We start from the raw sequence: 141,533 nt of genomic DNA, 5'->3' as shown, positions 1-141,533 counted from the left end.
TGGGAAGAAAAACCACATACAGTTGCTATCTTAATCTTTATAGAGCTTTATATACTTTACAATTTTGATATGTTATCAACTGATCAATTAAGGATGTCTGTAGGTTCAATGAAAACATTTTGTTTAGAGAATCCCAAGTGAATTCAGACGGAGTAGGAAGAGCTGAGAGTGTCAGGTATTTATCACACATTTATGGTCCCTGTCTCTTCAAGAAAAATGGTGATAAAAGTTCCCAGCATCCCTTCATCCCTGGAAATAAGAATGTAGTAACAATAATCTTAAAACTGTATTTACAAACAAGTATTTGGATTAATCTAGTGGCAGTTAGATGTCTACGGCCTAAAAGTACATCAGAGCCCTTAGCCTCAGCTTGAAAACTCTTTTATTTAAATGAATCATGTAGGAAGCTGATGGTTTGGCTGATGCTGAGGAAAGGTGCGACCAGCTCATCAAAACCAAAATCCAGCTGGAAGCCAAAATTAAGGAGCTGACAGAGAGAGCAGAAGAAGAAGAAGAGATGAATGCTGAGCTGACAGCCAAGAAGAGGAAGCTGGAGGATGAATGTTCAGAGCTGAAGAAAGATATTGATGACCTTGAGCTAACACTGGCCAAGGTGGAGAAGGAAAAACATGCCACTGAAAACAAGGTAGGAGTTGGAACCGGTCACTCACACTCTGGAAAAACTTGTTTTGTTAGAAAATGTTAAGCACCATTTTCTGTCTGTGCTTGTTCCTTTCTTCCCAAAGGTGAAAAACCTGACTGAGGAGATGGCAGCTCTGGACGAGACCATTGCCAAGCTGACAAAAGAGAAGAAAGCCCTCCAAGAGGCCCATCAGCAGACCCTGGATGACCTGCAGGCAGAGGAGGACAAAGTCAATACTCTGACCAAAGCCAAAAGCAAGCTGGAACAGCAAGTGGATGATGTAAGCACACAGAGATAGAGCAGGAACAGGACAGGTATGGAGTCCAAGCTGTCTGGCAGAGGCCTGATGGTCTTGTTGTGTTTAGCTGGAAGGGTCCCTGGAGCAAGAGAAGAAACTGCGCATGGACCTGGAGAGAGCCAAGAGGAAACTGGAAGGAGACCTGAAGCTGGCCCAGGACAGCATCATGGATTTGGAGAATGATAAGCAGCAGCTGGATGAGAAGCTGAAGAAGTAAGTGTGGTTCTGGGACTCCTGAGTGCTGGGCTGCAGCACTTGTCTTTTTTCTTGGAGCTCTAACGCGGTTCACTTGTCCCAAAGGAAAGACTTTGAAATCAGCCAGATCCAGAGTAAAACCGAGGATGAACAAACCCTGGGCATGCAACTTCAGAAGAAGATCAAGGAGCTGCAGGCAAGTCTCTGTTCCTTCCCCTGCCTTGCTCAGGCTGAGCTCAGGCAGGAGGAGGGCACGGCTGTGAAGGGTCCCTGCTGTTCTGCAGGCCCGCATTGAGGAGCTGGAGGAGGAAATTGAGGCAGAGCGAACCTCTCGCGCTAAAGCAGAGAAGCATCGCGCTGACCTGTCCAGGGAGCTGGAGGAGATCAGCGAGCGCCTGGAAGAAGCAGGAGGGGCCACAGCAGCTCAGGTGGAGATGAACAAGAAGCGTGAGGCAGAGTTCCAGAAGATGCGCCGTGACCTGGAAGAGGCCACGCTGCAGCACGAAGCCACGGCTGCCGCCCTGCGCAAGAAGCACGCGGACAGCACGGCTGAGCTGGGCGAGCAGATCGACAACCTGCAACGCGTGAAGCAGAAGCTGGAGAAGGAGAAGAGTGAGCTGAAGATGGAGATTGATGACTTGGCCAGCAACATGGAGTCTGTCTCCAAGGCCAAGGTACGTAAATATTTCTTCTTGTTGATTCAACCATAATCAGATATTTATATTTTAACAGAGAAATTTTAGTTAGTCATATTTTAGAATAAACTATTCCACTTTGCAACTTCAATGTGTGTTTAAACATTTCTGTATTATCTAAATCTTTTGATCATACCAATTCATCTGCCCTACAATGGGCATGGAATATACAGATGTTGGAACTGGGTACACAAACTTCATAGAAATATATATTAGTTAACTGAGAAGTTTTGGCTTCTGAATCATTCTTTCTTCCTTTATAAGACTTCATATGTTTACAAATTATGAGTTGAACCATAAAACATCTTTCCTTCTGTTCCTAATGCAAACAGGCAAATCTGGAGAAGATGTGTCGTTCCCTAGAAGATCAACTCAGTGAGATTAAGACAAAGGAGGAGGAACAGCAGCGCATAATTAATGACATTAGTGCTCAAAGAGCTCGGCTACAAACAGAATCTGGTAAAACATTTGTCTTTTAAAGAAAATACTGTATATTACCTGGTTCTTTAAAAAAAAAAAAAAAAGTAAAACTCACATGGAGTCTTGGAGGATTCTACATGAACTAGGTTGAACCTGAGCCAAAAATGTGTTTTTTGATGAAGCTGGCCAATAGAACCCTGAGAGAACCCTGAGTTATGTTAGGAGAAGCATTGCCAATGAGTTAGTGGAGAATGATCGTTCCCCCTACTCAGCACATGAGACTTTGCCTGGATTGCTTGACCTTGTTAAAACTCCTGAGATTCCCATGGGCCATAATCCCTCTGGATGGCACTGTGGTTCTCATTCTGTAAACTCAAGGCTTAATGCAAACATAGAGCAAGCCTGGTGGGATTTTACATGATGTGTCATTTCTAGCCTCTAAGAGATGTGGGTATCAGTGATTAGGAATCCAGGAAAGCAGTAAAATTTTGTTTAACACATAATATTTGTATATGAGCATTTATTATCAAGATTGATACTTTTACATAAGTGATAACAAGTTTTTTTTACTCATCTGAACACTCTCAGGTGAATTTTCACGCCAGGTAGATGAGAAAGATGCTCTGATTTCTCAGCTCTCAAGAGGAAAACAGGCTTTCACCCAACAGATTGAGGAACTCAAAAGGCATCTAGAGGAAGAGATAAAGGTAAGAAAGCTCTCCAAATTCTGAGTTGTCCATTGGACTCCTTCTGTCTAGGAGGAGCTTTAGATATGAGTGAAATTACAGAAATAACAAGACGAAATGAAGGAAAAAAAAATTTAAGTAATATAGTGCAGGCCTTGCCATACCAGTTTTCTTCTTCCTTCCCTGCAGTTTATATGATAATTGTTTTGAAGATTCCCAGACTTTGCTTTTTCATTCAGTAGCTTGCCATTACTCGCAGCAGAATCAGTGCCCACCAGCACTTCTGTCATGAGATCTCCCAGGATATTTCCATTCATTTTCCCACTGTTTTTTTTTCACACAGGCCAAGAATGCCCTGGCCCACGCCCTGCAGTCTGCTCGCCACGACTGTGACTTACTCAGGGAACAATATGAGGAGGAGCAGGAGGCCAAGGGGGAGCTGCAGCGAGCCCTGTCCAAGGCCAACAGTGAAGTGGCCCAGTGGAGAACCAAATACGAGACGGACGCGATTCAGCGCACGGAGGAGCTTGAGGAGGCCAAGTACGTGGGGACGCAGGATGGGAAATGATAGGAGAAGACTGAAACTGGTCACGGGAAATCAGGATCTCTGAGAGTGGGTTAAGATAAGAATGGGAGGGAAGCATGGATAGACTGTCTTTGTAAAAAAAGGGGAGAGAGAGAGGGAGAGAAAAAGAGAGCGATTGGATGTGAAGATATAGGCTTTAGGGCTAGAAGGACTAAGACAGGCCTAATCCTCCATAAGTGAAAAGACAGAAGTGATAGTTCTTATTGGCTGCATGCACTTGTGGACGAGAAAAACCATTGTGGAAACCATTTGGATCAAAACCTCCAAAGTGACAAATTCATGGCAGTAAAAAACTGATGCCTGTTCAAGCTCAAACATGGCACTGTGCTTGTCTCCTCCCAGGAAGAAGCTGGCCCAGCGCCTGCAGGATGCAGAGGAACATGTTGAGGCTGTCAATGCCAAATGTGCCTCCCTGGAGAAGACAAAGCAGAGGCTGCAGAATGAAGTGGAGGATCTGATGATTGACGTGGAGAGATCCAATGCTGCCTGTGCTGCTCTGGATAAGAAGCAGAAGAACTTTGACAAGGTCTTTTGGCCTCCAGCACCAGCCCTCCTGGCCAGAGCATGGCCCCGTGATGGCCACAGCCCTGCTCACCCCCCGTTTCTCTTCAGATCCTGGCAGAATGGAAGCAGAAGTACGAGGAAACGCAGGCTGAGCTGGAGGCCTCGCAGAAGGAGTCGCGCTCTCTGAGCACGGAGCTGTTCAAGATGAAGAATGCCTATGAGGAGTCCTTGGACCACCTGGAAACAATGAAGAGGGAGAACAAGAACTTGCAGCGTAAGGCCCTGGCCCTCTGATACTCACTGGCCTTTCTATCAGCAATTACCACCATTGTTCATGGCTCTGTGCATGCAGGCCTGCAGGTCTGCCTGTCACCTTGGTGGGACAGGGCCCTTCCCATTCTGCTCTGTGCCTGACCATGCCATTGATCTTTGTTCCCACAGAGGAGATTTCCGACCTCACGGAGCAGATTGCAGAGGGAGGAAAGGCAATTCATGAGCTGGAGAAAGTGAAGAAGCAGATTGAGCAGGAGAAATCTGAAATCCAGACTGCTCTGGAGGAAGCTGAGGTACACAGCCTTATTTCTTGCTGTCTTATGTGTCTTGGATCTCTATTTTGCTTATCTCATTCCGAGACAAAGGCAGAGAAGCCGTCTTATAAAAGTAGAGATATTATGTAAATATAGCACTCTTTTTACTCAGAGCTTAAGGTTCCACACTTGTCACACGAAAAGTACTATTTTTTCTTATCCAGGCCTCCCTGGAACATGAGGAGGGGAAGATCCTGCGCCTGCAGCTTGAGCTCAACCAAGTGAAGTCTGAGATCGACAGGAAGATAGCAGAGAAAGATGAGGAGATCGAACAAATGAAGAGAAACCACCTCCGAGTTGTGGAGTCCATGCAGAGCACTCTAGATGCTGAGATCAGGAGCAGGAATGAAGCCCTGAGGCTGAAGAAAAAGATGGAGGGAGACCTGAATGAAATAGAAATTCAGCTGAGCCATGCCAACCGCCAGGCTGCAGAGGCACAGAAGAACCTGAGAAACACCCAGGGAGTGCTCAAGGTCTGTTGAACAGAAATTGCCTACAGAGAAATATCTTGATTAATACTTTCAGTCCACCAGACCTCAAAACCTGCTTATCATGTCTTTTAATGGCTCTACAGGACACACAGATACACCTGGACGATGCTCTCAGGTCTCAGGAGGACCTGAAGGAGCAGGTGGCCATGGTGGAGCGCAGAGCAAACCTGCTGCAGGCTGAGGTTGAGGAGCTCCGGGCAGCCCTGGAGCAGACGGAGCGGTCGAGGAAAGTGGCTGAGCAGGAATTAATGGACGCCAGTGAGCGTGTGCAGCTCCTCCACAGCCAGGTGAGGTCATTTGGTGAACACTTTTATGCTTTATTCCAGTCACCACTCAATGCTCACCTTGGAGGAAGACTGTTCTCTTTTCTGGAATATTCATCATGTTACTAAAAAATATTGTTGCCGAAAAAAATATGTGCACTTGTGACTTTTCCCTTACTCTCTTTTTATTACTTTTCTATGCCAGCCTTGGAGGATGAGATGTGGCACAGATTATATTTCTAAGCACTTTTTCAAATTAATGAAAAATGGAGAAAGAAAAACCCCAAAATGTCTTTTCCCCAATAAAAAGAAATTTTACTAGAAAAATCTCTGATATTGCTTTTTCACATAATTATGTCTTAAATTATTGAAAATCCTGTAATGTTCTTGATTTCAAATAATGAACTTACGAAAACAAACCTCTGATGCTGCTCAACAGAATACCAGCCTGATCAACACCAAGAAGAAGCTGGAAACGGACATTTCCCAGATCCAGAGTGAAATGGAGGATACCATCCAGGAAGCCCGTAATGCTGAGGAGAAGGCCAAGAAGGCCATCACAGATGTGAGTTGGACACTCCTGGCATTGCTCATAGTGAATCTATTCTCCCCACAATATCTCCAGTCCCAAAATGGCTTTGACCTTTTGCTCTGATCAGGCTGCCATGATGGCAGAAGAGCTGAAGAAGGAGCAGGACACCAGTGCCCACCTGGAGAGGATGAAGAAGAACCTGGACCAGACAGTGAAGGACCTGCAGCACCGTCTGGATGAGGCCGAGCAGCTGGCACTGAAGGGAGGGAAGAAGCAGATCCAGAAGCTGGAGGCCAGGGTGTGTAGGGCTGGGGCTGTGCCTGAGTGAGCGTGTCCCTCCTTGGAGAGACCTTGTCAGGGCAGCTGCAGGGATGGGCTTGTGCTTGCAGGTGCGGGAGCTGGAAGGGGAGGTTGATGCTGAGCAGAAGCGCAGCGCCGAAGCCGTGAAGGGTGTGCGCAAGTACGAGCGGAGGGTGAAGGAACTCACCTACCAGGTAAGGCAGGAGCTCTTCTTCGTGTTGATACACTCTTATTCCTGGTACCCAAAATGTAGCCCTCAGGGATTTGTCTCTTTCCTGAGTCTGACATAAAGAAAGGAGAATAATGAAGCACCAGAAGATTACTGTCTTTCTAGTCATTTTAACAATATACAGCTTATCACTTCTGCCTTACTGTGCAGCAATGTCAAATAGAAATGTTACTCTTTATTTCATGTAGAGGAGGGTAAAAGAGATGCTTCTCTGTCTTGTCATTCTCTTTAGTCTGAGGAAGACAGGAAAAATGTTCTCAGGCTGCAAGATCTGGTGGACAAACTGCAAACTAAGGTGAAAGCTTACAAGAGACAAGCTGAGGAGGCTGTGAGTATCACTGTGTTCAGTCAGTCTTTATCCATGAAGTGGGATTCTGTGTTGGTGTTTATCCCTGTGTGGCTCTGTTTGAACCCAGCTTAACATTGTGGTAGTAGGTCTCTGTATCATTTCCCTTTCTTTATTTCATATTTTCACCTAGTAGTTTTACAGTGGAATTTTTTTATTAATTATTTTAACCCCTATTTTATGTTCCTCCTATCTCCAGGAGGAGCTGTCCAATGTCAACCTGTCCAAGTTCCGCAAGATCCAGCACGAGCTGGAGGAAGCCGAGGAGCGGGCTGACATTGCAGAGTCACAGGTCAACAAGCTCCGAGCCAAGAGCAGGGAGATCAGCAAGAAGGCAGAAAGTGAAGAATAAATGCCTCCAGTGCTGTAAAGTGAGAGAATTGCACAAAATGTGACATTCTATCACTTTTATTTGTAGCCGCTGCTTTGTCCTTCATTAATCTGTAGATGAGTAATGCCTACATAATAAAAATTGTAGAGTTTATGCCATGTAAATAATGAGAAGTTGGGTGTTGCATTTTAGTCATTACCCTGAATTCTTCTAAGGTTTACATTTTTCCTTGCTTATTTTAAACTTATTTATTCAATTAAAAATCTTGCTTTAGGTATTTCAAGGTGTTTCAACCACTTTTAAAGTGGTCCAATCAGACACCATGCTTTGTTCTCACCAGGAAATTTCACCTAACACTTTCTTAACTGAGAACATAATTGTTTTCTCTGAAACAGAATGTAATTATCCCTTTTAACTGTTGCTTTAGAAAAAAAATATATATTATCTCAAATGTTCCGGCCAAACAATAAGAACTTATTACACCATCCTTCCTACTCCCCCTTAGTCTTTTAAGAACTTATTACACCATCCTTCCTACTCCCACTTAATCTTTGATTATTCTCTTAATTCTTGTGTCTTTTTTGCAAGATCTTACTTCAAGTTAAATTTCTTCAATCCTTCAAGTTACTTTGGAACATAATGTAGAGGACATTTAAACCTTACATGAGATCTGCTTTCAACTTTTGTTCATGAAAGTGATGTGCAAACCAACATTCCCAGCAGCATAGCCAGCAACCTCATATAGTCAATTGGTCATTGTATTCTGTTTCCAAAACTTCCCTGAATTTTCTAAACTGGTCAGGCAGACACCTCCTATGAAGTCTCCAGTGTAATCCTGATAACTTTGTCCAGCGTGGCCTCACCCAGAATGTGGGTTTTTATTCTTTGTGGATTTCAGCAAACATCAGAGAAATCCACAGTCATCTCTTGAAAACCACACTGATGGTTCAGTGCTGTTCCATGATAATGCACCCCAAGTGATCTATTAACAAGAGCCTGGGTTACTCTCATCTCCTGGCATGGGTTGTTCTATCAGGGACACCACCTTCTACTAGACCAGGCTGCTCCAGATTCATCCAGCCTGGCCTTGAACACTTCCAAGGATGGGACAGCCCCAGCATCTTTGGGCAACCTGTGCCAGGGCCTCAGCCCCCTCACAGGTGCTTCCTAATGTCCCATCTAAACCTACCCTCTTTCAGTGGGAAGCCATTCCCTGTGTCCTGTCCCTCCATGCCTTGTCCCCAGTCCCTCTCCAGCTCTCCTGGAGCCCCTTCAGGCCCTGGAAGGAACTCTCAGGTCTCCCTGGAGCATTCCCTTCTCCAGGTGATCATCCCCAGCTCTCCCAGCCTGGCTCCAGAGTGGAGGGGCAGCTCCATGACCTCCTCTGCTCTCTCCAGCAGCTCCAGGTCCTTCCAGTGCTGGGTCCCAGGGCTGGGACAGCTCTGCAGGTGGGGTCTGACCTGAGTGGGGCAGAATCCCCCCTTGACCAGCTGCCCATGCTGGGGGCTCAGCCCAGCACAGAGGGGGGTTCTGGGCTCCAGTACCTATGGCCAACCAATACTCCCAAGTCCTTCTCCTCAGGGCTGCTGTTGATTCATTCCTCACCCAGCCTGTAGATGTGCCTGGGAAGGCAGGTAATGCATTCCTATAGATATATGTGTGTATATATACATAGAAACACAAATATGCATATTTATATATGCCCAGTGACCCAGCTCTGCACCTGGCTGCAGGCAGGACTGCAGGGGAAAGGTGAGGCTGACGTGGGCACACAGAAGGCAGCAGGGAGGAGCAGCCTTGCTGGGACAGAAGTTCACTCCTCCACACTGCATTTACTGCTCCAGCAAAGCACAGTGCTGATGTCCCAGATACAGAATATATTTTACAAAATGCAGAGGAGCCCTTAGCAGCAGGCAAGGCCCTCCTGATGCCCTGGTAATCCCTACTGAGGGTTGTTTCATAACCTGCTAGCAGTGCAGAAGGACAGAAGGGTGTAGGGGACATTGCTGAGTGGGGTTGTGAGGCTCATCAAGGACAAAGAGCATCCCAGAAGGGCCCTAATGCAATAAATACATAAATAGAGCTGCTGGACTGAGCTTCCCCTGGGAAGGTCCTGGGATTTGCTTTAGATCAAGCCACTTTGGACACACAGACACCATCCCCAGGGAGACTTACATTTCTGCAGCAGGATTATCAGCCTGTCCTTGTCCAGGATCACTTCTCAAAATTATCTTAAATAACATCACAGACACAGACTTAGCTATACCTTCTCACATGGCTCAATAGACATTCATTAAGACAGCACCATCTGCTTCTCCCACCTATCCACGTGTCTTTGATTCTCCACTAGGTTTGTGGAATGCTACTTCCCTTTACAAATGCTGTTGTGCTCAATATGTTTATTTATCACTGTGTCCTCACATTCCAATCATTATTAGCTTCTACTTTTTCCTACCATTGGCATTTGGTTTACTGGGCCACCATTCCCTGAAACACTTTTCAAAAATCAGAATTTTACTAGAAAACTTCCAGATCTCCAAAAGCAAGGCAGCTTTAGTAAGAACTCACATACTACAGCCAATAGCCCAAATGTTACATCTCCATGTTCTTAGGGAAACCTTGGGTAAGTACCCTCTGCTCTTGGCCACCTGTAACTATTTGTGTTGTCTTTTTGGCAACTGGCAAGATGTACAATCCTCATCATTTTATTAGCTGAAAAATTCTAGCATGGAAGTCAAGCCATTTTTATCTCAACACAGGTTTTTATTCTGCTGCTACTAGATAAAATCCCAAATATGCAGTATAATTTGCTCTTGGGCAAGGAGACCCTGCAGATATGAGATCAGCTGTAAGTGGGAGCAAACAATATGTATTATTTCAATTGCTTCTGCCTCTGCTTCTGATTTTGCTACCAGAATGGCTTGGGTTAAAAGAAAGAAAAAGTGTTTTGTTGGCTTCAGAATGGCAGGGTACAAATAATAGCCTGGTAATAATTTTTTTTTCAGTTTGGTTGCCTCCAAAAGGGAATAAGGAAGAAGATCTGTCATTTAAGGTGAAATAGCCCTGCAATCCACAGGGTAATAAATAGTTCTCGTCAGTAACTTGCACAGAATATGGATTGCTGCCAATTTTGCAACTGCTGAAACAACCTGAAGATGTGATCATGCCACTGGTATATGCTGGGGGAAGAAAAAAGATAAATAGAGGATAGACATCCCCTTTCCCCTAAAATATATCATTGGCTATTTTGCAGTGTTCAGTAGTTAGCTGAAAGACATCTTCAGAGCCCATGTTCCAGTATTATAACAGGAGCTTTTCAAGGCTGGGGGTAAGTGACAGCTGTGAAAAAAAAAAGCTTGCAAATATATTTTTAGAATGGAATCCCTCAAAGATTGTCATTAATTCTATTTGGCCTTGGTGCAGTGTCAAACCCATGTTCTGTGGTGCAGAAATCAGCATGAAATATCGTACACTTTTGACAAGTTTGGGCTATCTTTCTCTTCCCTTTACATAAATTAATCTTTGTACTTTCATTAGAGAAGAGTATCACTTAAAGACAGGCTCAAAACCTCAAAGTACATCTTTTCAAACCTCAATACATTTGTTTCTTTTAAATGCAGGAACATTTGCTGAAACAAAAGTTTGTTTGAAGGTGTACCTCTCTCTGTGTATATACAGTTTTTCTGGCAACGCTGATCATTTGAGCCTTAAAGTCATCAGAGACCTGAGAAGAGCTGTGGAGGAATTCTTGCTCTTTATCCATTTGTACTGAAGGCCAAAAGCTTTCAATAAAACAGGACACCACCAGATTAAACTGTGGGGTTACCATGGCAGTAAATCTCAGTGATTCATGTTATGCACCTTGGGAATTGTGTCTCTTCTCCTTTTCTCCAAAACCAGTCCCCTACAAGCACATCATTTAAAACACATAACCAGCAACACAAACACAAGACCAGTCCCCTTTGCAAAAACATAATTTAAATTACAGGGAACAGGTTTTATCCCATGAATGAGCACTAATAATGCTTACCATAGAGTATTTTTGTGGTTTTTCAGAGACCTGCATGGACAGTGAAGGATAAAATCCAAACCTACAGAATTGCTACTGCAGATTAATGATCTCAAAGGCCAGGCAACTTTGCATCAGATGTAATGGAAGGCTCCCATTTGGAGGCTAAATCCACAAAAAAAATTACATTTTCAGAAGCCTTTTGCATTGATGGGGGACAACAAGAAGATAGTTGACCCTCTTCCCCTTTCTGTCTACCTGGTGTGCTGTAGCAAAAGCAACACAACAACCTGTTAAAATGGAGTGATAAAAGGTCTGAAAGGTGATGGCACCAGGAGCAAATCCATATGTGCCTGAAGGCCCAGGGACTGGGGGTTGGGATGAAATGTGAGAATAGCTGTACTAGTTTAGACCAAAATGTCCATCTGTCCCCAAAGTATCAGGCAGTTGCAGATACAGCAGCTGATCTGTCCGTGGTTTGGGCACCTCGTAAGGAAGCCTTGCTTCCCTGGCCACTTGTAGGGGGAAAATTATCTCTGCATGAGCATCCACTGCAAAAGCTGCAGGGTAACTGTCATAGGATCAAAGCTATCTAGTGCTGGAACAGGTGTGGTGTGCCAGAAAACAAACACTCTGCCATCCACAAAGAGCAAAGAATTCCTGAGATAACCAAATGAACAGATTTGCCAGGTTGTGCTCGGCACGCTGTGTAACCTCCCAGCTCCCAAGACAGGCTGACATTTCTGTATCACACAGTTTGGCAAAGCCAGAACTATGAGAGCTCCTGAAGATATTTGTGATTGGCCAACATTAGTAAATGGGAGAATTTATAGAATTCCAGGAATAACAATTTACAGAAACCATGCAGATGAATCTGCTGGTACAACACGTGTTTAGAGACTGACACAATAAATGTGTGGTCCTTTCCTCAACAGATAAATTGCTGTGATGTGAGGGACCCAAATCAGGTCTTGAGACTGTTAAAATGTAAAAAGTGCCTGTAATTCTGCTGTTACAACCAAATTTAAAAGCTAATTTAAAATGTCTGATACACAGCAATCGGCAGAAGAAAAATACAGTAATAATATTATCTCCATATCTGTGTGGTGTCATTGTCATTTCAGAGAGCATCTGGGCTCACACTTCAGGTCAGACTGGCAAAGACTGAATTAAAAAATATGAGTAATAAAAACACTGAAAGACATTCTAGAAAGGACTCAAAAAAAAAAAAAATAAAAACAAGAGAAAAGGCCTAAGTAGGATTCCTCTCAACACTGCAGGAATCCATTTTCTCTTGCAGAATCCAACACAGATGCCTTTTGTTGCCAGTGTAACTAAATCATGGGCACCCTGATGAGAATCCAGAACACACAGCCAAGGAGAGCTGTGTAAATGCACCAAGGATGTTCCCCAGACCAAGCCAACGTGAAGCAATGACAACAATCCACCTGACAATCCATCTCTTCCCATAGAGGAAGCTGGGTCATTCCACAAAGAGGTGGTGAGATTTCTCGACCTCTAAAGTTCAAATAATTTTCTGATGAAAGTTTATTCTGCCTTAAAATAAAGAAAAATGAAGTAATGATGACAAATCTACTTTGCTACCGCATCTCCTGTACAAAATCATCTTGTGGTCAGGGTATTTTCCAAAGATGTGAGAAACCCTCAAGACTGTTATTTTTTACTTTCAAATGCCTTCACCAAGCAGTGTGGCTGAGCAGGTTTGGTTCACACCACCTCCTCCCTTACCATTTGTCAGGCAGTGTTTTGTCCCAGCATGTTCTCAATTATTCCTCCCTTTCTTGGTGTCCCTTGCAGTGTCAAAACCAGTTCTTAAACAGCTGATCTGAAAGCAGCAGACAATCCCCCTCCACCTTCCTTTACAGAGCAACTTACAGTCGTTGTGGTTTGACATCCAGCCTGCTCCATGACAGTGGGGTGGCACAAAATTCAGGCACCTTTCTGCAGGCTGACCTTGAGCATGCCTCACAAACCCACAGGTCAGGAATGCAAATCTCTCTTGTGGTCCCTTAGCTGGCACTTGGCTCACTCTGTCCCAAAACTGAGGCTGGCTTCAGGTTTCAGAATGGTATAAAAAATTTGCCTCAATAAATCTTTCTTCTTATCTAGCAGCGTGTGTAGACAAGCAGGGAGCATAGGAGGGCATCCATTAATGTTATATCCTTAAAGATGGAATTGTGCACAATCAGGAGAACCCCATCCTGCTGACTTAGGCAAACCCTTGCAGTGCAGAGCCAAGCGTTGCCTTATTTGGCTTTATCAGAGCCATCTTTGGGTTCCTCCATCCTCCATCCTGGCACAGATCAATGTGAAAAGGACAGGTCAGTGCAGCTGACTCCATACAACCCTAAACCAATCCTGTCCCTGAGTAATTAGCAGAGAGATCAGAGCTACAACACGTTTACAACTAAAGAGTAAATTATTATTGACCAAAAATAGAGCTCTGGAGTGCTGTGTGGGCAGGAGGTAAAGTATAAAGAGCTGCAGCTGGAGGCAACTTTGTGATTTGCTACCTCAGCATCTCACGGTAAGTGCCATCCACTTGCTCCATGCTCTGACCATGACCATCTCAACAGATCCCCAGAAAGGTGGAATATGAAGGGGTGTTTTCCTCTCATTCCCCACCTGTAACATTCCAGGTCATGCTTTACATGCAGAGCCAAGGTGATACCACCCAAACCACTGCAAAGTGGTGCACAAGCAGAAGCAGGAGGGTCACAGCATGCCTGTCCTTGGAAGGGCCTTCTACCAACTTTGCTACCTCCAAGTCCTGTGGAAGGCACAGGAGGACTAGCTCTGAAGGCTATTGAATTGACTGGGATTAAATATGTCAAGCAGCTAACTTTTTCTTGGACATCAGATTTGTTTCAAGCAGCTCACAGAAATGTGGGAAGCAGCACAAGATTCTCTCTGGAATTCTGCTCCAGAGTTTTAAGGCACTGTGCACAGTTCAGCTGTCTGGAGAGGCTACACAGGGTGTAGGAATGTTTGATATGGCATAAGCTCAGGACACTGAACTGGTTTTGGTGGACAATGGACTGGTTTTGATGTAACTCTCTCTGTTCTTTTTTTAACCATTCCACACAGGTTCTGAAAACAGATTTCCTCGTGGGATCTCTGAAGGTAGGGGTTTAACAAATAACACAAATACCTTTGCTAATTGATCCTGAGCAATAAGTAAAGCTCACTCAGACAGTGGAAAGGGCAGGTGCAAAAGACAGTAGAACTAGGATCACTGGAAAGGATATATGGTATTTTAATCAACACGAGCAATGGTCACAGTTCTTGGCAGGAATGCCCCATGTATTGGGAAAGAAAAGTTACAGATGCTCAAACTTAGTCATGAGGGCATGATGGACAGAGACAGTAATGGCTTTTTGCGGTATAATCTTGAATTATGGGATTTATAGATTATTAAAATTCATCCCCTGCCATCTGCACAGCTGTTGGAAGCCTGAGGTTGTGTTCGGAGAGGAGGCTCAGGGGTTAGTTTCCTCTGGGGTAAAGTCTAGAAAATTATTTACTGACTTTGGTTTATCACACAGGCACTGAAACCCAGAAAAAGCTCAGAATGAACTTGTCTCCTGCCAGATAGGAAGATCTGTTCATGTTCAAAGAGTAACCTTTACAGAGAACTTGTGTGCACCACACTCCCTTCTAGGTTTTCTGGGGAAGGTTAGAGACTGGGAGCATGTAACAGAGCACAGGAGGAACCTTCCACACGTCTGTCTTCTACCCTAAAACCAAAAAGTGCTCACTGAGATTGGAGCTGAAAGGGATGGAAGCACAGGTTATTCTCCTAGAGGATGCTTCCTTCTCTGCTCAGGAATGTGTAAAGGTCTAAATTTTACACTATTTCCTATCAAAGATATTCAGTAGTTTAACAGACTCTGCTCCTTGAGGAATTTTCTGATTTGCCTTTTCTGATGTCATGTTCTGATTTCCCTTTTTCATGGATACTGTGAAATACCTTCTCTCTCTCTTTCCTATTGCTTCTCTTGAGCCCCTCAGACACAAGATCACATAGGCACAAACTCTGGGCTCAGTATATGCAGAATACTACTTTCAAAGTAAGCTAAAGGTTCTGGATTTTATGCTTTTGAAATTCCTGGCTGCTAAAAGCTCTTGCATGAGGCAATCCCTCAAAGTCCTGCAGGGTGCAGATCCCATAGCAGATAGCTTTTGCTGAGAGAGACCTGCACTTCAACAACAGCATATACAGAAGTAGCGTTAAAAATGTGTTGAAGAATTTTACTTGCTATTTCAAAAAATGCAAAATAAAACTGAGCATAAATCAGTTTTCTGAATTATTTCTACTAGACAAATCCTTAAAAATGTCTGGTATATATAGAATTGTCCTTTAATGATTCATAACTAATATAATATGTACAAGCTATAATATGTTCAAGCTATAATTGAGATTAGTTGAAATGTTATATCCCATCCTAAATACTATGCTATTAAGCTAATACTATGTTCTTAATTATTATCTGTAAGATGCATAATATTCCTTTATTGGCCAATTTTGCAACATAACTGAAAAAGATGTTTTATATTTGGTTCACCCAATAATCAGGTTTACCTTAAGGTAGGTGATGACTGACATTCACAAATTATTCTTGGTATAGACAGAAACTAGTTGAACTTCCCCTGCTTGGTATTAAAACATCAAAACCAGAGGATGCTAACATACCTCCACCTGGAAATCACACGTGAGAGCCACTCTACATGACTCATAGAGTTTACCTTTGTCTAAATTTTTAGATGCCCAATGACATAAACTCAGTGTCTTTGTGTATGAGGCTTTGAGAAGGATGTGGCTGTGCAGCTCTGTGAATAGAAGGAGAAGAGAGATCAGGACCAGCTTTTGAAGACTTCTAGCTTGATATTTTCCCTGCCCTCACTTGGTCACGTAGGCCTATTTAAGGGGGATCTCTTTAAAGATAATCTGGCTACAAGAGGAATTTCTTTATTAGCACTTCTTCAGTGGATAAATATAATTGAGGCAGAAGTTAAGTGCCTTATTAGTCCTCCTCTTCCTGTTAGTCATTGAGCATGACCACTGTCTGGATAAATGTAAATTTAAAATGCACAGACTCTCTGCAACTTTTCTGCATTCTCCCAGAGCAACTGCAGCCATGAGCTCAGATGCAGAGATGGCCATCTTTGGAGAAGCTGCTCCCTACTTACGGAAGCCAGAGAAGGAGAGAATTGAAGCCCAGAATCGCCCATTTGATGCTAAGACAGCCTGTTTTGTAGTAGATGACAAGCAAATGTATGTGAAAGGTACCATACAGAGCAAAGAAGGTGACAAAGTCACCGTTAAGAAATATGATGACACAGTAAGTGATACCATTGTTACTCCTATGGGATCATCCCGTTCAGGCAATTCCCCGTTTCAGATTTTTCCTGTTCCCTTCTCTTTTTTTTTGCTAGACTGTGACTGTGAAGGATGATGAAGTCTTTCCCATGAACCCTCCCAAATTTGACAAGATCGAGGACATGGCCATGATGACCCACCTGCACGAACCCGCTGTGCTGTACAACCTCAAAGAGCGTTACGCAGCCTGGATGATCTACGTAAGTGGCAGCAGCAGCTTCCTCTGGGCAGCCTCAGGAGCTGCTGGGCCAGGCTCAGGGCAAGCCAGCGAGCTGTGTCCCTTCCTTGCAGACCTACTCGGGTCTCTTCTGCGTCACTGTCAACCCCTACAAGTGGCTGCCGGTGTACAACCCCGAGGTGGTCACTGGCTACCGCGGCAAGAAGCGCCAGGAGGCCCCTCCACACATCTTCTCCATCTCTGACAACGCCTATCAGTTCATGCTGACTGGTGAGTTACTTGGAAAGAGTGGAAAAGCCTCATATATGTAGGGCAGGTAATTTGGTCAAGGAATTTTAGGTTCTACTCAGCGGTTCCTACAGCACAACGCAAGATCAGACCGTGAAAATCTTGATGGTCTGTGGGCTATCAGATAATGAAGGAAAAGCAGTAGCTGGCTGTATGGCTTTGTGCCTCCTCTCTTTGTAAGGAATTTAAAGGAGAAACACAGCAAATAATCTGATTATAATTAAACAGTATTTAAGCCAAGGTCTATACATAAAAGAAAAAAAATAGTAAGTGGGACGCCTTGTAAAGAATGACTGCTTGAAGTTAAATTTTGGGCTACTTCATCTCTGTCTGTACCAAAAATAAAAAGTCCAGATGCAAACTAATGTGTATTAACGCATCACTTACCTAGGCTTGTATGAAGGTGATAAATACTGATATAACACAGTTCTTTCCCTTGAAGTCAGTTGTGTCTGAGGAACTGACACCTTCCACATCTCATTTGAACACCTCTCTCTGTGATTTTGTTTTCAGATCGTCACAACCAGTCAATCCTTATCACGTGAGTATGTTTTGGTTTGAGTGACAGAGCTGACAGAAAAGTGATGATGTTTCCTGTTTCCTGTAATAATTGATATTTTTGCTTCAACAGCGGAGAATCCGGTGCAGGGAAGACTGTGAACACCAAGCGTGTCATCCAGTACTTTGCAACAATTGCAGTCACTGGTGAGAAGAAGAAAGATCCACAGCCCGGCAAAATGCAGGTATGACACCAGCTCTCCCTTCTGGTATTTGCCAATACTGACTAGAAAGTACCAATGTGTATTTTGGGGCTGCAGGAATACCTAAAGGCAGAAAGTGTTGTGCAGCTGAGAAGGCAGTCAGGATGCACAACCCAAGCACACCTCTGCTCATTTACCCCTGATGCCCAGCCTCAAATCTGCTGAACTCTTATAAAACCATTTTGTCAGTGTAGGAAAGCCTCATTTACACAGGAGAGTCTTTACCAGGGAGGGGGAGATAATGTTAGACAGCAGCTTTCTCTGAGCTGGTTGTCCATCGATGTACCTGTTCTTCAGTGTCCTCTGAGATCCAGAGCACCTGAGTGCTGCAGGTGGAAAGAGCAGTTGTAGGTACGCAGATTGTGGGAATTGGGGCTGGGGCTGTGTGTGGCACAGTTTGGGGTCACTGGGCTGTGTGTGGCACAGTTTGGGGTCACTGGGATGGTGTGTGGTGCAGCTGTGAGCAGCAGGTGAGCAGCACTGACAGCAATCAGCCATGCAGTGCCCAGGTGTGCTGAGCACCCACCCAGGGGAGCAGGGGGCACACGGGGGCAATGCAGGAACTGCAGGGGTACAAAAGGTTGGGCTGAAGAACAACCTTGAAGCCTTCTGAAATGATTTGATGTTGTTCTGTATGGGCAAATGCTTAAAGCCTTCTGAAATTTCATGGTGGCACTCTGTGTATCATGGCTGTATTGACTGTGACACATGCTGTGACAAGCAGTCAGTTCCCACTGGCACATGGCTGTGCCATTCCTGGTCCTTGGCTCATTCCTGTTGGCAGGGCAAGTGCAGGAACTCTGCACTCCAGAGTGGCTGTGCTGAAGTTAAGCATCATTTCACTTGCATCAAGCAGTACCTTCCACTGGCTGGTTTTTCTGTCTGTGGTCAACAGAACGGCCCAGAGGGACAGCAGGAGAAAAGGGCTGGTTTTGGGACAGCTGGAACCACTTCCAGGACAGTCAGAAAGTAACCTCAGAAAGGATCCTTGCAGGAAAGAAAGTGCATGCCTCGATGTCCCTTTGCTGAGCTGCACAGCTGTTGCAATCTGAGCCCACTGGTGCATTTGCAAGGCACAGGCTTCAACCCCCAGCACAGAACAAGCAACAAACACCCTTGTGGCACAAGTGTGTGCCACCACAGCCTGTGAGATGCTCATCAAAGCGTGTGACATGTGTCAGCATGTTATTTGAGGACCCAAGGGCACAGTGGAGCTTAAGGAGATTCCAAGGCTGAATATTCTTTCACTCAGAGGCAGGTGTCTGTGATTGATGGGCTGTTATGGCCAAGGCAAGTTCATCACAGGCACTCTTTCCATCAGCACCATGTTAGAATCTCCTGGGCTCAACTTTCATCAGCTGCTCACTATGCCAGGACTGATCTCAGAAAAGCTTCAAGACAGCTGAGACATGTACAGACCATGTGTGATAGCAGGAAAAATCACCTGGCTCTCAGACTGACAATAATCTGTTCTGCCCTCTTCTGAGTATCCACAGAATACTCTATATTTTGAGCATTCCAATCTCCATGACAATAGTATGTTCCTCTTTATATGAACATTAAATAAAACACGTTATGGTTCTGTGTAGCACAGCTTTCAATGGCAGATACAAGCTGAAATCAGATGCCAGGCAATAGTACAGGAATAAGGAAAATGTGTACAGCATTTCCCCAAAATATGGTCTCACCCCCCAGCCTGTAAACAGCACTCCAGAATGAACTTGTGTAAAGAATTGCCATGTTCTTCCACACTGTTTTCCATGTACAGTCCTCCTGTTTAAGTCCCCTGATTACAGCTGAGCACTCAAAAGAGAGTTGGCATTGATGTAGTCAGCTGCACTGGCACACACATCCTTCCCCTCTCCCTCCCCCTCTCCCTCTCCCTCTCCCTCTCCCTCTCCCTCTCCCTCTCCCTCTCCCTCTTCCTCTCCCTCTCCCTCTCCCTCTCCCTCTCCCTCTCCCTCTCCCTCTCCATCACTTAGAAAGCCAAAAGATACATGTAGAGGACATTATTCTATGGATAGGATATTTTATTTTTAAAATTATATAGAGCTTCCTACGGTACTGCATTGCTTTAATTTTAGAGGTCCATCTTCACGGTGGACTAACAAAACCGAATTTAAACCTGCTGTGCCATCTGCAGACAGTGCTGGGAACGGCAGTGCCTCTCCCCTGTGCTCAAGGCTGCACTACTGCATGCACAGAGATGCAGTAACTGAAACAGTGCTGCTCACCTTTCATCTGATATAGACCAATTTATCATTTTCTTTTCTTACTCTTGGTTTTCCATCTGTCTTGGAAATTATCCCTGGCAACACTTTCCTGCCCAGGTTATGTAGGATCAGTCATGACTTTGCTAGAGTCACACCAGTGACTCTGCTTCCTGGACTGTATTGCACCAAAAAGAAGAGAATAATGTCACAGAAGATTTTTTCCTTCCATATTTTTGCACTTACCAAGAGGGATACAGCACAATACCAAAATTTTACATGTTGATCATTCTTTCTGCAGTAATGCAGCAGGGGAAAAAAAAAAAAAAAGGCAACAAATTGAAGAGTCTCTGTTCTGTGCTTATCTAAGTCTGGTATTTGAATGTCAGGCTTTGTCTATGTCTCAGTTTTCAAAGAATGTCAAGAGCTGTATTCCTGCATCCTAAAAGGCTGCTGTTGTTTGATGCAACTGCAAAGTTTTACATTCTCCCTCAGTAGGTGCTTCCTACCAAAGTCTGTACTTGCAGGGCTTGAGCAACCTTCAAAAAACTTTCCAGATTTCTCACATTTTCTTTAGCTGTCGAGACTTTTGTGAACAGGAGTGCAGAAATGCTTCTCATACAAGTTTCAAATGCCCTGAAGTCCACTGAAGTGACTTTGTATGTGATACCAAACATGTGCTATCAGACACAAGAAACAAAAAAATCGCAGATCTGTCTTTGAGCGCTCTTCCCTCTGAAACCAATGGCAATATCCACCAGTGTTGGCTGATGAGTGATTAAGAACTCTGTTAATTTTTAGGTTTAAATCACGTATGATATGTAAAAATTATCTGTTTATCCTTTTTGCAGTATTTGTTAATTACTAAGTAGTAAAGTGATAAAGCAGAATTTCCTTCTGTGTCTAGGGAACTCTGGAGGATCAGATCATCCAGGCCAACCCACTGCTGGAGGCTTTTGGCAATGCTAAGACTGTGAGGAACGACAACTCCTCACGCTTTGTGAGTTCATTTCAGATTTTTTGGAAAGAAGACATTTAATGCAAGTCTCATTCATTGATTGTCATAACCAATGGTTTGATCTGCTCTGCTTGATAGGGAAAATTCATCCGGATTCACTTTGGACCAACTGGCAAGCTGGCCTCAGCAGATATCGAAACCTGTGAGTTGCAGCAACTCAGTGCAAGCAGAATTTATGCATTTGCAACCTCGAATTTATCAGGAGACTAACAGCACCTCTCTTTTGACTAGATCTCCTGGAGAAATCCAGAGTCACTTTTCAGCTGTCTAGTGAAAGGAGCTACCACATTTTTTACCAGATAATGTCCAACAAGAAACCAGAGCTCATTGGTGAGTGCCAGCAGGGCTGGGCTTGGCTCAGTGAGTGCTTTCTCTTCCCACTGTGATCTCCCCAGTGCCACTAAAGGTGACCCACATATCTGCAGATCTCCTCCTTATCTCCACCAACCCCTATGACTTCCTCTACGTGAGCCAAGGAGAAGTCACGGTTGCCAGCATTGATGACAGCGAGGAGCTGCTGGCGACAGATGTGAGTAGAGCAGAGCAGGGCAGGGCAGAGCAGAGCAGAGCAGCAGCAGCCAGGGTGGCCTGGCCAGCCAGACCCAGCCCTGCTGGCCCAGTGCCATGGGACTGGGATGGTGCTGGACACAGCGCAGGCAGGGACAGAAGCCCCACCTGCCCCCTGTGCTTCACCCTTTGTGCTTTCCCAACCTGCCTGTTGCCCCTGCAGAATGCTGTGGACATCCTGGGCTTCAGCCCTGATGAGAAGGTGGGGATCTACAAGCTGACAGGGGCTGTCATGCACTATGGGAACATGAAGTTCAAGCAGAAGCAGCGGGAGGAGCAGGCAGAGCCGGATGGCACAGAAGGTAGGGCTGATTGCAGAGTTTGCTTGTGAACTGCACCAGCAGAGAGCCAGCAACCCAACCCCACAGAGTGCCCAGCCCAACACTTTGAAAATTATTTTTCTTTCCAGAAATTAATTTTTATAAAGATAGTTTCAAGTCTCACAAAGTCTGTGATTTCATTTATGCTCTACAAGGAAACAGGAAGACATACAACTTAAGCATTGCTGCAGCCCTTTAGGCATGGACACAGGATTGTGTTGCAGCTGAGATGTTGCCTTTAGAGCAAGGGGAAAATTCTCCATGAGACTGGAAGGAGCTTCTTTTGATAACACATGCATTTGAGTTGTGCCAACAGCAGGCTCCTTGTGACAGAGACATCCCAGAGGATCAGGACACTTTTCTTTGTCCCTACTGAACTTGTTTGCTCTTTCTGATCCTAGTGGCTGACAAGGCTGGCTACCTGATGGGTCTGAATTCTGCTGATTTGCTCAAGGCTTTATGCTATCCCAGGGTGAAAGTTGGGAACGAATATGTAACCAAAGGACAAAATGTCCAACAGGTACATAAACAGCCCATCAGCTTCTCAATTTCTTCAGAGTGTTCTTTCAAATTTAAAGCTGACTCAATATTTGTTACTGCCATGGCTGTGCTTCTTATAGGTGTACAATTCAGTGGGTGCACTGGCTAAGTCAGTCTATGAGAAGATGTTCCTGTGGATGGTTGTTCGCATCAACCAACAGCTGGACACAAAACAGCCCAGACAGCATTTCATTGGTGTCCTGGACATTGCTGGCTTTGAGATCTTTGATGTGAGTTACTGTAGGTATGCCTGCTCACTGAGGGCTGCTTGAAACTAAATGGCTTTTTTTTTTTTTTTGGTATTTTGGATTTTTAGTTCAACAGCCTGGAGCAGCTGTGCATCAACTTCACCAATGAGAAACTGCAACAGTTCTTCAACCACCACATGTTCGTGCTGGAGCAGGAGGAGTACAAGAAGGAGGGGATTGAATGGGAGTTCATTGACTTTGGCATGGACCTGGCTGCCTGCATTGAGCTCATTGAGAAGGTGGAAAAAAATCTGTTCATTGTAGGAGAGTACATTTCTTTTATGATAATCTATTTTATGTCAGTCATTCTTGACAAAATGGTGCATTACTGTTGAGTTACCTTTTCACTTCAAAATAGGCAGCTTAGAAAACCAAAGCTTTTGGAACAGCAGCTGTGTCTGCACAAACAATGGTTTCCTGAACAGCATGGCTGGGGTGGAAGGGAAAATGCCTAGACAATGTTAAATTGATGACTTTAACAGCTGCCTTTAAACAGTGAGGTGAACAGTGAGGAGCAGTAATGGCTCCCCTCCCCACCACTGACTTTCTTTACATATTCATATTTCTCTCAGCCCATGGGCATCTTCTCCATCCTGGAAGAGGAGTGCATGTTCCCCAAGGCAACTGACACCTCTTTCAAGAACAAGCTCTATGACCAGCACCTGGGCAAGTGCAGCAGCTTCCAGAAGCCCAAGCCTGGCAAAGGCAAGGCTGAGGCCCACTTCTCCCTGGTGCACTATGCTGGCACTGTGGACTACAACATCTCTGGCTGGCTTGACAAGAACAAGGACCCTCTGAATGAAACTGTTGTGGGGTTGTACCAGAAATCATCCTTGAAGCTGCTGTCCTTCCTCTTTTCTAACTACGCTGGTGCAGAAACAGGTAAGTGCCTTTTCAGCGATGACCAAGAAGGCAAAAATCAACTAAAGCCTACTTCTGCTTCTCCTCTCAGTGAGGCTACCAGTCCCTAAGGTGACCTTGTTCTTGTGTGCATCCAGATATGCCAAAACTAGGACACCAGCATGCAGAACTGTTGGAAACATCACATTTATGTGCTGCAGAGAAGTAAAGCACAGCAAGTCCAACCCCAAGTGACAGGAGGTGTATGTTTCCTGAATAACTGTGCTGAGAATCACCTGCATGCTTGCTCAACCACTAGACAGGGGCCAAATGAATCTGCAAAGTGCAAGCATTTTAGTCTTTGTAGACAGTTTTGTTTCTTGAGGGGAACTGGAAGAACAGAAAGAAAATCATGGAACAATTTCATATCCAGCTGGGCAGTCCTGGTGTTGTGATGGAAATAGAGACAGAGAATAAATTTAGAAGTCCTCCATAAGTCTCAATTTAATTGACTTCACAGTATAGCAACTATGGAAAGACACTGAGCTGCTTGGACTTGTATTTCTGAGACTAAAATTTGCTTCCTGCCATAACTCAGAGTAGAACTGTATTCTTCAGTTTAGGATTAGGATATTTCTCTACAGAAGACCTCCCTGGCACAAGTGGATGCCAAGTGCTGAGCCACACTAGGTCTTCACCTAATTAAAAAAAAATTTAAATGGGGGTTTGTGTAATAGTGAAAGCAATATGTGCCCAGAAGCACAGAGTACACTGTTAGGAAACTTAAGTCAGGCCATCCTAACAACCTAAATCTTACATTTGAGATCAAATATCCCACACTACCTAGCAGCAGTTCACTAAACTCTCAGGGAGCAGTGTGTCATTATTTAAAATGAAGTATTTTATTGGTCCATGGCCAAAGGAAGATGAAGACTGAAATGTACTTCATAATCTAACTGTTCACCTCCCATCTACTTCTTCCAAGGTGATAGTGCTGGTGGTGGTGGCAAGAAGGGTGCTAAGAAGAAGGGGGGCTCTTTCCAGACAGTGTCTGCTGTGTTCAGGGTATGTGAATTTCTTTTTACATGAGCCATGCTTCCACAAAATTAACTGAGGGCTGTAAAACCTATCCTAGAAAAATAGCTGAGAGAGTTGGGGCTGCTCAGCCTGAGGAAGAGAAGATTCCAGGCATACCTTATTCTGGTTTTTGAAGATACAAAAGGGGGCTTATCAGAAAGAAAAATACTTTTTACTGGGGTCTGTAGTGGCAGGACAAAAGGCAATGATTTTAAACTGGAAGAGGGTAGATTTAAACTGGATATAAGGAAAAAAAAATTCACTCTGAGGGTGGGGAGGCCCTGGCACAGGGTGCCCAGAGAAGCTGTGGTTGCCCCAAGTGCTCATGGCCAGATTGGTTGGGGCTTGGAGCAACGTGGGATATTGGGACAGGAATGCTGGGCTTGATGACCTTTGAAGCCTCTTCCAGACCAAACCATTCTGTGATTCCCTGAACTTAAATAACTCCCTGAATTTAAACAAGAATGCAAAAGCTTTGTAGCTTGAAGGTGAAACCCCTGTTTTGTTCCATCCCAGGAGAACCTGAACAAGTTGATGACTAACCTGAGAAGCACCCATCCTCACTTTGTGCGTTGTCTGATTCCCAACGAGACCAAGACACCTGGTAAGTCCACCCTTCTATTCTGAAGACATGGCACTGGCAGGAATTGGCCTCTTAAGCTTCCACACCAACTTCCCAAATAGCTCCTTCTGCATGTGAAGTCCTTTTGGGGGTTGGCCTGCAAGACAGGAACAAGGGGAGCTTTTGTGTTGTCTACTGTGACTGAAAAAATTGGCCCATTTACTCAGTTTTGTTATGTGTGTATCTGCATCTTTGTTTAAGGTGTGTACAGAACTGAGGGTGATAAAGGTGGGTTTGATTACAGCTGATAAAATCACCTGTTGTGGGTAGCAGCATTAGAAAATCCCTTGTCTGGATGGCACTGCACTACTCTGTGCCACCTTTGCCTGCATCCAGTGAGGAGGCTGATGCTGCTGAAGATTTTTCAGTTGGTCTCCTAAAGCACCATCCTGCCATTTTTTGAGAAATGTGGCCTGATGCCTCTGCACAGGCACTGCTAGCCCTTGTGTTCTTAGTAAAATTCACTGATGCAGCTCCACAACTTATATGAATTGAAGGCATGCTCTGCCTGCTCTTCCTGCATCTTTAATCAAGACTGCTTGAATTAAAAAAAAAAATTAAAAATAGATAATTCTGAGATGCTAATACACATGAAGATTCCCTGGGATAAAAAAGGGACCATGATGGATGTATTTTGTTTAAGGTGCAATGGACCATTACCTGGTGATGCATCAGCTGAGGTGCAATGGGGTTCTGGAAGGCATCCGAATTTGCAGGAAGGGGTTTCCAAGCAGAATCCTTTATGCAGATTTTAAGCAACGGTAGGTCCTCACTTATTACTCACTGTTTCTTAGGAAAAGGCCTCAGTAAGCACACAGCTCAGGTGACATGTCTGGTGACCCTTTCCCAATAAGCACACAGCTCAGGTGACATGTCTGGTGACCCTTTCCCAATAAGCACACAGCTCAGGTGACATTTCTGGTGACACTCTCCCAGCCAGACCAGATTAGTGGCATTGGAGGGAACCAAGGCATTAATATTGTTTTGAGGTTACCCCAGTGTTTCCCTCTCTGACCAGACCAGAGATTTCTCTTAACATCAGAACCAGGATAATTTCTAAACTGAAGCCAATGCCTGATGATTCAAAGAGATGCAAAACACTTGCAGTGTAATGAGTCAGGTGCCATCACAGACTACTCTTTGAAGTCTTCCAGAGTACAGGCACAAAGTCAATGCACAGGAGCCTCCTCACAGTGCTCTGTCTCTGGCCTGCATCGTGTGCCTTTTCTTCATCATTAAAATGGAGACAATTAAACTGGTTCATGGGGGCTCACTTGCCTTAGAGTGCTAAATCAGAGCTGTCTGCTGTTATAGTTAAATGTTGCATCTTCCATGCTGCACTGGTGTGAAACTGACCCATGATATACAGTTGATCCTATTTTCCTCACCCTCTTTGCAACCAGTTCTTGCAACCTGTCTCACCACAGGTACAAGATCCTTAATGCCTCAGCCATTCCAGAAGGCCAATTCATTGACAGCAAAAAGGCTTCAGAAAAGCTTCTTTCCTCCATTGATGTTGACCACAACCAGTATAAATTTGGCCACACCAAGGTAAGGTCCTTGTGGAAGAGTAGGTAAAATTAATATAATTATATATGTTTTTTGTTGAAAGTATGTATTGCATACTAAATCAGCCTTCATGATAATTATAAGCAGTCCAACCATTCTGCCCTGGGCAGGGACACCTTCCACAATCCCAGGCTGCTCCAAGCCCCATCCAACCTGGCCTTGGACACTTCCAGAGAGGAGCTAAATTTTCCATAAACTACAGTGGAGCAGATATCAAATAACACTGCAATAATACGATTAGCTCATGCACAGAGTGACTCGTCATGAATCATATGAACCCCGACAGAAAATTTCTCTAGCTCTTAAACCCTTTCCCTGCAGGCATTTTTCTTAAACTACCTTGTACTGCCCTGCATCAGCTGTCAATGGCCATGTAGCTGCCCAAGCCTCAAGCTGTTTGACCCTTTTTTATGCTCCAGGTGTTCTTCAAGGCAGGTCTCCTGGGACTGCTAGAAGAGATGAGAGATGAGAAGCTTGTGAGCCTCATCACTCACACACAAGCTATGTGCAGAGGGTACCTCATGAGAACTGAATTTAAAAAGATGAATGAAAGAAGGTAATGTAAGAAAATGCCAGCAATTGTACTGTGTCAGACCAAAGGTCCATCAGTGTAATATATTGTCTCAGGCAAAAAAGAACCTTGGGAAAGAACCTTAGAAATTATTGGGGAGCAGAGAAAGCACAACCAACCAGCTTCCTCCTGACAGTCTCACAAATTCTGGCAGCAGCTGTTTAGCATTCAATTCCATAAAAATGTTTCCTTATTTTTTCAGTTTCTGTCTTAAAAATTTCTAATATGGTATTGGCTGTTTTGAGTCACCCAAAAAGCATCAAGCTGCTGTTTCCACAATTGACAGTAACTGCCAGATTTGTAGTCTTAGTAGCAGTACTTCAGCAATATCAGTTTTCACTCTGGTATTTACCTGAGCACTTGTGTTTTCCTTGAGACTGAGGAAAGCCTCAGAGATTCCCAGTTAATATGGGAGAGAAGTCTCTCTGTTTTGTAGCATTTCTTCCTCGTATATTCAGAGTATAGATATTATTCAAGCTACTGAACCAGCTATTCTCCAGTAAGGGCCTCGAAATTACTCTTTAAAAAAAGCAAGGGAGATGAGGGAAAAAAAGTCTCATGCAAAAGTTATTGTGGTAAATCCTGATGACGTGTGGAAAATAATCAGTATGTTTCCAGCTCGAGTCTCACCACCTTCATTAACTGGTTTCATGTGTTTTCAGAGAATCTATTTATATCATCCAGTACAACATTCGTGCATTCATGAATGTCAAACACTGGCCATGGATGAAACTGTACTTCAAGATCAAGCCCTTGCTGAAAAGTGCAGAGTCTGAGAAGGAAATGGCCAACATGAAGGAAGAGTTTGAGAAAACCAAGGAGGAGCTTGCAAAGTCTGAGGCCAAGAGGAAGGAGCTGGAGGAGAAAATGGTGACTCTGTTGCAGGAGAAGAATGACCTGCAGCTCCAGGTTCAGACTGTGAGTAAACTCCATTTCCAGATTCACCCCATTTCTTCTTACTCTGCTGTTCTTTTTGTCCTCTTTTCCATTGCTCTCTGTGAACAGGCATGTCATGGGGACAAAGCCTCCACTGCTTTTGTCTGGTCTTGTCCCTGACACCTAAGCAAGGTGCAAACATACACCAAACACTAACACCAGTAATAACACAGGAGATTCCAATGCTATCACCAGTGGAAGAATCAGACATTCCACAGTGTGTACAATGTGCTCCTCACAGTGGTGTCTGATTCTGGATGGAATATAGGCTGTTTCCACACCTGCTGCCACTATAATATGGAGCTTTTCTGTCAGAGGCAGGACTCAAACTGTGGAAACTGCTTTTCTCTGGAATACTGCTGAACAGAGACTGAAATTGCACCTGTCAGGTTCTAAAAGGTAATAAAATGTTACGTGGCCAAGAGCAGCTTGGTGCAAGTGGACTTGTCACTCGTTGCCATGTGCTTTCAAATCAGTTCAGTTTCAAAAAAAACCCCTGCATTATTTCACTCACCAAGAGTCTTTAATGCCTTTTGTCATTTTTATGATAAATATAAGGTGCCTTCAATGTGTTCTGGTAGGAGACTGAAAATCTAGCTGATGCTGAAGAGAGATGTGAAGGACTCATTAAGAGTAAAATCCAGCTAGAAGCTAAAATTAAAGAGCTAAATGAAAGACTGGAGGATGAAGAGGAGACAAATGCTGAACTGACAGCAAAGAAGAGGAAACTTGAAGATGAGTGCTCAGAGCTGAAAAAAGATATTGATGATCTTGAAATGACTCTGGCCAAAGTGGAAAAGGAGAAGCATGCAACAGAGAATAAGGTGACAGAGGAATCAGGGAATTATTTTCCCCACACTGTGCTCCCATATAGCTTGTCAGTTTTGTGGGAAAATATAGCCAGTTATTCATAGAATAAGTTCTATGAATAGCAGTGAAACGTGTCCAATGCACAGGAGAGAGGTATTTTCACTTAATCAATCAGCTGACAGAATTTTTTCTGTTAAGTTTCTATATCATGTTATCATGGTTTGTTTCACTTTTAGGGAAAACTTAACATTTTTTTGACTGTGCTTAACACTTGATCATCTCTTTTTAAAGAACATGACTTGCTGGGAAATCACAGCTGTTTTCACAGCAAATATATGCAGGAAATACATTCCTTGAGCAAGAGCAACTCAGAGGGCTTTTGCAAATCTCAATGGGAAAAACCTTCAGAGGCAAGGGAGGATCTAGCAGGTTTCACTATAAAATTTAGTAGAACAGGGGTGGGGATCAAAAACAACTAAAGCAAGAATTCCTATCACTGCAGGACCAGAGAATGAGACTCTCAGGTATGATGTATGCTGCTGCCCTCCTGGCAATAAATATAAACTTTCTGCAGAGAGAATTTTGACTACATCCAAGTAGGATGATAGGAGAGGGTTTGCAAGGTTTTGCAAGGATAGGAAAGGTCTTGCAAGGTTTTGCAAGGGTGCAGCCACCGTGTTCTCAGTCTGCCATGTCTCAAGGCATCCCCTCATGGGATGGATGCTGGCTGTCTGACAGGTAAAGAACCTCACTGAGGAGATGGCAGCTCTGGATGAAAACATTTCTAAACTCACCAAGGAGAAAAAAGCCCTCCAGGAAGCCCACCAGCAGACCCTGGATGATTTGCAAGTTGAGGAAGACAAAGTCAGCACCCTCACCAAAGCCAAGACCAAACTGGAGCAGCAAGTGGATGATGTAAGTAGAAGGTTTTGGGTTGTGTTTATATGCACTGTGACAGATTACCATACACTAGAAATCTGTAGTTTGAAGTATAAGCAACACCTAAAGCAGACAAACCAGCTCTAATAATTTCAGCCAGTGAAACACTGTTATTTACAGGAAAATGTGTAATCCAGCATATCTTTCCTGTTCATCACAGGGTATTTCAGCACTGTAGACTTTTGTGATCTGATTTAACTCATTAGCTGAAGCAGGAGACCTGTGACAGTTTGAAGGTTGCTACAGAGTTATTTGTGTGCACATATACTCCAGGAAGTTATAAATACTGGGAATTTGTGTCTATTTAGGAGCCTATATGCTAGGAACTGCAGCTACTGGAAAAATTTAATTTCTGTTTTTTCAAAAACTGGTATTTCAACTGTGCACAGCCAAGCTGTGAACAGCTCAGTGTCTGAAAACTAAATCACCATGGCATCTCTGGTCTCATGGTGAGAATGCGGCACATGTGGAGATGCCCTGATTATTTTCTCTATTCATCAATTTCCAGCTTACCTAGATTTTTAAATCAAGAATAGTTACTTTCAAAGTATAATTTATGTATTTCAAAGTATGTTTTATGTGTTTTAGCTTGAAGCATCTCTGGAACAAGAGAAGAAGCTGCGAATGGACCTTGAGAGAGCAAAGAGAAAACTGGAGGGTGATCTGAAAATGTCTCAGGATTCCATCATGGATCTGGAAAATGATAAGCAACAAATGGATGAAAGGCTAAAAAAGTATTACACTGACTTATTATGCTCTTAGTTCTGAAATTCATGCTTTATCTTAACCGCACTGAATTTGCCTTCTTGTTCTTTAATAGAAAGGATTTTGAAATTAGCCAGTTGCAAAGTAAAATTGAAGATGAGCAGGCTCAAAGTTCTCAGCTGCAAAAGAAAATTAAGGAGATTCAGGTAAAGTCTAGGAGTTATTAATAATTTTAGTGGGGTCATGAATTTCTTAGAATTAATTGGTATTGATTCTTAGACCATTCTACAAAAATATTTTCCCTTTACATGAATAAAACCACTGATATGGGACTCTGGGTGCTGTTCCCATCTCAAGACACTTTCACAGAAACTCTGTACATGAATACATAGGAAATTTCTTACATGAACCTTGTGGCAGGCTTTGAGAATGCCACAGATGTGCAGCCACTGAAAATCACTTTTCTAAGAAAACAATAGGATGTGACTCAATATGTCAGGACCAGGACAAAGATCACCTTCTAAATGCAGAACCAGGAAGACAGCTCTCTTCAGTGCTTTTATCCCTTGATTGTTCACGTCAAAGTTCCTTCCATCCTTTCTCCAGTTTGCTGCTGGAGAAAGGACACTGCTTTGTTCTGGCCTGACTTCTAGGAAATTTCCAAGAAATTCACATTTCTTTATATTTTCCAGTGACACCCCTTCTATTTCTTCAGGAAAATGCAATTCTAAAGCTTTCACAAAATAATTAATCCATTCTGAGCTATAACATAAAGTATCAGATTTTACACTCACCATTGGTCCAAAACTGAGTATTACCTGTCCCAGTGACAGTGAATTTTCTAGTGGTACTTTGTCACTGTCATATTTTTTGAAAAATCCCCCTGCCCAGGATTCTTCTCCTGAGAAGCTCAGAAGCCTCAGAGAAAAAGGAAAACAATATTATCTCATTTGCTTCTCTTGCGTTTTCCTGCTTTGGAATGTGGTTTGAAGATTGTTTATCCAACAGGTGAATTGTTTTGACTTCATGACTGTGGTGGTGTTTGCAGGGGTCCCAGGATGAGGGAAGAGATGAGAATCTTGACTCTTGACTTCTGTGTTTCAGAAGGCTGATTTATTACTTTATGATATGTATTATATTAAAAGAAAATGCTATATTAAAACTATACCAAAAGAATAGAAGAAAGGATTTCATCAGAAGGCTAGCAAAGAACGGAATGATAATAAAATCTTGCGACTGACTAGACTCCCAACACAGTTAGACCTGTGATTGAGCATCAAGTAGAAACAGCTCACATGGACCAATCAAAGACCTGTTGCATTCCACAGCAGCAGATAATTATTGTTTTTCTTTTCCTCTGAGGCTTCTTAGCTTCTCAGGAGAAACACCTTTCTTGGGAGAAAAAATCCTGGCAAAAGGATTTTTCATAAAATATGTCTGTGACAAATGACCAATCACGGTCCAGCTGTGTTGAGACTCTGGAGAGGGTCACGAGTTTTCATGATCATTCTTTGTAGCAACCGTCTGTATCCTTTCTCTATTCTTTAGTATAGTTTTAGTATAGCATTCTTTTATATAATATAGTAACATAAAATAATAAATTGACCTTCTAAAAGAATAGAGTCAGATTCATCATTCCTTCCTGGCACAGGAAACCCCCCAAAATACCACTTCTTATTAAAGTATTAAAGTACTTCTCTTTAGAAAGAGAAGTATTAACGGATGTGAAGGTTTCCTCTTTATTCCTTAGTGATAGTTTTACATCTGTCTATCCCAAAGCCCTCTTTTAACCAATTAACTCCCATAGGCTCGGATAGAGGAACTGGAGGAGGAAATCGAGGCGGAACGCGCGATCCGCGCCAAGTCTGAAAAGCAGAGAGTCGACCTGTCCAGGGAGCTGGAGGAGATCAGCGAGCGCCTGGAAGAAGCAGGAGGGGCCACAGCAGCTCAAATTGAGATGAACAAGAAGCGTGAGGCAGAGTTCCAGAAGATGCGCCGTGACCTGGAAGAGGCCACGCTGCAGCACGAAGCCACGGCTGCCGCCCTGCGCAAGAAGCACGCGGACAGCACGGCTGAGCTGGGCGAGCAGATCGACAACCTGCAACGCGTGAAGCAGAAGCTGGAGAAGGAGAAGAGTGAGCTGAAGATGGAGATTGATGACTTGGCCAGCAATGTGGAGTCTGTCTCCAAAGCCAAGGTGGCTGCACGGGAAGAAGTGTTTGTCATTTTTAGCATTATTCTTCTCAACAGCTGGATGAACTGAGGGATTTGTTTCTGCCTCTTTGCAGAGTAACCTGGAGAAGATGTGTCGAGCTCTTGAAGACCAGTTCAGTGAAGTCAGGGCCAAAGATGATGAACATGTGCGGCTCATTAATGATCTGAACACACAGAAAACACGCCTGCAGACTGAGAATGGTACGTCCCCTGATGAAATGTGATATTCCAGTGTCAAGTACTTAAATAGGCTGCCTGAATGCCTGTGTGTTTTGTAACATATTCATCACTTGGGGATCTGAACAAAACTCAGAATGTAGAATCTCCTCCTGGTGGCAGGGATAGAAACCTGCCCAAGGAAACACAAAACCAAACCAGAAGCAGTACTGTCAGTCAAAATGAAAATGTGAGTTTGCGGTCAGTTCATCTTTTCTTTGATGCCAGCACAGCTTTTCCTATCAGTGGGAATGCAATTACTACTGTCCCTTCAATTTACCACTTTATATCTTGCAATCACTTCCCACATGGCTAGCTGCTCTCATTAATTTGTTTTATGTCTTGTATCTCTGTGTAAAAACATCAACTTTTTCTTGTTAGGTGAACTTACTCGGCAGCTGGAGGAGAAGGAGGCCTTGATTTCTCAGTTGACTCGAGGCAAACATACTTTCACTCAGCAGACTGAAGAGCTGAAGAGACAACTAGAGGAAGAAAATAAGGTGACTTGCTTTCATTTTAAACAACTAATTTTAAAATAAATGAGCTTTCTCCTCAGAGAAGGGACATCACAGTAGTGAAAATTTTGAACTTTGCCTTGGAATACAGCACAGAGAGGAGACATTAAAAATTAAATAAGCAAGACAGTTTAAGCCCTTCTCACCTTACATTCCAAAGATCAAAAACATGAGAGAAATGAAGGAAAGCAGCTCTGTGCCCATAGGCAAAGCAAACAACAGCAGCCAAAAAAAGGAAATGGAGCAGGAGCACTTGCACTTTGTCTGTTGGTGGATTTATTTTGCCTCTGCCTGAAACACCTGGTGCAGATGTGTTTGAGAGGTGCTATCCCCCCAGACAAGACGCACAAGTGTCACAGACATATTTTATGAAAAATCCTTTTGCCAGGATTTTTTCTCCTGAGAAGCTGAGAGGCCTCAGAAACAAAATGTAAACAATGATTACCTGCTGCTGTGGAATGTGGCAGGCGCATCTTTGACTGGTCTCATGTGGCTGTTTTTAATTAATGGCCAATCGCAGTCCAGCTGTGTCGGACTCTCTGGGCAGTCACAAGATTTTATTATCATTCTTTACTAGCCTTTCTCTTTCTTTAGTATAGTTTTAGTATAGCATTTTCTTTTAATATAGTATATACAATAAAATAATAAATCAGCCTTTTGAAACATGGAGTCAAGATTCTTATCTCTCCCCTTGTCCTGGGGACCCACAAACACCGCCACAGGCGAGCACCCGACCCTGTTTAACTACATCAAGCCTGAAACACAGAATCCCTAATGCTATTCATTTTGCTCCTTCTGTTCCTCTAGCAACAGCATGCACATGGACAGGGAGACATGAATATTATATCAGACTAGAGGAAAAACACCCAGTCACAAACTATGCGTGTTCTGACAACATGTTTTATTTTAACTGCCCAGGCCAAGAACGCCCTGGCCCACGCCCTGCAGTCTGCTCGCCATGACTGTGACTTGCTCCGGGAACAATATGAGGAGGAGCAGGAGGCCAAGGGGGAGCTGCAGCGAGCCCTGTCCAAGGCCAACAGTGAAGTGGCCCAGTGGAGAACCAAATACGAGACGGACGCGATTCAGCGCACGGAGGAGCTCGAGGAGGCCAAGTACGTGGAGGGATGGCTTGGAGCAAGTGGAGGGATATTTAATCATAATGAGGGCAGAGCTGAAGGAAAGCAGAATATGTTTGTAGGGGTAATATGCAGAGCAGTGTGCTTTTTAATGTATTAGGAGTGAAAAGGGGAGCGAGTGGATATTTAAAGGAGAAGTAGGGGGGGAGGCTTAGGGGTGTCTACATGAAGGAGAATCCCAGTGCATTGAGTTAATCATAGTAGTTGAAAGAGCACGTTCTTTGCACTGTCAGTATTGAAAGCATATTTTTGGTCCCTCTCCACCCTGGTACAGTTCTTACTTGGGTGCATATTCTCCCAGTCTATGCCCCACTTCAGAGCGCTGTGCCACCCCCAGGCTCCTGGCACCACAACATTATATATTGCTCTCTGTGCCCATTTTCCCTATTCCAAACTCCTTTCATGTTCATTTTCTGAGAAGGTCAGAATTTTCTTTTCCTCAGTGCTGAATGTCCCATCCTGCAGGAAGAAGCTGGCCCAGCGCCTGCAGGAATCAGAGGAGCAGATTGAGGCTGTCAATGCAAAGTGTGCTTCACTGGAGAAGACAAAGCAGAAGCTGCAGGGGGAAGTGGATGATCTCATGATTGACGTGGAGAGGTCACATGCAGTCTGTGCAGCATTCGATAAAAAGCAGAGGAATTTTGATAAGGTTTGTTCAAAGCACTGTGCCAGATCTAAACATCATCAGGTATTTGATAGAACATGACAAATTCTGAGATTATCAAAGTTCTGCACTCACAGTAAAATAAATTGCATCTCACCCAAAGCAAAATTATGGTAAGGACCCCATAGTGGGACATCTGGTAAAGTCACTGTGTAAGTAACCCCAGGCGACCACAGCAAATAATAAATCTGCCTTCTGATAATTAAAAAAAAACATGAAGTCTTCACAAGAGAGACTGGTCAAGCAGACTGAGTAGTCACATGCAAGCTAACAATCCCTGGTGCTAGTCTGCCAGCCTAACTTTGGTGTTAGGCAGAGCCTCAGACTCATGGAAAGTTCCAGCCTTCATTGCCCTTACTAACATTTAAAAGAACCTGCACTGTTGGACCAAGTGATGCTGCACAGCCCTGTGTCTTGGCATACCCTTGTGTGAGTGAAAACACTGTGCTAAAAAGGTTCTTACAGGTCTGTGGTGTCAAAGTGAGGAGAGGATTGGTAGAGAATGACCTTTCTTGGTGGGCTTAGTCCGGGACCACTGGCTCCTGCAACACTACCAAGCCTCACACATCCTTATTCAGACCAACTACATTATGTTCAGGCTGATGTCAAAACAAACTCCTTCCTGACAGCTTGGGGCATGCACTAGTGTTGGTTGAAGAGGCAAATTTAAGTAGATCTCACCAAAACAACCAGAGTATGCATCAGAGGGTGTGGTATTTTTGGGGTCCCCCGTGGCAGGAAGGAAATGATGAATCTGAGTCCATGTTCTTAGAAGGCTAGTTTATTATTTTATAATATTATATTATAGTAAAGAACACTATACTAAAATATACTAAAGAATAGAGAAAGGATACAGACAGAAGGCTACAAAGAATGATAATGAATCTCATGACCCTCTCTCCAGAGTCCAACACAGCTGGCTATGATTGGTCATTAATTTAAAATAATTCACATGAATCCAAACAACCAACCACCTGCTGGATAAACAATCTCCAAACCACGTTCCAAAGCAGCAAAACACAGGAGAAGCAAATGAGATAATTATTGTTTTCCTTTTTCTCTGAGGCTTCTCAGCTTCTCAGGAGAAGAATCCTGGGCAAAGATGATTTTTCAGAAAATACAGTGGGGACAACAGGGAGTTACTGTCACAGGCAGAGAACAGTCCAAAGCAAAAGGCTGTTCAGAGAGGCCAGGCCTCTTGGGTTCTTGTCACATGAGGATGCAGAGATGGAGTGTGTCAGAATGGGTCATTCTTCCCCTGTCACTGCAGATCCTGGCTGAATGGAAGCAGAAGTACCAGGAGAGCCAGACGGAGCTGGAGGCTGCCCAGAAGGAGTCTCGCTCCCTCAGCACCGAGATCTTCCGGATGAAGAATGCCTACGAGGAGATGCTTGACCAGGCTGAGACTGTCAGAAGGGAGAACAAGAACCTCCAGCGTGAGTTCACGTGTCTGTCACCCTGGATTCACTGGGAGCCCGCAGATGCTCCCACATTTCCTGACTGCCAGAGCTCTGCCTCTTCCCAGGGTTTTGTTCTTTATGGTTTTCCCACAAAGGTGGTGACCTCCTTTCCTGGTCAGCAGATCATAAAGTCACCAGCAAGGACACACTTCCATCTCTACAGCATCCTGCTCTCTCAGGATGTTCCCCCTTCTTCACACCATCGTAATCCTATGCAGTGATGAGGACAAGTTAACTGAATAGACAGAAATTATGATGATATTCAGTTTTTTTTCAGATTGCTTGAGTCACTGCTACTAGAAAAAAATCTGGTGGGCTGTTGTCTGTCTCCTGATTATTGGAGGATCATGCAGCTGTGGCACAATGGGTTGGCAATTAATAAGCAAACTAATTATAGAAAGGAAATACAACTCAGATCCTTTTTGTGAACTGAATGATCACAGGGAATTATCTGAGCATAAGGAGACCAATCAAACATGCCTGTCTCTGGAGATGTAATTTCACTACCCAGAGGAAGTTGACATCGTTTTCTGAGCTTACTCCAATTGGTCCCTCTCATTTTCAAATTGCACACTGAGCTGGGATGTGCAGGTTATCAGAAACAAAGATTGCACATAAGATGTATTATTTTTCTCACTGTTACATCCCATTACACCAGAGTCTCTTTTGTCACTCTCATTGCCAAAGAGCAATTGCAGGTGCCACTGATCACACTGTTTGAGAGGAGCTGAGTATGTGTTTTCTGGTTGCAGAGGAAATTTCTGATCTGACTGAACAGATTGCTGAGTCTGGAAAAGCAAACCATGGGCTGGAGAAAGCAAAGAAGCAAATTGAGCAAGAAAAGTGTGACCTGCAAGCAGCATTAGAAGAAGCAGAGGCAAGTGTCCTTAATCAGGGGCTTGCTTTTAGAGAAATCAAGAACAGAGAAAGCAGAGAAAATATATTTTATATTTCTGCTTATCCTGAAACTGTCCCAGCAGTGCAGTGAGACAGCACAGACAGACCAAAACACACAGGGACTGCTCCCCTGCCAATACCAGTGTGACATTCCTTGCTGTGCTATCATGCACAAAGCCCCCTGTTTCAATCTAAAATTGAGCTAATTTTGCACCATCTCTTTGAATTTGCTTCCATGGAAGGCTGAAAAAGAGTCACTAAAAAGAGTCACACTTCAAAACTCTGACAGTTTTGTTTTTAGCCTTCTGTTCTGTATCTTCCCTGAGTGCCTCTTGGAAAAGATATTATTACTTCTGTATGACCACATCTGAGTCTCCAAAATATCTTTTTGGGCACTTCATGAGCTGCCCATGATATACCTAGAGCATACCTCAAACACAGAGACACAGAATTAACTTGGATTCTACAGGATCCCTAGAAGTCTTTACTCAACTTCCTGGTCAAGGAAGGGCCAACTCTGAACTTACATTAGATTGCTCAAAGCCTTGTCTAATTGGTTTTTTATAATTTTCAAGGATGGAGATTTCAGAGTATTGCTGGATAACCTTTTCCAGTACAACATAATTTTCAGGGTTAAACATTTTTATCCCTGTATGCAACCAGGATTTCCCTTGTATTGACTTTTAACAGACCTTTTGTCTTTTTGTTGTCCACCACCAAGAAGAGCCTCACTTTATTTTCTCTCTAACTCCTCTTAGGTAGAAAAAGAAGTAAAAAACAATCTCTAGATCTCACTAAATGGGTGGGCAGTAGGAGCAATAGTTATTGTGGTCATGTAATACATCTACTCTGATTTATGCATCTAAACATCATCAGTCCAATCCTGAATCAGTCACCATGGCTCATTCAAGAATTCAAAAGGAGAATCAGGCATCTCTGGAAAATACATTCTTACAAGGGATGCCAGGGCTGCATCAACTGTTTTATTCTCTGCATGTGCTTATTTCTGTCCAGTGGGTGGAAAGACCCAGCTTCAGGCTTTTCACTGCTGCTACAACTGAAGCTGGATGGCACCAGAGGGAAGGAAATGAGTTCCAGAGGGAAAGGTTGTGTGAACTGGGCCCCAGAGTCACTGGGGTGGGACAAAGCAGAAATCAGCATGGAGATACAAGAGCAGGCAAGCTGCTTCTAGCAGGAGGCTCGGCTGTCCTACTTTATATTTCCTCATGATCTGTTGTCTCTCCAGTGTCACCACAGCCTTCAGTGCCCAGACCTTGTGGTATATGAGGCTTTTTCCTAAGGAATATTATTCCTGAATTACCATTGAATATCCAGATGGGGTGGAGTGAGTATGGGATAGCAGTCAGCTTTTTCAGTGCTTGGTCTTTAAAGGTCCACGTTAGGGTCCCTCCCAGCTGCAAAGGGTCACAATCCTGCACGGGCATTTCCCAGCAATGGACACTACAGAGACAAATTATAATATTTCAACCCTCACAGGGCTCTTTAGAGCACGAAGAGGGCAAAATCTTACGTGTTCAGCTGGAGCTGAACCAGGTGAAGTCAGATGTTGACAGAAGGACTGCAGAGAAAGACGAGGAAATTCAACAGCTGAAGAGGAACCACCAGAGGGTATTAGAGTCTATGCAAACCATGCTGGATGCCGAGGTCAGAAGCAGAAACGATGCTCTGAGGCTGAAAAAGAAGATGGAAGGAGACCTGAACGACATGGAAATCCAGCTGAGCCATGCCAACTGTCAGGTAGCAGAGACACAGAAGCACCTTAAAGCCGTGCAAGGGCAGCTCAAGGTAGGGACCACAAGGCTGCTGTCCCCCGAGCCTTTGCCATTCCCTCTGCTCGCTTCTGGGTCTCACAAAAGGCGCTCTCATCTCTGAAGGACTCCCAGCTCCATCTGGATGATGCCTTGAGAGAGAATGATGACCTGAAGGAGCAGCTGGCTATAGTGGAGCGGAGGAATGGTCTGATGACAACGGAGATGGAGGAGATGAGAGCTGCCATGGAGCAGACGGAGCGAGCCCGCAGGGTGTCTGAGCAGGAGCTGACAGACGCCAGCGAGAGGGTGCAGCTGCTCCACTCACAGGTATTTGGCACCTCCTGGCACCACAGAGATTCCTACAGGCCAGTGGGAGCGGCACAGGTGGGTTGGGAGTGGCACAAACACACTCACCTGCTGTGCGGGAGCTGGGGCTGGATGTGACGGTGATCACAGGGGTCCCAGGATGAGGGAAGAGATGAGAAAGTTGACTCCATGTTCAGAAGGCTTGATTCGTTATTTTATTATATATATTATGTTAAAAACGGTACTAAAAGAATAGAAGAAAGGATTTCATCAGAAGGCTGGCTAAGAATAGAAAAAGAATGAAGAACAAAGGCTCAGACTGACTGAAACAGGCGAGACAGCTGGACTGGGATTGGCCATTAATTACAAACAACCACAGATCCACCTGTTGCATCCCACAGCAGCAGACAATCATTGTTTACATTTTGTTCCTGAGACCTCTCAGATTCTCAGGAGGAAAAATCCTAAGGAAAGGATTTTCCATAGAACATGTCTGTGACAGCTGGATCAGCTGGGTCAGGGACCAGCAGGTGCCTGGCAGGGCTCCCACCCCCACTCTGGGCTCCCTGGCTCGGGGGGCACCAGAAATGCAGCCCCTGTATGAGCCATGCTCACGTGGCTCTCTGCTTCTGATTCCTCAAATGTGGAATTCACAGGGAATAGGATCGATTAAATATTCCAGAATTCTGAATTTTTAGGCAGCAGCTCATCCTACACTAATGAGTAAACAGGGTGGGAATGACCTGTCTGCTGACTGCCCCAACAGAACACAAGCCTTCTCAACACCAAGAAGAGACTGGAAGTGGACATAACTCATTTACAAACTGAAGTTGAAGACAGCATTCAGGAAGCCAGGAATGCAGAGGAGAAAGCAAAGAAAGCAATCACAGATGTGAGTCCTCTTGCTCTTCCATTTTGTACTACCACAGTCGCTTTTCCACTTTAGAAAGGCAGCAGTCAGATGGAGGAGAACCAGTTCTTCAACAGAAAATATCTGTGGCAGCCATTGCCCTACTAGTTGTCACAGAAGACCCCTCCAGAAAGGGTCCTCATGTCCTGCTAGCTGTCTGTATTGAAGAGGAATTCTCTCTCCCATTCACTTTTGCTTCCAGAGTAAATGCAGTAGGCAGGATAGAATAGCTGGTGGCAAGATTGTAATAGAAAAAGAGTAGTTTGAAACAAAAGCCTGTCCAGACACAGCACAGAAGAGCAGAAATTAAGACTAAAATAATACACAATTCTATACAAATGCTAGACATGTAAGAAAGAAAAAGAGAGAATATAAGTGGTTCATTTAAATGAGGTTACAGGTTCCACATTATCAGAAATAACAACACCTGGGATAATCTGGGAAAGGTATAGGAAAATTAAACAGAGAAGAATGGTGACACTATTCCATCAAGTCCTGGTGCACCAGTCCTGCCTGCCCAGCAGCAGCAATGCTGCAGGACCCCTGACCTCTCTGCTGTGCCACCTTGGTGACAGCAATCAGTCCCAGCTTCTGAGCACCTCAGCAGACACAAGATTTTCAGTGCAGTTTGAGGTACTCAGGGTCATCTCACTGGCAAAAACTGCTTAGAAGTCTGACTCTGGCAAATTTCAGATAGCCAGATACCCAAAGTCACGAGGAAGCCCAGAGATGCAGAGTGCTAGCAGGAAATACCTCAGTTTTGACTGACTTAAAACATAGACCAGGCTAGGGTTAGGGTACCAATCCATTTGCACACCTTGATTATATTTTTCTTTTTATCAACCCTGTCTGTTCTCTGAGGTGAAGCAGTTTTAGAAACACAGACTTTGAGGAGGAGTGACCCTGTTTGTGTGACAGAGCCTTGGCCAGGCCATGGGCACTGAGAATGTGCGGAGTCACTCGCCAGTGTGAAGCTGGGGGTTTTTCTCAGGCACCCAGCACTGCTGGGTTGGGGACATTTGTAACAAAACTGTGACCACAACCAGGCAGCCATGATGGCAGAGGAGCTGAAGAAGGAGCAGGACACCAGTGCCCACCTGGAGAGGATGAAGAAGAACCTGGAACAGACGGTGAAGGACCTGCAGCTTCGTCTGGATGAGGCTGAGCAGCTGGCACTGAAGGGAGGGAAGAAGCAACTCCAGAAGCTGGAGGCCAGGGTATGGTGAAGATTAAGGTTAATTTTCTGACTGGGCCCTTGGTTGGTGCAACCTCTTGGGAGGGTGAAAACAGGGAGAGCCCCAGATATTCCCAGCAGGTTTGGTTAGAGCTGTGCTGAGCAGCCAAATATTGCACTGTGACATCAAAAAAACAGAGTGGGGGCAAAAATGGGGGTGGATGGGACATCAGGGAGATAGAGATGGTGATTTTTTCTAGGAAAAAATAATTTAAGTTGTATTTACTTGGGGATGAAATTGGAACTGGTAATGGACAGACTTCAGAAGCTGTTGAATGCACAGTAGAAATGAAAACCTTAAACAGAAAAAAATTGGGGCTTCATTAGGAAGGGCACTGAGAACAACACCTTCTTGCCACTATATTAAGTATCCCAGGTGCAGTTCTGGTCTCTGCAGCTCAAGAAGGATCTGCAAGATAAAGCTTTTTGAGTATTGACAAACAAGGCTGGGACTCTGCCATGGGGAGAGACCAGCCCATCTTCATCTTTAAAATAAATAAAAATAAATACTCTACAGAGTGGGCAGTGAAATCTGCAAACCTGCCAACAAGGAAGGCTGTAGAGGCAGCTGGTAAAAGGTTCAAAAAAAGGGAGTAGAAATTAGCAGGTTTACAGAGGGACAAAGGTGTAGATATGCCATCTTACATCACAAGTTCAATGTTTGTGGAAGCTGGACAAGTGGAAAGGGAATAGACAGCAGCCAGGTTTCCATGCTGTCCCCAAACAGTGTTTGCCACTGCCACTCCCAAAGATAACAAATGAAAGACAAAAAATGGAACAGATTTTTCCCATTTACCTGGTGAGCATTCATAGAACCCACCCTTCCCTGTTTCAGTTTCCTCTTCTCTGACAGATTTAAGCCTGATTTTGACTACAAATGCTCTAGGTATGCACAGCTAAGTTCCTTTTATAAACAACTATGGAGTCACACGCTGTGTCACCACCAACATAACATGGGGAGCATATTTTAGCTAGTCTAGACCCAAGAAGCAGCTGCAGGACAGCAGGATCAGCAGCCATTCTTGCCATCCTCACCATGATCCTGTGTTCCAGATTAATGAGTTAGAAAATGAGCTTCATTCCGAGCAGAAAAGAGGAATAGAATCCCTGAAAGGAGCTCGCAAGTACGAACGGAGGCTGAAGGAGCTCACTTACCAGGTATTGCATGTCCTCCACCCTCCCACGTGGGTCACCCCAGTTCTGCTGCCAAGGCTGACTCCATTTCCACTCCCTACAGTCTGAAGAAGACAAGAAAAATATTCTTCGGCTCCAGGACCTGGTGGACAAGCTGCAGTTAAAAGTGAAAGCCTACAAGAAGCAGGCTGAGGAAGCTGTGAGTGGAGGACTCTTTTCAGTGGGGCCTGGGTAGAGATTTCTGAAAAGTGGGCTCCCTAGATCATTAAAATAATTGAATACTGGTCAAAAAAAAGTTTTTTGACCAATCACAAAAAGCAAAAGCACATTGACAGTATTTATATCTGTATAGTATATATTCTATATTGAATAGAATCCAACCACTGTAAGCACAGGTACCTTTGGTTAAACAATGCCTGCTTATTTCAAATACAATCCCTGCTTGTGAGCCCTCAAACACAATGCACAGAGCTCCGTTATTATGCTTAAAACTCCCTAATATCTCACTAGATAAACTTTTCTGCAGCTTAGGGAGTCAATACACAGACCATTGTTCTATTTGTCCTTACTTTTCTACTTCTTACACAATTTTTCTGCTGACCAATCTCATGGCTACTGCTGAGGTCTAATCACAGTTCTCTGAGGCCCGCCTTTTGCAGCTTTCCCAAAACCCTCTGATTTTATGGATCCCCACAGCAGGGCAGTGACATTTGTGCCGATGCTGTCTGGTTTTCAGGAGGAGCAGGCAAACATCAATCTCTCGCGGTGCCGCAAGGCGCAGCACGAGCTGGAGGAGGCGAAGGAACGAGCTGACATCGCTGAAGGGCAGGTGAACAAGCTGAGAGCCAAAAGCAGGGACATGGAAGGCCAGGTGAGTTGGAGGCTGCAGAGAGGGACCTTCCTGTGCAGGTGGTGGCACAAAGGTCACTGCCCAAACAGCCACAGCTACATTCCTCCCACTCTTCCACTGGAGTTTCCTCACAAAGAAAGGCCAGGAATTGTTGCTGTCTTGGTTTGGAAAGACAGGTGTCTGCTAAGGAAGGCAGGAGCCTCCCCTGAAATGGAAAATGTAAACCCCCTCCCTCCAAATTGCTATAAATTTGAAATTAAGGGGCTCTCAGGCAAAAATATGGGAGCAGGAGTAACAGTTCTTTATTAGGGAAGAAAATAAAAAGATAAAATAAACAATGCAGTGAACCAAACCAACACTGACAGAGCCAGAACACAGCCTGACACCCTGTGGGTCAGGGTGCTGGCAGCAGGGCCATTGGAATTGTGGCTCAGCCCTCCTGCAGTGCCAGGGGTGGTTCTGCTGGAGCAGGGATCCTGCAGAAAGGTGCAGTCTGCCTCTGAAGATCCAGGGGCAGAGGCAGCTGCTGTTCCTCTGGGAAATCCAGTGGAGAAGCCATGCTGGTGTTCCAGAATCTCCAGATTATATCCAGGTAGGAATGCTTGGCTCCTCCCCCTGGGCTCACATCTCCCAATGGGATGCTGTAGTTCTTATCAGCCATGCAGGGACATTCAATGGCCTGTTATCAGCAGGTGTCTCCCTGAGGGAGGATTGGGTGTGGAACAGATAAGGAAAATGCCCACTGAACAGAGGACAGCTGCCATACAGATGGCAAATAGAATACATCTTGCCTTGCAATCTGTGACAGTCACTTACTCAAAACCACTGCATTTTGCAAGTTCTTTTGGAATCAGACCAGATACAATCAACCCTAAGAATCCAGGTCTTTCAGCACAATTGGGAGATATTACTTCTTCATTATAAAATGGCAGAACAGTTGCAACAGCCACAGACTTGAAACGAGACCACAAATAACTCAGTTGCTCCAATGCCCTCTACATTATCTTCCTTTTTCTGTACTTAGAAATCAGAGAAATGAGGTTCCTGACCCGAGCTGCAGCAGGATCCCTCCTGATAAAGACTTCTGTGTATCCAGCAGATATCCATTACTTTCTTCAAGTGCTTGTGTGTAACTGATAATTTAGCCAGCCTTAAGGTGAAGCTGTGAGAAATCTAATATATCTATATATCTATATATATATATATATACACATATCTATCTATCTCTCTGTCTCTCTCTCTCTATATATATATATTTATATATTTATATATGTATATATATATAAAAAATAAACCTGGGTGATGCTTTAGTGACTATATGGACTGTTGATTCACTATGAGATTGTCAAGTGTCTGTCTGTGTATCTGTGTGTACCTGTGTCTGTCTGTGTCTGTCCATGTCTGTCCGTGTGTGTTGGTGTCCTTCTGTCCATGTGTCCATGTCCATATGTTCATATCCATCTGTCAGCGTCCGTGTGTCCGTGTCCCGCTGTCCATGTGTCCATGTCCATATGTTCATGTCCATCTGTCATCGTCTGTGTCCGTGTCCCGCTGTCCATGTCCGTGTGTCTGTGTGTCCCTCTGATGTGTGTCCCGCTGTCCGTGTGTCCGTGTGTCCCTCTGTGTCCGTGTCTGTGTGTCCCTCTGCATCCGTGTGTCCGTGTGTACATGTGTCTGTGTCCTGCCGTCTGTCCGTCCGTGTGTCCGTGCCCCGCTGTCCATGTCCGTGTGTCTGTGTGTCCCTCTGATGTGTGTCTGTGTGTCACTCTGATGTGTGTCCCGCCGTCCGTCCGTCCGTGTGTCCCGCTGTGCGCCCCGTGCCCGCGGGCTGGCGGGAGCGCTGCCGGGCGCAGCTGCGCCAGTGCGGCGCGAGGGGGCGCTGTGGAGCCGCGGGCCCGGGCGGGGTGCGGGGGATCGGGGGGTGCGGGGTGTGAGGGGGATGCAGGGTGTGCGGGATGTCCGGGAGATCGGGGTGTGCGGGGAGTACAGGGTGTGCGGGATGTCCGGGAGATCGGGGTGTGCGGGGAGTACAGGGTGTGCGGGATGTCCGGGAGATCGGGGTGTGCGGGGAGTACAGGGTGTGCGGGATGTCCGGGAGATCGGGGGGTGCGGGGTGTGCGGGGTGTGAGGGGGATACAGGGTGTGCGGGATGTCCGGGAGATCGGGGTGTGCGGGGAGTACAGGGTGTGCGGGGTGTGAGGAGCATCGGAGTGTGCGGGATGTCCGGGGGATCGGGATGTGCGGGGACTGCGGGGAGTACAGGGTGTGCAGGGTGCGAGGGGGATCGGGGTATGCGGGGTGTGCCGGGTGTGCGGGATGCAGGGGATACAGGATGTGCGGACTGTGGGGTGCGGGGTGCGGGGGATGCGAGGTGTGGTTTGTGCGGGGTGTCCCAGATACGCGGTTGCTGAGCCGCTCCTTGCTGTCCCGGAGAAGACACCGTGCTGGGAGCACAGCCCCAGGGTGTCCCTGAAACGCGTCTGCACCGGGACAGGATCCCACACCGGTCCCTCCCCGCGGCTGGCAGGTGTGCCAGGGTAGTGCCAGGGCACAGGTAGTGTCCAGGAGCGCTGGCTCCTGGCCGTGCTCACGCTGGGCTGTGCTCCTGGCTCAGCCCGGGGGACCCAAGTGACAGCCAGTGGCTCTGGCTGCTCTCCTCACTCCCAGTGCTGTCTCCAGGCACCGGTGCCATCAGCCCACACCTGCTGGTCACCCCAGCCAAGGCTCCTGCCTCCTCCCAAGCACATCCAGCACTCTGTGTCCGTTCCTCCTATGTCATTCCTTTCTCCTCTTCTGTGTATTTATCTGTTAAATTGCTGCCATCCGTTGTTTTCCTTTTAGGTTTCTGTCATCTTTGTCCTGTGTTTCATACCCTGTCATCACAGCTGGCTGTCACCCATGCCTCCTGACTGGCCATTCATCCTCCCATCCCCATTTGGGCTCCTTTGTGCCAGTCAGAAATCCCTGGCACGTTGTTTGCTGCCGCCCCTTGGACAGTGCCCTGCCATCAAGCAATGTCTGTCTGTCTGTCAAGCTGAAAAAAAAATATCTCATTGTTTCATTCCCCAGCTCTGTGGCTACCTGCCATCTGTGGAAACAGAGCACAGGGAATATTTCTCTGTCTGCTCTGGGGTGCCCTGACCCCCAGGGCAGCACTGACTGTGACCCTCATCCATGGAGAAAGTTTCCCAGACCCCAAGATAGACTGGAATCCACAAAAGTGTGAAACAGATTATAGAGAGCAGTGTGGGTGTGTCACTGGGTGAGAAATTGAGGGTTTGGGGTTTTCAGTGTGTTGTGGGTGAAAGCAGGATGGAGGGCACAGGGTGTCATCCTGGGCTTCTTCTTCATGGGTGTCATCCTGCTGCTCCTTCCTCCTTCTCCATGGGTTTGGGTGGCATTTTGTAATTGGGCAGAAAAGTCTCCATTGCAGCTCTGTGGGATCAGTTATTGGGTTAAAAGGGAAATAATCCAGGTGTCAGCTCTTCATTGGATAGTTCAGCTTTAAAAGCCCTTGTACCAAGAGACTGTTGGCCATTTTGTGCCTTCTCATGAAAAGCTGCAGAACTCAGGGTTGTGAGGCTGTTTCACTGATAAGAAATAATAAACACTTGAGTTCGAACATGAACTGCTGTCTCAAGCGCCTTCAGCCCAGACCCAGAGAAACCCAGAGCTGGTACCCCACAGCCATCCCCAGCTGTGGCTGTCCCACCCTGCAGCGTGGCAGGGGCTGCTCTCAGAGATGTGTGAGCTCAGCCTGGTCACAAACAGCAGGGGCTGTGTCCAGCCCGGGGTGCAGCTCCTGCCCACGCTGCTCTCACATGACACACACGATGGATGCTCTCACAGCACAGCTGTGCACGCTAGCACTGCCTCTGCCCCGGCCAACAAGCACAGGGCTGGCTGACAAATCAGCAGATTAGCAGGGTTTAGCCTTTTGTTAAACACTAACCTGTTTGTACATAAAGGAAGAAAAAACTGCGAGAGTGACAAAGAGCTCTTGCATGGGAGTTTAGTTCTGCAGGAGTGTTCTTGGCGCTATTTTTTGCTCTGTTATGATGATGGCTGAAAACATATTTATAAAGCCTTTGTCTGAGTAATGCTTTGCATTCCCAGAAGCTTCCTGATGTGCTTTGTAGTTCTCATGAGACCTACAGAGCCCTCTGAGTCCTTTGCTCGTCCCTCAAAAAAAGTGTGGAAAGCTGGAAGGAAGTTGAAATGAGATAACTGCAAGGTTTATAAAATGAACTTTATTTATTTCTTTAAGAACAAGTAATGTACTACTTTTCATTTAGGCAAACCAGAAGTGACATGAAATATAAATATCTCCTCTATTAGGAAAGAAAAAAAAGGACAAGACTCTTTATTTTAGAACAGTAACAAAGTAGCTGATTAGGGATCTGGAGCCGTGTCCCATCTCAGTGTATCCAAAGGATAATTCTTGCTAGTTTGCCTATCTGCAAAGGAGGATTTTTAATCAAAAGGAGGATTAAAATACTGATTTAAAACCACACCATGCACACACGGAGCTCATCCCCTCTAGGCATGGTGCCTGCTCCTCCTTTGAGGTCCTGGGGGAATGGATAGAAGTGGGATTCATTCCAGTGGCCTACAAGATTCTCTTTCAGGCCTGTAGGAAAAGGGTAATTTGTGCTGAGAGTTAACAGCCCCTTTGCTTAAGTCTGTGACTGACATCATAACTTTCTGCAGAAAACCCCAGTGTCTCAGGCTGAAATGCTGCTCCAGGTGCCACTGTTGATCTGTACTTGTATTAGCACAAGAGCACTCAGGGTTTGACCCTTTCCAATCACATGATAAATTTGGTCTAATTCACCTCATATACTTGTTCTGGGAAAAATACAACCTCTTAATTATTATTTTTTTTTAAACCTGGGACAAAATAACTCCATGTATTAGGGCAGAGTAGGGATTGACTGTAGAGTGCAGCCCTGCAGTAAATTGGGATTCTGATGGAAAACAAGCTGGACCTGTGTCAGCAGTGCTCCCCTGCAGCAGCAACACCCACCAGCCATGGGACTGCATTAGTGAGTGGTCAGCAAGTGCAGGGATGGGGTCACTCCCTCCTGCAGCACCCTGTGCAGCTCTCAGACACACTCAGCCCTTGTAAGGGAGATGCTGACACCTGGGGAGGCTCCAGCACAGCCCCAGGACCAGCAGGAGCATGTGCTGGGTGAGGAGAGGAGATGGGAATGAGGGAAGGCTGGGGGATCTCACTGCAGAGATGCTGCTGCAAGGGGGGGATAAGAATTCCAACACATCCAAGCTTTTCCTGCAAGTGCACAGTGAAAGGACAAAAGGCAATGGGCTCATGTTGCCAGCCAGAAAAATCCTTTCTCAACAAAGGGAGCACCTTGTTTACCACAAGAGTGCTGCCCAAGGAGGCTGTAGAATCTCCATGGGATTTCCAGCATACATGTGGGCAAGACCCTGCTTGGAAGTTAGCCCTGCTTGGAGCAGGAGATGGGATTTCAATGCACATTTTTCACTGACTCAGCTGAACTCACTAACCTAGCAGGAAGGAAGTTGCATTCTGCAGCTTGAGGACTGATCAATTCACTGGAAAGGTCGAGAAGCACAGACCTGGTACCTAGAGACATTTCCAAATCTGAGAATAAAATTCCTAATTGAATTCTAGTCCAACTGAAAACTTGTATTTATTGTGTGTATTTTCTGTATGCATGGTTTACATACCTGGAATTTTCCTGTGATTACATTATGAGGATATGTCACCATTTGTTCTAAACTTTCTTGATCATCTTAATCTTCGTTCCTCAGACAGTTTCCTTTCTGGGTCACTGCAATATAAGAACCCTGCAATCTTTCTACAGTGGTACCACAAACTAGAACCTTCCCCACTAGCTGGAGAAGCTCAGTTGATATTCAGAAACTCCTCCTTCTGCTTTCATTCTGCCTATAGGAGACTGTCTGATAAAATCCTCTGGATGTTTCCTTCCTTTCAGCTCTTTCCTGAGTACCCAAACCTGGCTAGATATTTGAAGCAGAGATTGTTGTGATTTTTTGATACCCAGATAGTCCCTACAGCCTTCACAGAGTTTTGGGCAGCTGCAGGTCCAGGTGAAGCTTGCAGGGGGTCAGGAATAGTGACTCTACTTTCTGCCACTGTTGTTGGCAGAGGAGTAGAGTAGCCTGGAAATACAAGAAAAGTGACTGGAGAGAATAATCTGTGGGGGCTGAGAAGAACATAGGAGATGGAAGAGTCACTAGTAAAATCCTCTTTGGAAAATGGAGTGAGAAGTTGGTCACAGTGAGCAGAGCTCAGAGGCAAGCAGTGGATGTGTGATGCCCACTGACAGAGAGAGTTTGCTGCCAACCTGCTGTTTGCAAACGTGCATCAGCAAGAGCAGATTTTAAAGATTAAAGCCGTCAAGGGAAAACTGAGTTTTTCCAAGAATTTATGGGATTGGATCCTCATCTTCAATAGTCCTCAGGATGAACACAGTTCTTGCCTAATTCTTCAAGACTTTCCTGTATGAGTCATTGTTCATGGCAGAATAGCAGCTTTATACACAGATGGTTGTGGAACAGAGGCACCATTGAGAGGCAAACACTGAGACATCTATGTCCTGCAGATACAGGCACACACACACACAGATCAACAGCTTCATCCACAGAAAGCAGTCAGCCCTGCTCAGTGTGCTCAGGCAGAATCTCCACTCTTTCATGACACAAGAAATCCCTGATGGAATTCAAGTAATGAGCAATTCATGCTGAAGAGGAAAGCTTAGTGTCAGGGAAATATCAATGTCCAAGCTAGCACACCCAGAGGGAGTTTGGCCAGAGGGCTGCCTGCCTGGATTTTCTCCTTACTGGCCAGAAGCCCAGTTCTCCATGGGCTCAAAAGAGAAGATCAGGCACTCTGGGATCCAGCAAGCTGCTGTAGATTATCTGGCAAGCCAAAATCACAGCACTAAGATTTATGCTAAGCCAGAGAGAAGGACATTTGAAGGAAAGTTTGGGTGCTTTCATCAGAGTCCTCTGGAGATGTTTTCCTAGTTTTCCAGAGCTTCTCCATGGAATCTTGGACAAGTCCCTTCAGACCCTTAATGTAGGTTCATGCCCACATCTCTGTGTGCAGGTAAATTTCAGAGTAAAGGTTTAGGTTTGGACTCCAGGGCAGCTCTTAGGGAATGAAGGTCACTGTGGGTGGGATGAGCCTATGACTCTGGGCCAGCACAATCCTCAGATGAAACAAACAAGGGACAGGTTCCAAAATACCATGCCTGCACTGGAAACCCTTGCTACAGAATGGTATGCATGCCAAGAGTTTGCATGGGCTCAAAAAAATGACTAGCCTCAATAATGGAAATGAATGTGGAGTGATGTGATACCATCTCTAACTGGGGAAGACATGAGCTACCATTTGCTGGAAATGAAGAGGGTGTTTTCAGAAATGTCTCTCTCTACCTGTCCTTTTCCCTAGACTTCTGATGTAAGATATTGCTGGAGACATTACAGACAGTCAGATCCAGAGTTATCTGTCCTATGTTGTTGTCTAACAGTTAGAAGCTGAGATCCTTGTAGTCACATTATTTTTATTAATATTGTAATTATTGTAGTCACATTATTGTTATTAATACTGTAATTATATGATTTACAGACAATGCATTTCTTCCTTTCAATGACTTTTCCATTTAGCATGAAAATAGTTAAACATTCAATAAACCCAAAACCATTAAACTTCTAATGACCTAGTGTTTATAGAGCTGGAAGAAGAGAGGATAAGGCTACAACAGTGTCTGCTCCAACAAATATAAATGCCTAGAAATCATTGAGGTGGTCTAAAATGAGGCCTGTCCTCTCTTTGTGGGCACACTGACCACCGTGAAGTGCCCTGGATGTCCTGAATATTTAGTTTGCAGCAAGAGAAACAGCAGCAAGACAGAGGAAAACTCCCATTTGAAATTCTGCAGCCATCTAATAGGAGCACACGGCTGAGACTGAGGCTTTTCAGACACCCAAGAAGTGAGAGGTGAACACTGAACTGCTGGAGAGAAGGCTTGGCATCACTCTTTCCAACAGGGGTTTGTGACAACTGGCTGCTGCTGACACCTAACTGTGAGGCAAAGTGTCAGAGTTGTGAGTCACATTTCTAGGACCAATTCCTGCCTGCCATGCAGCAGGGTGGGGCCTGCCCTGCCTCTCAGTAGGAAATATGTTGACTGGAATTAGGCTGATGTTATCGGAACAGTTTGTTATTCTCAGCCTGCTTCCAAGAAAGGAAGTGAATGGAAGCAGTCATCTCTCCAGGTGAATTATTCTGGCAGAAACATCCAGTTGATTCCCGTGTGAATCACCACAAGCTGTTGTTCATGTAATACTGCTGTCCATTTATAGACTGAGAATACACTTGTTTATGTCTGACTCCAAAATAGTAGATACAGCTCCGGGCACTACTTAGACAAAGATGACTAAACCTGCCTTGGAACATCACAAAATTTTACTACAACCACAGACAAGCAGGGCACTGCACATCTGACTTCATTTTCAGGGTTGAACTTGTGCAAAGGGAGTTCCAAGGTCAGCAGAGCCATCTGAAAAACTTCTAAAAGCAGAAATCAAAGGTAAAGCCAAGCTGTATCCTTTGGTGCTTTTTTTTAAAATTCGTGTTTGAATCACATATTTGATCAGATGAACATGACTCATAAATCCAAGTCCTCTGCTTGGAATGTTTGAAGTCCTGGATGCCTAGATTTCCAAGTGTGAGTCTCATGAGTATCTGGTCTAGGACATTCATTCTCTGTGAGTCAATGACCAAAACGAGACTGTAGACCAGATGAAGTTTTGTTCTGAGCCCCTGAATCTGTGTCTGGTATTTTGGCTGTTTAAAGCACTGAGAATGGCCCCTTCCACCAAAAACTTTTATGCATTTTAAGTGAAAGTATCTTCTGTGTACATGCTCAGAACATTTACTCTCCAAAAACAGAATTAATTTCTGCTAGTCCCTTAGATATCAAAGGTCATTTAAAGATCCAGTGCTACATGTGGCTTCTTTTTAGTCTCTTTCTTTCCTGGTTCCTGACCTCGGGAGATGTGGTGGTGCTGCCTCTTGAAACAGGTATGGCCAATCAATTATTCATGTGAATCTCCAATCCATCAAGGTTATCAAGCTCTCCCATACCCCTGTGCTAACCCATTCTCACTGGGAGCTCTGCAGGATCTGTTCTGAGAAGACAGCTGCAGTCACTTAGATCTTTTTCACAGGCTAGACAGATTGTCAAATACTGCTTTGAAAAAAAAAAAAAAAATAAAATGTTGACCACGCTGCTCCTACATCCTAAAAATATTAGAAAGGGAGATAGTGAGAAAAAACAAGTTGGAAGTAGAGGAAAAAAATATCAAAGAATAAACTAAAGAAAATACTGAAGCATTCTGTCAACATCAAACATAAGAAAAGCAATATTTAAACCAAAATTAATTATTTTACGTGAATTCTCTAAAGTATGTGGATCCGAGTTGCAACGTAGCAAAGCTGGGTTTGTATATGCTGAAGAAAAAGAGAGGATTTTGTTTTGATTTCAATTCTTGCCAGCTATAAATGGCATTGTTAGAGAATACTGCTGATAGATGTACCTGGATGTGTTCCATGATATCAGGTCTGTGCAGTTTTGCCAAGCAAGGCACAGCTGCTGTGATAACACCACATAATGGATCATAGATCAGTAGTTATCAGCTTAAATACATGTCAAAAGGGGGTGATTTTAAGCAATTCATCACAATCCAGAGAATCAAAAACAGAGCTGTGAAAAAAGCCTGAAAATTGTTGAAAGAATCTTAATAAAAAACCCTGCCGAGCTCAGCTCTGATCTGTGGTGTCTAAATGAAGGACAGCTACATTGAAAGCCACCTTCTGAAAGGTCTAGGAGACAGGCCACCAACCAGAGTCCCACACAGGGGTGCTCACACGTGAGATTCACACACCAGCTGCAGTCAGACACACACCAAGCAAGGTGTGCGCTCAGGTGCTGCACTTGAGGATGTGTCACACGCTTCACACGTGCTCAGGTGTGTCACATAACATCTTCATCTCACCCCCTTGATCGTGTGTGACAAATGCACACGCACAGTGAGTGTCCCAGACATCAGAGGTGTCACACACACACACAGGTGACAAACACACAATGTCACACACGCTTCAGGCACACTCAGTGTCCCACCTGCTGCCTTTCAGCCACACACAGGGGTGTCCTGATGTCACAAACACAGCCACTCTTGTACACATGGCTGCCTCTCACACACCTACAGGTGGGCATCACGGTGTGACACAGCACCTGTCCCCCACACGCTGCGTCCCTCACACACACACAGACAAAGAGGGGTGTGGAGCACGCAGGCATCCCTCTGAATATTGTCACACACAGCCATACAGAAGGGGTGTGGAGTACAGAGAGCATCCCTCGGAACAGCGCCGGTCACACACAGCCATACAGAAGGGGTGTGGAGAACACGGAGTCCCTCGGAACAGTGTCTGTCACACACAGATACACAGAAGGATGTGGAGCATCCAGAGCATCCCTCGGAACAGTGTCTGCCACACACAGAGGGGTGTGGAGCACAGAGAGCATCCCTCGGAACAGTGTCTGTCACACACAGAAGGGTGTGGAGCACACACAGTCCCTCGGAACAGTGTCTGTCACACAGACATACAGAAGGGGTGTGGAGCACACAGGCAGAACACAGTCAGTCTGTCGGAACAGTGTGACACACAGCCATACAGAGGGTGCACAGAGTCCCTTGGAGCAGTGTCTGTCCCACACTGATACACGGAAGGGTGTGGAGCACACCGGCAGAACACAGAGAGTCCGTCGGAACACTGTGTCACACAGAGCCACGCAGAGGGGTGCGGAGCACACAGAGCATCCCTTGGAACAGTGTCTGTCACACACAGAGGGGTGTGGAGCACACTGAGCATCCCTCGGAACAGTGTCTGTCACACACAGAGGGGTGTGGAGCACACACAGTCCCTCGGAACAGTGTCTGTCACACACAGACACGCAGAGGGGTGCGGAGCATACAGAGTCCCTGGGAACCCCGCCTGTCGCACACTGCGGTGCTCCCCGTGCCCTCGCCCCCACGCTGTCCCCCCCCTTGCCCCTCGGGTCACTCACTCACTCACTCACGGTCCCTCTCGCTGTCCCGCCGCCACCAGCGCCACACGCGCCGCCCGCCCCGCGCACCGCGCGGCCGCTCCTCCCGCCGCTTCCTCCCCTCTCCCGCTCTCCCCCTCCTCCCTGCACTCCTCCTCCCTCCCTCGCCCTCCTCCCCTCGCCCAGCCCGTCCCGCCTCTCCCGCCCCACCCCGAGCCGGCGGTGCCCGTGGGCGCCCGGCGCCGGGGCTGCTCGGCTGCCGCTGCCCGCCGGGCCGGAGCGGGGCCCCGCAGCCGAGCGGGGCGGGCGCGGAGCGGCGGCGGCGGCGGGCGCGTCCCGGAGGGATGTCGGGGACCCGCTGCCAGGCGCTGTACCCCTTCTCCGGGGAGCGGCACCGGCAGGGGCTGCGCTTCGCGGCGGGAGAGCTGATCACGGTGCTGCAGGTGCCAGACGGCGGCTGGTGGGAAGGGCAGAAGGAGGACGGGCTGCGCGGCTGGTTCCCGGCCAGCTACGTCCAGCTGCTGGAGGTAGGACCGGGGCCGGGGCTGCGCCGGGCGGGCGGGGCCCGCGGATGTCCCGCGGGGGAACCGGCGGTCCCGGGGGGCACAAGGGGCCGTGGCCGTGCTGCAGTTGGATCCTCAGCATCGCTCTGCCCCTGCCCCGGGCAGGTGTCCCGGTACACGGGGCCGTGGCCGTGCTGGTGTTGGATCCCCCTTCGGCATCGCTGAGCCGTGCCCCGGGCAGGTGTCCCGGCACACGGGGCCGTGGCCGTGCTGCTGTTTGATCCCTCCTGAGCATCGCTGTGCCCCTGCCCCGGGCAGGTGTCCCGGCAGACGGGGCCGCGGCCGTGCTGCTGTTTGATCCCTCCTGAGCATCGCTGTGCCCTGCCCCGGGCAGGTGTCCCGGCACCGCGGGCTGAGGCTGCCGGGTGCTGTAAAATCCGCTTGCCTGGCCTCGCTCCGGCAGCCAGAGCGTTTGGTGCTTGTAGCTGTAGCCATGGAGAGGCAGAGCTGAGGTGCGTGACGAGCTGCTCCGGACGCTTGGGTTTTCACAGGCGCTGAACAGCACCGGGAGTCAGTGGCTGCGGTGATGCAGCCCCTGTCCATCGCTCACGAGGGTCGGATGCTGGGCAAGTCCTGCTCCTTCTCATTTTCTTTCACGGAACATGTCGTGGCTTTATGTTGTGGAAGAGATAATTCAGGTCTAGAATGATGGAATCACAGAATGGGTTGGGTTAGAAGGGACCTTAAAGATCATCCCATTACACCCATTCTCACATGAGCATCACCTTCCGCTAGACCAGGTTGCTCCAAGTCCCGTCCAGCCTGGCCTTGGACACTCCAGGAGAAGCCGCAGGTTTTCTGGGCATGACCACCCTTGCAAAGGAGAATTTCTTCCTTATGTCTAACACACATCTGCCCTTCTTCAGCTAGAAGCCATTCCCCCTTCACTCCAAGCCCTTTTCCAAAGTCCCTCCCCAGTACTTGTAGGTACTGGAAGATTCTCTAAGTTCTCCCTGGAGCCATCTCTTCTCTCCCTCTGTTGCAGGAGTTCCCCAGCCAGCTGCAGACACCTCACTGCCCTACCTGTGGCACGGCTCAGGCAGCCCCAGCAGGGTTAAGGCTGGTTGTGCAGACCCATGAACTTTCTGTCAGGCTCCTGAAAAGTTCTGTCAGCTTCAGTCATCTTCAGGGCCCTGACAGCTGGGATGACAGTTGGACTCCCACCTCGGGACTGCCTGTGCCTGAATGTGTTTATGAGTTTCAATCCATGCAAACAAGACGCCATGTGAGGGTAAAAAATATGTTCATGAAGAGTTTCCTTCACAGTCTCTACATGTGAATTCTGAAACATCTCGTGCACTGAAGCAAGAACTTGCCATGACCCCATCAGCCCTCTCCTTGCTGGCCCTGTTGTCATTTGGAGCTTACACTGAGGCTGTGGGCATGGCAGTGGTGTTGGGGAGCATCTCCCTGTGGTGACTGGGCTGAAGCCATTCCCAGCTCATTTCTCAGGTCAGCCTCTCATTGTCCTTCCCTTCCAAGGGGAATCAGCCAGGCTGCTTTGCTTATATGCAAGGCAGGCAATGCCCATCCCTGGTTTTCCATGCACAGCTCCCAGAGAATCCAGAGAAGCAGGAAGCAGAGTCCTGAGCAAAACCTGCCCACCAGCTGCACCTAGAGCAATGTCCTGTGAGCAAAAGATTCTGTGCAAAAGGACATTTTGCCCACAAATCTGGAGCTGCCTTTTCGTTTCTCTTGTCCAAATAAATTCAAAAGTCCATGATACTTCCATTGGTTTCCTGTTTCTTATTATTTTTCCTGGAAAGACAGGTAAGTAGAAGCAAGAGTTGCCCACGCAGTACTACAGGAGTGAGGCTGTGGACTTCCCCGTGCAACTGACACACTTGGGATTTCTTTTGTTAGTTTCAGAATGTGAGAGTCCTATTGTTTGTCAGTTTTGCCACCTACAAGATCATTTATTGGGAAACGTGAATGTTTGTGGTTTCACAAATTGCTAAACGTTTACACATCTAGGAATTTGGGAGTTGTTTGAGGAAAAATGTATCATGAGATGTGGAAGATTCTGCTCAGCAGAGGCAGTGGGGAATTGCTTCAAAAGACCATAACTTTGCTTTCCTGTCAGAAACTCTTGTTCCTCTGCTTAAGTTTGAGCAAGTTTCACCATGCTCAGATCAGTGCCCAGAGCCCCAAAATGTGCCTTTCTGACCCTTGGCTTGTGTACCACTGACAGCTTTGATGGAGACCACTTGTCCACACAGCCTGGCTCGCTTTCTCTTGGGCAACAAAAAAAGAAGGCAAGAAAAATTTCAAGGGCTGAGTATGTTCACTCTGGCATGTTTCCCTTTTCTCCAGAGATGGTACCTAATAAGGATTATGAGCTGGAGTTAAAAAATGCATCAAATGAGAGCTAATGAACCAAATCCACGGGATCACAGGTACTTGGGACACATAAGAGTAGATGTGTGAGAAGGAAGCTCTGTGTGTGTCTGTCTCTCATGGCTCTGTTCAGGTGGCCTTTCCCTTCTCTATAGGTATCCCTTGTGTGCAGCGTGCTCAGGGACCTGATCTAACTGAAAGACACCACAAGAGGAATTCTCTCCTTCTCTGTTCTCTGATCTGAGTCCCTGCCCTGCCACACTGACAGGGGAACTGGTGTCAGGGTCACAGTGCATGGACATGGACATCAGTCTCCTTTCTGTACCAGCCAGCCCTTCTATGGGCTTTGGGTGACCCTGGCCTGCAGCTCTCAGTAAGGTTAAATGCTCTGTCCTCAGCTGAACTTGACCACACATTGTTTGAAGAGGAGGATATTACTCTCTCCCTCTGTCCTGCCCTCATTTCCCTGTGCCCAGTTTACCCCAGCCACTACTTGTGCTCTCTCTGGAGCCTTTCCTGGAAGGTGGCTTCCAGGAAACAAAGCCAGAGATGGGTATTCCTGAAGGACTGGTGCCTTTGCTGCCTCCTGTGTTCTTTTGCTAGCAAAAATGTCTTAATTCATCACAGAAGATCGAGGAAAGGACCAAAAATGTGGTCAATGTGGGGCAAGAGAGACGTAGAGAGGTAAAGAGATAAAGACATTTGGCATTGTTTTCTTTGCTGCTCCTGTGGCTGCTGCAAGCCCATGGTGGAGGGTTAGAGGAAAACAGGGATGGCTGCAGGTTCCTGCTCTAGGCAGTGATGGAAGCAGTGAGAGCTGGAGGAGGACTGGAGGAGCTCATGGTAGGGACAAGCCAGAAATGGCATGTCTCTGTGAGCTCTGGAGAGGATGCTGCTGCCAGAGAGCAAAAGTGGTAGCATAAACCAAAAAACGATCAAAAGCAGAGAGCAGAGGGACAAAGGGAGGGAGGGAGGGAGGGTGTCGGCTTCGTGGGGGGGTTCCAGATGGATTCCCTGAGGCTGGGCTGGTTGGGAGCAGTTGAGGAGGCTGCTGTGGTTTTAATCACAGAATCACTGGGTTGGAAAGGACCTTTGGAGATCAGCTAGTCTGGCTTGCCTGGCTCTGTCTGTTAGGTTTTCGATGTGTGCAAGGGTGGACACACTGTTCTGGACAATGTATTCCAGTGTTTAACTACCCTCACAGTTTTTTCTTGGGTCTTTTAAAGGAATTTATGTCCCTTTAAAGGGATTTTCCATGTTTTAATCTGTGCCCATTGCAGCTCATCCTTTCCCTGGGTATCACTGAGAACAGTCTATATAATTTTTTTACTGTCCCACGCATAGATTTTTATTCACATTGATAACATCCCTCTCAAGCCTTCTTGTCTTGATGCTGAACAGTCCCAGTTCTTTCTGTCTTTCTTTGTGTGACAGATGCTCCAGACTCTTAATCATCCTCATGGCCCACTGCTGGACTCTCTCCAGTGTGTCCTTGTCTTCCTTATGTTGGAAAACCAAGTACAGTTCCTTACACTGCTGTAGACAGTAGGTTAATGGAGAAATGGTCCCTAAGCAGTATTTCCTGAGCATGAGAATCCATGGACCCTAGAGCAGTCCTGAAGACTGCTGTCAGTTTTGTTTGGTTTTGCTTTGGCTGAGCTTGCTCTGTGGAAGCAGCACCCTTCTGCAAGCTGAAGGGCTCAGGGAAGGAAGATCTTGTTGATCCATATCCTATGGAGTAGATACCATCAGCCTCAACCCTCACCTCTCTTTTGGTGATTAATAGCTATGGCAGCTGTGAGACCTGAAAATCAGGGATTTTCTGACCCTTTCCTCCCTCCTGTGTGCTTTATATTTTCGCCTGACCTTTTGACCATTGAGCAGAGCCCTACAGGGCCCCTCAGTACGAGACTGTCACAGCCCCAGGTTGAGCAATTGTCCTTCCCAGCCTGGAGCAAGAGGGAATCTGCAGATGCAGGTGAGGAGGTGTTGTGCACAGAGCCAGTGGAGTGTGGTGTGTGATGCACTGAGGGATTTCTCAACAGCTGCTCTTATCCCCAGGCTGGCTGCATCCTCACCCCAGCTGCATCAGGGTGCTTGGGATGATGACGTGTGGAGAGAGATCTGTACAGCTCCAGATGTGAGAGCAACCTGGCACAAGGCTCAGGTGCTCCAGTTTGTGACAACCTCTATGGAGCAGGGCAGCACAGATGAGGAAGTGGGGTAGGGTGTGTTCCAGGAGGTGCTTTGCATGGGACCCTCTTGAGAAACCTCTGTTGCGTCTGCTTTTTCCAGACAAGTGATTTTTGGAGTGTTGGAGAGATGTATCATTCAGTCGCATTTGCAAGTGGTTTCTTTGAAAACCTATTTTTGGCCCTTGGTTTTTTGTATTTGTAGTTAACTAGAAATCACTTATATAAGCAGCAGCAGCAGCAACATATGCAAATTTGCTGGAAATTGTCAGCACTTTTTATAGCTTCAGTCATCCCACAGATGTAAGTCTCTGTATGAAGCACAGCGTGTGCTTCCAGAATGGATGGAGGTGGCTCTGGAATCTGACTGAGCGAGCTGCCACTGATCTTATCTGCACTCCACAGCTTGATTTACCAGAACTCTGAGGCACTCAGGAAGGAATGGTGTGCTTCTCCCTGGTGCAGGCTTCACCTGCAGCTGTCAGGCAGATGGTTCATTGCTTCCACTGCTGTGTAATACTCACCTCACCTCAACCAGCCTGGTGGGGATGTGCAAACCTGGTGGAGGTTGTTGCACATCCAGCTGCAGGAAGCATGGCATGGCATGGCACAGATTGCTTCCTTCATGGTGCTTGTGGAGTCATAGAGAAAAAGGATGAAAGGAATGCACAGAAATTAAAATGCCTTTTATTTATTTATTTATTTTGTAGCAACAGAGGATTTCTGTGCTAAACTGCTCTCTGCCATCACGAGGGCTGTATGATGTGTGTGATATGTATTAAAAGGAAGGGTGTGTTGGTACCTGTTGCAACAGAGTTTTTCCCAGTGCACAAAGGAGAACAGAGTTGTGTGTGCACCTGGATGACTGTGGGTACCTGAGCCCTGAGCTATTTGTACAGGGTGTCCTTATCTGTCCTTATCTCCTGCACACAGCAGTGGTGCTTTGCTTTCTCAGAAGGTTCTTCTGCATCCTTGGAGTTTGTTGTCTCACTCTCATACCTCCACCTCCCCACTCAAAAATCTGCTTAACATAAAATTCATGAAGAGCCACAGGAACTGAGGGGATGTGTGATGATCTCAGGCACAGATGTGACTGCTGCCACTGCTTTTTTCCAAGGATCTTCTGTGGAGCAAGTAATGCTCCAATCTGTAGTCTTGGGTGCTGGGGAAGGAATCTGGTCTTTAATCTGGTGAGATAGAGCTGTGGGTGCTGCACCCAAAGAGTGGATGGCATCACTGCCAGGCTGGGGTGATCTATCTCCCATCTCCTGCCCAGGGGTGCTTGTGACACCCTCCTGAGTGTTCTGGCCATTCTGCTGCCCCTGGGAGATGCTGCTGGGGCAGCAACCACAGCTGAAATGGGCTGGCATTTCCCCTGGGGTGGAAGGTTGGTTTTCATTCTCTTGGTGCAGGACTGGCTCCCTAAGGAAGGCAGAGATTTGTGTGGCTGTAGGTGGAACGTGCTGTGGGTCTTGTCTCAGGGAAAAGGTGAAGTTCCCAAAATTCAGTGCTCACAGGTGCTGAGGCTGCTCTGCTCTGCGTTATTCAGCAGCAAACTGTTGTTCAAAGTGTTCATGAGAGAAGTGACAATGAGAATCCTGTGGTATTGCCTTGTGGTTTAGTTTCACACAGGCTTTTTTTCTCTGACTTTCTGTATTTTTTAGAGTTGAAACTTGTGATCATCTGACCACTGATATTTCTGGCAAATGTGAATGAAATCAAATATAAAAGGGTGAGGAAATTATGTTTTGCTGCCAGAAAATCGCTCTTTAATCAAGTTCTGAGGGAATTTAAAGCCCCAGGAGAATGAGAAGGGGATGTGAGGCTGCAGTTCACAATCCCTGTTATCCATCTAGCAATAACTGTCTTGCTCTGTTGAAGTTGCAGATAAAATGTAAAAACTGAATAGTACCAGAAATAGCCAAAATTTGTGCAGAGAGGGCTCTTAAAGACAGCTGTGGTATTTTTTTATGAGTTCTTGTGTCCCCTGCAGAAGTTGGGGTGTTGCAGAAGCTGGGCTCATAGGTGCTGCTTCTGCAGCAGGTGAGAACAGTCACACTGCTGCCCTTACAAAAATTGCATGGGACAGAATTTTTAAAGATGTTTTTCCTTTATCCCTAGCTAAAAGATGAAAAAGTGCCATGGAAGGCTTAAACTGGAATATCTCTTATGGCCTGTGGATTACAAAAAGAGTCTAAAAACAGTCTCCCTGCAGATGTCTGCCTTCTAGATGTGCAGGATTAAATCAGTTGCTGTGCACCTGCAATTTAAGGGTGGATTTAGAGCAACCATGAAAAATGTGGCTCATTTAAAGACTCACTTGAAGATTGCTTTGTTCCCTAAAGAATTTCCAGCTCATTCTGGGCTCTGAATGGGGCACATGTCCTGTAGGAAAATACAAGGGTGATTTCTGCAGCAGTAAATATGGGGAACTCAAGTCTCACTTTCTGCTTGAGTGCAAATTCCACCTTCAGTGCCTTGAGTGTTTTGCCACAACACCAGTGCTGAGTGTACCACCCAGCACTCCATACAGAATGGAATTTAAAAAGACACAGTAGGAATAAAGAGAAGATGCCAGATACTTACATTCTAATTACAAAGTTTTACTTTGGTGTCCTAAATGGAAAATTTGGCTCTGTAATCAAGACCAGAAAATTCTGGCAGCTTTGATAGGATTCTCTGCTTATTTCACTTTTACTTGTGGGATAATAAATGACCAGGTAGAATTAACTAGTCATTTAACTAACCAGATTAAACCTGTGTTTTATGCTCCATGATTCCTTATCTTCCATGGTTGCTTATGCCCATGAAGCACGTTATTTTCAGTATTGTGCCCCAGTGCTCATTAGCAGAATCTGAAGTGTCTGTGTTCTCAGGGCTTGTTTTTTGTTATTTTATTTTTGTTATTTTGCTGGCTGCTGACACCAAGTGCTATCCCAAAGATAGGGTATTGTCTGTTTTGGAGAAGCTCCACAATAACAGCAGCAGGTAGCATCTCTTTTGAAAATATTTGGGTCTGCTGCAGTTGTTTTCATCGTGGCCATGCTACAGCTCAGGGCAGGAGGAGTTTCTCTCTTTGTGTGTATTCCTCCTGTTCCCTCCATTGACAGCAAAGGGAGCCAGCCACTACTAACTTGTGTTTGGGGTGTTTGACATAAGGCACTGATATTTCTGTCTCTGATTTCTGACACTCCCAGGGAGCACTCATTTTGGGCAGCTTTCTCAGCATCCAGTGCTTCTGGACTGTGCCATGCTCCCTGTGCAAGGCAGGTTTGCTGAAGCCTCCCAAAATCTGGGGTGCAGTGGCTGCTCCCTGTGTGCTCATTTCCAGGAGCCTGCACAGCTCTGCCTTTGCAGACAGGGACAGAGGACTGGGCAAACCTGAGAGCAGCATAATGGAATTGAGGGTCCCCACACTCTGCTTTGCAAACTGTCACCAGTTCATGTCACTTCCAAGTGCCATTTGCCATATTTAATTACCTGTCACACTCCATTTTATTGGTATGAGCCCTTGAGTGTGCAGAACAGTGTGAAACCAGGGCCAACAGTTTGCTCAGCCCCTGTTTTCTGAGTTTGTGCTTCAGCTAGTGTTTGTCTCGAAAAATGTAAGTATGCTTAAGCGTATTTGGAATTTTTTATGTCACTCCACTGTTGAGAGGAGCTGCTGTGCAGGGTTGGTATGGGGCAGGGCTGTTCCCAGGTTTGCCCTGTACCTGCAGAGCAGGTGAGCAGGCTGAGTCTGTACACAGGGTTAGGCATGGCAGAGCCCCTTGCGTACCTGCCATAGCTGCAGGAGTGCACTTGTGATGGAAAGGGAGGGCAGGCTGTATGTACATTTTCCTGGGATCCAGACTCCCTCCCTGCTGTGGGCTCTCAGTACCTGCTGTGGTGACTGCCCTGGGGAGCAGTGCTTTTGCAGGCATATGGAATAGCAGAGAAAGCTTTTTGCTTGTACTAGTAATCCAGTTTTCCACATCACGCTATCAAAATAGCTTTTGTACTAGCCTAGTGCATCTGTGGTTTGCTTTTTTGCTGGCACATTCCAGAAAGGGGTGCCATGGGTTACTCAGGAGCTGCCACTCTGCATTTTGTGGAGTATATCTGGCAGCAGAACAGGCCAGCATCTTTTAACATCCACTTTTGTCAGCATTTGTGAGCAGTCCCCTCAGTGCTCAGCCATCAGCATGAAGTACTTTGGAGTTAATTTAGGCTGACTGACAGATGACTTTGGTCACTAATCTTTGAGCTCCTCAACAGGTGCAGATGCAAAGGTTGAAAATCTTTCTTTGAGACCTGTCTGGCATTTTTCCTACATTTGTGGTTGGTAAGAGTAGACTGTGCAGGCTGTTCTTGAGCCACAGATATTCCCACTGTGATGCTGGCAGCAAAAGCACCGTGGTCTTCCAGTGTTTGTTTGAGCCCTGGGTTTGTTTACTGCACAGATCTCTCAGGGCTTTCCCAGCTCTGTGGCACAGGAACAAAACCTTTCCAACTTTAACTCCTTTGCTGGCTATCACTTCATGTGCCCACATCCATCAGTTCTTTGCCTCTCTTTGCACTGTGGAAAAAGCCCTCAATAACAGGAAATTAGAAGTAATAAATCTTGGGAAGACCTGAGGTTTTGTATTGTAAAATGGATCGGACCAAGGTCAGTAAGGAAGGTGTGTGATGTTCCACAGAGGGTTCTGATGAGATAACCCATGATGTTCAGCAAAGAAGGGACATAGCAGATGTGAAAGCTGCAGAGGATCTGCCCTGCCCAGCGTTGCTGAAGCAGGGGCTAGCTGCAGGGCTCTAGCTCATCACAGAGACAGAAAGCAGGGCTGGAAATGGAGCCTGGAACGATCAGGCTGTCCCATAAGTACTGAATTTTCATCTTTGAAATGCCCTCTCACTCTCAGCAAGTCCATCAGAGGGTAAAAAGAAGAAAAGTGTGAGAGTGGGGAGGGAACAGAGGCACAAAAATAAGAGTCTCAAGCTGTCGATTTGATGTTCCCAAACTTGCCCTTATGTTTTACTTGGAATCACAGTAAAAACTTCCTTGAAATCTGCTAGCTCAGGGTTAAATGTCAATGTTTACTGCACCTGGCAGCTCAGCACTGCTCGTGGCTCCTGTTCACCCCCTTTCACCAGGGACAGGCCAAGCAGCTCTGAGACTGCTTGAGAAAAATGCAGCAGTGGAGTGGGGAGCATGGAAGGGGTTAACATGAAGCAGCTCCCTGGGCTGCTGAAAGAGCAGCTTTTGTGGAAGTCTGAGGGAAGGAACAAGGATCTCTGAGCCTGACATTGTTCGGGACATGATTTCAGTTATTACCTCCATGTGTAATACTTTGCATGGATTCCCAGCGTGTTTTGTTTGCTGTGTTGTTGTCTGTTCTTTGAAAACTGACCAGAGCTCATGTAAACAATTGTGTATAACCTGAACATATTTACAAGGCATTTCTCACTTTCCTGAATTGTCTGAATCACTGGCATCATCACTCAGACACATAACCAGACCTTGGTGGCTCACATTTGGTTTGAGGAAGACTCTTTTTGCTTCTGCTCTTTGCCTTCTGGCTTATCTAGTTCTTAATTTGTATAATAGTTTTTTCACTCCTTGTCTGCTTTTTTTCTCCTGGAATTCTTCATGGAAAGGAGTTTATGCTGTCACAAGCATACCTGTGATAGTTGGTCTGACAGCAGATACCAGCACTCCTGAGAGTACCACACAGAGCTGCTCGTGCCACCATGGCTACAACACTGCTATTGAATTTATTCTGTCATTCTGCTTACTTTGACTGGGGTCATCCATAAGCACTTTCAGAATGTTCTTTTAAATTGGCTGCCTGGATCTGCTTTGTCTTCCTGATCCTTTCTAATTCACTTATTTAGCCCTTTGCTCATGTTTCCAGATGAAACCCTGCAGTTGCTGTGTGCTGAAATGCTCCTCCTTGAGCCATTTCCACAAAACCACAAAGCCAGACCCACAGTGACAAGCTAGTGCAGCACAGGAGCAGTTCCAGTTGCTACAGAAGTGAAATTTGGTCGCAGAAGAGGCAGAGCTGGCAAGCTTTTGGTAGTGGGGTGGATGGAATAATTGGTACAGAGGAGTTTGGAGGAGAAAAATGGAGATGAGGAGTGACAGAGTTTGCAAGGGCTGACAGAGAATGAAGAATAAACAGAGTTTGGATTTGATACAGATATGGCAAGGTGCCATGTAGAAATTGCACAGAAGAGGAATTGTATTTCCAAGGGGTGAGCAAACGCTTAACTCAGAAAGGAACAGACAGAAACTGTTTGATAGACGTAGTTTGTTTTGTAGTCCTGAAGAACTGTGTGCAGAATTCAGTTTCAAAATGCTGCTGAGGGCTGGTGTGAGCAGCACACAGCTGAGCACTTCCAGCCCTGCCCATGTAATGAGCTGCCTGAGCAGCAGATTAGCTTCTACTGTGCCAGCTGCTGTATAATGGGACTAATTCATTACCCAAGGCCAAGTAATCACTCTCAATAGCAAGATTTAGAAGAGAGCCCATGACTTGTCTCGTTGCACTGCAGACTGCTGATGATCAGTGATAACTGAGACCAAATGAAGGCTGGGAATAACCTCCGTCTGTTACAGAATGAAGAACAGAACTTCAGGTATTTCCAGAAAGAAATCAGGTTTAAATCCTCTTTTGGACAATAATTTTGCAATGAACCTGAGTCACCAAACCCCTGGGCACAGTTCCTCTGAGCTGCAGGGTTTGGGGGCTCCCTCACCCCAGCTCCCTCCTCTGCTCTTGACCAGCACCATTTACTAAGGCTGAATATGAATCTTCAGCGAGGGACAAAGCTTTCCCTCAGTGCTTGCCAAAACCATAATCATGGGCCAGCAACATAATTCATCTCAGGGATGGGACTGTGGCAAATTCTGCTCTGCAGCTTGCTGGCAGTGCTGGGGAGGAAATTTTGCTGGTGCAAATGAGTGTTCCCAGCACATTGTGATGCCTTGGCCAGTGCTCTGTGTGTGTGCTCGTGGAACAGGGCATCTTCCAGCAGCATCTTCCAGCACATCTCTGTCACCCTCCATGTGAATCTGGTCAGTTTGGGGGTGGGACTGTCCCATCTTTGGGGTGAGACTCTGCTGGAGTAGGAGAGGAGGTGTGCTGGCCACGCTGCAGCCCCACACTGGGGACAGGGAACCCACAGATGGAGACCACCAACCACAAGTAGCATGTGAAAGGTGAGAGGAGCTGAGAACTGCTGAATGCTTCAGCTCTGGCTGCATTTTTTTACTCAGTTAGGTCAGAAAGCTTGATCACAGATCTCCACCCAGTGATGCTCAGGTCTTTATATCACAGCCTTCTAAGCTTGCACACGGTGATTTTGGTGACACATGGAATGAAGCTGGCTGCACTGAACAAAGCAGCTTTTTGCTGGGCAAGATGTGAGTCTCTGGAAATGCCTCTTTTGTGATTTTAGGATCAGAAATACACAAGCAGGAGTAGCTGTAGTCCCTGTGTTAGCACTATCAGTGCTCTGTGTGTGTGTCTGTGCTGTGTGCAGTGGTGTCAGAGCTGCAGGGCTGAACCCTCTCCTCCCTTCTGCTGCCTCCTGCAGCAGGAGCTCCAGTGCCCTGCCTGGGGTCAGAGCTGTGCCCTTGCAGCCTCTGAAAAGCCACTCAGAAGCTACAGACTGTTTCCAGCCTGGAGTCTGGCCCTGGAGTGAGCAAATCCCAATATTCCCTTCTGCAGCAGGGAATTTGCTTTTGCTCTCAGTGCTGGAGGATCCAAAGTTTGCCTGTGGGTAGAGGAAAGTGAGCTTGAGAATCTTTTACTCCTCCTTCCTCATGGCAAAGAAGTGTTCTGGGGAGCTTGATGTGACTTGCACATCCCTGCCTGTGCTGGGATGGGATGTTATAATATTCCTAAGGAGTACAATTGAATTACTGTTCATCACAATGTAGGACACAATTTTTTTCTCTCTTTTAAGCATTTTATTTTATTTATGATGTTGCCTTCCTTGACAACTTCCACAGTTTCTTCTTTAGGCGAGAAATTTATTTATAACTAAATAAAATAGATGCATTTATACATTTATAAATTCTTTATCATTGTTCATTTTTCCCCTCTCTCTGCTAGGCTGCAGCTCCAGCAGTAGTAAGGCAATATCTTCAGCGGAAGGAGTTAAATATACCACCCCAGAAAAGAGCAGGCCAGATCTGAAAGCTATTCCTGTAACACTAATTTTGATCTCAGCCCTGTTTCCTGTCTAAAGACTCTTCTCTTTCAGTGGAGATCATGAAATGTTGCATTAACAACTTTTGTTCAGAGCCTGCTGAGAAAATATCCTTCAGCTCCAGAGGTTCCCTCTCAGGAGCCCAGCCTGAGGAACAACAACCACAAGTTCCAGTGTAGTTTCAGTTCTCTATATTGTTAAACAGTATTATTCTGAAGAAAATAAAACACTGAAGTGTGCTGCCATTGTGTAGCAGAGTGGGATTAATTAGGCACTAGATTCAATACATTTAAGCATGCAAGACAGCTCCTGGAGGGAGGTCAAAACCAAGATAACCTCTCAGGTTTCCCTCAAATAAAACAGGTATTATTTTTCTTCACATGGTGAGATCCTGCAGCAAAAAAAAAAATTCCTTCTGTAATCCTTCTTCCCCTTAATGCAGTCAGTTACAGGAATGTGGAATGAGCAGCCCAGAGCTGCTGCAGCAAGAGCAGCACTGCCCTGCTGACCCCTCTGAAGGGCCAGTGAGGGTGGGAGAGGCAGGCACTGCTTTTTGGGGGCTGCAGGTGTGCACAGGCACGGCCATCCTGCAGCTCCAAGGCTGCTGGGAAGCTTTGACTCTTTCAATTCAGCAGCAGGCACAGGGCTGGGGTGGCTTCTATGTGGTGTGAGCTCCTGAGGCTGCCAAGCACCAGGACCTGTTCAGAGTGATATTGAGGGTGGGCAGAGGGGCCAGACCCTGCTGCCAGCCAGTGCCTGCCCTGTTCCCCTGTGTGGATGTGTCCTGTGCTGCTCTGGATGGGGGCTGAGCTGCTGGAGCACAGGAGGGAAGGTGGCACAGGTGGCACCAGAGGCAGACCTCAGCCTGGCCACTGACAGGGCTACTCCAGCAGGTTCTCTCCACCTCCTGGCACAGCAGTCCAGCCCTTCTGTGCAGCTGATGCAGGAGATGCTGATTTCTCCAGAGGGGATTGGTGTTGGTTTATGCCTGGCAGGAGCTGCCCAGAGCTCACCAGTGGAAAACTCCTGGGATGGGGTGAGCGAGGGCTCCTCCCTGCCTGATGTGTGTTTGGTGTCACTGATGTGTGTTTGGTGTCACTGATGTGTGTTTGGTGTCACTGATGTGTGTTTGGCTGGTTTATAGTCTCCAGAAGAGGAGCATTCACCAACCTCCTGGGCCAGGTGAGCAGCTCAGGGCAGAAAATGATAGACATGGCTGCAGTTTCTTCTTCTCTGCATGAAGCCAAGCAGCACACACGTCCTCAGGAGCTGCTGTGACCATCCTGCTGCCCCAGGAGCCAGCAGAAGTGCCAGCACAGGCTGTCCAGGGGCATGGCAGGGTTCTCATAAGCTCCAAGGGTTGTTTGTGCTGTTGTGTTCCAGCATGGACAGGTGAGAAGCCTTGGGGCAGGAACTTCTTAGTCCTGCAGACAAGAACAAGTTCATCCTTATTTCAAAAAGAACACTCTGATTTTTACAGCCAGCTGAGGATGACAAACTCCTGAGGTCAGAGTGTCCCAGTGCTTTTTCAGATGTCCAGGCTGAAGGAGCTGGGTTCTTTTTCTCCCTGGTGATCAGAGAGCACCTGCTCAGCTGAGGTCTGCAGTCCTGGGTGGAGGTGAGAGGATGGAGCAGCTCTGCCTGTGGATATGCTCAAACAGGCTCTATGGCAATCCCCACAAGGAACTGCTCTGAGATGTAGTTTTTGTGTCTTGCCAAGCTGTTCTTCTCTTGCTAAGTCAGAGAGCAGGAGCCTGAGGGTGTTGTTATCAATCTGGAGTTTGAATTCAGCATCTGTTCTGCATCCTCCTGCTTCTTTCCCGGGCATGAGGCCAAGGTTTGGTGTCCAGGAGGTGGGACCTGCCTGCAAATGCAGGGCTGTGCTCAGCCTCCCCATTCCCTCCTCCACAAACAAGGCTGCTGCAGCAGAGCAGGAAGGTGCAAATAGGATTTTTACAGCCCAGAAAGCAGCTCTTGGGTTTGAATTACATTTTCCCATTAATTAATTTATTTTTTTTACCCTACTTTGCATCTGTCTGAGCCCAGCACAAGTGTTCAGGCAGCTGGGTGCAGCACCACAGGTGTGACAGAGAGGTTCCCCAGGACTTCAGTGGAAGTCTCAGAAGGGAAGTAGCACAAACAGGGAGGTGCCCTGAGCAGGACAAGCTCCTGACAGAAGGGACCCTGTAGGAGCTTGGTGCTCTGGGCAATATCCAAAGAGTGTTTCCATGACTCCTGGATTAGCTGTACCAGAGGCTGTGCTGCAATAGTTTTTCATGCTCTTCATAGGGTAGCAGCTTGTGATCTGGAAATTATGACCATTTATTTTTTATGTTAAGTGCAGATTAAAAATGGAATTCTACCTTTTTCATGAAAGCATATGACTTAAAAACCCCATGGACTTAAAAATCCCCTCTAAAGTAGTGGAATATAATCAGCAGACTCAACAGAACTTTCTTGTTTTCCCTAGGTTTAATCTTTTTTTTTTTTTTTGCAGTCCTAGGCTTCAAAATACCTCAGCTGCAAATATTACTGTAATTCACATGCAAAAGCTTGCAGAGGTTCATGTGGAGAGGGTTTAGAGGCTAGGAATGATTTCTGTATGCCTCTTTGAGGTGATGGTGCAGGGTGGTGCAGGGTGGCCAGACAGCACCTTTGCTGTGATGATATTATTATTAAAGATTTTATTTTTGAATGCCATCAGAAAGATGGTACCACCCCCACCCCAATTCTGAACTTTCAGCTCCAGAAATTGATCTTTACCAAGCAGCATTTTCTTATTAGATCATGAGATTATTTCTATCAGGTTTTATTTTCTTTTTACTACATGATGTCATACTTTAAATAATGTTTCTATTTTCATATCAAGTGTGTCCATTCCAAGCCATGTCTCAGTGGAATGTCAGCATGGTGTAATCTTTGGGAACAGCTGCTGAGGACACGGATGTGTACCTCATACTCCAGTCACAGGCTCACTCCTTTGCTTCAGAAAGGCTGAATAATACCTACATCATTTCTTACAAATAGGTATTTGGTATTTTTTAAAGAAGTCCAACCTTTACTGTGGCTTTGATACCACCTCCATCCTGAACTTTCCCTTCTGCAGGTTAAATTCATTTTTCTCTCTCCTGTGAGGAAGGGGAAAATAAACCACCCTTTTTCTTTTTGGCAGATTGGTGACATATCCAAGACGCTCCCCTTTCATTCATTATTCCTGCCCTGTGATAAACTACTTTTTTCTCTTTCTGTTCAGGTCATTTTTTTCTAGATCTCTGGTTTTTACTCTCTTTTGGACTAGATTTTCCATGGATTCTCAGAGAAAATTAGCAAATGCTCTGAGATTTATGAGCCAGTTCTTCAAGTCTATCAATCTCAGGGTTCTCCCAAGTTATTCTTTCCCTATTGCAGGCTGAAATCTTTGTTGCTGCTATTAACTTGATGATGGAGGGCTTTATTAATAAATGACATTTTGTTGAATATCCTGAACATGGTCATTGAAGGGTAGCTCTCCTCTGCTGAGCTTCCCCTGGTTCTTTTACTTGGCCTTCCTCTTGATACACATTTATAAACTATTTCCTGTTGCTGTTAATGCTTCTCTGCTGATTTTATCTACTTCTGCGCCTACACTTCTCTGCTTGTCATAGGAATAACTGGCAGCTTTTTTTAATTTAAAAGGTTTCTTCTCTTACATGCTTAGTACCAAGCACAAAGGCTTCCCAGTCCCACTGACTTCTGATGTTTCTATATTACAATTATTCAAATTCACTGATGCAGTAACAGGTAATTATATGCTGTAATGGACATAGGAGGAAGACAGATATTGAAATCCCCAATTCCATAAACAAGATTAACTTGCTAGGTGTAGAGCAATCAAAGCAATAGATTTTCTTTATCTGCTTTGAGAGTGTGGTTTGATGAATGTGGAGTATGCAGCAGTGTCTGGACCATGCTGGAAATGCATCCTGTTGGCAGGATAGTCCCAGAGACTGAGGTGCCAGGCAGTTTTAAAATGGCCAATTTATTCATCATCTTTATCCAGTGAGTTGGGAGACTGGCTGGGAAAAGAGAGGGGGTGGAGGGGACCCAGTGACATTCATTCTGCTCTTCTGAGGATGCTCAGTTACTGCACAGAGCAAATTAAAATCCATCAATAACTCTTCCCAGGGATTTCCCCCTGCTGGCTTTTTTGGGGGCTATTTTCTTCTACTTGCACTTTTTCCAGGCTGAATATTGAATTGATATTTCCTGCATGTTTCTGCCTGCTCTGTTTTTTTCTGCATGCATCTGCATGTGCAGTTGGTCATGTCCCAGCAGCAGGTCTCCTGCTCAGCTGTTTCCCAGCCCTTTCCCTGAGGTCTGCCTTTTCCACCCCTCATCTCTTCAATCCTCCCCACCACCAGCATTGTGCTGCCTTAAATGTTATTCTGTGTTTATATGGACCAGGGCTGAATGAATTCCGCTGCACAATTGTGGTGACCTGGATATTCTTCTTCTCAGATGAAATGTTTGTATGGTGGAGGTTCATTAAGAAAAGCTAAAGCAGGAGAAGGTGATCTGAGCTCCCTTCAGTGTGTAGAGGGCCAGGAGCAGCAGCTGTGAGGACAAGAAACAGGTTTTTTACCTCAGAGGTGGGCCACTAATTAGAGGGTAAATGTGAACCAACTCTTTAATTTCAGCCAGAGATAAGAGGCATTCGGTTCACCAAGAACTGCCTGATCTGGTGGGATGTCTGCTCACATCACAGTCCTGGGAAGGTTGCATGTGGGAGAAACACACAGGTGTCCTCTGCTTGTGTCCTCCTCCAAATCAGAAGGGCCAGAAGGAGCAGAACCACTGTGCAGGAGTGCTGGAGCGGGGACAGCAGCTGCAGAGAGCTGCTGGTGCTGCTGGATCCATCAGAGCCAGCTCAGTTCTTTCCAGGAGCGCAGGGAAGAGGGGAGCACTCAGCTCCTGCAGAGTGCTGGAGACCCTCAGCTGCTCTGCCCACCAGGGTGCTGCTTTACCTGGATGTCACACCTGGGATGGCCTTGCTGCTAGCCCAGCAGACAGCTCTGGTGTGGCTGCCCACACCTGGCTGTGGGGCAGGATTGAGGCAGGCAGGCAGAGATACCTGTGCTCCTGCCCGAGCAGCCCCCAGGCTGGCTGAGCCTGCTGGGGAAGGGGATTTTCCTGAGGGACATCTCAGTCTCCTGGCAGGGCACTGAGGCAGCCCCACACTGGCATCCTCAGAGGAGGGGCCCCTGGAAATGCTTTATTAATTTCTGCAGATGCAGGAATTGGTGTCAGTGGGGCTGTCCCTGCCTGGCAGGAGCCTGCGAGGGGCACCAAGCACTCTGCACTGGCCTTCCTGTGCCACCCTGTCCTGCCAGCAGGCATGGGCACACAGCCCTGCTCTCAGAGCTGCCTGTCCATCTGCCTGTTTGTCTGTTTGTCTGTCTGTCTGTCTGTCTGTCTGGCCACAGCAGCAGGCAGGGCGAGCCACGGCTCCGTGCGGGAGCTCCCGCATCCTCCATCAGGCGTGCCAAGGGGGCAGAATGCCCTTCCTCCCGTGCTTTACTTTGTTGTTTGTTTGTTTGCTAGTTTATTAACATTTGTAGCAGCGGCAGAAGTGCAAAAACAGAGGCGGTGTGTCTGTGTGAGTGCATTGTGCTGCGGGGTTACAGCACAACAGCCGCATTCCCCACGCCTGAGAGAGATTACAGGGGAGGGCGCAGGAATGTGCATCTGGCAGCACTTTGTGTCTTGGCCATTTCACTGCTTTCTCTGCATCTGAGGTTCCCAAAGTTTTGGTCATGGAGGGCCATTTAATCCGGGGAACAGATTTCCTCTGCAGGGAAACGCCGTTCAAGAAGAATTGAGGGTGTTTGTGAGTAAAAGGTTGCGGCTTGAAAAAGTAGTAAGGCAGGGAGCTGCCCAGCCACAGCAACAGGAGGAAGCAAATTTCATTTTAAAGTAGAGGAAAGTGTAGCTATAATATGCCAAAAGATTGCTCATGGCCTGGGGCCAGGAACAGAATCTGAGCTAACTATTGCAATTTTGTTTAAATTTCATGGGGTTTTCGATAGTAATTATAATAAAATTATCAGAAATGCAGATCGTTAAACATAAGGTTCTCCGGCACCTCGTCCAACATTCTTCCTAAAACAGAGAAGATTAGTTAAAGTCTGTTTAAAAGTGGTTAAATAAATGAATGCCCTATCCCTGGAAGTGTCCAAGGGCAGGTTGGGCAGGGCTTGGAGCAGTCTGGTCTGCTGGAAGGTGCCACTGCCCATGGCAGTGAGTTGGAGTGGGATGAGCTTCCACGTCCCTTTCAACCCGAAGCATTCTGTGATTCTATGATAAATACAGACAACTAACTGGGATTATTCTTTGGACACTCTCAGAATGTCCTTTTATTAACTTCTCATGAGAAGAATACACTAGCTCAGGAGCTCTGACAAGATCTCCAGAAACCTGAATATGATGCTTTTGCTTCCTTTTCTAACTTATGGATACATTACTTGCTCCAGAATGCTTCTGTAAATTCATGGTTTTGGCAGATGACTGCAGCAGGGTTTGAGGTTGCTGTGCCTTAGCTCTGCTATGCATACTTGTGTGTGCCTGTGGGAGGGAGTCTCTATTTTAAGGGAGAATCCCTTCCTTCCTGAAAGGACACTAATTATTAGTTGTTATCAAGTGATTTTATTGTGTCTGGGAAACTGCAGAACCCAGCTTGCTAAAACCCTGATGATGTGTGAGAAATTGATCACACCAAGGCATACCCTAGCACAGATGGGAGAGAGGATGCTGGAATTGCATTCTTTGGAATTGCATCCAGCTGCTGGAATTGCAGAGGATGCAGCAGGAAGATTGCAGGACAGGTAGAGAGAGCACTCAGCCAGGCTGAGCTTCCTGCAGTGCACAGGCTGGAGGCCCCACGTTAAAACATTTGGCTTTATTCCCAGATGTTCCATTCCTCCAAGCCCAGCTGCACTCACAGGCACAGGAATTCCAGAAGGCAGCCACGCTGCCCAGCTCTTTGTTTGCCCTCAAGCCAGCTGAGGGTGACTTTTCTACCCCCCTTTTTCATGCCACAGCCCAGGGAGGGGGTTCAGACAGCAAATTAAAGTCTGTGGGAAGTTTCTTTTTTTAACTGCTTGCAGTCAGCCTTCCAGGGCAGAGCACCTGGAGCAGGCAGCATGCCCCCAGCTCCCTGGCTGCCTCTGACCATCTCTGCAGTCACTCAGGGAGGGATTTGTCCCCACAGCAGGTCATTCCAAACTGGAGACAAGCAGTAATGCTGCAGCTGGCTTGCTCTGGGCTTGTGACTCTCTGTGCTTCTGGGGGTGACTCTGGCAGTACAAGGTTTGCTCAACAATGGCCCTGTTGTCCCCAGATGGCAGAACAAGGCTGCTCTTCAGAGCTTGGCCCTGGTGCTCTGCCTCATACCAGATGCTGGTGTCAGAGACAGAGTGGCACATCCCTCCTGAGAAGGGTGAGGCTTGTAAAAAGCCTTCTCTCTCCAGGTTTCCCACAGCAGAGTCTCAGGCATCCAGTTTTGGGAAGAAAATAACTTAATAATTGAGTGGTACAGTGCTAGAAGCAGCGCTGGGGAGAGACCTTGACCTGAGAGGCCTGACCACCCTTTTGGTGAAGAAATTTTTCCTGATATTGCAGCAGTCTGTCTGCAGGGCCCCTCACTGGCTTTCCAGGGCCATGCTGTAGAAGCTGCATCCAGCATCCTTGTGGCTGCCCAGTGTGACCAGCCACAGCTATTTTCCTGTGCAGTGTCAGTCTGGCCATCACCTGGCCGTGCCTGGCTCAGCTGGCTACAGGAGAGGGGCTTCTCAAAGAGAATTGGACAGATTTGTCCATTAAGTGACTTGTTTATTAGCATAGCAGGGGAAAACAACTGTGTGTTTTCCTGGGGGTGATTCCTGAGCTCCCTGTGGGTGCATTGTGGTCACTGTGTTCTGGATGGGCTTTCTCAGAGCAGACACTACTCCCATCTGGCTGTCCATGCTCTTTGGCACCTGGTGAGAGGTGCCCTTCTTGGTTGGCCTTGCAGTGCCAGATCTCTGCGCCCTTGTCACAAAGTGCTGAATGCTGTCACCCCCTGGGAGCACCCAGAGGAAGGAGCACAGGAAAGGGAGCAGAGCTCAGGCAGAGCAAGAAGCAGAGAAGGCTGACAGCTGGGCTGTCCTTTGCAGGCTGCTCTCACCCTCCTGCTCACTTACCACTCCCAAAATCCCTGCCATCAAAAGCTTTTTATTGTCTCTTTGCTAACCACCCTCTTCAAACCAGGGCCCCACTCCCACTGCTCTTTCTCCACGCTGAATCTCAATCCTGCCATCTTTTATGCTTCCTGCTTCTTACACCTGCCTAGCATCCCTCCTCAGCCAAGCCCCAGTGATTGCTCCAGCCAAGCACTCCCTGAGCTGCTGCTTTGCCAGGGAGTGAGCATCGTCTGCGGCAGGATCTGGAGCAGACCTGGTGCCAGGAGTGCCACGTCGCCCACCACGGGGGCCAGGCTCAGCTGCAGCTCCCTGCTGGGACCTCTCCCAGTCTGGCACACGGCTCTGTGCACCAGGCACACCTTGGGAAGGAAGGGAGAGGGCTAAGCTGCGCTGGAGTTGCTCAGATTTTTCACTCCTGGTTTGACAGCCTCTATTTTGAAGGGGTCAGGATGGGATTTACAGGTCAGAGCGTTTCTCTTCCCACACATTTTGGTCTCTCACACAGCACTGAGGCAGAAAACATCACCCACTCCATCTCCTTGGGTCATGTACCTTCAGAAACAGCTTGTTTCTCCCTCATTTATGGTAGTGATGGAGAAAAATATCCTACTCCCAGAAGGCTCCTTGTGTGCTAACACAGTGCTTTCCATGTACATTACATTGCAGCAGAGTCCTGGGCACATGTGCCACAGCCAGGGACCTGGCTGGTGACAAGGGAGGCTTTTGGCAGCTGTGGGTCTGGCTGGGGACCAGGCAGAGCCGAGTGGGAAGCATGCACACTGTGTTCCAGAGCCAAACCAGGCAGAGAGGAGTGCAGAGATATGGGAGAGCTGGCCAATCTTCCCTCCTCAGCAGCCACCATCAGCTGCTGGGAAGGTGGCAGAGGTGGCATCGAAGGAAACAGAGGTGGCATCGAAGGAAACAGAGGTGGCATCGAAGGAAACAGAGATGGCATCCAGGGAAACAGAGATGGCATCGAAGGAAACAGAGATGGCATCCAAGGAAACAGAGATGGCATCCAGGGAAACAGAGATGGCATCGAAGGAAACAGAGATGGCATCGAAGGAAACAGAGATGGCATCGAAGGAAACAGAGATGGCATCCAAGGAAACAGAGGTGGCATCCAAGGAAACAGAGATGGCATCGAAGGAAACAGAGGTGGCATCCAAGGAAACAGAGATGGCATCCAAGGAAACAGCAGCTGCAGGGAGATGCAGGAGTTATTTAGGAAGAAGAAGGAGCGAAGCAGAGTGGCATGGCACAGAGGAAGCTTATTAGCACAAGGAGGTTTTTAAAACTGGGAGGAATGCGAGCTGCCCAGCTGAAGGGGAGTGTGGGTGTGTGCTGGGCATAGTTCAGCACACAGCTTCAGCCTCAGCACTCTGAGATGCTCTAACCCAGCACAGGAGGAGGACTGGCCCCTCTGGGAACACGCTGGTGGCACAGGAGGCTGTGCCCAGAGCAGAGGAAGGGCACAGCAGGGCTGCAGGGCAGTGGCACGGGCAGGGCCACCCAGGGAGGGTGACTTGTCCCCAGCAGAATGTGCCATCCTATTCAGCCCGAGGGGAGCTGTGCTGGTTGCCATGACAACCAGCACGGATCATATGACCCGTTCCACTTTCTATATATAAGTCTGTTTCACACAGTGTATGTGACTCCATGGAAACCAAATGTTGAGCAAGAAAGATTGCATAAAAATGAACAAAATACAGAATGACTCAAAGGACGAGGCAGAGAGGCTGTGGGTAGGGCTGAGGGGTTTGTGGGTGCCCCAGACCTTCTCCTGAGCCAGGGCACAGGCTGGGACAAGCATCAGACCCCTCTTCTTTAACTGTACCGTACAGCACCCTCCAGCACCTAAGGGGGCTCCAGGACAGCTAGAGAGGGACTTTGGAGTGACAGAGAGCAGGTTTGGAGGAGCTTTTAGGAAGAAATTCTTCATTCTGAGGGTGGGAAAGCCCTGGCACAGGTTGCCTAGAGAAACTGTGGCTGCCCCATCCCTGGAATTATCTAAGGTTGGGTTGGACAGGGCTTGGAGCAGCCTGGGATAGGGGAAGGTGTCCCTGCCCATGGCAGGGGGTTGGAATGAGGTGAGCTTTGAGGTCCTTTCCAGCCCAAACCATTCTATGATTCTGTGGTTCTGCCTTTTCTGCACCAGGACTGACACGCACCTTTCAAAGCTCAGCGATGACACAAACTGCAGTTAGGCAGAAAGATCAGCTCAGCTGTCAGTGCAGAACAAGCTGTTCCCCACAGCACAGGGGCTGCTCTGGGACAGATCCCTGCAGGGAGTTTCCCTCCATAGTTTGCCCATTTTTCTGTCACCAGTGATCCCCCAGCACTGCAGAGCAGCTGCTTGTTTGGGCACTGTGCCTTTCCTTGTGCTGCTGGGTCTGCAGGTGTGACTGGACAGGTGGCAGCAGCAGGTGGGTGTGCTGATGCTGCCCTCCAGCCCTGTCCCACAGCCAGAGGCTCCTCTTCATGTGCTCCAAGGCTGCATGCTCTGCTGAAATAGGATCATAAAATCACAGGAGAATTTAAATTGGAAAGGGCTTTTGGAGGTTGCTGGTCCAACGTCTTGTTCAGAGTTAGATCAGGTTGCTCTAGGCCTGAACTTGTGGTTTTGGGATTGTTTTGCTTTCCTTTCCCTGGGGTTGTGTGTTGGGAATTGCCCCTGGTCTGAGCTGTGTTGGAGCACTGTGCAAGCCCATACATCTTCAGGGAGCTCAGGCTTGTCAACACACAGATGTTTCCTCCCTATGATCCCTCTTTGAAGGAGAATGGGGATTTCCTGCAGTTTGAAAATGGGAAGTCATTTTCCTCTATTGAGCAAGGCAGAACTTGCCTCAGGGTCAAGTCATCATGGATTGAACTGATGTGTGTTACTCCCTGTTACCCCACTTTGCTGCATAAAACTCTCTTTGGCTTTTTTCCACCACTGGAAGAGAATCACAATGCCAAGGGCTTTTCCAAAGGAACAGAATGAGTTATGCTGCTGCTGACTTGATCAAGAGGACTAAGAAAAAAAGGAAAAAGAGAACAGTCAGAAAGTCAGAAGAGGTGGAGTGGGAGAGGCACTCTCCACCTCCCTGCTGGCCCAGCCAGACAGAAAGTGTCAGAGCTCTGACAGGCAGCCCCTGGCTGCTGCTCCTCTCCAATGAAGCATCCAGGATGTCTGACCCTTGCAGACCATCAGTGTACAGCAGCACACAGATCAAACAGTATTTCCTGGTCAGGGTTGTGGCGCTCTGGGGTGGCTCTGTGTCCCACACAGGTTGTCTTCTTCTTGGCATCTCTGGCCCAGTGCCCATGGATGCAGGGGAAGAAGCACAGGGAATGGTCAGGTTTGTGTGCTCTGACCTGAACAGCAAATCCTTCTGTCTCTTGTCACTGCTGCTCTCCTGGATAAGGGGAGTTAAACCCACAGATCTGTTGTTATTCCATGTGCTTGCCTTTGCTATCTCTCTCTCTCTCATCTCTCTTTGGTGCTGAAGAGCACCAGTGCCCTTTCTGCAAGAGCTGCTCATTTCTGTTTCCTCTCTGCTGTGCATTTATCTGGAGAATTCCATCCCTGTGTTTCTGCAGGCAGCAGACAAAAACCATCCCTTGTCAAGTAGAACCAGACCTGTTGGGTGGCTGGCTCTTGTATGTTCCCCTGCTACACAGAATTCTGATCCTAGGAAATCTCGTGGGAGAGAAGTGCTTGTGCTGTTGGGTTTTGATGTTTGGTGAGACACTTTGATCCCTTTTGCAGCCACCCAGTGCAGATGGAGGAGGATTTCACCGGGGTCACACGTTCGCTGCCCACATTGTTCAGGTTTCCTGTTTCCTCGAGCATGTGTTGCAGACATCCTTTGTGGGTCCAGATTTGCCTGTCCAGCACCACGGTGACAGCAGCTGGTGACACTTCCAGCAGTGACAGTGAGGGGAGTGGCCTGGACGTTTCTGAGCTCAAAGGCGCTGTGGGAGTTGGGAGGTTTAGAAAGCAGAAGGGACTGCAAGCCCACCCAGCCTGAGCTGGGGCAGGGGTGTCGGGCTCCTGCCTTTTTCTCTTTATTGGAATACAGCAGAATTTCTAGAAAGAGGCACTTAATCTTGATGGAGGAACCACAAGAAGTGCACAGCTCCCTGGTAAGCCCTGATACTTATCCTCATGATTGGCAGATTCTTTTTAAGCTGAGCTTTCCTTCAGCTTCCAGTCCCTGCCTGCTGCTCTCTCCTAGCTGGTTTGCAATGCTCTCTGCTGACACCTTTCCTCTCCATGCAGACACCCTCTGTTGTAATTTACTATTCTCAGAAATTATCCTGGCAATAATTCCACTAAAACAGGAACAAGAAATCAAAGTAACAGTCCAGTCTTGCTGATCTAAGGAAGGGGTGCATCTACACATGGGTACCTCCAAGTCCATGTGGCTGGGGGCAGGGGTGCCCTGGTGGGAGCTGGCTTTGGGAGAGCTCTGAAGCTTGTCTGTGCTGCTGTGCCAGATGTGGAGCTGTGCCAGATGTGGAGCTGGCCTGGAACAGTCTGCCAGTCGCCTGTGCAGTCCCATGGCCCTGTCCTTGCTGTGTCCCAGCAGCAGGATTGCCTGTCCTCACATGCCAGGGTAACCAAAACTTGTCCCACAGAGGTGTGCAAACACAGTCCTGGTTTAGCTGTGCTGATGAAAGAAGGGGCTGCAGATGGAACAGGGCTGTGCCTGCTGAGAAAAACAGAGCAAGAAAATCTCTCCTTTTCCTCAGATCTCCTGTTTTGGCAGAAAAGGGACCAGGTGCTACCCACGATGGCCTCTCTGGCACTCTCATTTCTGAAAGGATGCCTTGCTGAGTGTGCCTAAACTAGGAGGTGCTTAATGCATTATAATGCCCAGGCCCATGGGCATCTATCCCAGATCTTATCTATGCCAGGAGGAGAATAGGGCTTGTAGTGGTATGGTAAGGGGGAATGGCTTCAAACTTAGAGAGAGTAGGTTGAGATTAAGACATTAAGAAGAAATTCTTTACTGTGGGGGTGGTGAGGCCCTGGCAAAGGCTACCCAGAGAAGTTGTGGCTGCCCTTGGATCCCTGGAAGTGTCCCAGACCAGGCTGGGCAGGGCTTGGAGCTTGGGACAGTGGAAGGTGTCCCTGCCCATGGCAGGGGTGATGAATGAGATGATCTTTAAGGTCCCTTCCAATCCAAACCAGTTGGTGATTCTGTGATTCTCCGAGGAAACCTGTTTGAAGTCGAGTTTTGTTCCTCTCTTCCTCCCCTATGGCATTTTCAGTTCCTCTTTCCCCCTAAATCTGCTGTAGGAGTTGGAATCCAAGTGTTGTTGGGAGGGGATTGCACTGGGACCAGTTAGGGGCTCTAACACAGCAGTGGTCATAGCATCCAGTGGATCCTCCTCTGCAGTCTCCATGGGGGGATCAGTCCTGCCTAACAGTGGGCTGAGGCACATTCCTGTCTAAAACAAAGGGAAGGGATCCACACACACTCCCTGGTGTCTTGCTTTCAGCTGAGGTGCAGTTAGTTTTCTTCCTAGCAGCTGGCACAGCGGTGCTGAGTTTGGATTTAGCGTGAGAATAATGTTGATAACACCCTGATGTTTTAGTTGGTGCTCAGCAATGGCCAGGACAGCTGACCCACATTGTCCAGAAGGGTACTCCACACCACAGAATGTCATAAACTGGGGGAGCTGGCTAGGAGGGGCTGAATGCTGCTCAGGGAAGGGCTGGGCATGGCTGCTCAATTGTACTGTGCATCACTTGTCTTTCTTGGGTTTTATTCCTCTCACTTTTTGTTTCCTCCTGTTTCTTTGTTATTATCATCATTATCATTATTATTATCATTATCTTTTACTTTATTTCAGTGATTAAACTGTTCTTCTCTCACGAATTTTACTTTTTTTTCTGCTGCTCCTCCCTGTCCCAGGGGTGGGAGGCAGGGAGTGGGTGGCTGTGTAGTGCTGAGTTGCTGGCTGGAGTTAAACCACAATGCTTTCACATAAAAGCAAACTGTTTCCCCATTGTTTGCAAGAACTTCAGCATTTGGCAGTGCTGAGATTCCCTCTTGTCTGTCATTGATAGAGACTGCTGTGCTCACAGCATTCTTCATTGGCAAAATCAGGAGCAAAGGTAGAAATAAAAAAACAGAATTAGCACTGCAAAACATAATGCTTGTATGATTTTTGAAGTGATGCACATTTTGGCAGGGACTGCAGCTGAAACACTGGGTTAACTTTGCTTTTTATACTGTTTCCATCCAACTTTTGCTGGTGTTTGCTGCATACCATCCCCATCTGTCTCTTGGCTTAGCCTTTGTTTGAGAAGACAGCCATGGCACTCACCTGTGAAAGAGCTCTGCTTTTCCTGCAGCCCAGCAGACACACATGAAGCACACTGAAAATGGGACTGGAAGGATCTGGGGGCAATTCAGAGCTTCCCTTAAGCAAACTGCTAATATCTGTCCTTGCAGGGCTCTGCTGCTGACTGCACAAAGTGGAGGAATACCATGGGCTCCTGAAGGGATCTGAGCTTCATGGTGACCTGCTTGGCACATGGAGTCACTGTAGGATAAAACTAAGGAGTAGGAGTAGTGGGAAAGGAGGGACTTCAGCTCCTAAAGGGAAAGAAGGGGTTGGGTACAGAAATGGGAAGTGTGCAGCAAAAATGTGGGAAATCTGGATCTTCTGGAACAGAACCCAGGGCTGGATTCCCCCAGCTCCCTCTTTGTGAGGTTTTCATGCACAACAGAGATTGTCTGGTGTATCTTTGTTGTTTTCAAGGCCAGATATCCATAAAGGAAATAAGAGGGAACCAACCTGCTGCTGTATCCTTCCAGAGCTGGTACACTCCCACACTGCAGAGTTTACTTTTCCTCAGTGTGCTTTTGCAAACAGTAGCAGGGGACCAATAATCCCATGGTGGAGGAGCTGTGCCAGGATTTGTTCCAGTACTCCTCAGTTTACTGGGAGAGGGTCTGGTTTTGTGGTTCAGGTGATGGTGCCTCTGTCAAATGAATGGTGACAGCACCTCCATGATCACTGCTTTGACCCACTGCTATGTCCATGGGAAGGTAAAGGAGGGCCAGATGCCTGCCTCCCTTTCTCAGACGCTGGATCATTTCATGCTTTGCATTTTTTTGCTCAGCCAGAGTCCTTTTCTTAGACAGCTCCATGTGCTCTTGGGACATTAAATACAGGGGGTTCATTTCTGTCCCAAAGGCTGATTTCTCCAGGGCAATGTTGCTTCCTGTTCTGGATGAAGCTAGCACAGATGAAGGGAGAAATAGACTGAAATTCTCTGGGTGTATTGGAATCTGTAGAATGCCAAACCACATCATTTCCTTCCAGCTGTGTGTCTGGTTAGACTTCACATTATTTAGATATTGACTTAATAAGTTGGATTTTTTTTTTCTTTTCTCAGCAGAAACCCCGAAAGGCAACTCCTCAGCCAGGAGAAGACACCTTGAACGGGCACCTTCCCCCAGGCTGGCAGAGCTACATGTCTCCCCAGGGCCGCAGGTACTACGTGAACACCTTCACAAATGGTAAGTGGGGGTGGCTTTTTATTGTGTTTGGGTTCCCCCCAGATGAAGGCAGGAATGATGAATCTGACTCCATGTGCTCAGAAGGCTGATTTATTATTTTATGATACTATATTATATTAAAGAATGCTGTACTAAACTATACTAAAGAATACAGAAAGGATACTCACAGAAGGCTAAAAAGATAATAATGAAAACTCCTGACTCTCTCCAGAGTCCTGACAGAGCTTGGCCCTGACTGGCCAAAGAGTGAAAACAACTCCCAGCAGAATGCAATGGAACAATCACCTGTGGGTGAACAATATCCAAACACATTCCACATGAGCACAACACAGGAGAAGCAAAGGAGATAAAATTGTTTCCTTTTTCTCCGAGGCTTCTCACCTTCCCAGGAGAACAATCCTGGGTGAAGGGATATTTCAGAGAATGTGAATGCCACAGCTTTCCAGTACATGTTTCACCATACCAGCACAGATCTCTTTCAGGAAATCATCTTGATAGTTGATTTTGATAACAAAAGTAGCTGCAGAGCCAGGGTAATTAATGTGATCTGACGCCATACCTGAACGAAAACACAAGAAGATTCTGATCCTCTGTCAGCTTAATTCTGATCACCAGAAGACATCTGAAACATTGACAAAAGACAGAGAATGTAAAGTAGAAATGCCCCTGTCACAAATGTTTTAGAGTCTGAAGCACTGTTAAAGATGCAATTTTTACCACATTCCCTATTTCCTTTGCCTGGAGATATTTATGTCTATATATACACATACATGTGAAGCAGTTTGATAGAACATCAGATATCATCACTAAAGCACCATTGGGGAAAGCAGAAACAGTGAGGGTCACACTCAGCTTGCCCATGGAGACGAGGAAAGGAAAAACACCTGTAACAGACAAAGCTTTCAGTCAGTATTTGTGTGTTCCATTCCCTGTCATGCTGAGAAGCAGACTTGACTCATGATCTTATCACCTGCTCAAGACCTGTCAAACTTGTACCACCTCCAGTTTACCCGAGACTCTGTGTCGACCTGCTCTTCTCATCATGAGCTCACAGCAGCGTTGCAAAACAGGGTCTTGTGACCAGCAAATCCACATTTCTGTAACACAGAGAATGCCAGAGTGACGTGAAGGAGAGGACAGCAAGAGCTGACCTTGTTCACAGGGAAGTTGCAGCCATCAGGAGTGACCTCTGGCATTCCTTTATCGCACAAAGGAGAGCCATGGGCAATTCATGGTCTGTTCAGGGGCTCTGATGTGTTTTATTTCAGGAGCTTTTGGCCCAGGACTTTGCCAAGTCATTATTTACTGGAGCTTGATGCACTCACATCTCACAGGATGCTCCCTCCAGAAGGTGCATTTCCATTTGACCCTGCCTCCATTTCCAAGCCCAGCTTGCTCTGGCTGGTGGGCAGCATGCCCTGCACAGCTGGGGAGAGCAGCAGGAGTTAGATACCCATCCCTGCTGCAGCTCAAATGCAGGTGATAACTCAGGAGGTGGTGATAACTCAGTTCTGAGCCATTGCTGGCATGGATCCATACTCACTGGGTTGAGGCTAGGTAAAACCAGTAAGAGGCAGAGCCTGTTTCTCTTGTGATAAGAGCTCTTGTCAGAGGGATCCTGCCTCAGAAAGGTGGGGGACTGGGTCTAAATTCCTCCATAATGTCAGGCAGTTTTGTACTTCTCTCAGAAAAGTTACAAGTAATACAACGAGGGCCAATTGCCATATCCTGCTTGGGAACTCAGCCAGAAATCAGATTTCTGATTCCTCTAGGAAGGGAGGATAACTTTGGCACAGGCTGACCGGGGAGGCGGGGGAATGTCCGTCCTTGGAAAATCTCAGAAACTGGCTGGACAGAGCTGTGGTTGATCTGTTGTTAGCAGTGATCCTTCTCAGAGTAGCTGGGCTGAGCACTCCCAGAGGTCCACTTTCTCAGGAGAATGCCCAACCCACCTGTGGTTGTGCTCTCAACCATTACAGCGTTGTGTGGTTCTCAGAATAACAGCGGGTGAGAGAGGGTGGAAGTGGGGTGTCTGTGTTCTGAGCCTTGCTTTAGGGATCCCTTATTCAGGGTCTGTTCAGATGAGAATCTCTTCACCAGACTAATCCTAAGCCCAGTGAAGCACTTCCATCATTGAAAGGCTCTGGTGAGAGGAGGTAGGGGCCTTCTTGTGGGGTGGGTCTGTGGCTAAACACTGACCCAGCATCCAGGCAGGGTCTGTGGGAAGGTACCTGTGTGAAGGAAGGCATTTCAGTGATGGGAAAAGAACAAAGGCAGTTTGAAAGCTGACTAAAGGGAAAACAAAGCAGGGCCATAGTTAAATTACAGTGAGCTGCTGCAGAACTGTTTGCCAGCTCATCCTCAGAGCACGGTCATCAATGGTCCCTTGTCCAGGGGGAGTTTGTGCTGAAGGGAATCCTGCAGTGATCTGCCCGAGAATCCATTCTAGGCAGCATTTCCAATGATGAATGGCACGCTGACATTGAGAGCACTTATTCAAAAAATAACTTTTAACTGAGCTGGGAGGGAACACGGTGTTCTCTCCTGCACAGAACAGGCTCAGAATTCACAAACACCCTGGAATAGGAGGATGCTGTTCAGTAAAGATGCATTTTAGATCAGAGATTCCACCAGAATTAATTAAGTGGCAAAGACAGGCAATGGAACAGTTTACAGATGAAGACATTGGGGCTCTGGAGGATCTGAAGTTGAGTGAGTGCCAGCAGTGTTGTGCTAGTACAAACCAGCCAGCATTTTCCATTGTATAAATAGGAGTGTTGTCTGTGAGGCATGAAGTAAGCCTCCAACTTTACAAGGAAATTATAATGCCTCAGCTGGAATATTTTATCTTGTTTGGACTCTCCACTTCAGGAAATATGTGAGTCAGCTGGATCAAGCCCAGAAGAGAGTAGCAAAAGTGATGGGAGATGTGGAAAACATAGCCTGTGTGTAAATGCTGAGATTGGGGATGCCTGCCCTTAGAAAGCAAAGATGTGGGCAGGGTTGTGGAAGCAGGCTTAAAGTGCATCAGATGCCATTCTGGAGAAGGCTGTTTGCTGTGTGTGAGAGAGGGTGGCAGTGGTAACACAAGTATCCACTTGCATTCCTGGGAAGGGGAAGTGGGATTTTAGGGTCAAGTAAAATCTTCTTCTTTTGAGCCTTGAAAATACAGCAGATGCCTCCCTTCTTGTGAGGCATTACTATTATTGTCACCATTGTTTTCAGTGGTTAATGTCCTTCCACACTGGGATTATCAGCCTTTGTTGTACATTGACCCTGAGATGAGTCCAGTTAGGGAGAGCAGGGTGCTAATAATGCCAGGGTTGTGCTTTGATCCCCAAATGGGTCATTCACCTTAGAGTCTGACCCTGTGATCCTTCTGGGTCCCTTCCAACTCAGATTATTTTGTGATTTTGTGATTTTATCTAACTGTAACAGTATTTCCACCACATGTTGTTGTGTGGTCTAATTTTCATTGTCTTTACAGGAGAAAACCACAAGGAATTGGTTCTTAACTAGAAAGAAATAGAATATATGACACAGTGTTCTTATGTGGAAGAAAAATGTTGGGAAAATCAGTCATGAAGGAATTGGGGTGAGCCTGGAACAAACAGATGTGCAGAGGTGACAAACAGCACATTCCTGTCTGTCTCCACTTGACATCCCACCAGATTTATAATCCTCTGAAGCAGGTTCAATCCTGAAACCATTGTAAGGCCCTCTGAGGTGGACACAGCCTGCACAGTGAAACCCAAGACAATTTCAGTGCAGCCAAGGTTTTCTGAGCCTGGCCTTGCCCCAGGAAGGTTGAGTGACATTACAGTGACATTACAGTGACATTACAGCTGGGTAATGCCTTGTGCAACGTGCAGAGCCATCCCTGCCTGCCCAGAATGCACAGCCACTAGGTGGTTAACGAGTTACTCAGTGTCTGTAGGAGGGGTTTTCAATTGTGTGTGGGTGGTAGATTCAGCAAGAAAATATTTCATTATGCTGAAGAAATTCTCTGATGGGCTGCAGCTGCAATACCTCTTGCATTAGTCAAACAATAGCACTCCAGCTACCTTGCCCATCACATTAAAGATGAGTTATATGCTTGTGACACCGGTGTTTGTGTGGCTTGCTGCCACCTTGCTTGCACAGCTGAGGCCAACCTTACATGGTGTATTCTTATCTCCAGCCTTTTCTTGTCTTTTATGTAAGGGCCTTCCCATTTACTAAGCAGCATTTTATCTCCTGGAAAGCAGAATTTCTGCTTTTGTGTTATCGTGATCCTAATTAAAGTCCATATATTCTTATCTTTACAAGCATCATTAGTGAAATGCCACTTCCAACAGTAAGTTCTGGGGCAGTCCTGAAATGTGTGGCTGAAAGAGGTCATTTTCTTGAAGGGTCTCTGAGTTGAGGGGTTTTATTCATGCCTCACCCCAGCTATGGTTAGCTCCTACTCCAACTAAACTTACAAACTGCAGCTCAAAGAATAAATCACCCATGGAGACACCAAAGAGATGTCAAGCATTTTTATTACATGTTTTTTCTCATACAGTTAAAATGTTTCAGTGACAATTTCCCTCTGATACAGGATGCTCTAGCTAAAGAGTGGTTATAGGAGCCTGCCTCGATAAAGTGGCAGAAAAACAAAGTGTGTCTCAGAAAGTGCTGGAAACAGCATTATCATCACTGCTAAGCCTGCAGTGAAGGGCTCCCTTTTGTCACATGGTGTTTGCAAAAGGAGGGGCATGGTAGAGATCCCGGTAATCATGTTGAAAGATCAAGGGAGAGCTCTTGTCAGCAGCTTTTCCCCGGGCTGTGGAGGGGGTGACAAGCACCTCTCCATTCAGCATGGACAGAACAGTTCAGGAGCTCCTGGATGCTGCCTGTCTCCCTGGTGTGTCTTTCAGGACTGAGGTCAAAAGCAGTTTGGCAGCCTCAGTCTGTCTTTTACTGAGCTGCCTGTGGGATGGAAGTGGATTTCAGTTCTGACACTGCAGCTTCTGCTGACCAAGTTCATGTGCTGCCTGTGCACTTCTGTCCTTTGCTCTCCTGTCTGATGCAGTGCAGAGAGGTTTGCACTGGTCAGTCCTGCCTGCTTTTTTTGTCCCTTTTTATTAGGTATGAGGAGGGAAGTAAAGGTCCTGGCAGGCCCGTGGAGGAGTGTGAGGTCGCAGTGCTGCAGTTCAGAGGCTCATCCTTGGGCTGCTGGTTTGGGCATTTTGGGCTGGCACTGGTACAGGTGACCCATGCAGGATCCAGTGCTGCAGGGCTCCGTGGACAAAGTGTGGGAGCACAAATTTGGGCATTTTGAGCTGGCACTGGTACAGGTGACCCATGCAGGATCCAGTGCTGCAGGGCTCCGTGGACCAAAGTGTGGGAGCACAAAGAGGGGGAAGCTGCTGTGTTGAATCAGGAGAGCCTTTGGTCTGCAGGAGGTCAGGGCTGGTCTGAGTCACTTCTGTGAACTGATGCAGAGGTGACACCTCCTCATTCCAATGAAATCCAGAATAACCTTGTGCAACACATCCTCTGTGGGACAGAAGGGAAAATATTTTCACTGTATTCTCATTCACCCTCCTACTTCAGAAGTTCTGAATGGCTCACACCAATTTCAGGGCACTGTGAGTGATGTTCCCTCCTTGCATGCCCAAACCCCCACGCTCCCTTGACCATTCCTTTGGGCTTTTTTCTACCCCACACAGTATCAAGAAATGAAATGCTATGAAAACTTTGCCAATTCATCACAAATGGGGGAAAGATCTTAGCCAGGAAGGGAACATGAGGTGTGACACCTTTGATAGTTCCCTGCTCCTGGCTGGTGAGGTGAGGTTCAGAGCAGGCAGATGGGAAGTTTGGGCTGATTTCCCTCCCTCTGAGTCACAGGGCACACCAATCTTTACCCTTTGGGGAGCCATGGACAGGCCACAAACCTTGCTGAGGGTCTGTGGAGGTGCAGTGGAGAAGAATAGAAAGGTTAGGTAGGGTTTGCAAACTGTCTGCAAGGTGTTCCCTGCCTCCCATTGGCAAGAGTAAAGTGAATCCAAAAAGGAGGAGTTAAAACTGTGTGGGCTTGCAGATGTCACTTCTGGTTCTGTTTTTTTTCAGGACCAGTTTGGGAGAAGTTTTTGGGGTTTCTTCTTGTGGCAATGAGGGAGGACATGTTCTGTTGCTGTTCTTCATCCCTGTGTGTGCACCTTCATCCTTGGCCTGCACAGTCAGGTTATTCAGGGCAGAAAGTGGGTTTGGAGCTGCTCAGCATCACAGATTTACTGCTGTTAAAGCCAAAATAAACTCCAAAGCTATTTAGAAAGATGTGAGTTCGCACCAGTAGCTGGGTGACAAAAGGCAGGTGCTGCAGATCCTGAAGACCAGGAGAGGTTTCTGCACAGTAAGCAGAGCCAGGGGCCCACTGGCTTGATCTGCCCCATTCTCATCGTTTAGACAATGAAACTATGGAGCATTTAGCTCCAAAAATAGAACTGCACATGACACCATGCTGAGGCACTAAAATGAAAGGAATATAAGCACATCTGTGAGGGATTGTGCTGGTACCTAAAGCCCTGATGTCTGGCTGATGATGTATGTTCAAGCTGGAGAGCAGCTCCTTTGACCTTAGGGTGCTGCTGAATTCATGGAAGAGGCACCAGAAATTCATCCTTCAGTTGTCACAGCGTGATCACAAAAATTGTCTGCTCCAGGATATTCTCAGAAGCTCTGTCTCTTGACTAGCACAATTCCCAGAGTGTGTGGCTCTCTGACACATCATGTCATTTCTCATTCTGCCTAACAGAAGTGAACTTGCTTCCCCCAAACACCACAGGTTTCCACTTTTCCCCTGGTAGGAAATGTTTCCCCACTTCTGTGAGAACCCTCTCTGGTTCCATTGGCCAGTGGAGCTTGGATCTGGTCACTGTTTTTCCCTTTACTACGTCACTGCAGTTTTACCAAGTTGTTTTCTCCTGCCTTGCTGTTCACTAACTCAATCCCACAGAGCCACAGAATGGTTTGGGTTGGAAGGGACCTTGTGCCAGCTCCCTGCAGGGGACACATTCCACTAGACCAGATGGCTCCTAGCCCTGGCCTTGGGTATCTCCCAGTACTTGTTTTTGTTCACAGCCCTCCTTCCCAGTCAGGAATTGTCTGCAATTGTCTGCTGGGCCATCTCTCAAGGAAACTGCTGGTTATTCCTTCCCCACACTGCCTAAATGGTCTAATTAACATGAGGCTGATCAGAGAGGACACAACTTGTTGGTATTGGTCTGCCAGTGCTAAATTGCACCCAGAGTGCAAGGCTGCAGCTTGGCTGGAACATCTCTGGGGAAAACTGTGGGATGTAAAATCTGGGCCAGTATGGGATCTGTTCCTAAAGCCACACAGGGTTACAAGCAGCCTTCTGATTTTCCCAGCCCCAGGATTGTGCTGGTACTCCCAGACCAGCCTGTGCCTTTGCTGGGTCAGACAGTGCATTATCTCTCAACAAGCCCTCTCTGTGTCTCTGTAAAAAAAGCCATCCCCCCACTCACTTCTAATCCCCACTCTCACTTCTAATCATGACTAAGCTGCAGAGAAATCTGTCATGTCACAGTTTTACCTTGGTGAACGTAGTTGCTTCCAGTAGATGGCATTCCAGCCATGCAGTCCTGGTCCAGATCAGTTCCTGTCCCTACTTGAGCTGCCAGAATAATCCCTGCACAGGAGGTTTTTTTTCCTCCTAATACTCAAAATAAACGGAGTTAAAACACTCTTGTTCATTTCCTACCTAATTAAAGATTTTTTTTTCTATTTAATGCATTTTATAGCATTGGGGTTTTTTTTTTTCCTTTATTTTTCAATGTGCTTAAATCCAAAGTAATTTTATTTTGGAAAATTTGTCAAGACACTGAATGTTTTGGATTGGATCCACAAATCTGCTAACCTCTGGGTACTGCTCTTTCATGTGTGAATTTCCTGCCCTCAGGTTCTGTGTCTGGGTCCTCTGTGTGGCAGAGGGGAAGAATGAGGCACTGCACAGCAGCTCCACAACAGCCAGCAGGCAAACACCAGTTACAAGAAGCAGCTGGTGATTTTCACAGAATCCCAGAACATTCTGAGTTGGAAGGAGCCCCCAAGGATCATTGAGTCCAGCTCTGAGGGAATGGCCCATACAGGGATCAAACCCACAGCCTTCCTTTATTCCATTATTACTCCATGCTCTGCCTAACTGAGCTGTGTCTCTTTAACCAACTAATTACATTTCATATATATTTGGTAGGTTTTTAGGTACATTCCTCTGCAGGGTCTCAAAAATGCTGGGGGCAGGAATGCTTGTGTGAAATAGGAAGGTAGCTTGCTTTACTGCTAACATCAAAGTTAGTGCTGGCAAAAAAACATTTCTTCACTGACTGCACTGGGGCTCAGCATCAGGGGGCATCACAGTCCCTTCCCACAAATCTCAACTCACATTATTAATTAATCAGCATTTTAAAATTTAAAAAAAAAATCTACAAGACACCTGTGTCACGGACATGTTTTCTGAAACATTTTTCTTTGGATCTTATCTCCTGAGAAACTGAGAGGCCTCAGAAATGAAATGTAAACAATAATTACCTGCTGCTGTGGAATGCAAGAGGTGCATCTTTGATTGGTCTCATGTGGTTGTTTTTAATTAATGGCCAATCCCAGTCCAGCTGTCTCAGACTCTCTGGTCAGTCACAAGATTTTATTACCATTCCTTTCCTGTCTTTGCTAACTTTCTGATGAAATCCTTTCTTCTATCCTTTTAGTATATCATTTTCTTTTAATATAATATATATCATAAAATAATAAATCAGCCTTCTGAAACATGGAGTCAAGATTTTCATCTCTTCCCTCATCCTGGGACCCCTGAGAGCACCACCACACACCTGGGTTCTGTATTATTTACCTTTGCCTCACAGTAAATGTAAATTAGAATTTGTCTTTATTTAACCATGCACTTGTGGATTGTAAGCCTAGACAAGCTGACTCATAAAAGACAACTCTTTGCTTTTGATTTTGCTTCTGTTTAGTTAAGACACTTCTCAGTGCTTCTTTATTGACCTAGCCTGGAATTTATTTACTTACTACCCAGTTCACAAAAGCAGGCTAAAATTTAAATATTCCCCTGTGACCCAGCAAAGCTTCTAGTTCAGATTTTGTACTTGTAATGGAAGAAAAAGCTCAAAGTGGTTTTTTTTCAGGCAAAAGCATGCTGTGGCTTGGGGAGGGGGTGAGAGGGGAAGGATGGGGAGAGTTGGGGCATGTACAGGTGTGAGGGGTGGCACCTGCTTCCATTTGGGATCTGCAATCCTGAGTTCTTCCTGAAATAAGGAATCTAACACAACCCTTGAGGACGCCTCTGTGCATTTATATACACACAGATATCTATATGCATATATGTATATACACATGGGCATGAATCTGTGTATAAAAAGAGGCTTTTTATGGTTCTTGAAGCATATTAACACCTTGAGGACACCTCTGTGCATATCTATACACACAGACATCTATATACATATAGATACACATATGTATATATACATGTGCATGAATATGTGTATAAAAATAGGCTTTTTATGGTTCTTGAAGCATACTAACATCCTGCTTGATGCCCAAATAAGCACTGACCCAGGACAGGAGGCCTTTTGTGCCCTGAGAGAGGTGCTCACTGCCAACCCTAAAATCCTCTCCTCCATCACCTCTTGACCATGATCATCCAGAATACTGACACAGGTGCAGGATTTCAGGCTTTGGCAGAATTAGATGGTTGCTGATTGGGATTTGGGGAACAGCAGTTTCAGATGAAGCACCCAAAGAGGTCCTCAGACTTTTTTACAGTGACTTGCTAATTTTCTTATTGATACCATCTGGCAATCAGTGTTGTTTAGCTGATTTGGAACTGACATGTGAATTCAAAAGGAATGGTTCCTGGGCTTCCTGGCTGGGCTTCTGTGGAATTTGCTGCTCTCACTTGGCTGTCTTCTGTTCACAACTTCTAAAAAGTTTTGCACTTAAATCTTCTGTCTTCAGCACGTGGTCAAAATCAATTTTCCATTTGCTGAGAAAATGAGCAGAATGGTTAAACTACAGAGGCAACTGAGGGGGGAAGCAGCAGCAGTCTAAAGTGTCACAACTGGTGTGACAAACATTTGCGTATTCCAGCTGGGTGGAAAAAAAGGGAATTTTCCAGGGAAATATTTTTTGGGGGAAAAAAAGGTGCTAAGGCTTGTGTCTATGTGACTGAAAGCACATCTGAGAGTCACTCCAGCTGCCTTTCATGGAGAGAGCAGGGGCACTCTGTCCCCAGGCTGAGGACCACAGCTGGCATGGGGCAGTGCCCACGGTGGGCTGGAGTTCAGTGCACGTGGGAAGGCAGTCAGGGCAGGCCAGGTGAGTGTTCCCAGGTGAGTGTTCCTGAAGAACCAGTGATGCAGCTTCCAGTCTGCCCTGTCTCCACCCATGCCAGCTGGCAGCTGTGGCAGGAAGGGATGAGGGGACAGAGGAAGGGCAGGGAGGTGCAGGCATCTTCCTCACAGGGTGAGAACCTGGTTCAGAGGTCAGTGAGGGTCAGACCTGCTGGTTTATGTGCCATAACTCTGATATGTGTGCAGAAGCCTCCATCACCCTGACACTGGTGTTTCCCTTCCGCAGAAACGACGTGGGAGCGGCCGAGCAGTGTGCCTGGCACTCCCAAGAGCCCTGTGTCACAGAAGAGCTCTGCAGGTACTGTCTGATGCTGTGCCTGGCTCAATCTGCTTCTCTGCCATTCAGCAAAGCAAAGTGCTGTGGTTTAGTGGGAGAGAGACTTGATGGACATATAGAATCCTGGAATGGTTCAGGTTGGAGGGGACCTTAAAGATCATCTCGTTCCACCCCCTGCCATGGCAGGAACAGCTTCCACTGTCCCTGTTTATTGTCAGAACTGGGTGGGTAGTCTGGGTGAAGATTGTGCATTTCATTGTGACCAAAGGATTTATAGTGTAGTTGAGCATCTTGTTTTAACACTAGTTTTGAGCATTATTCATTGCTCAGTATATTAAAAAAAAGGCAATTTATAGTTCCATGCAGGAACCAGAAACAAGCAAGGCTTGCTTTCTTAACATGAAAACTCCCTTGGACCAGTACTTTTAATGGATGCCAGGTGTCCATCAAGCCACTCTGTCACTCTCCTCCTCAGGTGGATGGGGGTGAAAACTACAACAAAAGGGTGGGGATAAGGGCAGGGAGACATCACTCATTATGGTCATGGGCAAAACACACTCCTCTCAGGAAAATGTTTAATCTATTACCCATCAAATCACAGTAGGGCAATGAGAAATACAGCTAAGCCTTAAACACTGTGATCTATATCTGCATATTCAGTTATGGGATTAGTTTTTTGAATTTGTGCAGTTTTTCACTGGCTATCAGCAGCAAGCCTGCTAACTCTCCATCTGTTCTTGCAGTGAATGGCTACTACATCTCTGGGTCCCCAGTGCACCAGCTCGACTCAGCTCACACCAGCCTCCGAAAACCCAGTGGGGACCCCCAGGTAAGTTTTTGGGGAAAAGCCAAACAGCAGGATCCAAGAATAAATGGGTTTCTAAGTAGTTTAGGAATCCACCCAGAGCAAGAAGTCAAGAGGTCGTTTTCTTTTAGAAACTCTCAGATCAGACAGATTTGTTGTGTGCAATATAGTTAGTCTTTGTGTCCAGCTGGTAAAACAGTAAAAAAAGCCAAGGTCCTTTAGAATTTTTGTCCTATCACTCCTTTCTGAAAAATCCACCAGGCCACTTCAGTCACTATTAACAACCCTATGAATTTTCTGCCCCTCCAGCCTGAACCCTGGGCCTGTGTCCAGCACAGTTCTCTCTTTACACTTGCACATCCGCCCATGTCTGTATCTCATTGTATTTTCCTGCAGCTCCAGCTTTCCCTCCCAAAGACAGTATTCACAAAGAATTCACCCAAAGCTTTTTTCTCAATGACTTCATCCACTCTGGCCTGTCCTTTCACAGCCCCTCCTCAGTGCCTCACCCAGCACATCACCCCGAGTTAACCTACAGGATGCTGACCTGTGGACCTCCCCTGCCTTTGTCCAAATTTCCAATAAATATCTCTGCACTTTTGCTTGCAACACGTCATGTCCCTGGGAAATTCTTCCCCACAGGTCTGCAGATGCAGCACAGGGCTCTCTTCCAGCTCCTCCCTTGAAATTCTTTGCTCCCTGCCAAAACATCCCCATATGACTGTGTGACTGCCACAGCTGGTGGATCCCACTCCCCTTGGGCTGTGCTTCCCCACCCTCTAGCCTTTCCCCCAGTGGTCCCAGACCTGACTTTTCTGTTTCCTTTCTCTATGAGAGTGAGTCCTTTCACAGTGCTAAATACCCCTGTGGAAATGCATGGTTGATTGGTGTGCTGCTGCCACGTGGATCTGGCCTGCCTGCTGCTCTCAGTGTCTCTGACATTGTTTATTGGGCTGAGTTTTGTCTTTTCTGAACACTGTCCCACTTTGCCTTGACCCTCTTTTCTCACATGCTGCCTCTTCAGTAGTTCCCTTCAGCCTTTCACCTAGGTCAGTATTCCTGGTTTAGATTTGTGGCATTTCTCATGATACAGTCCAGCTCTTTGGATTCCCTGTTTCTCCCACATCAAACATCTTGTACTAACTCCCTGTGCTGCTGTTTCTCTGAGCAATTTGCCTGGGCTGGAGACAGTGAGCACCTAAACTGGGTCAAAAGCATTTTAGAATCTTACACTGTGCATTACCAGACACCTCTGTCCACACATCTACTGTGACTCCCTCAGAGAACCCAAATAAACTTGCAGGCTGTGACTTCCTTCAAAAAGTCCCTTGGGAATCCTTGTGCCAAAGAATAAAGAATTAATTTCTCAAGGTATCTGACTCCCATGTTTTTGTAGTTGGCTTGGAACACAGTCAGATTAATTTCTGCAGAACTTCCTTTGTAGCAACGTTTCCCACCTTCTGTTTTTACAATGCTGAGTTTTACTCAAATTCACAGACACCTTTTTATTCAAATTCATGTCTGAGATACATGAGGAGTCATAGAGTCACAGAATGCTTTCAGCTGGAAGAGACTCTAAAGCCCATCCAGTGCCACCCCTGCCCTGGGCAGGGACATCTTCTGCTGTCCCAGGTTGCTCCAAGCCCTGTCCAGCCCAGCCTTAGACACTTCCAGGGATTCAGAGGCAGCCACAATTTCTCTGGGAAACCTGGGCCAGGGCCTCACAGGGAGAAATTTCTTCCTCCTATCCCATCCAACCCTGCCCTCTGTCAGTGGGAAGCCATTCCCCCTTTTTCTGTCACTCCAGGCCTTTGTCCTCAATCTCTCTCCAGCTTTTTGTAGACTGACCTCAGGAATTGAGAGTTTCCAGCGAGGTCTTCCTGGAGCCTTCTCTTCTCCAGGCTCTCTCAGCCTTTCAGTGCTTTGCAGTCTTTGCTCAGCTGACTCAACCATCAGCCTGTCAGAAATCCCTTTCATGGCTTTTCTCACTCCCTTCATCGCCTCCATGGTACTTTCTTTCCACTGCTCCTTTATTACAGGTTTTTCCAAACTGAACTCCTGGCTTCATCCCTGCTTTGAACCTGCTTTGAATTAGTTCTGAATCCTTAACTGGCTGCTGGTGGCATTAGTTCTCAGAACAGCTTGTGTCCGCTCCCTCTTGGGAAGCTGCTTTTCCTGGGGGCTGTGGCAGCTTCTGCAGAAGAGTCCTTAGAAAGGAAAGCATCTGACCATAAACCTGTGGTTGCAAGAAGCTGTTCTGCATACCCTCAAAGCCTTTTTGGCCCGTCTCTCTCTCTCCTTGTGTGTCTTGGGCCATCCTAGGCTGCTCTGCTTTGACTGCTTCCTTGTCTGTTCCTGGCACGGGCTGTCTCCCACTGTGGAGCAGCTCCTAGGCTTTGGCCAGGATGCTTTCTTGGACCTGGGCAGCAGCCACCATGCAAACAAATGCTGGCAAGATCCCTCCAGCAAGCTTAGCCACATTTCTTGGAAACAGGTCAGGGGGTGGGGGGAAAAGCCACAACTGAGAACAACGCGGAGCTATGCTGTGCTGGGCACTCAGCCAGACCTTGTTTATGGCTTCCTAGAGAGCAGCTAAATGCTGCCCGTTCAAGTTGTCGCAACTGCCACCAAGGGGACAGCGGAACAGCCGTGCTGCTGCACGTGTGTGGTGCTGGCACCTTGCTGCTGCTGCTGCTGCAGTCCCAGGACGAGCGCTGGGTGGGATTTGGGATGGGAGTCCCAAATGATGCCAGGAGCCATTCACGTGCTGCAGAGCAGTCACAGCATCTGAGCCCCACCAGGGACCCTGCGACAGGGACAGGGGGCACTGCCCCCCTGGGGGGACTCTGGGGCACACTTGTGTCCCTGTCCCCCAGGGGGATATGATGCCAGGTAGGAACTGCCTGATGGCAGGACACTGTCCCCAGCAGTGGAGGTCCCCATCCCTGTTCCCGTACCCAGCAGAGCAAAGTGCCACCCATGGGACACCAAGATTGCTGTCCCTGTCCTGGGGGGGTGTGACGCCCCCGTCCCACGGCGCAGCCAGCCTCGGTGCGGCGGAGGCGAGAGAGGCGGAGCAGCGAGCCGGGGCCTCCCGCTGCTCCCCCTCCCTGCATGCCTGCCTCCCGGGCCGAGCCGAGCCGAGCCGAGCCGTGCCATGGGACCCGCCTCTCCCCGCCCCGCGCAGCCATGCTGGGCTCCGAGAGCGGCCGCGATGATGCGCTCCGCTTCCCTCCGCAGAGCCCGGGCTCCCCGGCGGCGCCGCGGCGGCAGAGCAAGGAGAGCAGCCTGACGGTGAGAGCGGGGCACCGGGGCCGCGGGGGTTCGTGATGGGCACCGGGGCCGGGGAACCGCGGGGATCCGTGATGGGCACCGGGGCTGGGGAACCGCGGGGATCCGTGATGGGCACCGGGGCCGCGGGGGGTTCGTGATGGGCACCGGGGCTGGGGAACCGCGGGGATTCCGTGCGGGGTCCCGGGGCTGGATAACCGCGAGGGTCCGTGCTGGGCACCGGGGCTGGGGAACTGCGAAGGTCCGTGATGGGCACCGGGGCTGGGGAACCGCGGGGGTCCGTGCTGGGCACCGGGGCTGTGGGGATTCCGTGATGGGTACCAGAGCTGGGGAACCGCGGGGATTCCGGGCAGTGGGGCTGGGGAACCGCAGGGATTCCGTGATGGGCACCGGCGCTGAGCTGGGGAACTGCGGGGATTCCATGCTGAGCACCGGGGCTGGGGAACCGCGGGGATTCCGTGATGGGTACCGGGGCTGGGGAACCGCGGGGATTCCGTGCCTGGGCACCGGGCATTGAGACACCGCGGGGGTTCCGTGCTGGGCACCCCGTGCCCGAGCATCCTGCTCCGGGAGCCCCATCCTGGGCAGCCCGAGCATCCTGCCCCGGGGGCTCCGTGCTGGGCAGCCCGTGCCCGAGCATCCTGCCCCGGGGGTTCCGTGCTGGGCAGCCCGTGCCATCCTGCCCCCGCGGGGTTTTGGTGCTCAATCGCCGCTAAACCCACGGAGGGTTTGGGATCTCTGCCCTGTGCTGGGGTTCAGGCGCGGTTTTCCGTGGAATAGTGGCGGTTCCAGAATGAGTGGAGGGAATGGGGTGCCTTAAGAGGTGCCTGGGGCTGTGAACCAGGTGTCCTGAAAAAACTTCCTCATCTGATCATCCCCCCCTCCACAACAGCGTCCGTACTGGGAGAAGTCCTGAAGAGTTAGAGGAAGACAGAGCAGGATCTTTTTTTTCCTAATCTGTAATTGAGGTGTCAAGGAGGTTTCTTGTGCCAGAGTGTCCAAGTAAAGATTTCTGGTGGAAAGGATAGGCAGAGGTTTTATATTTCACTGTGAAGTTAATCTTACATTTACTTTTAATCTTTATAATTAAGTACAACTGGCTCGATGAGAGTTTTTACAAGAACATGCAGTGACAGGACAGGGAGCAGTAGTTCAAAATTGAAAGAAAGAAGATTTAGATTAGCTAGTAGGAAGAAATTGTTCCCTGTGAGTGTGGGAGGCCCTGGTACAGGCTGACCAGAGAAGCTGTGATTATCCCTGGAAGTGTCCAAGGCCAGGTTGGAGGGGGTTGGAGCAATTTGGGATAGTGGAACCTGTCCCTGCCCGTGGCAGAGGGGTGGATAAGATGGGCTTTAATGTTCCTTCCAACCTAAGCCATCCTATGATTCTGTGTTAGAATGGAAATGTTCTCAGTTGTATGATGTATCTCAGTTTACAGACATTAATATCTTTAGTGTGCTTGGTGACCTCATCTGGAACACAATTAGCACTTCTGGGCTCTTCAGTGCAGGACAGGTGATTAAAACCAGCAGGGAAATCAAAATAGATGAATGAAAGTGGCTAGTAATAAAAAGTTTTATTTAAATGGAAATCAGAAGAAATGCACAGATAAATTAATTTTCAGCAGTAAAGGAGAGGCAATTCTTGCAGCTGCAAGTATTGGCAGGGTATCAAGTCCCTGAGAACAAAAGGAATAATTTAATATTATACATCCTTGTTAGTGTTACTATGAGGAGGAGATTGTTGTCTGCATTATCACGTGCAGCCTGCAGATTTATTCATTAGTGGGCTGGGTTGCTGGTGGCAGAGACCAGGGCTCAAAAGAAACACATAGAAGTGCCTCTGACTGAGATGTGAGTCAGCCACTGCCATGCAGGTACAGGGTTCTGGGGCAGGAGGGGGAAATCTTCAACAGTTTTTGAAAAAAAGCCACTTCAGGCAGTGATTTTAGGTATAAAAATAGGTTGTTACCAAGGTTAGTACTGGGAATTGGTTTATTGGGAGTGTGGTGTGCTTTGAAGCAAGTACAAATCTGGATGTTCAGACATTTTTGCACATGTCTGGGAGAATCAGCTGTTCCAGGGCTGCAGTGGCTGGGGCAGGAGACATGTCCCAGCCCTTGCATGCAGCTCCTGCATGCTCAGATTGAGGGGTTGAGGTAAATCATGGGCTGAACATCATGTCCAGAGGGACAAGACGTGGTCACCCAGGGTGGGGTGCGCTGGGCTGTGTGAGCACAAGAGAGGAGAGCTTGTTTTCTGCAATCCCTGCTGCTCTCAGGGTGGTTTTCCATATTTGCTGGCCCCTGTGCCATCAGGTAACATCTGCAAAGCAAACTCTGTGTTATGTCAGGGTCACTGGGTGTGCGCTTCTCCTGCAGAAGCCCAAAGCTTTCAAGTAGGATGAATCAGATCGACAAAAATAAGCTAATTTTAACAGCTGTTTGCTCCAAGCCATTGCCTCCATCAAGGCAGCATTGTGAAAAATAAATCTCATCAGGAGTGTAAACTGTAAAACAGTGTAAGTGTTTTTCACTGTCTCCTAGGAGGTTCTGTGTGCTCAGTGCCACTCAAGCAGACGTGGGGATGTTCTGCTTAGCAGAGCTGCAGGGCATGTCCTTAGCTTGCTGTCAGATGCTTTTCCTTGGTCTGTAGCTGTGCTCAGGCACAACCTCTTCCTGCAAAGGGGAATTCTGTGATCCACTTTGAGGCTTTTGGTGCAGGGAGCTTCCCTTCAAACCGAAATCCTGTGGCACACAAGCTGCAGACATCAGGTGATGTCCAGCCAAGCTGTTGCTGCGTCATTGCCTTCAGCAGAGGAGTGGGAGCATCTTCCTCAGGATGCATCTGCCTCCTCTGCATCCAAGTGGCATTTAGCAGCACAGCTTCTGGAAACCCTGAAGGCAGGTGGAGATGGAGTATTTCCCATCTGTGTGCAACCAACAGGAATAATCTGGTGTTTTCTCTTTGGTCAGTGAATGTTACTGACGTGGCCTTCCATCTTCTTTGGAAGAGAAACTCCAGCTGGGCATATCAGGGGCTGTTATGGAACTGCAGGTGTGTGGTCTGTGCTGGTTTTAAAATTAATTTCAAGGTGCACTTGCTGTTTTAATGCTGGATGGTTTGCTGGCTGATTCCTGAAGCCTCTGGAAGCTGGAGATATTTACAATAGGTGAGGGAGAGTTAAATGCAGAATGTAAAGGGGCGTTTCACCAGAGCAACAGAGCTGTGTCTTGCTTGGAAGAGCAGGAAAGCTGCCTGGTTATAAGGTATTTCTGAGTGTGGGTTTCTTTCTTAAAAAGTCTCTAGTGCCTCGTTGGGAGAGTGCAGGAGCTGGGAGATGCTGGTGTTTGGGTTGCATGTGCTGGCCACGTCAGTGAACAGTCTGCAGATGGGAGATGGGCAGCCTGTGCACAGGAACTTGGGATTTCCTGCTCTCTGCTCTGTCTGGCAAGTGTGACACACACAGGGCTGTGATGAGCACAGCATGAGGTTCAGCACAGGTCCCCCTCTGCCCTGGGGCTGACTGACAGATGCTGTCACAAAAGCCCTGGTTGGGCAGGAGCCTGAATAATCTCCGAACCTTTCTCCAGATAGACCCAGTAAAGAGGGCTCCTCCATGCTTTTGGCAGAATCTTTCCTTTGAAATAGGAGGGAATCAATGGATTTGTTCTCAGTGAGGACTTGAATTGTCCTGTGGTACCAAAGCTGCAGCATCACCCTACCTGAGCTAAAACCCAGGGCAAACTCATGGTGTTGGAATAGCCTAGGCATTTCTGGGCTTCCCTGTCTGGGGAGAGCTCAGGCTGCCCAGGCTCTTCTGAGATCTTCTCCAGCCTTTGCATTTGGCTTTTTTTACCCAAATAGTTCCATTTGCCATATGAACTCAGTGCTGGATGTTGTACTTTCTGAGTCTCAGCTGAAATTGTAAAGAAGATACTGAAGTGAGGCAATCTGGCACTTCTCTTCTGTGTTTAAGGTGCTGAGAATGTGTAGAAATCAAAAAAAAAATAATGTGCATTTTTAAATTGAAGAGATAAGCAAAAATGTTGCCCTGCTTTAGTCACGTGAGTGTGGCTCAGTAAGTTCTCCTGCTATCTGCTCATTTTATGCATGTTGTGACTGATGTAATAAACATGTAGTTGATTATCTAAGCTTTGATCAAATTATTCTTGTTTTATTCTTGTTGCTTGGCAATGTCTCATTTACTGGTGAGTGACTTCAAAGCCTGTAGAGACTCTGAAATCCAGGATTAATGTGCACGTCCAGCCCAACAAAGTTTGTTGTTCCTGTGCAAATCCTGTGCATTCACCTGGGTTTGTTCCTCTTCTGTCACCCCTTTGTGTCTCAGACATAATTAAGAGTCACCTACAACATAAACAGCTCATTTTGTCGTTATTGCCAGTGTACTTGTGGGAAATAGGAGCTGGAATATTCAGCTGTTAAGAGTATAATTGCATTTGCTCATGATCAGTACCCTGGCAAAAGTATTTTAATCCACTGAGTTTGGCAAACAGCTTGTCAAGAGAAATGCATTTGTGCTGCTTCTCTGATCCCTCCGTGTGTGTCCTCCCCCAAGCTTTGTTTGTCACTCTGTTTTTTCCTTCTCTGACTCTGATCCTTCTGTCCTCTTTAATCCAGTGGCTCCCAGACAGGTTTTCTGGTGCCACTCATGGCCAGTGGCAGCTGGAAAGACAAGCTGCTGTCCTCTGGCAGGTTTGCTCGGCCCTTCCTTGGGGTTTCACCCTGCTGCTGTCTTGTTATTAATTTTGCTCTGTTGCAAGCTGACAATAGCCATTATTTTGACAAAGAGGCTGCATAAGAACTTAATATCATGGTGAGGCTGATTATCACCCCAGCTGTCCCAGTGGAGTTTGTGGGAATGCAATGCAGGTCATCACACCTTGTTTTCTCTTCATGTTCTGTGATTCCCTCATTATCTGAGAGACCTGTTTTAATTTGTTTTGTTTCTTCCTGGCAATTACAGCTGTAATAGCCACCTTCTGCAAGCTTTTGTAAGGCCTTTAATAATGCTGGCAAGTCAGCATTATTAAAATATCCACACTGGCACAGCTCTGGATTTGGAGCTTGCAGGGAGCCTGGACAGCTCTCAGGGATGTGAGCAAAGTGGGGTGTCCCAGTGCTCCTTTGGATGGAGGGAGTGTCACTGTCCCTGGGACTGATGGAGCTGTCAGACGTGGGGACATCATCCCGAGGGGCTTTGGCTGTCCTTACATCGCCCAGCTCATCAGTGGCACCCAGCTGGTGAGGCTCAGTGGGGTTTTTTCAGCTCTCTTTGCTTTTAGAAGGAAGAAAAAGAGCATTTCAGGGGGAGGATTGGGAGGGGGGAATGCCACACTGTCACACCACTGCTGCTCAGTGCCAGCCTGGTGTTCCCTTCCTGCTGGGAATCCTGAGAGGTTTTAGAAATGCTGGGAAATACCAATCCAAGAGCTCTTTGGGAAATACCAATCCAAGAGCTCTTGTTTAAGTATAAGCAATCTAGGGTAATGAAAAGAAAGAAAGATCACAGGATTACCTGTGTAGTCATATGGAATTTTTTGTAGTATTTCTAGAGTTAAGAAAATTTTCATGCCCCCTGCTGGGACTTAGTGTAAAAAGATGTAAGTTGTGTTCAATTCTGTTTACCACAATATTTTTGTTTGTTTGTTTGTTTTTAAGATTGTAAAAGCTTCTGTGTTTTTTTATTTTTTTATTCTGGCACCAATTCCCTTTTAAAAGTGATACTAGACCCAAATGGCCTCGTGACTCTTTCCAGACCATTCAGCATCATTTCCAGACAATTCAATCTTAAGAGAAATGAAGAGTATTTTGATTCATTCCTAAAACTTTGAGAAACACTTGAATTAACCCTGCTTTCATCACGCTCACTGCTCCACTTCCTGCTGCATTCCTGGAGTTCTGTGCACTGCAGTGAGACACTGTCACCAGTGCAGCCTTTGCATTTCCAGTGACTCTGTGGGTATTGCTTCAGGACATGGAGACTCACTGCCACATCTCTAATCAGCAGCTTCCAACTGACACAGATTTGGTTTTTGTGGAACAGGCACTGCCTTTAGCAGGGAGTGGGAATTTCCCATGCTGTTTCTCTTTGCAGATTGTTGAGCTGCAGGATACAGCTCCTCTGCCTCCTACTGCAGATCACCTCCCTGTCCTGGAGTGCAGTGCCACAGTACAATGATCCAGCTCAGGATATTCTGTTTCTATGGCTCTGTGGTGCCCAGACTTCTGTTACAGCTGCAGAACACACTTGGGAGGTGCAGTGGGTCAGAGCATGGCCATCCTGCTCTGAACTGAGCTGATGCTCTGGAACTCTTGACTCTTCTGCTGGGGAGGGTGCTTGCAGTGCTGTCTGTGCTTGGGACCCTGTGGCCAGTGGAGCCAGCTCTGCTTGGAGATGGGCTGGACATCCTGCCTCTGGCTGGAGGCTGGCACTGTCTGGGGATGCTGGATCTGGCTGGAGATGCCAGCTCTGGCAGGAGGTGCTGGTTCTGACTGGACATTCTTGCTCTGGCAGGAGGTGCTGGTTCTGACTGGACATTCTTGCTCTGGCAGGAGGTGCTGGTTCTGACTGGACATTCTTGCTCTGGCAGGAGGTGCTGGTTCTGACTGGACATTCTTGCTCTGGCAGGAGGTGCTGGTTCTGACTGGACATTCTTGCTCTGGCAGGAGGTGCTGGTTCTGACTGGACATTCTTGCTCTGGCAGGAGGTGCTGGTTCTGACTGGACATTCTTGCTCTGGCAGGAGGTGCTGGTTCTGACTGGACATTCTTGCTCTGGCAGGAGGTGCTGGCTCTGACTGGGACATTCTTGCTCTGGCTGGAGAGGCTGGCTCCTGGTTGGAGGTGCAGGGTCACTGCCTGCACAGCCCAGATCTCTGAGCTGCAGGTCAGTTTGGAGCCTGCTGGGAGCTGGAAAGCAAGACACAGGGTTTAGGATCTGGCTGAGGTGACAGCCAAAGACAGCACAGGTTCAGGGTCCTCAGCCTGCTCTGGGATGGGCTTGGCAAGCTCTGGGCAGGGTGATTCATGTGGAGCAAGCTCTTGCACTGTTCCAGGGCAGCTGCTGGAGCTCCAGCCCGGGCAGAGGCAGCAGAACCAGTGTGGGTTTGTAGGATAGCTTGGATCAGCTGAAGGTTTTGTCTGCTCTGCTGTGCTCTGGCGTGGTGGGTTGTGCTGTGTCAGCACCCACATCCTTTCTGTCCTCTCTGGATAGCCCAAAGGCAGATTGACTGCGTGCCTTTGGCTCTGCCTGTGCAGCTGTGCTCACCCTACCCGCAGATTTGTGTGGATTTCCTGTGAGTTAACTGATCCAAAACAAACCCCCACCCCCACACAGTTACATCTGTGACATCCCATCCCCAATATCTCTTGATCCCTTGATGAATCAAGTGCTCTTAATGTTCCCATCAGCCTGAGAGGGGCTGATTTTGGGGAACCTGCCCAGCAGGGATTTGGGGTGAGCATTACAAGCTGGCAGTGAGCTCTGGCTTGTGCTGGTGCTTGCTCTGCAAGGCTCAGCTGTGTCCAGGGTTGTTCTGCAGTGGCTGTGGTGCTTGTTGCCTTGGCTGTGCTGTTAGCAGGCTGCAGGGTTCCACTGGGACAGCTTAATGAGTGCTTGGATATTTTGATGCTGTTGTTTAATGAGCGTGTGATGAGTCCTGTCTGAGAGATCTCTGTGAACACTGAAGGTTCACTGGCTCCAGAGAGCCCCTGCTCCTTTCTCACAAAGCATCACTTCCATCTGAGAGGGTCTTAGACATAGATTGAAGGGCTGTGCACTGATAAAATAATTCCTTTTTTTGGCATCCTGTAGGAGATGGCACAGCCAAGGGTGTTTTGCACTGACAGTGCCTGCAGTGCTCTCTGCTGCTCACTGTGTTTCTGTGCTCAGGATATTTCACATCAGGTTTTTTAGCACAGTTTTCAGGGATCTGGGAGAACTCCCTGCGTGGTGCTTTCCAAATCCAGGAGGTTTTCCTCCTGTGAAATGGGTAGTTTATTTCCCTCTGAGCCAACACTCCTGCCTGCAGAGAGAAGCATTCTGGGAATCCTTAGCTGCTGTTTCTATGCAACAAGCAGTTTTCTGCCCTGGCATGCCTTCACTGCGGATTTTCTGATGGGTAGAACTTTTTATTTACGTATTTCTCATTAACAGCTAAATTTCATTACTGTCTAACTCTCTTTTTGTTGGTTTTTTTTTTTTTTAACAGATCAACTGTGTGACTTTCCCCCACCCTGACGTAATGCCAGAGCAGCAGTTGCTGAAACCTTCAGAGTGGAGCTACTGTGATTATTTCTGGGTAAGTGGGCAGCCAGCCACATGCCACATGCAGCTCCCAGAGCTTCCAAGAAAGTGGAATAAACAGCTTGATTTGTGGTACAAGGTAAAGGAGAATTTGGGAGTACCACAGAGGCTGGGGATGCCAGTGAAGAGCTCCTGGAGACATCTGAGCAGTCTGAGATGTGGCTGATCATCAGAGAAAGAAAGGCAAGGGCAGTTCTCAGGAGATGGATTTGCTCAGGAAACAGGGAGGAGGTAGGAGAAGCCACATATTTCAAAATACCACAGAAAAAAGGGCAGTGCAGGAGGAAGGGAGGCCCTTCTAAAGCAAGCAGATGGTTAAAAACTCTTTGTTAAATTGTGCAGCTCCCTCCACAGGGTATTCCAGAGGTCAGATGATGAATGCATTCTTTGTAGGTGAGGTTTGTGAAGGACAGGCCAGTTTATAGCTTGAGTAGTTTTAATGCAGCCTGGAGCATCCAGAGTCTTCCATGGCTGGTTCTGTGTGTGCCCCCCTGTGCTCAGGTCTGTTTTCAGGCTCCTGAATCTCATGAAAATGATGCAGTAGTCCTTGGAGTGTGGAGCTGATAGAAAATGCTCTTCCAGGGGAAAACTTTCCTTCCACCTGAATATTTTTCTGGGCAGTGAGAGGAAAACCACAATGTAATGAACAAATCCTACAAAAGGAATCAACAATGAAGCTTTTAGGGATCTCATGTGTGTTTTCAGTGACTGGTTATTGAAGTGTTTCCCTTTGAAAAAGAAGTGTCAGTGTTGGAGGTGCAGCAGCGTGTCCCCTTGCTCAGTGCTGATGGCTAAAATACACTGACATGTTTGAAAATGGTCACATCACCACAAAATTTCTTCAGTTCCTTCCACTCTTCTGATCCCAGTGGGCCCTAAATCATGACTGGTGTACAGACAGATTTTTTTTGCACGGGTCTCACAAAATTTTTGTTTGGTTCTCCCTATTCAGGCTCAGCCAATGCTTGGTTCCATGGGTTGGTCACATCTTGATTTCAGTGGAACTCTACTTACAGCTCCTTCTTGCAGACTTTTATCCTCCCCTAACTCTGCTTGCAGGAATTTCCTCTTTGTCCCCCACAGCATCCTAAAGTTAACTGTCAAGCTTCTCTTTTTAAATTTAAAAAATAAAAAAAATAAAGGAGTGGGAGGAGCAGGAGGGTGCTGGGCCATTTCTTTGAGGTGCTGTAGCCACCAGCTGCTGGGAGCCACATCTCTGTGGGTTTGGCCTCCAAAGCTTTTTGTTGAACTTCCTTTTATTTCTTTCAGGCAGATAAGAAGGACTCACAAGGGAACAACACAGTGTCAGGATTTGAAATTCTTCTTCAAAAGCAACTTAAAGGGAAACAAATGCAGAAGGAAATGGCAGAGTTTGTTCGAGAAAGGTAATTAGCACTTGGCTGTCAAATGAAATATTGATTGCAATTGCTTTTTCCCTCTTTAGATATCCCTTAAATATGTTAATGCTTAAACTGCATGAAAGGTTTGCTGCAAGTTCTTAATGAACATTGAATATTTCTTTAGTGTTCATCCACACTTTCCAGGCTTCTCCAGCTCTCACTTGTCTGAGTTGGATTGCACAAAGGCTGTCTGTTTAAAGGGAACCAAGAAGGTTTTAAGGAAAGAGCATAAACAGGAGAGAAGCAGAGTGGAGGTGATGTTTAGAAGGGAAATATTTTGTCTGAAAAGTACAGAAGCATTTGTTCCCATGGAGCATAGGCACAGTTTCCTAGAGGAAGATTTAAAAAGACATCACTTTGGGCTTGGTAATAGAAACAAAGGATGCTTTGGGATGGCAGGGACATTAAAAATCATCTCATTCCAGCCCCTTGCCAAGTGCAGGGACACCTCCCACTGTCCCAGGGTGCTGACCTGGTGCTGACCAGAGGTAGAAGAAAAAGCCACCTGGAACATTAAAAAAGCAATTGAGAAATAGGAATGCTAAGGGAGAGGATGGGAAGGCAAGCAGAATTATGATAGCAAGGGAAAAGAGGGGGAAGCTGCTTCAAAGGAAATAGTGTATAATGAAATTTGACAGAAATAAAAGCAGGAGGCATTCAAGAGGAAAGGAAAGTTGGTGTGAAATTAGAGAGAGCAAGGAGAGCAGCTCTGACACTGTCCTCAGCAGAGGAAGGAGGAGGCAGGAGAGGAAGGAGAGACCCACTGTGTGCTAGAAACACAAAAAGGTTGGGAAATGAGTGTGGAGAGGGTCTGGATGGGAATTACAGAAAGATAATGACATTTTTCATCTGTTTGTAGCAGAGGATGAGGATTGTTCTGTGTGGAAAAGGAGGAGGATGGTGTTGAGCTGGAGGGATTGTTCATGGAAACAGCTCAGGCCATCAGGGGAACCTCTGTGTTCCCAGCTAAGAGGGCTGAAATACTGGTAAGGTTTTCATGATGACCATCAGGTGCCTTGGGGAGCACAACACCACATTTCACTGGGAGTTTTTGTGTCCAGAAAAATTCTCTTTGTACAATCAGCCTGCTGGAGGTGAGATTCAGGCAGCTCTTAAAGACAGCCCTTCAACAGGAAGCTGGTGTAAGACATGATAACCAGATTTCTTCATCAAATATCCAACAAGAGGGAGGCTAACTGCAATTTAGTTTATCAGGTAGATGATTTTGCAGGAGCTTCTTGTCTATAGTGATCTCAGACTGAGCAATACATGCTCATTCAGTTCTGTTTGACAGAGGTGGGGTTATAAAAGTCAAATAAAGTCACAGACTTTGACTTTTAGGAAGGCAGACGTCAAGAAAGGGAGGGAAGTAATTAATAAATATACTGAACTGAAAAATCCAGGGTGTTGGTGTGAAATAAGGTATTACTTCAAATCAAAAGTGAAAATAAGGTTCAGAATTTGCATTCAGGGAAGGCTCCAAAACAGCCAAAAAGAGTCTGCAGGCTGCCCTGAGAAGCACCAGGTATAAGAAGTGTTTCCATTAGCAAAATGTTTCCATTATTCACTTTTTAATTAAGCAGTGGCTTAGAAAATGTAAGTAAAAAAGCAGATTATTTATCTACTGCCATGTTCAGCAGATCCATATATGCCCTTTTCACTGTTTGTCTGAGCAATTTATGGAAGATTTCAGCAGTCTGTGCACTACAGGAAAAATAATTATGCTTCTGTAGTCTGATAATTGCATTGTTCCCTCCTAATCTGGTGTAAAAAGACTCAGTCCCAGTCTCTTCCCTGGAATTATGGAGCTGTCTGTCAGATATCCTCTACCACTTTTTCTCCCTGTTCCCCCTGTTGTCTTAATCTATTTAGTTCCTTCTTGCATGGCAGTCACATCAGATCATCTTTGCCTCCCTTTGCAGCTCTCTAGTTTTTCTTCATCCACCATAATATGTCATGACTGAAATTATTTAAGTGTGGGCACACAAAGTACTTTTTTTTCCAAAAAAAACCCAAAAAACAATGAAAAAGGAGCAGGAAAGGAACATCCAGAGATCAACCAGCACTAGTAAAGTGTGAACAGTATGGGTCAAAATGCACTTAAAATAATCTGCAATGCTTCTGACTATATAGGGAGTGAAATCCTGAAAGCTTTCAAGCAAATGAGTGAGAACAAGAACTTGTATCTTTATTTTTTTTTATTAGGAAGGTGGAATTGCTGCCAAACAGCCACGTGGATGTCTGGAACTGGACTCAGGAGTTGTGGCATGCTTGTGTTTCACAGTCACCACAATCCAGAGTTTGCAGTGTGTTTATATCAAGCAGGGTCAAGAGGCAGATTTTTTTCCCCCCTCTTTGAGGTTTATCTTGGTTTTTATCTTTGAGCTTTATCTTTTGGCTACAGATGGTGACAGGAAGCCAGGCTGGGGTAGAATAATTTATTTCTTATATTTGGGGCTCTTCACAATAGACATTTCACTTTTTTTATTTTTATCTTTTATTGATGTTCCTCCTTGCCAGGCACTCTGCCCTTTCAGTAGTGCAGTACAAATAACCTTCAAATCCCTGAAAAACTCTTGGGGTCCAGGCCAGAGCTGGAGCCAGTGAGGAGCTCTTCCCTCAAAGCTGTGCTTGCCTGGTGCCACATTTAGGACAGGCACAGGGTGTCTGGTGTGTGCTTGTGAAATCAGGAGAGGAAATCAGGGTTTGGCTTGGGAAGGACCTTAAAGCTCATCCAGTTTCACCCTTCCCAGTGCCAGATTGATCCAAGCCCTGTCTGACTTGGCATTGGGAACTTCCAGGGATCCAGGGTGCTCTGGGCACCCTGTGCCAGGACCTCACCACCCTTGTAGACAAGAATTTCTTTTTAATATCTCATCTAAACCTACTCTCTTCCCTTCTGAAGACATGAGGCTTGCTCTGTCCTGCTCCATTCAATAATTCCCCAGCTTCAGCAGTAGCAGGGCAGACTTGGCAGGATTTTAAATTCAGTATTTTCACAGCAGACCTTTCTGATGGAAGATGGTCAGCTGCTCCTCTGTTCTGTGAGGGTCTGCCTGGGCTGCTCAGAACAGTCAGCAGACTGTTGCACCTTTGAACATCCACAGAAAATCACTCAAAGGTGTCCTAAAGACAAAATTCAGCAGGAATGAAGTTCCTGATGAAGGCTGTGGACTAGAATTCTGGCTGGGAGCCGAGCCCAAAGCAGTGAGCCTTGGCATCAGATCCCTCCCAGCCATCTCAGGGGACCCCTTTCAGCTCAGATGTGCCCCACAAAAGCACATTTGCTCAACCAGCTCTTGCAAGGGGGCCTGCCAGGAATACCCCACCTTCTGAGGCTTTGTGGATGGACAGATAAAGACACTTCAGAGCAGGTTTTGTGTGTGGCTGGCACAGAATCAGGAGTTTTTCTACTTGGGGGCTGCACAGCTCTCTCAGAAATGTTCTGTGGAGCGAGCTGGGTTGAAAACCAGTGAACAGACAACTGTTAGTGCTGCCTGGGAGCATGTGCAGCTGTTTCACTGCAGCAGGAGATGGATTCAGGCAGGATGTCCATCACCTCTGCACCAGCAGCTGCTCACTGGCATCACCTCTGCACCTTGCAGCTGTTTCAGTGCAGCAGGAGATGCTTTCAGGCATGATTCCCATCACCTCTGCACCTTGCAGCTGTTCCACTGCAGCAGGAGATGGTTTCAGGCAGGATGCCCATCACCTCTGCACCTTGCAGCTGTTCCACTGCAGCACAAGGTGGATTCTGGCAGGATGTCCATCACCTCTGCACCTTGCAGCTGTTCCACTGCAGCAGAAGATGGATTCAGGCAGGATTCCCATCACCTCTGCACCTTGCAGCTGTTTCAGTGCAGCAGGAGATGCTTTCAGGCAGGATGTCCATCACCTCTGCACCTTCAGTTGTTTCACTGCAGCAGAAGATGCTTTCAGGCAGGATTCCCATCCCCTCTGCTCGTCCCTCCCTGCTGGGCTGTCAGCACAGACCTTGTCCCCTCACTCCACAGCTCCTTCTCCTCCCTGCAGCCATTCCCACAGCAGTGAGTGCCAGCACCTTTCCTCCTCTGCTCCCTTGCCCTGTTCCTGCTGTCTCCAGGTGGGTGAAGACCAGGACAGGGCAGGGAGTGGGGTGAGTGAGAGGAAGGGGCAGCACCAGCCATGCATCAGCATCTCACCTTCCCCATCTGTGCCATGACTGTCACCCACCACAGAGAGCAGGAGGCAGTTGGTGTCCCTGAGAAAGGTGCATTCAGCCCCCCAAATCTCATTTGGCTTTTTCCTGGGTGGCTGCACTCCTTCATTTTTGCCTCAAGGATGTGCAGCCTCGCATTCTGCACACAGCAGGCTGGAGCACGTGCTGCTGGCGCTGCAGACAGAAACGCTCTGTCCTTGTCACTTGCTCTCAGAACTGGAGCTTTTCAGCTAATTCTGTCTCACATGCCGTCCTGCATACAGCCCTGCTCTTGCCTCTGCATTTTTAGCAGATGGGGGGAGAAGACTGCTCATCAAACTGGCGCTGCCAAGCGCTGGAGACTGAAAGGAAAATTCCTGTGGCAAAATCTGTTAAAATGCGGAGAATTTCTTCAAATTATGTGTGTGGGTTTCTGCCTTAAAGCTTACTTACTGCTGTCTTTTTATTTTCTCTCTGTGTGTATGTGAGTGTAGGATAAAGATTGAGGAGGAATATGCTAAGAACCTGTCCAAACTGTCTCAGAATTCCTTGGCTGCTCAGGAAGAAGGGTAAGTGTGTCTCTGTGACTTCCACAGAAGACGAATTTTAATATAAAAGGCATTTCTCCCACGCAGGTACAAGTAATTTTCCCTAGCTCTCTCCCTCTGAGTAGAGGTTTATTTAGATGAGCACCCTGGGCATGTTAGGGAAGATGGAATTGCTTCAGAGTTGTTTGTTTGGGTTTGTTTTTTTTTTTTTGGTTGTTAGTGAGAGGTTTTTTAGGAATATAGGAATAAAATGTTGCCTTTCCAATCAGGTTTAAATGCTGTCCTTATTGTAGTCAGGACTGGTTCCTTCCAGGATTAGCATGTGTGTACTAAACTACTTTGAAAATGGAAGAGCATGTATAATATATATATATATATATATATATATATATATATATATATACATATACTACTGAGAGTAGCTGTGTACAATGCTGGTACAGTCAGGGCAGCAGAGACACGAGGGAGGACAGAGCAGTCTCTTCTCATGAGGGCTCTGGCCCTTCAAGAGGAGCAGCAGACTGCTGCTTATTTCCAGCATTTCCACACTTGGGAAGTGATGAAGAAGACTTTAGGCAGTGCAGTTCAGCCTGAATTGCAGTTCTTCACTATTAATGCCACTCCTGGAGGATCTGAACTTGGTGGCTCTGTGTGTTTCACCCTCTGAGCACTGAAAGGCAAAGCTGGGAGTGACTGTCCTCACCTTGGCACAGTGTGTTTCTGCCAGCACTGAAGCTGCATGAGGTGTTTTGCTCAGCTCCCAGCAGGCAAGGACGGAAATTGCAAGAGGATAACTGAGCTGTTACTGCCCTGAGCACCAATGGCAAAGGTTTCTGTCCTCTTTTCTCATTAGGGATGGATGCTCAGCTGATCCTAGCAAAGCTAAACCCACTGCCTTCCTTCCACATCTCCCACTTTTCCTGCTCCCAATGGGAACAGGAGGGAATGACTGAAAAAATGAAAGGGAGGGAAAACAAAGTAGGTGAAAAGAGAGGGAATGAGCACTCAAGCCTAAGGAAAGTTGAAGTAGAAAGGACATGGTGCAGTGCCTGGAGCTGAGAGCACTGTCCAGTGATGCTCTCCCTGCACCAGAGAACAGTGGAAACTGGGCAGTGGGAGAGGACCTCAGGGAAGGAGGAATATTGGGAGCACTTCTGTAGGTGTGTCTGAGTTGTTTAGCTGATGAACACCAAATTTGAGGAGCCAAGTCCTTGCAGCAGCATCAGAGGTGACAGATCATTAGTCTGAGATTGCAGGTGACAGGTGATTTTTCAGGCTATCAGGAGCAGTCAAATTTTATTATCCTTGAAAAGGGGATAGGGAAGAGATAGAAGGAGCCAGGAACTGTAGATCACTCAGATTTATTCAACCTTTGCAAGAAGTGGTGGAATAAACCATCAAAGTTCCACTTAAAGGAAAAATAAGATGATGAGCAATTGTTGTATATGCATAGAGAACCATGCCAAGCCAACCTAAATTCCTTCAGTGATGGAGTAAAAGAGTAGGTCAAGCATCACAGCTCTTAATTTAGTATTGCTTTTTGTGATGGGAGATTCTCGTAGGCAGACAAGAGAAATGGTGGCCTAAATAAAGCTTAATGTGCAAAGAACTAGGTAGGAAAAACCCACTGCTTACAGAAACTAAACTACAGAAAGTAGCTGTGGAATGAGATCCCAAAGGGTTTGTCCTAAGTCCAAGGGGTTTTAAAATGTTTTTGTAATGAGGAATCTATGATAGAAGAAATGATGGATTTAGTGTATTCAGAGATGTGACAGAGCTAGGAGGGTTGATATGTGTAGTTGAAGAAAAGGTTGCAATTCAGAATTCTTGTGTTAAAATTGAGAAATTAACTGGAAAAAAAAAAATAAGATGCATTTTAATGAGGACAAAGCAGCGGGTTTTATACTTTCACAGGATGTGAAAGATACAGTTACATAACAGTTTGTGGGAGAAGGATCTGGCTATAGTGAATCACAAGCTTATTCATCAGCAACTTCATGCTGTTGTCTGAAAAGGCAATCACATTGAAATATGTAGAAGAAAGAGTGTCTGATGCAGAATAATCTGTTACCAGTTTAGACCCTGGAGTTGTACTGTACTGGGGACAGTGTAGTTTTGGTTATGATGCTTCAAGAGGAGTCTGGGCTGTCATAGAGAGTCTGGAGGAGTGTGCCTCATCTGCCACTGTCCTGGAAATAACCTGAAAGAAAGAGACAACAGAAACATTTTCAAGTGCTGAAAAGCTTTTCCAAGACTTTTCACCTGAAGTGAGAATCTGCTCTCTGAAGTAGGGTGTTAAGTCAAAGAGGCAGAAAAAACTGCATTGGTGGGAGCTTTGTTATGGTGAGGATGAGATACTGAAGGGTCTTGCTTAGGGAGGCTCTGGTGTCTCTGTGAGTGGAGATTGTCCTGAGCTGGGTTTTCAAAGATCTGCTGCAAACAGTGCCAACATAATCCTGCCTCAGTCACAAAGGTTGGTTGTTTTCTCACATTTCTGTTACCCTTTTCCGTGGCTTTGTTGATCAAGATATGGTACAAAGTGTTGTGCCAGATTTCTGTGACAGATCCACAAGGAAAGGTGGGGAAGGGATTGATCATTGTCCTGCTCTTCCTTCAGCACACTGGGAGAAGCCTGGGCTCAGCTCAAGAAGAGTTTAGCTGATGAAGCAGAGGTTCATCTCAAATTTTCTTCCAAGGTAAATGGTTCTTTCTTTTCCAAACATTTTTGCCCTGAATTGGTGGCCTCTCCCTTCAGTGCATGTTAGTGGGGGAAATACACATGCGTGTGGTACAAATTTAGAAGAATAAATAAGTTGGGGAACAAACTTACTGAAACTCCATCCAAGCTTCCTCCCAAAATCAGTTTATTTTGTCTACCTGATGAGTAAATTAAAACACATCTAGCTTTAATTTTTCATAAAAAAGGAAGTAAAATTGATTCTAGATGTTGTTCAGCTGGACTCTGTGTTCCAGCCAGTAAATTGAACTAGTGCTTGTACGCTTCACTTCTGCAAAGGAAGAAATGAAAAGCAATATTTGGCTTCTCAACAAGAATCTACTCTACCTGTCTGGAAGGAAGAGAACCAGAACTGTGGCTTTTTTGCACCATTAGCCTTTCTTAAAAGTCTGCTGGGAACATCGTGTTATTTTTGGGTTTTATCTCAAGTGAAGCCCAAGGAGATTTCTTTTACAAATTCTGGTATTTATCTGGGTTTTTTCCACCGCGTGTGACATGCTCTTGAGTCCTGTTGCATTCTCTTAACCTCTGTGGGTGTTCAAGTTCAATACAGTGGCAGATATCTCAGCACAACAGCCATGTTCTGGAAGAAAATTACAGCTCTGCACCATTTGTAAGCAATTCAGCAGAGGTTACTCAGGCAACCAGCTGCTGCCTTGGTAACCCACTGCTCTGCCTTAAACTCCGACATCAGAGCTGTAATTAGTGAAATACTTTTTGCTCCCCATTGTCCTCCTGTATTGTTTTCCAAAAGGAAGAAATTCACCTTGGGGTGATGTGTGTGTGTGTAGGCAGGCCAGGTTGAGAGGGGCTTTTCCATTATTTTACTTCTCCTTAAACTCTGCACAGAAACTCCTGTAGCATCCTCCAGATCCTTCCCACTGTTTGTGTGCAAACAAGACATGGATGTGGTGCTTCAGGGGCAGGGTTTAGTGGTGGACCTGGCAGCCCTGGGTATTGTATTTGCCAGGAAATGCCTGATAAAGGCAGGAATGATGAACCTGACTCCATGTTCTGAGAAGGGTAATTTATTAATTGATGATACTATATTATATTAAAAAATACTATACTATACTAAAGAATACAGAAAGGACACTTACTAAATAAGATAATAATGATAATAATTAATGATGATAATGATAATAATAATGATAATAATGAAAACTCCTGACTCTCTCCAGAGCCCTGACACAGCTTGGCCCTGACTGGCCAAAGAGTGAAAACAACTCCCAGCAGAATGCAATGGAACAATCACCTGTGGGTGAACAATCCCCAAACACATTCCAAAGGAGCAAAACGAGAAGCAAAGGAGATAAAATTGTTTTCCTTTTCTCTGAGGCTTCTCAGCTTCCCAGGAGAAAAATCCTGGGGGAAGGGATTTTTTCAGGGAATGTGAATGCCACACCTGGGTTGTCGATGGCACTTGATGATCTTGGAGGTTTTTTCCAGCTCAACAATTCTGTGGTTTCTGTGAAGAGCCAGGAATTGCTGCCTGGCTCCTCACTTCTTCCTGTGTTTTCATTGCCAGCTGCAGAGTGAGGTGGAGAAGCCCCTGCTGAACTTCAGAGAGAACTTCAAGAAGGACATGAAGAAGTGCGACCACCACATCGCGGACTTGCGGAAGCACCTGGCCAGCCGCTACACGGCCGTTGAGAAGGTGGGAGCAGGGACAGCCTGCAGGCTTTGAGACAAACTGAGCTGCAGGTCTGAGAAGAGCAGCTGCCCCTTGGAGAGTTTCAGTTCTGACACAGCTGTTCCTACTGAGGAACAGCTCATCTTTTCACTCTTTATTGAAATTTTCACTCTTTATTGAAATTAGGGCGCCCCTGACGCAGGGAATTATTGGTATCTGACTCTGTTGATTCAGAAGGTTGAATAATTGCTTTATTAAGCTGTATTTTATTACACTCCACTTTACTATATTAAAGAGATGCTATACTACAAAGAATACTAAAGAAAACTCCTGACTGTCTGAGACAGCCAGGACACAGCTTTGAGTGATGGGCCAAGGAAACAAAACAATCCTCAGCAGAATCCAACTGACAAATCACTTCAGGTAAACAATCTTCCTAACATATTCTACATGTGCAAAGCAACAGGAGCAGCAAGTAGAGATTAGAGTTGTTTTTCTCTTCTTCTCTCTGTGCTTCTCCAGGAAAAAACTCTGAGAGGATTAATGTGAATGCCACAACTGTTAGCTGTGCTCTGCCCAGACCCAGAAATAGTTTGGTGTTTAGCTGAGGTCTGGGATGTGGGGGCAAACATCCTGCTGCTGAAGTGGCTCTTTGGTTCATCCTCCCCTTGCCAGCTTGGGGCAATAAATTTGATGCAAATACTTCTTATTAGTGTGCATCTATTGTCCTCAAAATGTAGAGCACCTTACCTTAGAAGGGCAGCAGGGTCAGAGGCTCACCTGGCTCAGTGGCCAAAAGCAGCCTGGCAAATCACAAACCCTTCACAAGGAGCATCCTCACTGAAAAAACCCAAACAGCAGCAGCAGCCAGTAATGGGCTGATGTGACACCAGCCAGGAGGTGGCTGAGGTTGTGGTGTAGGGACACAAAATGTGATCTCCCAGCAGCAGCTGGCAGAAATGGGGATGCCTGTGCCTCTGCTGCCAAATTGTTTCCTCGTGAGTTTGCTTTTGAGTGTGAATTGGAAAGGAAAATACCATTCCTAGTCATCCCCAAAGCTGTTTGTGCTTTCATTAAAGCTCAGCAGGAGTTCTCCAGAACCATGGCAGGATACACAAGGTCGTTAGGCTGAGTGTCTGCAAGGAAGGCATTTTTCTGCAAAACACCGAGTTCTTCACACTCCCATCTGCAAAGCAACTCAGTAGCAATAATGGGAGGAGTGAATTAGGAATAACCTTGGAAGAAGGGAAGAGCTGTGACTGCAGTGCCTGTGGAGCACTCACAGATTGTTCTTCTGCAGCCCCTTCTCCAGACCTGCAGGACCCACCAGGGCCTCAGAACTGCACATGGAAAAAAATTCCAGGAATGCTTCAGCAGAGCTGCAACATTTAGCTGGTGTGACTGTAAAAAACTGCATGGTGCTAAGAAAATACAGTCATGCCAATTTAATTTGAAGCACTAGTACAGTATGAAAAACAAATGTGACATGGTTTATAACAAATCCATGCAAAACAAGTGATTTTTATCTGTTTATCAGCCTGCATGTAACAGTGTTTATTTATTAAGGTACTTTACTAATTTATCTGTATAATATATATTTGTACTGATAAATCAGGTTTTAACAGCTTGAAGAATTTCTGTGTAAAGTAGTTCAACTCATCAGTTGTAATCAGGCCTCAGGTGGTTCTTGATTTCTACTGTTGGCATGAACCTGAATAAGTTTTTCTGAATTAAGTTCCTGTTGTTAGTTTGTGATAGTTGTACATTGAGTCCAGGACTTACTTAAAGACACATTTTGTGAGATACTTGAAATTTTGTAAGATATTTGAAAACTTCAACGATTCAGATCCTAAGAAAAGTGAATGGAAGAGGTGTCTTGGTGGTGATGCTGTTTAGGACATTTGAAAGAGGCTCCAGCTCTCTTTTCTTTCAGAAACAATGAGAAAGCTATTAGGAAACAGGACAGCCTGATGATGCCATTAGTCCTTTGCCTTTTTAAGATTCTGTGAAGAGTTCAGATGCATCTGGGATTTGTTGGTGGTGACCCCTTTGTGGTCACAGGACGCTTTTGTGGACTCCATGGTGTAACCTGAATCCCTGTTAGGACCCAGTTCCATGCACAGTTGCTGGCTCCTTGCTGAGAACCACTTTGTGAAGAACTCCTAGGTGGCTGAAAGCAGTTGCCATTTCTTCTTCTTAATAATTTCTGACTCTCCCTCATTCCTCCAAGGCCCGGAAAGCCTTGACAGAGAGGCAGAAGGATCTGGAAATGAAAACACAGCAGCTAGAGGTGAAACTCAGCAACAAGACAGAAGAGGAAATCAAGAAGGCCAGACGGAAGTCCACCCAGGCAGGTGAGTGAGTACCTGTGCCTGACAGCACACAGCAGGAACCACAGCAGGGAGCAGGATGTTTGTCCATCCATCCATCCATCCATCCATCCATCCATCCATCCATCCATGTGGATTTTAAAGTTGTAAAAACAAATTCTGTTGTATTTGTAGGGACCCCCTTGGCAGGGAGGAATGATGGATCTGACTCCATGTGCTCAGAAGGCTGATTTATTATTTTATAATACTATATTATATTAAAGAATACTATACTAAACTATACTAAAGAGTACAGCAAGGATACTCACAGAAGGCTAAAAAGATAATAATGAAAACTGGTGACTCTCTCCAGAGCCCTGACACAGCTTGGCCCTGACTGGCCAAGGAGTGAAAACAACTCCCAGCAGAATGCAATGGAACAATCACCTGTGGGTGAACAAACTCCAAACACATTCCACAGGAGCACAACACAGGAGAAGCAAATGAGATAAAAATTGTTTCCCTTTTCTCAGACTTCTCAGCTTCCCAGGAGAAAAGTCCTGGGCAAAGGGATTTTATCAGAGGGTGTGAATGCTACAAAAGTCAAAGTGACCCATGCTACAAATCTGTGTGATGTTAAATCATCAGAAGAAGCAAGCCTAGTGTTTCCAACTCAGATGTCACAAATTATTGATAATTGGGGTGAGAACAGCAGAAGTAGGGTGAGTTATCTGTTCCATGAAGGTGTCCTTAGATTACTGAGTGTTTGTGAACTTCCAAAGTCAGATTCAGGGAAGCTTAGCTGGGGGTGTTTCTTCCATAAGTCACAGTTCCTTCCTTGGTTCTTTCCTAAATCACACTCACCCACAACTTGGTGGGTGCCTCTTACACTTACTATTACTGTCTTTTTCCTTGAAAGTGATGTTTTTTGGTTTTATCCCTCTGCTACTCAGTGACTAAAATAATTTCTCTTCCAGGAATACTGAGGATATAGTAGTGTGTGCTGTCCTGTACTCAGGATCCAGCCAGTTGCTGCATGTTTTACAGAGGCTCAAGCCACATCTGCAGGATCCATCAGGAACTTTTCTGAGATCTGCAAAGTTGATACACATGGCTCAGTTAGTACCTTGACTGAAAATAAGTTTTAGCTAGGCCTTCCATGTTTCATCCCTTCAGCCAGGGCTGTTCCTTGGTAGAGTGATCCTTTAGAGTTCTGAGGTTTTCAAAACTTCAGGATAGGGGTCTGGGCTTTAAGGAGTCTGGGAAGAGTCCCTGGCAGTGTGCCCATGTGTACAGGCAATTTTTGAGGAGAAAGAAAAGTTGTGATTTAACAACAGGAGGCTCTGTAAGAGATGTTCTTTATCACCTGAAAATCCAGTCTCTCTTTGTTCCTTGGGTCATTAGAAATAGTTTATAATCAATTTTTATTGAACAAGCAAGGAGGAGCTGAAGATCAGAGAGGGAAAGAGAGATTGAGCCTCATTTAAAGAACAAAGAGAATTTCCTAGCTGGAAGGCAGCAATCTCTGAAAATTGTTTTCCAGATTTGCCACCTGCATTTCCCCCTCTGTCAGTGCAGAGTCCTGCAGCAAAGTAAAAAATGGAAAGAACTGCAGCTTCTTGTGTCCCTGCCCTGATCCCAGGGGCTGGAGCTCAGCTGGAATTGGGCATCTCCCCTTCCTGGAGGATGCATGAGGCTGCAAATCAGCATCCCTTCATCCAGCAGCTGATGCATCCCTCCCCTTTGAGACAGAGACCCTTAGACTGCAGTCTCACCTGCAGAGTGCTGCCCTGCAGTTCCATAACTCACCATTGTCGATTTCCTATTTTAATTACTTTATTTTTCCAAATACAACTTTCCATCTATGGCTTTTTTTTTAACTGAAGTAACTTGCCTTTTTTGTATTTCTGGGCATTCTGTAAAATACTACTTTTAATGCTTATATTTTTCTTTCCAAATCTATTCATTCTCACCCCAGTCACCTGCTTTTTTGCCATACATCAGGTGCATTTAGTTGAAATGTTGGTCCATGTAGCAGAACTCCTCTGAGCCCCACCAGGATTCATCTTCAAATCCTTGAGGTCTACAAAACCTGACCTGCACTCTCCTCCAAACTCTGGCTAGACAGGACTGATGTGTTGCTGTTTTTTCTCTTTCAGGGGATGACCTGATGCGCTGTGTGGATCTTTACAACCAAGCCCAGTCCAAGTGGTTTGAGGAGATGGTGACCACAACTCTGGTGTGTAACATCTAAAACCACCCTTGCAGAATTGTATCATCATTCACAGCTAGTTCAGTGCAAAGCTTGGGGAAAATTGGGTGATAAATCTCGCATTGTTTAGCCCATTCTCAGTCCTAAGAAAAACTCATCAATAGGGGAAAGAAGAAATAATTGTTTCTTTGCAGAAGGCATGAAACCAGTTCAGGGCTGCTCAGGGGCCAGAATACTCAAATTGTCCTTGGAAAGGATGAAGTAATGCACAAGAAAAACACAGAAAAACACATGATAAATCACCAAATCCATTTATACATTCATGAATTTTTCTATTCCACAATTTCACAATTTTCTTTGAAGTCTTCCCCAGAGCCATCTCTTCTGCAGCCCCAGTTGTCTCAGCCTGGCTGGTTGCAGTGCTCCAGGTGGGATCTCACCAGATCCTCCCCTATGGGCTCCCCTCCAGACCCTTTTTTGTCTTTGGGGCCCTGCTTTGAACGCTCCTAACAGCTTAAGGTCTTTTTTTAGACTGTGGTGCCCAAAACTGCAGACAGTGCTCAGTGCACTCAGAAGGACTAAATGCAGGTTGAATCACCATCATTTCTGTAGCTAGCAATAGAGCACACAAAACTTCTTGCAGGAACAGATTCCCTCTTGCTTGCAGCATCTCTAAGGCAGTGGCTCCACTCTCTTTGGAGCCTTTTGGAAAGGTTTGACCTTCTTTTCTGTTGCTAGGCTGAGGTGACTGCTGTTGCTTGCTGTTTTTTATTCTTTGCAGAGCAGAGGAATGTGCAGCCACAGAGTCCAGCTCCAAAGCATGACCCTGGGGCAGTATTGCACCTCCTGGCAGCCTTTAGTGTATCCTCCTTTCTCTGGGCCTCCAAGCTCAGGTTCCAGTAAAAACATGGACTTGTTTTTCTTCATGTCCAGGAGCTTGAGAGACTAGAAGTTGAAAGGGTGGAGATGATCCGGCAGCACCTGTGCCAGTACACGCAGCTGCGGCACGAGACAGACATGTTCAACCAAAGTGTGAGTGTGCCTTTGTTTGCTCCCTGTGCCCTTCACTGCCCTCCAGCTGGGCAGAATGGTCCCTCCTGGCCTGCCCTGGCTGCCTTTTCTCAGAGGGTGTGGGGGAAGTGTCTGCAGCAGTGCTGTGGTGCCTCCCTGCAGTCCAGGATGCTCTGATCACGTTTCACACAGCTCTTTCCTGGGGGAAACACAGCCAGCTGAAGTACATTGGGCCAGCATGAGCCATTATTAGCTCTCCCAGCATGATGCATTGCTCCATGAGGTCTCCTGTTTGTGCTGAATTGTTTCACTGTTGGAAAAGGGAGTGTATATTTATATTTTCCTTATTAAAAACTGGCCATTTATCAAATATTGAAGTATGGGGGATGCACGCTGACTCAGAACAGTTGTGCTTGGTGTAAGGTGCAGGTTGCAGGACAGGAGTCAGAGGCTGCCTGGCACAGGAAACCTGTCTCTGCTTCCTCAAGTCTCCCTGTTCTTTGCTCAGCACAGGGCTGCACGTTCAGACAAGGGTCAGACCTGTCTTGTCCATCCAGTCTCGTGTACGTGCAGCTCTCACTTGTCTGCAGATGCAGGGTAGGCATGCCCACAGCTGCTCTGCATGGCAGAGCAATGACTCTCTGCTTGAAGCGTGCCCTTGACATTTGGATTCTTGTTTTTTCTTCGTTTCAGACAGTAGAACTTGTGGATCAGTTGCTTCGGAAAGTGGATCCTGCCAAAGACAGGGAACTGTGGGTCAAAGAACACAAAACTGGAGATATCCGACCCGTGGACATGGAAATATAGACTGATCTGTGGTTGGATGTGATGAGTCCACTGAATTAAGCAGGCTAACGTTTGTTTTTAAGGGTCAAAAGAGCATAGGGAAAAGGTTGTTTCACTACCAGACAGACACCTTGTAATTTATGCCTCTATGGGCTATCTCTGTTCCATTTAGTCATTACAATGGTCCTTGTTGTGCTAAGCCTTAAGCACCAGACATTCCAGGGTGAGAAAAAACAGGTGTGTGCTTCCCACCAGAGGTTCCCAATTGCACGCAGCTTCCAGGAGAAATCTGCTTCCCGGCACAGAACGTGCCCCGTTCTCCAGTGACTTTGTGCTCCACCCCTTGCATGACTATCTCTATAGAATGTGCTAGAACAAGCAGGCAGAGAGCCTCTGGCCAGCAAGGAGATGACTGAATATGATGCAGGAGGCAAGGAAGTGCTGATCACCAACCCCAGGTCTGTCACTGACTGCTCTCATGGCCATAGGCAAGTCGATTAACTCCCCCATTGATCAAATCTGTGGATCCTGCAGCAATGTTGTGTGGATGCATTGCTTTCCTATACAGCACTGTCTTTTGCCATGGCAGTGAAGTGATGGCCCTTCTCCCAAAATCTAGGGAGAGGATTCCTGTTCTTCCTGTTTTATACTCCCTCTCAGGGATACATAAACCCATTTTCATGATTTCTGTTGTCAGCCAGTCGGTAAGTTCGGAAGTGTTACCATCACAGTTTTAAATCAGGAAAGACTTGGTTGTACTATACCTACCTCATTAGCTGTCAGAGTGCCCTCGATGACAGAAGGAGGTCATATTCCAAGGAATAAATGAGATGTTTAAAATCTTTCCTGCTCATGCAAGGTGTTTTTCCACAGAATCTCCTTAAAGACAGTCCTCTATTCCTTTACTTGGGATTCAGGTTTAAATTTCCTTTGTTGGTTTCTTCAGGTGAATATCACAGACTTGAGGTATTTTTAATTACTGGGTTTGTCCCGTTCAATTTTGGCTTTTATCTTTTTGGAGCCTGATTTTCAAAGGTGCCATGGATATATGATGCTAGATTGCTTTCAGTGTAGATGTAGGTGCCCATCTGAGCTTTTTTCTGTTACCCTTAACTGCAAACCACCAAAAATTCAACACAGCTCTTAGCAAACAGTGTTATGTGGTTTGGAGACTGGTTTTGAAAAGGTATTTATTTTCTTCTGCTGTTATTTCTGATGGAGTATTCAATGTTGCCGTTAATATATTTTTTCAGCATTTCATACAATGCAAAGGTTCTTCAGATTCTTGCTTTAGATCCAGGAGAAATCTTGATTCTCACCACTGTGGCCTTTACTCAGTGTTTACTGTGGTCTTAGCTACAATATCCCAAAACACACTATTTGATTTGCTCCATTTTGTTTCACTGTTACTGTTTTTCTCCCCAGCCCCAGAACTGCATCCTTCTTTTGTTCTACTGCTGTTCCAGGGTTTTGTTCACCATCCTCCAAATGCTGGGATTAGATCATTGGGAGTCAATATTCTTCCTAACAAATATTGAGACACAGAAAAGTCTTACCTGCACATGTAACATTGCTGCAGTGGTTATTTTGCTGGTTTATTATTTGGTTTGCCTGAGTGTCCTTGAGCTTGGTGAGAGCCTCCCTGGGATCCTCTTCTCCTCCCTTCTGCCCTCAGGCAGGGCACTTGGTGATCTCTCCTTTTCAGTTTTTCTGCTGACTCTCTGTCTTACTAATTTCTGGCCATATCAGTGTGTGCTTCAAACTCTTACCTTGCACTTCAGAGGACAGGCACTTTTTTATTTTTTTTAAGCCACAGGTGCAGGTTGAACTTTGAAAACTTCAGTGGCCAAAATATTGTGAATACATGAAAGTTGCATTTCAGGTTGCCCCCCTTTCTAGGCTGTGTTGTAAATTGAAATGAGCAATCTTGACAAAGCCTCAGCACGTTCTTGGTTTGATTGCAAAACAAAGCTAGTTGTGCACTTTATACAATATTCTCCTTAATAAATACCTGAAATAAATTGTTAGCAACTACACTTTATTTTTCCTCTTTCTTTAGAAAGTTTACTTTATCTCTTTTGGACTGGAAATGCTGTCCATTAGCACAGGTTTCTTTTGGGACTGTAATGTGTTTTGGTTCCTTTGCTGAGATGTATTTATGCTGCTCTAAATTCTTAGTTGGTTTTGGTTGTTTGGGGTTTTTTGGGGGGGGTTGTTTTGGGTTTTTTTTTTTCCTTTTGTTTTTTTTTTCCAGACAGTTTTCTAGTTCTTGGTCCATTTGAAATGTTTCAGGGATGTGAGCTGCCCAGAACAGCAATTCTCCTGGTGGAGGCTGTATCTCTTTTTCACTTCCATGACCAGAGGAGAGCACAGGTACCTGGCTGTTGATCATTCCCAGCCCCAGGAGTCTGGGTTCTGCTCCACCACAGGTGAGATGCTTCACCCACAACACTTCCATCTGTGTTCAGTGCAAGTTTTGCTGTTGCTTGTAAACATTTTTCAGCTCATTTCCTTCAAAAGATGATACTCCCTCTTGATGTGCAGATCAGATTACCTGGCTCATCCCCTCTCTGACTGATGGATTTTGGACAGTGGTGCCTTACAGGTCAGGGCGTGCTGGAGTTCCTTTCTAGCAGGCAGCATCCTCAAAGAGGGTTGTGGCACATGTAAAGGAGAGCTCAGGTTCCTGCTCTCACAGGTAACTTTGGGGCTTTCAGCATTGCTCTCTTTCAAAAATGCAGTGGAACCCAGTCTGTCTTCATGCTCATCTTTGGCAGCTGCTTCTCCAGAGCAAACTCAGTGTTTTATTAAAACTCTGGCATGTGTGGATGCTGCTGCAGTGTAGCTGACTGATGGAATACCAAAGGAAGTCTGGTACCTCCAGCACTGAGCTTGGGCATCATTTCACTTCAGCTGGCCCCTCACACTGGTCACTGTGGGGATCAGGTTGGCAGGCTTGTCTCACATCTCTGCATGCTCTGAGCTCGCAGGGCAGGGCAGTTTTCAGCTAACACTCTTTACTTTCACTGTTTTTTTCGGAGGTGAGCAAGGGGAATTTCCCTCTGGTCCTTAGCAGGCAGCTCTGCCTGCCCAGATCTGTTAAGCCACCCGTGTTTGGGAGTGCTGCCACACCTGTGAGCTCCCTCTTGGTCTGAGTGATGCTGTCACACTCTTGTCCTGTGCTGGAGGGTTCTCTGGCATTTTCCATGTCAGCCAGAGCCTTTTGGCTCTTCTCTGGGCTTCCTGAACTCCCTGGCTTCAGATCTGTTGGGTGTCTGACACCCAGCAGTGCCAGAGCTGGTGGGGTGCTTTGCCAGCTGTCCCCTCAGCTGCCACACAGAATGAGAACTTGTTATTCATCATCCAGACCTTCCTGCCCGTGTCTTCAAAGCACAATTGCACATCTTTCTTTCTAAGGTATGCTTTCAGCTTTTTTTCCGCCAGAACTCATTCTGGACCCAGTGCTGTTGGCTGATTCCTGCTGGAGTTTATAGTGAGTATTTTACCACGTGGGCCAAATGCACTCTTCTCCCATTAGCAGCAAGATTTCAGTTTCTTTCTTGGAGCAATAGCCCAAAAAGGCCAAATTCTGAGTTTGCAACCTGCTCCAGGTTCAGTCATCTCTGTAACTCACACTTGTTCATCACTTCTATGGGTTTCACATCTTTGGTTCCTCCCCTGTAGGGATGTTAGTTCACTGTTGGACACTGGAATGGTAGAAGACAGCTTTAATTTTATTTTTTTTTTTAAATTTTCAAATACTGTAACAGCAGTGAAAATCCCTGCTGTGTTTCTAGACTCCCTTTCCCCCTGTGCAGTCACTTCTGAGCTGCTGGGGGGCAGCTGTGCTCCCCTTTATTGCACAGATAAACACTGAAATCACATTTCCTCGAGTGCCTGACAGGCAGCATGCAACCTTGTGCACTGCTTCTTTTTCCCTTCATGCAGCTTTTTATTTTTTTTAAATTTTGCTTGGGTTTTTTTTTTTTTTTCTTTTCCCCTAACAGGAATTTTCTGTGGGGCATTCACAGGAAACTTCTTTATGCTTGTAGCAGTGATAGTTTCTCAGGCTTTGTTAGAACTTCCTGGAATTGTCCTTGTTTCTAATGTCATTATTTAAATATTGGCTGCAGGTTAGGCTTGTTATATAGAAATGGGCATTCTTCACCTGTTCTTTGGGAGTGCTCAGCACTCAGAGATTTCTTGGAATGCAGCAGGGAGCTGAGAGAAAAGACTCTTTGAAAATCAGGCTAACAAACAGAAATGCACAAGCCTCTTTTTTCCTTACTCATACTCAAGTACATGGACAAAGTAAATGTTAAGAAATGAGAAATAATTAAGGTGTGGCTGCTCTCTGTGCAGCCCCAGCAGTGTTTTTGTGTGGGGCTGCAGTCAGAGCACACCTCTGGGGTCTGGACCCACAGGTCACCTCCTGGTGCAGCTGGAAAAGCTCCAATCCATAATTCAGTGACAAAGTGGCTCTGCCCATCCATTTCTTCATCACACACAGGGAGGGAGAGGGCACTGCTCACCCAGGTGGGTCCTTCACTACCAAGCACCTTAAGAAATCCAGACAAGCACTTTGAAGGTCCCCCTGGATGGAGCAGATGTGGCTTCTTGATGTGGTTATTGGATGTTTCCTTCTGGACTGAGAGCAGATTTACTGTTCCACAGGATCTCCTGTGCTCTGGATGGAGCAGATGTGGCTTCTTGATGTGGTATTGGATGTTTCCTTCTGGACTGAGAGCAGATTTACTGTTCCACAGGATCTCCTGTGCTCTGGATGGAGCAGATGTGGCTTCTAGATGTGGTATTGGATGTTTCCTTCTGAACTGAGAGCAGATTTACTGTTCCACAGGATCCCCACTGGTGCAGCCTGCTCTGGCTGCTCCCAGGGATGGCAGCAGTGCCCCCAGGGCAGTCCTGCTCACCCTGGCATCCCTCTCCTTGGCAATTCCACCTTCAAAAGGCAGTGTCAAAAAGGCAGTTTTCAAACTGGTGAGCTCCCAGACCTCTCTGGGAAGCCTGCAGGCTTTTTGCTCCCTGGTGTGTGTTGAAATGGCAGAGGTTGATGAAGGGTTGTCTCTGAGGAGCTGCTGCTGTGTGAGCATCCCTGCCATCCTCTGCCAGGGATGGGGAGCAGCCCACAGGCATCCTGAGTGCACCAGAGGAGCCTGCTGCTCCCATCCATCCTACCCAAGAGCCGCAGATAAATTCAGATTAAAGCAGACATAGGGCAGGGAGATGCTCTCCCAGAGAGGTGGGTGCTGAGCAGTGATGAGTGAGGAGCCCATCCCTGTCCCAGTGCTGGAGTGTGTCTGTTGGTCTGTCCAGCTCACACCAGGGAAGGCCAGCAGGTGCCAGTGCTGCCCTGGGGACTGGAGAGGGGCTCTGGCTGTCCCAGGTCAGGTGTGCTGAGCCTGCCCAGCCTGGAGCACACAGCCCTGCTGAGGCACAGTGGGAATGAAGTCTTTCCTGGCAGCAGGTCCTTGTCTTTTCCTGAGAACGCTGTTGTAAGAATAACACCCACTGCTTTGTCTCAAAATAGATTTTACTCGTGTGAGCATCTTTCAAGTCTTTATTTTCCCCTCTCTGTCGTTACTGTAGCCCTTCATCAGTGAAGTACAACGCCTTTAATTTTGAAATTTCATAGAACATACCTGTTATTTCCATGTGCTAACCAAACTTCCTGCTTTTGGCTGTTTACTGAGAGTTTTAAGAGCTTTTTTTGGAGAGGTTATTTTGGGTTTTATTTTGGATTTTTTTAATCAGCCACCAGGTTTGGAAGTGTAATAATTTCTTCTTTTTGTGCTAGCTGCAGTTTCTTTTTCCTTCCTGAACAGTTTGTTTTTCCTGAAGGGACCAACACATAGCACAAATCTACTTAAATTTCTAATCCCATGCATTCCTCAAGGCAGAAACCTTTTGTGCCTAATGATGCATCTGAGTCTAAGAACTCTACGTGGATAAAATCTTTCATAGACCAATTAAAAAAAAAAAATCCTAGATTAACCACATAATAATCACAGAAAAAAAAAAAACCCACCCATAGATTTGAGACATTCAAATTGAATTCCCTCAACTTACATTAAGTTGAACTATTTCAGGTGTGTCATAAGAGACAAACTCAGTGGATATTCAGAGCAAAAGCTTTCCAGCTGCTCTGTCCAGGTTCAGTGAGTGGACAGGACTATAATTTTGAATATATGCAGTCTTTTAGGGCTACTGATTTAACAAGTAACTGGGTAATGGCTTGTATCACAACCCTATGAAAATTCTGCTAGTAAATCCCCTTGAAGTGCCTCTTTATTTTAAATAGTATCTGCTACAAGCATGTGAAAAATACAGATTTACCCTACAAATTGCCAAAGCTCAGGAGCAGCCAGTGTGCACAGATCTGTGCAGGATTCTCAGCCCCTTCCTTGCTCTGAACTGTGCCCCCTTTTAGGACAGCCACATCTCCAGGAGAGCTGCCTTTGGCTCTGAGGATTTGCTGTCCAGCTCAGGCATCCTAAGTTCTCAATGCTGAAAATGGAATAGAAAAAATTAGAACTTAAAATCTTTGGAGCCATGCTTGGTCTCAGTAGAATAAGCAGGGAATTCTGCATCAAAATAGTATGCAGTGGTAATTTTGCATAAAAGAGTTGTTACACTTTATTGCATAAAATTAATTATTAATAATAATAATAATTTTAAAAGCCCACAGCTTTATTTTTTTTTACAGCAGTTGCAGAGAAGAAATGTTCTGGTCCTGGAATTCAAAAGCTGAATGTGATTTCAGGGATCTCACATCTGCTAACAAAATAATCAAAGTCATGTTAATCCCAGAATTTGGCAATGGTTGACCTGAAATCCCTTTTTCCTTTGGAGGTTTTTGATGAAGTGGCTGAGATTATCAGAATAGCCTAAGGAATTTGGATGTCCATACTTTTTTAGGTCAAAAACACTCTTTAGGGACAGCAGCCTCTATCCATTAGGAAAACAGCAGGTACTAGTGTTGGACAAAAATTCTTTTTTTTCCTTAGATGATCCCTTGTTTTCTGCAACACAGGACAGTGTGAGAATTCCCCTGGGCAGTTCTGCAGATGCTGTAGCAGCAGGGATTCACAGGCAGGCCAGACACCAGGCAGACACTAAACCAGAGTTTTCTACCAAAATTCAGTTGCTTATTTGGTCCTTTTTGTGTAAGTTTTCCTAAATACTTCTAAATTTCTAGGAAAGTTGTCTTTTGCCAGTACTAATGACTTGTTTTTACAGATGCTTAACCAAAATTTTATAACTTCCCATAAATTTTGGCTGACTAGAGCCCTTAAATAGTTTATTTATCACGCAGCCTCTGTCTGGGTTACTAGTAAATCTTGGATCATTGTGGAAATTATAGGATGGCTTTTTTTTCCCTAAGGATAGATGAAGGAATCACTTACTGAAGTTGAATGAAGAAAAGATTTAAGGGGCAGATCTTCAGCTTGAATAAACTGGCAGGGTTCAGTGGAAGCTACTTGATGTCAGCTGTGGATCTTGTCCTTCAGTGTTGAAGGCATTTCCTATATGTAATTTTTCTGTCTTACTGTAAAACAATTTCATATGGTTAAACTGTATTTTCCTATATTGTTCTGCAAGTTTATATACACCATAGTGCTCATCTCATCTCCTGTAAAATAAACTGTACAGAGACACATTGAGCATGGAATTGTCTTTCCCCAGTTGCTTTTTCTCCTCCCACAGCCCCAAACCTCGTGAGTGCTGTTTGATCAAAGACCCTGTGGGGTGCCACATGGACTTTATGACAATTATTAATTACTATTATATTTATTTATGACTATTATAATAGCTTAATGCAGCTTGAATTTGCAGCCACATCACTGGGGTGGAATTTTCTTGTGCTCACCCTTTTCAGATCTTCACGTGATACTCAGACACGTTTGGTTCCTACAGGTTTTATTTTCAATTTTATTTTTTTTTTTCTGGAAATCAGTTTAAGAAACACTTGTGGTTAAGTGGTTCTTGAGGCAAGCAAGCTGACCATGAGCACCCTAAGAGCAGCTGCCATGGGTTGGGTGTGTTTTTTATGTTTTAAGTGATCTGGAGCTCTTCCCCACCCTGTCAATCCTTTACTTTCAAGCTTTGTGTGCAGCTGGAAGCTCAGTTGAAAACACTGCTGGAAAACCTTGTTGATAATTTTTTTCCTTTCCATATTTAACGTGCATGCTGACAGGTTTTCTGACAAAGTCAAAATCAGGCCTGCCAAAACCCTGCCTAACCCAACACCTGCCTGTGCCAGGGGGCTCAGAGCAGCTGGGGGTGACAGTTCTGCCCCTCTTCCAGCAGGGTGACATCCAACAGCTCAGAAACCTCTGTGGAGATTCTTCCCAGGCATTTCTCCACTTCTGAACTCAGGCAAGAACTGGTTTCTGCAGCCCCCTGCACTCAGTGCTTGTGCATGGAGGTGGTGGCAGAAAGGAGAAGACACTGAAGGTTAAACATTAAAAAAGTTCCAGGTGGAAGCTTGGTTTTCACAGCAGTGCCTTTGCACCTTGTCTAAAGTTGCCTAAATCTGTTAAAAACCCTCAGAATGCTGTTTCAGATTCTGGTGCCTGGTGTAGAGCAGCTGGTGAGTATCCTCCACGTGCTGTGGCACACTCAGCTGCACCCTGAGAGCAAAAATCACTTCCATGTGGAGGGTTTGACACAGCCTGGAAACCCAAACTGGGGAGGCACTGCTCAAACCATTTGCTGTGCTGCTGTAGTGGTGGCAGAGATGTGCACAGGCAGAAGGGTCTTCTCCTTCTCAGAAAGGAGAAGACACTTGAGGTTAAACATTGAAAAAGTTCCAGGTGGAAGCTTGTTTTTCACAGCAGTGCCTTTGCACCTTGTCCAAAGTTGCTTTAATCTGTTTAAAAAATCTCTCAGGTTCTGGTGCCTGGTGTAGAGCAGCTGGTGAGTACCTGCACCCTGGCAGCAAAAAGCCCTTCCTTCTGCAGGACTTTGACACAACCTGGAAACCCAAACTGGGGAGATCCTGAGCCAGCCATTTGCTGTGCTGCTGCAGTGCCAGTGCCCAGAAAAACCCCCCAGTGAAGGACCAGAGCAGGTGCTGGCAGTGGCAGGGTGGCAGCCTTGCAGCCTGCAGTATTCACAGGGTTTGGCACCATTCTGCACAGGAATATCTGTGCTAGGCTTCTGCAGCCAGGATAATTAAAAAATCAGCTGTGGAATTAAAACATTCCACGATGTAATCAAGCCTTGGACTTGTGAGGTCCATCCAAGAGGAGAAGCTGGAGATGACTGCACCTGCAGATGGCTCAGCCTGAACTGACAGCAGTGCTCCTGGAGCCATGGGGCAGCCCTAAGGCAGGTAAGTGCTGGTGATGCTCCTGGTGCATCTGTCTTCATCTGTGTTGGGCTCACAAAGAGACAACTCTGCCTTGCAGGGCTTGGGATGGACAGACAGACAGCCTGCAGAAGGTTACAGATGTTTGTGATATTTGCAGTGTTCATGGAAGGATTCACACATTGAAATAGGAGTGGATGTGATTACTGCTGTGAGTCAATTGAAAAGGTTAAACTGATTCTTCAAGGTGGATGGGCTGAAAGGGTTTTTAAACCTTCAGCAGTCAGTGGGAGCTGTGTTCTGCATGAGGCCCTTGGAAGTAAAGCTATGTGTAAAGTTAAAGCAAGATCTGGCTTAACTCAGATCTTGTAATCTTTCCTGCTTTGCTGCATTTCCACCATTTCTGTCATGTGGTTTCAAGGAACAGAGTGGAAATTTCTGAGCTGATGGTCAGATGGCCAGGGAATTCTATTTGTACAGCTTGCTTTGAACTAACCTCACACACAAGGGAAGTTTCAGCAGTCATGATCCTCTAGCTTGACTGGAACCACAGAAATACTCCTGTCATATTTCTTCCTGGGGGAAGTTACTGTCTCGGTCCTTATACAAATGAAAAAAAAATTACAAACATGTGCTGGTGAAGTATTTATTGTAGGGACAAACAGTCCAGCCTCAGTGGTCTGTGCTGCAGGCTGTTTGCACTGTTGCTTTCACAAGTCCCTGAAAGCAGAGGATGAAAACCTTCAGCTCAGATTTGATTCTGACTTCCTGTTTTATCAAGTAGAAAACCAAACACTCAAATCTCCCAGAGCTACAGCAGAAGTTAGTCTTTTTATTTACAGAGCAATGATTTTTTTTTTATTTTTTTTAGACTTAGCAAATGTTTTGAGACTGTGTCATTTGGTTCTTTGCTCAAAGAGACTGGGGCTGGTTTTTGTGTCAGCTGCTTGGATGTCTTTAAGCTGAGTTCTACAGTTCTGCTCTCAGGCTTCAGGGGCTCTTCCTGCTCCCTTTCCACTTCTGTAAAAGGGAGGAAGACTGGATGGCACTGTGGTGGGATGTGGAAATGTGGGGGTTGAGTCCAGACACCCTCCTAGCCCTGCTCACAGCTCTCAGGGATATTTCAGGGGCTCACATTCTCAGGAGAGTGCTGCCAAGTGTGTGCAGCTGTGCAGATGAGCAGCCTGGCTGCTGTGTGCTCCCAGACACAGGCAGATGTGTGCTCAACGCCTCTGACCTTTGCTGCTTTCTGCTTTTCCTCTCTTCCTCAAACCAATTCATTTCTTACCCCAAGTCTGTGAGAGGTAAAACTCTGCATTAGTCCACATAGCTAAGTGTCCTGGCATGGCAGTGACCAGTAAGCACCAGTTCCATAGGGGAAGGGGAGAGAAGAAAGCTTGGTCATGAATTACTTGGAATACTTTGTGATTTAACCCTAAATTGCACTTTGATCCTCTGCTCAGGGATTCTCCCCCAGCAGAGTCAGTGCTGGCCTTTCCAACCTTGTTGCTTTGTGCTTTTCTTCCTCAAACCAATTCATTTCTTACCTCCAAAGTCTGTGAAAAGTAAAACTCTGCATTAGTCCACACAGCACCAGATTAGTCCATAATCACCAGTTTAGTAGGGAAGGGTGGGAGAAGAAAACCTGATCATGAATTACATGGAATACTTCTTGATAAAGGCATCACAGAAGATCAATAATCAATCACTGACTGAACTGTCCATCTATTTATCTGTAGGGAGGCAAAAAGTCTGTCAAGTGCTGTTTAACTCCAGCACTGACTCTGCTGGGGAAGAGAGAGCCCTGAGCAGAGGATCAAAGTGTAATCTAGGGTTGAATGACAAAGAAAACCTGATCATGAATTACATGGAATACTTTGTCAAAGTAAAAGTAAAACTCTGCATTAGTCCACATAGCTAAGTGGATGGAATACTATGACAATGGAATACTTTGACAAAGAAAACCTGATCATGAATTGCATGGAATACTTAGTCATTCAACCCTAGATTACACTTTGATCCTCTGCTCAGGGACTCTTCCCCAGCAGAGTCAGTGCTGGAGTTAAACAGCACTTGACAGACTTTTTGCCTCCCTACAGATAAATAGATGGACAGTTCAGTCAGTGATTGATAATTGATCTTCTGTGCTACCTTTCTCAAATAAATTCCAATAAATCCACCCCTTTCCTTCCCTGAAAGGAAAAGGAGAAAGAAAAAAAGCTGAAGAATTCTTCCTAGTGCCTTTTTGTTGTTCTTGTTCCTTTCCTTAGTTCTTCTAGGTGGTGTTTGCATCCTCTTTGCTGAGCCAATGTGATGCACAAGGAAACAGCCTCTGAGGGCTGGTGTGTGGCAGCTGAACTTTAATTTCCTGGAGCTAATTGCAATGCTGAGGCTCACAAGCAGCTGCTTCTCACTGTAGATGTGTGTGGCTCCAGGAATGACTGCAGAGATATCCAAACAGGAGATGACATTTAGCACAGCAGAGAGTTTGTGAGATTTGAAATGGCAGGTGGAAAAAAAAAAAACAGTTAAAAATCCAGAAGGGTGGTTGCTATGGAAGTTGGGGAAGATGATGTTAGCAACATAAGATCATGAAGAATTTTACAGAATTTTCCTTACAGAATCACAGAATTTTCCTCAATGGGAGCCTAGACTGATGGGAAAAAAGGAAGAAAATTCCAGAATCAAAGGAAAAGAAGTGGAAGGAAGGACCAGTATTATCAATTCCAAGGCATAAGTGACAGAGCTTTCCAGAATGGAATGTTTGTGCTTTACTCTTTGAGCCTTTGAGGCACAGCCTCTGACGTGTAGAAGCAATATATTTAACAAAGAATGTAAGTACACATGAATAATTAGCATACAGTCGACATCTCTGGCTGTAGGAGGAGCCACAGTGTCTGCAAGGTTGAGCTCTAGGTGTAGTAAAATATCAAAGATGAATAGCCTGTCTCCAACAGATTACTGAGATGGGATAAATCTTGTACAAATCAGATCAGTTATCACACCACATCTCATGGCAAAGCTCTGACCCCCACAGGCTATTCTGGGCTTGGAATGTGATTTTTTTTTTTTTTTTCTTTTTTTTTTCTTTTTTTTGTCATGCAAGTTTTGACAGAAAGCAAAATCCTTGGCAAAGACAACTCCAAAGCTGTGGCAGTCAGGTTTGGAAGTGGTTCCTATGATGTCCTGAGGATTAATTAACCAATATTCAATTATTTTACTGAATGGATTGACTCAGCAGAGTCCAGACTCCCAGGACTGTGGGAAGCCTTTATCTCCCACCAGGCTTTCTTAGTGGAAATCTGGGGAGTAAAGGTGAGAAACCAGTGGATAAAAAGAAAAGACCTTTTACCAGGTCTGCATGAGCATAAACCCCTGGGGGAATGTTAAACTTTCTGTTGCTTGATAATTAGTAAGCGTGCAAATTATATATGTAATTTCCATGAAATACAAATTTCCATAGAATTTACAAATTTCCACAAGCACCAGTTTAGGTCAGGCTGTCTCCTCCACTCTTGTTTTGTTAGAACAAGATCCTATTTCATGTCCTTCCTGTGGGAATTGGAATAAACAGAAACTTCTCCAGCCACTGAAGAGTTGGATCTGCAGCTTTAAAAGACACTTAGGGTGATAGAAAAATACAATACCAGACATTGAACAGAAAAATCATGAATTTATCTTTCTATAGTTGTAAGAATGTGCCTTAAGTAAAAGAGAAACTGTGTTAAATAATCAAAATTTCATGATGTAGGGGTGTGGTGGTATGGAATAAGCCAAGAGTTTGGAAGTTAAAACAGAACTTTATATGTGCCTGTGAGTTAGAAGCCCAGGAGATAAAAGTATCCACAATGCAGCAGAAGGAAGTAAAAATAAGTTAGAAAAGAAAGTAAAATAAATCCTGTAGTAACTGTCTATTAGTTGCTTATGGAAGAAAGAAATATGTATTATTAATAATGTTATTTCTAATAATATTTCTGTATATATTAGAATATAATATGTAATATATTAGAAAATAATATATAATATATTAGAAATAATATATATTAAAAATATATTCTTTCTAATATGGTTTCTAATATATAATATAATATAAATAATATATATTAGGAATATTATATTGTTTCTAATATATTTCTAATATATTATTAGAAAGTTAATATATTACCTTATAACAAAAAAACTTGTGGCTACTCTTAAGCTATAGCCCAATGCTTACTCCTCTAAAATCTCACTGATTGATGTTTACCTGAACAATAAATTGTTCTTAACTTAAAAATATTCCCATCCCTTCATTCCTAGCAGTGACAATGATTCCTTCCCTGTGCTCCTGTGCACCTGCAGCATCCCTGGCTGCTGTGGGTGGTTTTATCAGCTCACCTGCCTTTCCCTGTCCCTCCAGGGGCTCCACAAAGGGTGGGAAGGGAATCCCAGGAGGATTCCTGACCTTCAGGTTCCCAGGAGGACACTCAGCCATTCCTGACTGACATTTGTGAATTGTGAAGTTCGCTGCTGGCTTCTAGAAATGTTTAGAAATGAGGAGCTTGTGATAATTCTGTAAAATAAATAATGCTGTATTCTTGCTGTTATCTACTTAGAGGCACTTTCTGAAGGAATCCATGTGATGGTTGTTTTTGTCTGGATTAGACCTCAGGCCAGCAGGGCTTGCTTATATAACAAGAGTTGATTTTTATAAACTGAAAGAAGCAAAAAGCCCAAACACAGAACAGAGGGGAGAAAATGCAGCTAGAGGGACTGCTGTTCAAAACACAGAAAACTGCTTTCTTGACCACATGGAAATCTTTAAAATGCAATTAAAAAGTAAACTCTTTCTCTGAGATGCCATAAGATTTTACAATTTCAATGTCTTTAACACCTGAGTAAAACACATTCTAAATCACTTCAATGTCTTTAATGTCTTGAACAATGGCTCTAGAAGAAATCAGTCTGTTCTAAATTGAGGAAGACACAAAGTGTGCACCTGGGGTGTCTGCTGTTTCTAGTGGCTGCTGAAGAAATCCACTGCAGTAAAATTCTACATAAGCAGAATTCACATTCTAGTAAAAAAAAAGCTTTAAAAACTGCAGATAAATTATTTTAAGATAGATCAAACATTTACAGTTTATTAAAACATCACTGAAATATACAACTTGGTATTGATTAAATAGGCTAACACAGATAGAACTGTAAAAGAAATACTTTTTTAAAGTGCCAGAAATAGGTTCTTGAACTAGAGCTAGTCAATAAATTTGTCTGTTCTTTGCAATAAAAGAGTATAAATGCCACAGGTTGCATGGCTAAACCTTTGTAGCCTGATAAATAATCAGAAAAGCACTGGCAAGTTATATAAGTGGAATCATAGAATATTAACAAACTTGATTGCATTTCATAGGTCTCTGGATGAGTTTGGATGGGAGAAATAAAACTTCCCCATGGCTCTTGTGAAATGGAAGAGGAATGATTTCACAGTGCTCTTGTGGTGCTGTCACAAAAATAAAATGTCTTTATCCATCTTGGGTCCCCTGGGAGGAAGGTGGAGGCAGCACTCACCACTGTTTTGTCATCGAGGACACAGGTAGGGCAAACCAGAAGTCACAGTGGCTTGTGTGAAAAAAGGACAAAAAGGTAACAAAAATTGTATCAGGCACATTTCTTTTGGGCGCATTCCATGGAAGTATTTTGGCTTTTCATCTCATCATGACATATCCAGCTTTAAACTTTGGGAGGATGCTCAAAAATGGAAGCAAATGTTTGGTTCTTCCCAAGTTTGGGTTTTTTGGGTTATTTATATTTTATATATATATATGTGTGTGTGTGTGTGTTTGGTCTGGTTGGTTCTAAAGTTGGGGTGGTTTCCTTGAGGTGGGGTATGATTCCACTCTGTGAAGGAAGGAGCCTTCCACACACATCCCTCTGTTCAAGAACCACTCCTAGGAAAGAGAAAAACTGACTTCTCATGACTCAGTCACACATGGACGAAGCTGACAAAACATCTCTGCAGATCCTGCTGATTTCCAGAGTCCATCCTGCCAGCTCAAAGCAAAAACGCTCTGTCCAGAAGACTTCTCTCCAAGCACACAGCTTAGCCACCTCCAGATAAACAACATTTTTCCTGGGACATCATCTGCTCTGTCCTTTCCCTGCCCATCCCAGAGCTCTGAGCAGCTGCAGCTGAGAGATGAGCGCTCCATTTCCCGAGCCCTGCTGCTGGCAGGTGCTGTCCCAGGGGACAGCTCCCTAAATTTCACTTTCCTCAAACACTTCCTCGGTGGTCTCTGCCGTGGTGGTCACCTCTCCCTCGCTGCTGTCAGACATGCTCATCTGGGGAGGACCTGCCTTGGTCTCTGGGCTCTGCCTCCTGCCCAGCACCTTCTGCAGCTGCCAGGGCGTGCTCACCTCCAGGCAGAAGTGGTGCCTGCTGCCGAGGTGCTGCTTTTTCCTCTTCTGGGAACATTTCCTGAGGTATTTGATGTTTTCCCCCAGGAAGCAGAGCTTGCAGCCAAGGGGATCTGCCAGCAGGAAACGGGACCACTGCTTCTGCAGCTCTGCTTTGACCTGAGGGGAGGAGAAAATATCACTGGTGATGGCATGTGAGCACCCTGGAGCTCCCTGACACAAGCACCATATATATAGATACATATATATATATATGGTGTTTATATATGGTGTATATATATACACCACACACATATATATATATATAAATAAATAAATAAATACAAATATATATACATATATATATATATACACACATATATATATATGTATGTATGGTGTTTATATATGGTGTATATATATACACCACATATATATATATAAAAATAAATTAAAAAATATATATACATATATATATACACACACACACATATATATATGGTGTTTATATATGGTGTATATATATACACCACATATATATATATAAAAATAAATAAATAAAAATATATACATATATATATACACACACATATATATATATGGTGTTTATATATGGTGTATATATATACACCACATATATATATATAAATAAAAAATATATATACATATATATATACACACACACATATATATATAAAAAAAAATAAAAATATATACACATATATATATACACACACATATATATATATGTGGTGTTAATATATGGTGTATATATATACACCACATATATATATATATATATAAAAATAAATTTAAAAATATTTATACATATATATATACACACACACACATGTATATATATGGTGTTTATATATGGTGTATATATATACACCACATATATATATATATATATAAAAATAATAAAAAAAAATATATATATATACACACAGCACACACACACATATATATATATATATTCAGGTGTAAAATGAGAGGAGCTGTGAAGTGCTGAGCTTCCTGCCCCTTGGGGTTTTGTAGGAGTGAATGGGGTGGGATGGTGGGGATGGATGGAGATGAGAGATCTCTGCAGCCAGGGCTGGGAACTTGGGGTTTATTGCAAAGGGCCTGGGGCAGGGACCCTGGTGAGAGCTGCCAGGCACAGCTCAGAGCAGTAAAGAGAAGTAAAGAGAGAAGGGAAGAGCGTGGTGAAGGGGATGGGAGAGCGAAGAGGTTCCCATTACAATCCCATAAATCTTCTTCTGTGCTGACTATTCTAATTCTCACTAACCAATATAATACAAGATACAAATCCTACAGCATTTACACACAGCCTATGAGAATCATTACATTTTAAACCCTAAAAACTCCTCTTTGGGCCCCTTCTGCCAAGCCAGCAGGGTCTGCTCTGCCCCTTGGAGCTGTCTGCACACAGAGGGTGTTGTTCCATCCAAAGGGGATTACTTTCAGCCAGCCACACCATTGTTTTCCAGTTGTTCAGTAACTGAGGGATCTCAGAGCTCACTTTCATTTCAATCTCAATTATACTTTCCATATTCTCAAAATCTTTTGCCAGGCAATCATGTTTATCAGGCTTCCCTGTTTCATCTTCCCCAGCAGGGTTTATCTTGCACCTGGTCCTTGTAGGGTGGGGACAGATTTGGTTTTGCTAAATCAATCTGAAGAGCCCAACCTCTTCACCCTGACTCAGGGAAGTTTT

The 141,533-nt window shown here is 46.0% G+C and overlaps 4 protein-coding genes across 6 annotated transcripts in view; 3 read left to right on the top strand and 1 right to left on the bottom strand.

Annotated features, from left to right (window-relative positions):
* LOC311161205 (myosin-1B) overlaps window positions 1–7,127 on the top strand; it is a gene marked incomplete at its 3' end in the record, with an annotated part of 15,576 nt that extends 8,449 nt beyond the window's left edge. For both annotated transcript variants that reach the window (XM_084218565.1, XM_084218564.1), the window contains exons 21-38: window positions 404–646; window positions 747–923; window positions 1,009–1,154; window positions 1,242–1,332; window positions 1,421–1,810; window positions 2,164–2,290; window positions 2,840–2,958; window positions 3,281–3,477; window positions 3,866–4,049; window positions 4,136–4,301; window positions 4,469–4,593; window positions 4,779–5,087; window positions 5,189–5,392; window positions 5,808–5,933; window positions 6,028–6,198; window positions 6,290–6,394; window positions 6,662–6,757; window positions 6,975–7,127. In XM_084218565.1, the coding sequence (XP_084074691.1) occupies window positions 404–646; window positions 747–923; window positions 1,009–1,154; window positions 1,242–1,332; window positions 1,421–1,810; window positions 2,164–2,290; window positions 2,840–2,958; window positions 3,281–3,477; window positions 3,866–4,049; window positions 4,136–4,301; window positions 4,469–4,593; window positions 4,779–5,087; window positions 5,189–5,392; window positions 5,808–5,933; window positions 6,028–6,198; window positions 6,290–6,394; window positions 6,662–6,757; window positions 6,975–7,127 (3,129 nt within the window). The remainder of the gene's footprint in view (window positions 1–403; window positions 647–746; window positions 924–1,008; window positions 1,155–1,241; window positions 1,333–1,420; window positions 1,811–2,163; window positions 2,291–2,839; window positions 2,959–3,280; window positions 3,478–3,865; window positions 4,050–4,135; window positions 4,302–4,468; window positions 4,594–4,778; window positions 5,088–5,188; window positions 5,393–5,807; window positions 5,934–6,027; window positions 6,199–6,289; window positions 6,395–6,661; window positions 6,758–6,974) is intronic.
* A 9,147-nt stretch (window positions 7,128–16,274) lies between these two features.
* LOC311161307 (myosin-13-like) lies at window positions 16,275–45,065 on the top strand (the record flags this gene model as incomplete). Its single annotated transcript, XM_084218793.1, has 39 exons — window positions 16,275–16,478; window positions 16,573–16,716; window positions 16,808–16,964; window positions 17,496–17,523; window positions 17,614–17,725; window positions 20,861–20,953; window positions 21,050–21,113; window positions 21,203–21,301; window positions 21,397–21,500; window positions 21,702–21,840; window positions 22,260–22,378; window positions 22,479–22,628; window positions 22,715–22,885; window positions 23,219–23,528; window positions 24,472–24,551; window positions 25,080–25,167; window positions 25,829–25,946; window positions 26,613–26,736; window positions 27,174–27,310; window positions 27,988–28,243; window positions 28,843–29,085; window positions 29,810–29,986; window positions 30,599–30,744; window positions 30,831–30,921; window positions 32,523–32,912; window positions 33,004–33,130; window positions 33,527–33,645; window positions 34,579–34,775; window positions 35,265–35,448; window positions 36,734–36,899; window positions 37,676–37,800; window positions 39,318–39,626; window positions 39,716–39,919; window positions 40,665–40,790; window positions 41,855–42,025; window positions 43,096–43,200; window positions 43,280–43,375; window positions 43,913–44,047; window positions 45,051–45,065. 39 exons carry the CDS (start codon window positions 16,275–16,277, stop codon window positions 45,063–45,065), a joined length of 5,823 nt encoding a protein of 1,940 aa, XP_084074919.1.
* Window positions 45,066–55,387: 10,322 nt separating this feature from the next.
* GAS7 (growth arrest specific 7) lies at window positions 55,388–125,000 on the top strand. Of its 2 annotated transcripts, none has more exons than XM_084218325.1 (14): window positions 55,388–55,679; window positions 84,062–84,185; window positions 94,827–94,898; window positions 95,621–95,706; window positions 98,923–98,976; window positions 107,206–107,295; window positions 108,570–108,685; window positions 113,372–113,446; window positions 116,043–116,121; window positions 117,691–117,819; window positions 120,026–120,149; window positions 122,264–122,343; window positions 123,250–123,348; window positions 124,021–125,000. In XM_084218325.1, the coding sequence occupies exons 1-14, from the start codon at window positions 55,497–55,499 to the stop codon at window positions 124,132–124,134; spliced, it is 1,425 nt and encodes a 474-aa protein (XP_084074451.1). In that variant the 5' UTR covers window positions 55,388–55,496; the 3' UTR covers window positions 124,135–125,000. The 2 variants fall into 2 exon arrangements, with proteins under 2 accessions (XP_084074451.1, XP_084074452.1); XM_084218326.1 differs by lacking the exon at window positions 55,388–55,679 and adding an exon at window positions 80,663–80,790.
* A 14,678-nt stretch (window positions 125,001–139,678) lies between these two features.
* Window positions 139,679–141,533, bottom strand: part of GLP2R (glucagon like peptide 2 receptor) — a gene marked incomplete at both ends in the record, with an annotated part of 23,697 nt that continues 21,842 nt past the window's right edge. Inside the window, one exon of the mRNA XM_084218792.1 lies at window positions 139,679–139,996. Within this exon, the coding sequence (XP_084074918.1) occupies window positions 139,679–139,996 (318 nt within the window). The remainder of the gene's footprint in view (window positions 139,997–141,533) is intronic.

The sequence above is a fragment of the Fringilla coelebs genome (assembly GCF_963513975.1).
Source record: "Fringilla coelebs genome assembly, chromosome: 19".
In the NCBI taxonomy this organism is placed as follows: Eukaryota; Metazoa; Chordata; class Aves; order Passeriformes; family Fringillidae; genus Fringilla; species Fringilla coelebs.
The sequence above is the reverse complement of the archived record's forward strand: the minus strand, read 5'-3'. Positions and strand labels throughout refer to the sequence as shown.

Bases quoted from the DNA above. Each gene is read 5' to 3' on its own strand.
- GAS7 (XM_084218325.1), top strand. From the start codon at position 55,497: ATGTCGGGGACCCGCTGCCAGGCGCTGTACCCCTTCTCCGGGGAGCGG. The intron at 84,186-94,826 runs GTAAGTGGGGGT...TCCCTTCCGCAG, and splicing joins CGTGAACACCTTCACAAATG to AAACGACGTGGGAGCGGCCG. The intron at 108,686-113,371 runs GTAATTAGCACT...ATGTGAGTGTAG, and splicing joins GCAGAGTTTGTTCGAGAAAG to GATAAAGATTGAGGAGGAAT.